This window comes from Mizuhopecten yessoensis, unplaced genomic scaffold (genome assembly GCF_002113885.1).
Source record: "Mizuhopecten yessoensis strain PY_sf001 unplaced genomic scaffold, ASM211388v2 scaffold10479, whole genome shotgun sequence".
NCBI lineage: Eukaryota > Metazoa > Mollusca > Bivalvia > Pectinida > Pectinidae > Mizuhopecten > Mizuhopecten yessoensis.
In genome coordinates this window covers 22,415-166,593 of record NW_018408567.1, presented here as the reverse complement: position 1 = coordinate 166,593, position 144,179 = coordinate 22,415, and the positions used below count along the sequence as shown (strand labels likewise).

The 144,179-nt window shown below is 36.1% G+C and overlaps 2 protein-coding genes across 11 annotated transcripts in view; both read left to right on the top strand.

Annotated features, from left to right (window-relative positions):
- The window catches only part of LOC110460777 (diacylglycerol kinase beta-like), a 143,876-nt gene extending 141,266 nt beyond the window's left edge, over positions 1–2,610 (top strand). For all 10 annotated transcript variants that reach the window (XM_021513900.1, XM_021513899.1, XM_021513903.1 and 7 more), the window contains 2 exons: positions 516–607; positions 1,238–2,610. In XM_021513900.1, coding sequence (XP_021369575.1) covers positions 516–605 — 90 coding nt within the window. In that variant the 3' untranslated portion in view covers positions 606–607; positions 1,238–2,610. The remainder of the gene's footprint in view (positions 1–515; positions 608–1,237) is intronic.
- A 62,198-nt stretch (positions 2,611–64,808) lies between these two features.
- LOC110460751 (ETS translocation variant 1-like) lies at positions 64,809–132,532 on the top strand. Its single transcript, XM_021513862.1, has 10 exons — positions 64,809–64,874; positions 68,188–68,295; positions 77,768–77,858; positions 81,917–81,964; positions 86,007–86,081; positions 106,275–106,569; positions 107,401–107,630; positions 112,787–112,891; positions 130,310–130,509; positions 131,434–132,532. Exons 1-10 carry the CDS (start codon positions 64,809–64,811, stop codon positions 131,926–131,928), a joined length of 1,713 nt encoding a protein of 570 aa, XP_021369537.1. The 3' UTR covers positions 131,929–132,532.
- Positions 132,533–144,179: the final 11,647 nt, after the last annotated feature.

Below are 144,179 nucleotides of genomic sequence, written 5' to 3'. Positions count from 1 at the left end.
TACCAGGTGAGCGATGCAGGCCCATTGGGCCTCGTGTTATTTCTATTTTATTTTACATAGTCCGTATGGACATATGTTTTTGGTAAATAGTTCTTAAGAGATCAGATTTCATGAAAATCCACTGTTTCTCAGCCAGAGTCTCTGCTTCTTTATCATCAGCGGTCTGAAATGCTAGATTAGAAAAAATCCTAATTTGGATCGGTGTAGCACATTGTAAAATCTTAATTTGGATCGGTGTAGCACATCGTAAAATCTTAATTTGGATCGGTGTAGCACATCGTAAAATCTTAATTTGGATCGGTGTAGCACATTGTAAAATCTTAATTTGGATAGGTGTAGCACATCGTAAAATCTTAATTTGGATCGGTGTAGCACATCGTAAAATCTTAATTTGGATCGGTGTAGCACATCGTATGTAAATGTTAACATTTTTACTGACATTTCTTTTATCACCATATCAGGTAGGTTTATGATGTTGCTTAAATAGTATATTTCTCCTGTATTTGATATTCCAGATAAACATCACTCATAAAAACCAAGTCCCAATGATGATGGGTCCCGCTTCCAACAAAAAGTCTTCACTTTTCAAAATGTTCAAGAAATAAAGGTAACCATTACTCCTTGTACAAAGATTACCATTGCTTTGTCTTATACAATGTATAAAGATAACCATATATCGGCGCAATATACAAGTCTTAACATGATAGAATTTGGATGGTGCTTACTTAAATTAAAGTGTAATTTAAAGAGTTTCATTGAAATTGATCATGAACTGGTTAAATTTGATGTAATTATGCAAATATATTATTTGACATTAAATAATTATATTTAAAAGCTGAAAAATGAAGTGAAACAAAACATGCTTAATGTCTTTAGTAACGTTTACAAAACTCAAAAATTACATTGCAGTTGAAGATTTGATTGAAACATGTGAAAGTATGGGAAAATTCAAATGTTAATAACTGTGAATTTGATTCAATACTGTAGTTATTCTGTACAATTCATCTGTAAGGGTTGATGTATTTATTGTCTATGTTTCTAATGTGTTCAATAACAATCGAGAAAATTCTTATTCCCGAAAATAGCACATGATAAATATGTGATTAATATATTCACATCGATATATCCGTTAAATTTCCTTCATCAGAATACCACCTGCTTTATGTATTGTAATACATAATACCATAAAGAGCGAACTTGCGAAATATTTGCGTTACTGATTTTCTTTCTGTTACAGAAAACCTACTCAGTATAACCGTACAGAACGGAGCACACCAATAAAACTATGGCAGCAGTATTTATTTTGTCGACCGTCAGAAGCCTGATGCTTCTCCAGTGTCCAGCCTGTGGCTGCTCTCATAATTCATCGTCCGGCCAGTGGTCACTCTACCGAACCGTCGTGGCCACTGCCCCCCAGTGGCCATACCATAACTCCATCGTCCAGTCAATGGTCACTCTACCTCAGGTGATCATTTCCGTTACTATTGCGTCAGGCAGACGTGTCCGAACTCGCCTGTAAGCTGTTGTAGAACCTGGTCACTATGCCTCAGTTGTCAGTTGATCTGGCCTGAACTTTGACCACTCTTCCATCGTGCTCATTTACCTCAGCGGTCACTGCCCCACAGTGACCTTAAAACACCCTCTCCATCCTTCAGTTAGTGCATGGTCTCAACAGAGCATGACCATGTCATCTCGACAATGTTCCGTTCCGAAAATCTCAATACAATGTGTTTCCCAATATTGCAGCCACGCGAATCCGGAAGCCACACTTACTAACACTTACCATAGGCCTTGCGGTGACCACAGAGTTTAGTTGACATTTTTAATACAAAATTCCTGCCGTATGGTGGAACGTACATGCCCTTGGCAAAGTAAATGTTCTGTTTGACCAGTACTGGTGTTGTGATATATTAAAGTACCAGCATCGACTAACATTTCCTGCACCACCTTCGAGACTCTCATTCTAAAAAGACATGATTCACCCCTCCCATATATACCTACACGTCATCCCACATGTACCTATCCTATGACAACCATTCCCAAAAATATAGTGGATCGGGGTTATATTTCTATCATTTCTCCTTGTTTGCGTACGTGTGATACGAATTAGATTTTCCCCATATGAAGTGGTATCCCTTAGAATTCCTGGTGACAAATTGGAATCGGTGACTTCATCCGAGTTCGAGTTCAACAACCGTCATTATTTGTAAATAAGACTCCCAAATTTTATGGTGAAAAGTAAATCGGATGTTATCATGATGTTTCCCTGGAAAGCGAACAGTCTTTATATTTATCATCAGAACTGATTATCGTTCGGAGTACAGTTCAATCTGTTGAACAAAGGATCACTGACAAGTTATTGTCCTTTGTAATCAAAGATACCAGAGTCTGTAAATAGCTTTGATCAAAATATAAGAGAGCTCCCTTATCCAGCTTCATAGAAGATTTCAACTGCCCATATATAGGCATATACCCCAAAGGATAGAGGAAGTCCACTTATCAAAAACCATAGAAGGATAAATCAAGGAGCGACATCTAATTCCGTCTTTGCGTATTGCAGAGTTATCTTCTCTTGGGAGCAGGTGTTGATTGTTACGTCACTTGTTTGTGAGAGTAACGTCATCAATTTTTGAGAAAACGTCGTAATTTTCTCACACAAACCAATGACGTAACAATCAATCCCTGCTCTCAAGAGAAGATAACTCTGCAATACGCAAAGACGGAATACAAACGCAACGGATATATTGCTTGTCTTTTCCAATACAATAGGATATCGGGATTACGGTTATCTAAATCCGAAGGATAAAGGGCAAGTCATTATCTTTAATTGTTGTTCTAAACCTCCTAGTAGTTATTTCCTTTTCTTTGGTTTCCAATTGCAATGGAGATGTCCAGAAAATGTCTTCGACAATGCAATATTGATAAGCATGACCATGCATAGATAATAAAAACAGTTTATTACATTAACTTTCAAATCTAAACCCTCATATTTAATGTTTTTGTTTGGACTTTTTTGGAAATTTTTGAAACACACCAATTCGCTCATATTTTATTTGTGGTCTGTATTCGGAATTTACTGAAAGCATCTAGATTTATTGAAAGAATGTACCCCACTGCGCCAGAATGTACCCCACTGCGCCAGAATGTACCCCCACTGCGCCAGGAGTATCAGGATTTATATCGTTCATGTTTGCTTATATTTATGGTTAAAAACCTGCCACTTGCTTAATTGATGATTGAAAAATACAACCTAATCGGCCTTATTGCAACTTCCCATTTAAATTTGATTTGCGACTTTCTACTTGTTAACAAATCCACCTTTGTGTCATACGTATATGTCCACTGGGCTCTCTAACTTTAAATCGGCTTCAGTTGTTTTATTTCGAGGAGATTTGCTTCACTACAGTGAAGCTATGATGAACAGTGTTCGGAATTTAACGATATTATGGAGAACCAGAAAAAATATATCGGGAGATCGACCTCTTCTTCTTCCTAGTGTCCCATCTCAAAATACAGGATTTTCCCACCGACCTTAGTTTAACCTTTACTCAAACATGTCCTCTGCTGTCGTCATGTTCAATGAGGAATTCAGTGCAGAGATGTGTTTGTTGACTTACAAATGCTTTTGTAATTGACTGAAAATGCTGGGACACCGGACTGCAAGTCAAAGTACCTGAAGTTTCCTGAACTTCTAGATCTGATGTCAACGCTATAAAGCTCTGTCCACCGATTATCAAGTTTGCGAATATATATCTTTACGTACTATTAATGAAGCAGTACACATTTTCTACAAGACCACTTCACGGCTGAATATGCGTTTACTCTGCTGTGGGCCGGTAAAAACCAAAGACATTGCTCAAGTTAACCGTGTGGCCCCTACGTTCAATGAATGGAATCAACCGTCCGTCGACATGGATACTACAACAAGTGGTCTTTAGGGGTGATTTTTAGTATAGTAAAAACTGAACACAACAAGCCTTTGTGTTTCTCGCTCATCATGTTGCTTTAAATTTGTGGGGGGGGGGGGGGGGGGGGGAAATATTAGACAAATAGATATGTTTAGAATAGTGTTGTGTGGTGAACACAACATCCAAGTAGTGTGAAACCATAGATTAGGAATAGGTAGAATGTGGGTGAATGGTAATTAAGGGCTGCAGAGGGTCAGTCAACACAGGGGGTGAGGTATTTAGAATCAAGTTGACTTATGTATTTTTGTAATATTTGTTCTGATATTGCTCTGGTTGATTAAATGTTCACATATTCATGGGTTGATCGATTTTGCCGCCGTCAAATTTTCTGTTTGTTTCAAATTTCAGAGTTTTTTGGGCTGGGAATTGATTTTAAACATAAACGAAAGCTACGGAGAGAGACCCTTTGAATTATGGTCAAGATAGGACATTCTTGTTTAGTTTTTAGCTAAAAATAAGCATTATGATACCAAGTCTGGTGCGAGAGGTCCAGTCAAGTATTACCAAGGGTCACTGGATCACTCTTTTTATACTTTTTATATACGATACAATGCCTCCATTAATGAATGCACAATTGTAGACAAGTTTTAGCGTCGGCAGACTCTGGAAAAGTTGATAATATTCATAACGTCTTGTGTTTAAATTGTGAACAGGAGGTATGTATTGACCAAAGTGTTCATTTTAAAAAATTACGGTAAACATCCTTGAATTTCTGTAAGATATGTACGTGGTTGTCCTATAACAGTTGTCTTATCTCAGTTATCTCAAAAATTAATTATTACTTCAAAATTAGGGTTGAATGAATGCTGATGGTGTTTTTAATGATAACGAAATTCAAGCATATTTACCGAAACCATTTTTTCGTTTTCATTTCTACAGAGATATTGTGCTTTGTGTGATTACTGATGTGTTATATATTATATATATATAAACTGTTGTATTATCTATATACATATATAAAGTATATAATCTATATATCTATATCTACCAATGTATATACTACATCTTTGTTTTATTAAATGTTAGACGTTTGCTTTACTATACTTTTATCCTTAAATGTGAGAACAACTTTCAGTATTTAATAGTGATTTAACCGAAAATCCTGTTATTATATTACCATGGTGTATTTCCAACAAAATACTATCGCAAACAAAGGCGTGTCAACTTGTTTATGTTTTCAGACACCTCGCTACATTATTCTTGTGCCGACCGACTTTATTTTAATTGTGATGATCTAATTGAAAATGATGTTATATATATTACCTATAAACTCTACAGCTGTAAATTAAAGATGTAGGGTAGTATGGGGAATAGCCTATCAAATGAGTGAACCGAACGCCCTGAAAGTCGTTGAATAATAAAGGAATATCATGATCATGGTTCATAACACTTAACAGATTGGAGGATAATTTCTTGTATATTCAAACACTTGAAAGGTGATATATTTGGATATAGCGACAATCCGAAATTTCTAAGGGTTATTAAGGAATACGTGAAGAATGTTAGTACAACATTTCGAGAGGACTTGAAGAAATCTTAATATTATTAGAAAAATTAATAGTATTTATTGTTTTGATTATGATTTTAGCAATATCCGGGAGATATTGCAAATCTTGATTTCGTTTTTAGTTCAGTATTTTGCGGATTTTATCAATTAATTTGCATTCAGCAGAACCATTGGGGGGTTTTGCCTATATTGTGATGAACTCCTTTACTAAAATGTCATACATTCATAGGTAGTTTGCGAAAGAAAAACGACGAAATTTAGTTCTACGACACAGTTGTTTGCGACATATACTTCAGATTGTTCGATATCAGTGACAGCTTACAGAGGTGTTACCGTGACTTTGTGTATCTGTTCTAAAAAAAAAAACTGTTGAAATTCATAAATAGGGTGTCATTTATGGGAATTAAAAATAGCCATTTTGTTGTTAAGAAACATGGGAAACTGTTAGTTGAATTCTTGTATGAACGATACGCTTTATAACAGACAGCTTCTGCAAAGTCGCGTTTTAATGTCAGATGGATCCAGCAGACGTTTTATCATATGATTCGTCGCAAACAATACTGTAATTACCTATGGTTAGTTAGAGCATTCAAGTTTTGTATGCTTTCTCTACACATATCGGTCACTCAAAACATGTTTACTTTGTCTTTGGTCTTATGAAATTCGACCAAATGGTATAAAAACATTAATGAGAAAACATATGGGCTCAACATTATATTAATACATGTATAAGATATGTTCGAACGGTGCAATAACTAATCATGAATTATTTGACGTGTTTTTTTTAAAATGTGGAGTAATTGCACTTCTTCCTTTATCTTTTGAATCACATTTTAATCGGAATGTTTTATTATTTTTCTTACTTATTTTAATCTAAGCAGAAAGAGTGTCATTAGAAAGATTAACGATAATGTATACTGTGTCTAAGAAAACCTCTTAATTTGGATGCTGGCACACATTTTAAGTCACTTTCGTCTTGATAGAATGACATTTTAGAACATTTATTTTAAATTAGCTGTTCTTTTGACACTGCACAATGATTATTCGTCGTTATAACTGAAAGAAAGTTATATATATATATATATACAGGTTTTGTTTGGTTGTTTCTCCGTTTGTCATAAAAAAAAAACATGGTGATGTCATACACCATTGATAGTGACATCACACACTATTTATAATGATTCATACAAACATCTTAGTAACGTTATACACCATGGAATGTGACGTCATGCATAGTTGCTGGGAAACACGAATGTCATTGTGTGCATGCGGGAAGGAATTCGAGGCGTATGTGTCGGGATACTCAACGTGGAGGTGTATTATTTACATGTTACACTTATAAGTATGTATAAGACATGTGTCTTGTGCGATGAGACGAGGCAAGAGACACATAAACACACCTTAGTTTGGCACCAATACTATTATATACGTGTAACGATGATGGCTATCTCGATAAAGGTTTGAAATCCGCTGTTTTTTCTCACAGTATTTGTTTGCTATAACTGCCAAACGATTTTATTATGAGTGTTCCTCTAGATATGAACAGTTTAATCATGATTATATCTATATATATATATAGAGTTTAATCATGATTGTACCAATCTATATATATATATATATACAGTGTAATGATTTCGTACCTATTGATATAAACGGTCTAATCGTAATTTTATCTTAAGATATCCAATGTTCATTCATGATTATATCTATAGATATCAACACTTTAATCATGATTTACCAAAGTACTGAAAAGCATTAAACAAAAGGGACGCCTGCCCCAACTTCAGTTATCAGCAAAATTAATAAAGCATCTCGCGTTGTCCTTGATAAGTAGGAAGCTTAAGTAAATGATTTCGCATTATAGTAGGCTAAAGGGACAACGTACGCCATTTTCTCCACAGAACACACGAAAGCTTTCAATATTATAGAGAAATTATTTTTCTATCAAAAATATACATTTACTTTAATATCCTTCAAAAAAAATGTGTTTATCAAGTCTAAATAATGATAAGATGCATGGGGGAGGTCCTTGATGCTTTACAAATAACTATGAAACTGTTTGAAATTGAATTGAAAGGTAACGTTACACTGTTCTTCCATTTGCAAGACACGGGTTTGGTTTTTTTTTAATTGTCTAGTGTTTTAATCCACTTAACCTATCATGTTGTAGATAAGAATAATATATATTGTGTATCAGTGATACTTAAGTGGATCGGGAAGGGAGATACCATGATGTCACCTTATAATACACTTCTCCTTTATTTGTCTATTTAATATATGGTTTTCATTATACCAAATGTATGACGTCCTCAAATTATGTGTACACACATTCTTGACGTCGTCAATATTTACCATTAAATTTTGTTTTCCCTTTTTCACATTGACAAAAATTATGTATGTTCATTAATTATTCTGTAATATCGTTACAACTTCTTTGTTGACTAATAAAAATTTTGGAGTATAATTACTCGTGTTATGTTGTTGCTGAAGATATATTATAAAACGTGTTTACATTTTGAGGGCATGAAAGGGCAAACAACTTTTTCCTCTCATTTATACAAGGGAAAAAAAGAGAATATCCAAATGTCAACAAAACATTTGACAAAAATATTGAACTATATGAACTAATGATATATTTCCATGGAATGCCTTGAACATTTACTTAGCTAATAAGAGTACAGAAAGATGTCGGTGTTGCGTGAGAGTAAGCGTCTGTTTCATCGACGACACTTCCTATACCTATAGCTATATAAAAGTAATTTAACGTCCTATCAACAGCTATGGCCAGTTAAGGACGGCCTCCCCTGTGTGCAAGGTGCATGCGTGTGTGTTTTGGGAAGCTGCGATGTGTTCGTGTTTGTCTCCTTGTGATAGCGCGGAACTGGTGCCGACTATATAGTGCTACCTCACTGAAACATACTGCCGAAGACACCCATCAGGACACCCCACCCGGTCACATTATACTGACAACGGGCGAACCAGTCGTCCCACTCCTAAATTGCTGAGCGTTAATATAAGCAGGAGTAGAAAGCGAGGACGGGGAGAATGACAGCGTAATAGCAAGGCACACCAATAACCATTATCAAAACTATCGACCTTCATGTCGCACTCAAAAATGGCATGCTTCATAATGAGATTATAATGGCAACCGTTCAACTTGTCAATATTCTTCATTAACCTACATCTACAGAAACCATGTGCTGAAAGTAAATTTGTCTGCTCTACACATCTATCACGGAAATCATGATGCTCGGAGCAATGAAACTATCAGGCAAGGGAAAGCTCACGATCGGAAAATAAAAAACGTTCTACTGAGTAATACCGGTCCTTGAATTGTTGGTCGTGTTGTATGTAAGTATGGAGAAAAGCGGCTGAAACTAAAGAGCTGCAGTGCGCATTAATGTGGTAAATGAATTTCTTCTTATTTTTAGCTATAATTTTAATAAGATTTGTTTAATATTCATTAATTACCAGTTCATTGCTATTTGTTAATACCAATAATTAAAATGCATATGTATCATAATATCATACATAACACACAAGTACCAAATCATATATTAAAGCCGATATGACGAGACAACATGAACCGAGTTGATTTCAAAGTCAAAAGACAACATCAGCAACTGATGAGACATGCACACAGAATTAAGGACCAGAAAGGTAGGAGACAACAGAACGAAAGGTAAGGACAACCAGAACTAAGGAGACACTGAAACAATTACAAATACAACACCAGGGACTAAGCATATAAAGACCAGTACATTTGTAACAGAAGAGACGCTAGAAGAAAAAGGAAGAACATCAGGAACTGATAGCACACGAACAATGAAGTAAGACAACACCAGGACATGAGCAGACACCAAACTCAAAGGTAAGAACACAGAGAACGGAGGAAACACCGAAACAAAAAGAAATGCATCATAAACCGAAACAAAAGTGTTTTTTCACTCACCGAATTGAATCCCCGTACCGTATGAATTACCTCATGGATCAGTTTTGCACGCACTCCTTAACATTTCGCAAAACCACAACATTCTATGTCAATTAAACAATGTCGCGACAGCTCAAAACAATTCAAGTTTTTACTGAATATGATTTTAATCGGAGGAACTTTCAGCAAATTATCCGTGGAAAATTATTAGTTAAATGTGATATTCCCCAGAAACGAAAATGACGTCACAGCACTTTCATTCTAATTGTCACGTCAGCTATTCATTAATTATACGAACAAACAAATTAAAATATAAAATAATACGAGTCCAGTCTATAAAGACAGATAAACGTAACACTACCCTATGTATGCACCTTTAAGATGTGGTCATACATACAGTATGTCAAACATGAATTACACTGCACAATACAGATGATTCGTAGTTCTAGGACTCGTCTGTGACGCTAAGGGCCAAGCGTTGGAAATCCAAATAGGTAGAAACTACTGTTTAAACAGATAGGGAGGTACATAAAACCCTTAGTTGACGAATTTCAAAAATTTAAATGAGGACTTGTTAATTTCAAATTTATTACTAAAGTATGTAATGGTTTAAACCATGCCATCAAAAGCGATAACTGGCCACCAAGAATGCAGCAAATTACTCTTACAAGGCTACAAATGCAAGTAAGCATAATAGTTATGCTGTAAAGTAATAATTAAAATGTTACTATATAGAAATAAAAACCATTCATATTATCTTTAAAAAAAATCCATAGTGTTAACTTAACATCTTTCTATGTTAGATAGATAAGTACCTGTAAATAATTTGTGTGCGTGAAAGGTAGATAATGCTGTCAAGAGATACAAAGGTTCATCCCCTTTTAAATATGAATCAGACCACTTGCCTTCCTCGTGTTGGAAAAGGCAGCCCAACCGCGTCTTTATTCTAAAAATGACGACAACTTGGGTCATCAAACGCCATCATTATATGCAGCATAACCATAACGGTCTGGGACACACAGAAACAACGGTCTGGGACACACAGAAACATAACGGTCTGGGACACACAGAAATATAACGGTCTGGGACACACAGACACACCAGTTGTTATATATGGAACACTTGTGTTTACGGCAGCACGGTAGACTAGTAGCTTCTAGTAGGACGCCGGGCTCGTGACCGAAGGGTTCAAGTCACGGCACGGCACTGTGTTGTATCTTTGAGCAAGATACTTTACTCCGCTTGTTCCAGTCTACTCAGCTCTAAATGAGTAACTGGTTGGCCAATGCTACAATTGTAGAATGCTAGCTGTGAGCGCCGAAATGTTAGCTCCGGCTGTATGAGCGCTCCTCGGGGAGTTGAGAAAGGAATTGGGTGGTTTCAAAGGCCCTATAACCACGGATAATAATTTGTGAGCCGCTTTGAGACGGCCTACGAACTAGGTTGTGATAAAGCGGTATATAAGAACCTTGAATTATTATTATTATTATTATTAAAATGTAGTCATTATACGTTTGTGGCGGGTTTCTCTATCAAGAAATAACTAGTATTTTTTTTATATATATAAATACAAACTAATTCTGCCATGCATACACAAACATTTCTACTCTCCTGATAAAGTTTGACTGCTTAAAACCTGGTCAGATCATTTCCTATGGGCGGATGGAAGAGGTCGTCTTTACAATACACCGGCATATCAAATAGACAATATTGAAAAGGCAGGATCGGTTGTAAAAGAGAGACTTAAAGATAAAGATGACATGTACTTCAAAAAATGTACAAGATAATCTTAAATGTAGGCAAAACAGAGAAAAAAACGTATATCCTATAATAATACATTAATCACCCTTTAATTAATACCCCCGATTTAGTAAGCTGCGCCTTTTTCTCCAGACCAACTGGGGACTGCAACGGTTAGAACCAAGTCGGTTTCGGTTAAAAATAATCTAATTTCTTCGTTATAAAGTGCAGGTAACCTTTGCTTCGCCCTTTGTTAGTTTTTCTTTCTTATTTCTGGAAATTTATTTTGAGCATTAAAAATTCTTTGTGCCTTCTTTTATGACCCCAATACAGATCGCTGTGAGGTTGACGCCGCCAATTTATCTAAAAGTGTTTCAGTGTTTGGAACTTACTGTTTTTATTGATGGACGCCAGAAAGGGCACAAGGTAAGATTTCGGCCATAATTTTAAAAAGAAAAGTTTATATAGCTCTCAAACCCTAAATTTCTGTGCACTGTTAAGGTGAACGAACATGTTATTTATAAACATAATTGCCTTCAGAAATGAACAATGTATGAATAAATTCAATTAGTATAGTATGGGAGATTATACAAATCCATATCTCGTAACTTTATTTAGCATTCTTGGAATTACTGTAGAAATACTCAATCGATTGGAATTATAGTTTTGTTGACACTGTGTTATTCTCTTGTTTTAATTGTTTTATTGTTTCAAGTGTACTTTAAAGGCAAAGCTAGGGACTCCTTCCCTAACATCTATCTATCCGATGACAAACAAATCGGCCATAATGCCTCTGTAGCCAACCATCGCTCGAGGCACTGTATGTCGTCACATTCCAAGTCACGCCCTCTTTGGTTATTTATAGAAGCACATGAAAGGGGGACTAAAATTCGTGTTTGGCACGCGAATAATGTTTGATTATGATAAAGAGATCAAGCAACGAATTAAACATGGATTTAACGGGATATAAGTCGGTAAGCCAGTCTCGCGACATATCTTGTCATACTGTCGCGTGACACGGTCTGTGTGGCACGCTAAATTCCGTGGTGTCCTTGTCCTAATTAGCTAAGTTTAAATCAAATGAATGTGTTGCTTTGACGTGATTGTAAATGTATGTTAAGATATTGATGTCCATTCTCATTGACTGATTTTGAAATTTAGAAATCTCGATACATAGAAGATATTGTTTATTTTATTTTTGAGAGTTTCAAACAAGTGAGTAAAGATATGCATCGTAAGAGTTGAATTTAAAAAAAAACACCTTAATATGACAATTGTGAAGAAAACACATAATTGTAGCTGCACTATATGTTATTATGATATCGCAATCATCTGCATGTTCCGATTGGTCAATTGAATGTCCAATTTTGGAGTTATAGTCGGTGAAAGATATGGCCCTTGATTATCCTGAACGACCCAATGACTTTCAATATCGGTCACAAATGCTGTTTGTTTTAAAATTCCAAAATTAAGGGGTTAAATGCACGCGCCCTTCTGTTTCAACAGTATTTTTAGACATATTTAGATTTTCAACTATTTGGCTCCTAGCATCATTCATCAGCCATAGAAGCATGAAACGAGCTGCATGCTGCAGTGTGATCAAGGTGCAATTACCTGTGTAGCGTTCACCTTCATTATGTCTTTTTGTATAAAAATAACAAATTTCAAGTATATGGAACAGTAGAATCTGCCTGCAGCAAAATGGCGCCTAAATTTCTTATGTTAATTTAGAGATTATTTCATTTGACATTTACATTGAGAGAACCGTCTGTCGTCATACAAGGTTAAAGAATAAGCCTTTCAAACTCTACGTAGACGCTCTATATAAAAACGCGAAATTTATTTTGATTTTCAATAACTATAAAAGTTAAATGCAATTTACATTATGCACTGCTGACCGTAAAGAAGCGCGGAAAGGGACTTATATACAAGAGTTCAAGTTGTAAATACAAAGAAGGATTATATGGACCGGTCTAAAGATAAAAACAAAAATGTTCATAGTAGTTGTATAAAGACCAGGACGTGATTATTTAAAATTTCGGACGCATAACATCTTTAGGTTAATCATGTTTCTTATAACTAGACTAAGTTTTACATTAAGATATAATTTTACATACATTGACCTGCATATTGTAAATATGATGTTTTCTTTATTTGATCAACACTTTATATTTCAACGGTGATCTTCGATTCTTTTATGATCTCAGAAACCAAAACCTCGCGTATTCTTATAATACCATCATTGGGACGATAGACATCTGAAGCATTAAAAACATGAGGTAAAGTATTTCAATTAAAATAATATCATTTATCGCTATAGGTACTATAACATTTATTGATGCGGGAACATTAAAAACTATGACAACGACATTTGTCGCTGTAGATACATTAAGAACTAGAACCAAGATATTTATTGCTGCAGGTACAGTAATAACTAGGACAATAACATTTGCTGGTACAGGTATACTGAAAGCTAGGTCAATGACATTGGTTGGTTCAGGTACATTAAAAACTTAGGCAATAACATTTGTCGTTGCAGGTACATTAAAAACTAGGACAATGACATTTGTCTGTATACGTGCATTAAAAACTAGGACAATGACATTTGTCGTTGCAGGTACATTAAAAACTAGCACAATGACATTTGTCAGTACAGGTGGATTAATAACTAGAACAATGACATTTGTCGTTGCAGGTATATTAAAAACTAGGACTATGATATTTGTCGTTGCAGGTATATTCAAAACTAGGACAATGACATTTTTCGTTGCAGGTATATTAAAAACTAGGACAATGACATTTGTCGTTGCAGGTACATTAAAAACTAGGACAATGACATTTGTCTGTATACGTGCATTAAAAACTAGGACACTGACATTTGTCGTTGCAGGTACATTAAAAACTAGGACAATGACATTTGCCGGTACAGATGGATTAAAAACTAGGACAATGACATTTTTCGTTGCAGGTATATTAAAAACTAGGACAATGATATTTGTAGTTGCAGGTATATTAAAAACTAGGACAATGATATTTGTCGTTGCAGGTATATTCAAAACTAGGACAATGACATTTGTCGTTGCAGGTATATCAACAACTAGGACAATGACATTTGTCAGTACAGGTGGATTAATAACTAGGACAATAACGTTTGTCGTAGCAGGTATATTAAAAATTAGGACAATGATATTTGTCGTTGCAGGTATATTAAAAACTAGGACTATGATATTTGTCGTTGCAGGTATATTCAAAACTAGGACATTGACATTTGTCGTTGCAGGTACATTAAAAACTAGGACAATGACATTTGTCTGTATACGTGCATTAAAAACTAGGACACTGACATTTGTCGTTGCAGGTACATTAAAAACTAGCACAACGACATTTGTCAGTACAGGTGGATTAATAACTAGAACAATGCCATTTGTCGTTGCAGGTATATTAAAAACTAGGACTATGATATTTGTCGTTGCAGGTATATTCAAAACTAGGACATTGACATTTGTCGTTGCAGGTACATTAAAAACTAGGACAATGACATTTGTCTGTATACGTGCATTAAAAACTAGGACACTGACATTTGTCGTTGCAGGTACATTAAAAACTAGCACAACGACATTTGTCAGTACAGGTGGATTAATAACTAGAACAATGCCATTTGTCGTTGCAGGTATATTAAAAACTAGGACAATGATATTTGTAGTTGCAGGTATATTAAAAACTAGGACAATGATATTTGTAGTTGCAGGTATATTAAAAACTAGGACAATGATATTTGTCGTTGCAGGTATATTAAAAACTAGGACAATGATATTTGTAGTTGCAGGTATATTAAAAACTAGGACAATGATATTTGTCGTTGCAGGTATATTCAAAACTAGGACAATGACATTTGTCGTTGCAGGTACATTAAAAACTAGCACAACGACATTTGTCAGTACAGGTGGATTAATAACTAGAAAAATGACATTTGTCGTTGCAGGTATATTAAAAACTAGGCCTATGATATTTGTCGTTGCAGGTATATTCAAAACTAGGACAATGACATTTGTCGTTGCAGGTACATTAAAAACTAGCACAACGACATTTGTCAGTACAGGTGGATTAATAACTAGGACAATAACATTTGTCGTAGCAGGTATATTAAAAATTAGGACAATGATATTTGTCGTTGCAGGTATATTAAAAACTAGGACAATGATATTTGTCGTTGCAGGTATATTCAAAACTAGGACATTGACATTTGTCGTTGCAGGTACATTAAAAACTAGCACAACGACATTTGTCAGTACAGGTGGATTAATAACTAGAAAAATGACATTTGTCGTTGCAGGTATATTAAAAACAAGGACAATGACATTTGTTGGTACAGGTGGATTAAAAACAAGGACAATGACATTTGTTGGTACAGGTGGATTAAAAACAAGGACAATGACATTTGTTGGCACAGTTGCATTAAAAACTAGGACAATGACATTTGTTGGTACAGGTGGATTAAAAACAAGGACAATGACATTTGATGGTACAGTTGCATTAAAAACTAGGACAATGACATTTGTTGGTACAGGTGGATTAAAAACAAGGACAATGACATTAGTTGGTACAGTTGCATTAAAAACAAGGACAATGACATTTGTTGGTACAGTTGCATTAAAAACAATGACAATGACATTTGTTGGTACAGTTGCATTAAAAACAATGACAATGACATTTGTTGGTACAGTTGCATTAAAAACAATGACAATGACATTTGTTGGTACAGTTGCATTAAACACTAGGACGATGATATTTGTCGTTGCAGGTATATTAAAAACTAGGACTATGATATTTGTCGTTGCAGGTATATTCAAAACTAGGACAATGACATTTGTCGTTGCAGGTATATTGAAAACAAGGACAATGACATTTGTTGGTACAGTTGCATTAAAAACAAGGACAATGACATTTGTTGGCCCAGTTGCATTAAAAACTAGGACAATGATATTTGTTGGTACAGTTGCATTAAAACAAGGACAATGACATTTGTTGGCACAGTTGCATTAAAAACAAGGACAATGACATTTGTTGGCCCAGTTGCATTAAAAACTAGGACAATGATATTTGTTGGTACAGTTGCATTAAAACAAGGACAATGACATTTGTTGGCACAGTTGCATTAAAAACAAGGACAATGATATTTGTTGGTACAGTTGCATTAAAAACTAGGAATTCAAAACAAGGTTATGCTATTTGTTGGTTCAGGTACGGTTAAAACTAGCTCAATGACATATGTCGCTGCAGGTAGAGTAAAAACGAGAGAAGCAACATTTGTCGCTGTGAAAATGTCATGTGTTCTTTGAAATATGATTGACTGACTTAAAATTTCCGTTCCTTTTCCTTTGAAGTGATTTTCCTTTCCGCTCGACTCTTTCTCCCTTAATGGATTCATCTAGTTTTACTAATGTCAATCGAAATTGAAAAGCGGCTACTTGACAGATGATTTAAGTTTATTCTCGGATGACAGACAAACAGTGTTGGTCAAAGATAATGACTATTTTCCAGAAATAGTACATTTGATTTAGTTCACGCCTAGCAATTGTCTGATACTGCACGAAAATATCATATAACATGATTGTATTTTATTAATGAATTATATACCAAAGGTGTAATGTCATTACACGATCATAAAGCAATTTGTTGACAATCGCAGATATATTTTAAAGGAAAATACAGCCGTTCCGATATTTCAAAAATATCGCTTTTTTGGAAGTTCATACCTACAAGAACTTGAACATTCACGTTTCATTTTAAACTGAACATATCTTTTTTAATTGACTATAAAGGGGGAAAGTCATCTTTAATTTCATATTCGTGTCTATCAAACGCCTTCTTGCCAACAAACCTGCTGATTATCTCTATCAATATCTGAAAATAACAAACAATGACCTTGTTAGACAAAATATGATTTTCAACTCTTTTTTTTTTTACATAATTGATAATATTTGCGTGAAAAAAAGATGCGGAAAATTCTGCATATTTCAAAAGTCACATGCAAAAATAACACCGGGGTCTCCCACCAAATAGAAATATTTGAAGGTATTTAAAATATAGTGGCTGAGTTGCAGCAAATAGAAAACTCTATTCCATTCTTTATTGATCCACATTTTATATACTAAATTTTTCTTGTCGAATTACTCGCTGACCTTTAGTTTCTTAAAGTATATCTACCAAATGCAAGAGTTTCAGAGAGTTCGCTCGGGATCCTTCAAGCGCCCTGCTGATCATGATTACGCATGCAGGTTCCCGCCATGGAAGCATGCGAGCCACCATTTATTTCAATTAGGTGCGGGACTACATCCAGTCTAATTGGAGCCATTGATAAATTGTCTGACCATTAAAAAAACTTTAAACCTTAATCCATTACACCACATAAAAACGAAAACCGCATTACTGTTCGCTCAGCAGCGAGCAAAACGGAGCTACACCCCCAGCCAGTCTGTTGGTATGAACTATATCAGATCAAGAAAACTAAAGCCTATGGAGAAATTTATATTATAATATATTTTTCAAATGACTAGGGATTTTTTCCTGACTGCTATGACCGTCTGGTAAATGACCTTTAACAAGATAATGCAATATTTTTGAGTACCATGTTATTTTTAAATCCAATGTTGAAATGATATGATACCTGATGTTTATAAATATTGTTACCGGACGATTTAGATCTTTGATTTGAACATATGTAATACCAAACCTAGAGCAAGGGATGAGGCAGGGATTTATTACAACTTATCAACGTTTTCTCCAAATGCATATTTGCCATAATTCATTACAATGGAAACATGTATATCATTAAATTGAACGCATTTTGAAACTTAAACATTATCCTTGTTTTAATGATTGTTTTGCGCAAGTCCCGGTTATTTGTGAATTTACAAACAAAATTTTATCTTAATCAAAACTCATTATTTCAATTATCATTTGTTTTTTGCACCAGAATACGCCGAACATTTTGCACTCTAAATATCGGTGAATTATATTCTTACATGGATGTCCATGATGACAAGCGGCATTGTCATTAAGGTTGCTCCTAAAAGGTCAAACTTACCGAACTACACTAGTGTGAGCGAAAAACTCAACTGACGATCTCAGAATCTTAAAAAGGAGATACTGTATATTTGACGTTCTGTAAAGAAGTTTCAAACGATTTGACCATAGATTTAAATTATATTTCATTGACATTGTTTCGTAAACTTTATTAGATAGAAAGCAACTCGTTGCTTTAATACAAAGACGATATCAAACGACAGCTAGTGGACTGGATTCAGTAGTCGAATCGTTGACCAAATTAACAATGACCATTTTAAGATTACATTTAACATTTTAATTTGTTATTTAAACTTTTTGAAAATCGTCACAAAACAATAATCCTGTATTCGAAAGACTCGGAGAGTGTTTCAGTACGAAATGTTTTCAAGATATTGGTAGATTTTATTTTGACAGACGTCATCTTAATGAACGTTAATACAAAACGAAAATAAAAAATCTATTCTTCTGGCTGACATTGAAGATTTGTGAAGAGTTTCCCGATTAAAAGAAAAATTATTTTGAAAAAAATCTCTAAAAACATTTGACTACATTAAGAGTGTACGTAATTTTGACTTGTCTAAATCCATGTCACAGTTGAGTTTTAATCCTACAGTGATACAGGTAAGAGGGCCTTATCTTTCTCACGCTTGTTTAATCTCTTCCGCTGCACGCGCCAAACCCCGGACAAGTTTGTATACCCATATTTACGTAATGTATCCGTACACGTACCAGCTAACGATGTTGTGGTCGGGGTAGCTCCGAACATCAAGGGTTCCGAAGAACAAACTTCAAAGAATAATGCCGATTGCGACAACACAACCGTAGACTGTTAGCCCGGATATTCGGCACTCAAATCGTAACTTTTGACTGAGCAATTACCTCAATATACATGAGCTATAATAGGTTTGTGAAAAGAAGGTTAAAACTTAGTCTGTCAGTGTCAAAACAAATGATACCTATTTCGCTCTTTCATCCTGAATAAACTTGTTCCTGCATTTAAAATGTCGTTTAGCTGTTTTTCTTTTTCTTGTCGAAATTTCTCCACATTGAAACGCACTGTTCCCACTCCTGGGATATTACTCATGTAAAACGTTTTGATTGAATTAGTGCCGCAATCTTTCCTACACGTTAAGCAATAACCTTTAAATGTAAACACAGTGATACATGTTTTGATAGAGGACGTCAATGTAAACCTTAAGATATATGTATGCTGTTTAGCTTTATGAAGACATTTCAGTCAAAAGACAACTAATTATATCTATTTTATGTTTTTTGTTGTGTTAGTGGGCGTTCAGAACTAATTTGTAGACAGATCTTACCTCCTATATAAAGGCCAATAAATTCAGACACTGATACATTTTGGTACATCCTTATTGTTTTTCCTATTATGTTGACATGTTTCAGCGTTACGTATAAACAACATGACTGTTTATTCCTCTAAACATTGTTGGCAAGTAGCCAGAGATTTCACACATGAAAGTAAGGTAGTCCGGCCTTCTTTCAAGGATTACTTCTGATATATAAAAAAAAAAAAGCAAGCAAAGAAGCCCATATTAAAAAACAAAATAGTATCTTAATCAGAAATCTGTAAGCGTAAGTATAACAACTATTGTACACATACGCTTACAGCGTAGCCGAAATCGACATCGATTTTGTGGACAACTCATACACATTTTGCACCTTTGTGTGCATACGCTTCACTGGTCATTTGTCTGATGAAGGTGACAGTGTACATATCGTAATAGTCATAGAAACGTCACATAGAAAATATGTATTGGTTGTGTAAAAAGAACTTTTCATAAACTTGTAATTCTCTTTTACCTAGGATAGTAACTGAACTTTGTAACAATCTGTCTCCCCATATAGAACGGGTATTGATTTATAAAATGCTATATAATGTACATGTAACTGATTAGTTTTCTATGATAACTGAAAAACATCAATTCACAGAGAGCATTCACTTATATCCTTTGTTTTTGATATTAATAAGGTTTGGCCTGTTGGAACACCTCCATTGTTTTATTCCTGTCGCTCTTTGTCACTACACAAGTGGATGAATATTGAGCTAAGTAGGTACACTAAATGTAACAGACTTCGAACTGGGTCTACAACTTTTGGGTCGTTTTCCGATTTTGATCCTCGTTATTCCGTCTTTGCGTATTGCAGAGTTATCTTCTCTTGGGAGCAGGTATTGATTGTTACGTCATTGGTTTGTGTGAGAAAATTACGTCTTTTTCTCAAAAATTGATGACGTTACTCTCACAAACCAATGACGTAACAATCAATAACTGCTCCCAAGAGAAGATAACTTTGCAATACGCAAAGACCGAATATTGACTTGGCTTCACCAGGTATAATTACTTTATTGCATGTATCTTGATAACTGGTTCAATTCTGTATTCTTTATTATTTTGCTTAGATCCTTAAATAACCGTTTGGCGCTTACAGATTTCTTCATGTCGTTTGGTCCTTTTTTCTCTCCGATATTTCGCGACATTGAAATGCATTTTCCTCATTGATGAGCTTATTCAAGAAAAGCAATTTTGTTTGAATTATTTATTGCTGCTTTCATTTCATTATGTTAAAACTTAGATTTTCTTTTTAAAATTACTTAGGCAAAAAGGCTGTTAAAAAGAAACTTATGTGTTTTGTTCGTTGACGTAAAAACAAAGTAGACATTAAAAACAAATTTTATGAAATCATGTCAATTTTTTTTAATATTTAAAAAAAAATATATATTTAAACACTTTTAAGTGTTTTCCGTTTTAAATTCTTATTGTATTTTCAGTATTTCCAAAAAGCCATCCGGATTTGTATACATGCCATTTTGATTATGTTTTTTATGAAACTATGAAATTGCCAAGTGATACTTTTGATGAATATTTTCAAACTAAAAACATTTTAACTCATTTTCAAATGTTTTGAAATTTCAAGAGAATTTTAGTTTAAAACTTAACATTTGTAAAAATCAAAGGGGGGGGGGGGTAATTTGTAACGTGGTGGTGCTAATTCAGGTAAGTATTTATCAGAAATAAAAGTTTTTTTCTATAATAGATGAATATGGTTTTATAACAGGATGCTACTGATGATTTGGCATTTTTTCATTCTTTGAAATACTGTAAATAAACAGTTTTAATTATTTTCAAAAATCAAAGAAGTTCTGAACTTAACGAATAAACGGAAATAAAAATTTGAAGATAATATGAGGCGCCTGAATAATGAATGTAAAAACACTTATTTTAACGAAATGCGAGTTCATTGTAAAGGCAATCTTTTGTCGAACAACTTTTAGACATTTCTTGTACTCGTGTTTTTATAAGACTAGCTATTGATCGCTACTTATAAGTTGCATGTAGATATTTGGGATGCTGAGAACACCAGTATTATTGATAACTAAATTATTCCATTTTTTACCAATATATCCAGAGCATGCAATAAAAACACCTCGCTTCTTGGATCGCAGTAACCGTTAAGGAGAAAACCCCAAACAGCGTTGGATCTCATTAGAGTTTTAAAGATAGAAACATATATCACCATTAAACCGGAATGAAACATTTCATTTCTTTGTTTCAATAAATTTTGTCAACTTTCTAGACTTAAATATTGCTTGCCAAACCACCGAGGTCGCTGGATGACACGTCATTAGGGTCTAAGTAATCATTTCTACTTCCTCGTGCTCACGCGAGGAGTAGTCCTAAACACGTCAGTACCGGAAAACTGCAATTGTATATACTGTATATATATAAACAATACAGCTTTACTTCAGAATACAGGTGTCTGAAAGTATCATTGGCTTATACTCTTGTGTTCAGTTCAATCATGTACCTATTACAGACTCTATTGTCCTGAATTCTTATTCGTGTTAAGGATGTACTCTTCTGTGTTTTCAATCACGTTCAAGTCTCGTTTTGATCTGGTTTAACGGGTTTTTGTGATATTTAACAAATTATGATCAAGTTTATTAGCAAACACGCATCTTAAAAATATGTCAAAAAACTAGATGCCTGTTGTTTGTAGAACTTTTTTTTACAAGAAGTTAAAAAAAAACCAATTCGGCGGCCATTTTGAAAATGTGTATTAATGTGTATTTCTTGCGCTTCAAAAAAGGCAAAAAAAATACCCTTTTTGACACTAAATTGATCACTTAAATTGTCATTGTGTCGCCATTTTTAATTGTAGCAGGTTCAATTTTGCTGTACAACTTTATAATGTTTAATATGATAAAAATAATATGCGACAAACTGGAAAATTATACATTATTGATACTTTTTTTTTTACATATTTAGTGTAACTGAAGCACTTTTGATTTTTGTCCCCGAAAAAGGTAAAAAAAAAATTACACAAATGATAATGGGACAAAAAAAGAAGCACACGGACCCCCCATTTTTGTCGGTGTTTTAGAGAGAGAAACGCATTTTCTTTTAATTCATTAAATATTTTAAAAAAGTTTATTAGCAGAACTTTTTATATCAAGCGTTTAATCTGCAAAAAAATGCTAAAAAAATGAGATTTTTTTCATTAAAAAATAGGGGGTAGGGGTAACTAAGTTCTGAGTTCTGAGTTAAAAGAAAAAGATTAAGAAATTTTACTTCCATAATTTAAAAGAAAATGATATTTTCAACAACTCTACAAACATTCATACATATCTGATAACACATTTGGAAGAAATTGTATGAATTTGTTCTGCAAAAGGTAAAACCCCCAAAAACCACCTAAAATCACATGTTTTGTTAAATTGGTATCTTTGACCGATCATAGCACAAAATCGAACACACGATCATATAGGGTTTTTTGGCATTTTCTACTATGCAATTAACTCCTTTTTCCAAAAATCCATATAAGAAAAAAAGTTTAATGCAGGAATATTTTGACTTCTCAGAGGTGTACATCCTTAAGTAAAATTAATCGATGAAAGGATACAACTTGTCCCAGGTTTTACTCGTGTTAAGTAACTATACTGGTAAAAGGACACCACTTGTCCCAGGTTTTATTCGTGTTAAGTAAAATTTACTGGTGAAAGGATACCACTTGTCCCGGGTTTTATACTCGTGTTAAGTAAAGTATACTGTTGAAAGGATACCACTTTCTGTGAAACTAGACAAACAGGGACATTCATCATCGACTGCAACACGTCTCTGAATATATCAAGTAATCTGCGTCCTACGGTGGTAGTTTCGGCGTATTGTCGTAAATTTGCTTAAAGGGAGCCTGCATATTGAGTGAGGTATCAGGATCTTGTTCAGACTTCGGCATTATTTTCTTCTTCTTCATCTTGCTGCTGCTGCTGTTGTTGTTGCTTTTTATTTCCTCATCGACAACTTTTCTCCGCCTTAGAATGTTGCCAGCATACCCAATTGGGTCTGTTTTATCCTTTTCAACTTCAAGAAGTAAACTTCTAAGACCGTCGATTCATAAACAGTTTCCAAAATTAGGAACACCTAACATTAGCGTGAAGGTGGTTCGTCTTCGTCGCCATGGTAACTCCTCTATCGTATATTCCTTTTTCAATGCTTTTAATAGTCATGGAAAATGTAGCTGCATTCAGTTTTGCGAGGACTGGTCGATCAGAAATCTTTACATTGGCGACTTCGATTGCGCTTGTGTCTCTATCGGAGAAGATGCCATTTGTGTTAACGATGAATGAGTTGGGGTACCTCAACTAGCACCGCGGCATGTTATGATACAAAAGGCGGTATCATTTGTTGTTGACATTTGTCTACAATCCACATGGTATCATTATATTAGAGGTAGTCATTGTATAGTGACCAACGCTAACCCAGAGATCTGCCGTGTTGCAAATCTAATTGAATATCTGAGTTAAGCTAGGTTGGAGTTTGTCTCAGTACCAGATGTGTTCATAAACAACTTACTTATTACATCTAATGTGTATGTCTGGAACCCCAATGCAATAAATTCAACACACGATTACTACATTAAAGAATATAATCTAAATGTAGTTTACTTAATAATGAAGTAAAATAAAATGAATAAAAGAAACAAATAGAGCTCATGACTATTTAAGTGTGTACAGCAGACCACTTTCAGTTTATTCTACGTGTTCTTAGTACTACGAGTTCTACGAGTACAAAGGAAACCCACTGATTCTGCAATGGTACCTATTGTCTCAGACATTCATGCAGTTGTCTAGAGCATGGACATTCTTTCAACCTTAAACCTACAGTGGCAAAATGCTTGATCTACGATATAACACTTCATTCCACTATTATTTAACAGTGGCGACTGCTCAAATGTATTTTTCCGATTGCTTTTTTATTTTCTTTCATTTCACAAACAAATGCCTTCACCAAGCGTTACCCAAAATCTTATTTTGAACACCCGGTCTAGAGGTCAAACGAAAGTTGCTTCCGACATCGGGATTCTAACCTTCAAACCAATGCTTGCCAGTAAAATCAGTGGTACACACGATGTCAAACGTTTTTGACATCAAGGACGAAAAGGGTATCGTTTTTAAAAGGTCGGATAATAGAGATGATTTCATCATATATTTTGAAGATTATGCAAACATTTTACTTTGTCAGCGTTGCTACCAAATGGTTCTTTGCAAGGGAAGTACATTATGATGTTGAGTTGATTTCCAAATACCCTTTAAGGGAAATGATTATATTTGAAACTACTAATAATAAAAAGTAACATAGGATGTTATATGTAGACCAATTTTCATACATGTATTTTTATCAGCGCAATTACAATGCATTTGGCGGTTTTTCCTCTCCATTGCAAGGTTACCACAACCTGGAAAGGTATCTGTCTCCCTCTGTCGGCCGTTAATGGCCATATTTAAGGGCCCACAACCCCGGCTGACAGCAACACCCGACCGACCTGTGATTTTCGCCACTTTAGGGGTGAACACCTTTTTAGTACGACCGGTAACTATCACTTGCTTTTATGTAGAGATGGACTAATTGACGACAAGCTACCACCTCCATTAGCCGTATCTGTGTAAATGGGCCCCATGCCCCTCCAAACGTCATTTAGCGGCTCTTGTTGGCTCGCCAGATCGCCGTGTTTGTTCAAGCCAAGTGCACCCAATAAAGACACGTGCCTAACACCACATCTATGTAAATGTATGACGCGAGTAACGAACGTAGACGATCAAATGGTATAATGTTGTTTTCCAATTTATGGAAATGATAGCCTTTTCATATGCTATCTGGGTTAGAATTAAGACTGGTCTGTGGTTTTCGTTAGTTATCAATTCAAATCAATGGTCATATGGAGGCGACGGATATCATCATGATAAATATTGATATTCTAAATTTAAAGTACGCGTGTCTCTGTTAATATACATTAAAAATGTAACATTTCCGAACATGTACAGGTGTATATAATGTAAAAGTCGTTTATCTTGAACTCGTTTTTTAAGTTTCCTTTTAACCGGATCTCAGTTAATTCTGGTAATTGTTTACGGATAATTTGCTTTTGCATTTTTTTTCAAATGTTCATGTTGAATTAAGCGCGCAAAATTGAAATTTGAATTGGAAATAGTTGAAAGCTAATATTTTCATTATTGTACATTGTATCTATGAAAAGAAAAATTATTGAATAATGATGGATATAGCTGTTTAATTTGTTTAGTTCGTTTTTCCGATATTAGTTCAAATATAGAATTGCTCGGAAAAACGATGTTCAGATATTTTTCTACAATTTCGCAAAATTTATCTACTACATGCTTTTTTAAAACATAATTTTGACCACGTTTAAATTTTGAAATATTTTATTTAATAATTAATCATAATAATGAAATGTATATTTGTAATAAAAAAAAAAAGGATTCAAAATTGAGTTGCTGTGAAATTTTCTTCACCATATTTGAATATCTGACGTAGGAGTACTAGTGCTATGAACTTTTTATCAATTTCAGGAATGTACTACATAGTACGAATGACATGATACCATTGTAATGTATAGCGGTGACTAAGATACGTCTATCATAGTTGCATGTTTGAATAGTTGACATACACATCATGACATGTTAATCCGTGAAATCGACACCGGCTCCCAAATATCGCCAAGTTCTCGCGTGGTGTGGCTTCATATTGGTGTCACGTGATCAAAGGGGCTGAAATACTGGTTTAAGGGAGCGATAAGAGATCCTATCTCCCTCCCATGGCAAACAAAGTTCCTGTCTCTCCTCGCTAGGGGTCGCTGTCATCAGACGGGGAGATAACTTCGAGGTGACGGACCAGCCCTTTCGCTGCTTTGACTCCTCTCACAAAAATTTGATTGTTTATCATTAACGTTTCATCACTTTGGCAAAACATCTTTTAATACTGACGAGACCAAAGCGACCGACAAGTCTACTGGACGCTAAGCTTATTTTGATAACTTGTGTGAGAGTGAAATTCTCCATCTTCTGTAATTGGAGTCGATTTAGAATCGTTTAATCCTCGCGACGTATACAAACTGGATTCCTTTAAATCCTAAACAAACATGAAAGTGCGGCGTTAAGTGTGTCGCCCAGTTCCAATGGTCAGCGCTGGACCCCGGCTGTCCGTCAGTGTAGGGACCCCGAGGGGCACCCGGCGTGATGGTTATAGCCGGAGCAAACTTTTAAGTTCTAAATCTTCGAGTACTACAAATGCGATATGTGTTCGCCAAAATAATGCTAGAATGAAGTGCAAAGGCGAAGATAAATCAAATAGTACTATGCACATATATGTACATACACATATAATTATTGCATATATAAGTCGTAGCACTTAATAAAGAATTATGTTTTAATCTGTTCTTCTAACAGAACGTGCTCAGATTTGCCAGTCAACACAAATGGATAACTTCGAGATAGACGAGTATCACCATTCGAGATGTAGAAGTTATATGAAAAATGATTTCGAAATTAATATGAAAAATTACACAACACTATTTGAAAAAACAAATCAGCCAAAACTGTTTCAATGCAATTTTAACGAAAAACTGATGAAATCTATTAAATAAAAATCTTGATTTTTTTTTACTGAATACATGAGGTCCCGTTGGTAGCCCTGTTTCCCACCTTGTCCGCAGACGTGTTTCTGTAGATTGGAAGATGATAGGCGAACTTTTCAAAACAAGGATTTAAAAGTTTAAAGAATGTGTGTAAGTTTCTAGTCAATAAACTCGATGTTAGGAAAGCCAGCCACATTTAAATCTTATAATTACCGTATATTGTCACATTAATAATCAGTTGTAGTGGACAGATGAGCCAAACAATTAATCCTGTATAGTCCAGTACTTGAAAAGTGAGGTTGCACGCTATAAACAGTACCCTTACTCCCACGGCCAGCGACAGGCCTCACACAGGTAGACATGGTCTCAGTGAAGTGTTTTAAAATTGTTCAAAACTAATACACTATGGGTTTCAAATCTTTACAGGTATAGGTCTAATGATGAGGATGAATATAGTTTTTAAAATGATATACACACCAATAGAATTTTCCTGGCGTCGATTGCGAGTGGTGGACGAATTTAACATAAAAAAAGGTCTTATAAAAACCTATTTACACACCTTTACTATCTATTTGTGGAGGTTCTAATGTACATATTTAAATTATTACTAATTCAAGTGTTTTTGTTATGTATCTTTGTCAGATATGGAACATTTATAAAAGATTAGTAAAAATAATGAATTGGTGAAAATCTCGTGGTGTTTTACACTCTGGTACAGTACTACAGTATACGTACGAATGAGAAGAAAGTTACAATCATTCATATACTAGGTAGCTATATATAGCTTGGCTTTTATTGGGGACATTTCTTGCCCAAAACAGCAAGATAATCAACGTCATTAAAATTTGTCGAATCAATTAAATTTCTACGTCAGTGTCTTCTTTTTTTTTATTCAAAAAAGGTATCTGAAATATAATTAGATTACAAATTCAATTCACGAAATAAATTGTTTCATTCTTATGTAAACCTAGGCTGGTTCAAAATAATGAATGACTTTCCCGTCAGTGGAGTTTAAATGATGACTACCACAAATCGAGTTTCAGAGCTGCGAAGGATCATTTGAGACTGGAAATATTCGCCGATGTTTACAGATGTTTCTTCTCCGACAACCGCCCTCATCGGCGGAATGATAAATACATCGCGCTTGATGCTAAACGGTCGCCTGTTGACTTCTCAATGATTCCGAGATAAAAAGTAATCCTCAGTCACCTTGTTGCAGTTTAAGATACCACGGTGAATTTGTTTTGTCGTGGAGAGGTAGGAATTCACTATCTTATCGCCGTTCTCAATCGTGACAAATCATCTTCCCATTGAACGTAAGACTGACAAAAAATACATCATAGAGATGTCTGCAGAAGACAGACGCCTAGAAGTACGTGATCATACATGGTCATGTCATATACCTGCCCAAATGAACGCCAGGGAGATTAAAACAACATTTTTTCCATTTTGTTTAACAAAGTCATGATGAACATTGTGCAGTATAGCTGTGACGTCATGACGGGTACCACATGTGGTGTAGAAAATACGAAGTCTCGTAGAACAGCTCTTTCCGTTTTTTTGTTTTTGTTTTTGTTTAATGATGAATCTCATTTTGTTTCCATGTTCACAAATTTCTCCTTCTTGTCTTTTTAAGGTCAGATGTTTTCGTTGTGTAGTGATGCTGTGATATATACTACCATTATAACTTGATGTTGTAATATATACAGATCATATCGGTTTATGTTGATATTGTGAGCTATTTTGTCGATTTAAATGGATTGAAGTTCAGATTTTGTCGTTATTTTTTGTCTTTGAGTTCATTGCTGATATCATATACTAAGTAAGATGCCGTGTTGTATCAAGTCTTTGTGTGTAAACACTTAGACATAGTTTGGCCTCCTGCTTTGACTCTTCGGTAAATTTTGTCCTCTCACATGTATATTTTACTTTGACGAGATATTTAAGAAAATTTTATTTTCTATAATTTATTTTGAAAACCTTTGCTGTACATGTTTATTATACATGTAGAGGGTGTTAACCGAAATAAGTCGCCTTACAAAGATACGACAATGATTATATGTAACCTGTTTTTTATATGTACGACGATGGATCGCCTGCTAGATCAAAAGACGTGTACTTTGCAGTATCCAATGGAAATGTACGAAACTTGTTCTATTGAAAACGTGTTTCGTCAGCAGTTTGGAATACGATTTGATGTTCCTCTTTGTTCAGAATGTTGTAGTCTTTAGCGATATACAAAAAAGAGAATGCGTATATTGATTGGGTACTAATAAGGAACATAGCAAAAACGTATGATTGTGAAATAATCATGTTGTTTGGGGTTTTTTGTTGGTTGGGCGGGGCCCAATAGGGGAAATATAGCAAATTCTTCTTTAAAATCCTTCTTCTTCTGTAGGAATGAAAGGATTTGGTCCATATTTGGTGAGGAGCATCCTTTGGTGAAGAGATTTTATTTAGGTCACGTGACGACAATGTCTACTGGTAATGGTTGCTCTCGGTGTTCCCTAATCTAGCCGTCGTTAAGTATTTCATGTCAGAACAAGAGTTGTGCGCAGAGTAGTAAATATTAATGAAACAAAGCGTAAAGCTCTAGTCTTTAAAGGAGTTGAAGCACCTACACCAGTGACCAAGTGTAAATGTCTCTACATCAGAATAATGATAACAGTAATGAGCCCTAAACTCACTATGGTCGTTTTAGCAAAACTGATCATGAAAACTGTGCCTTCCAACAAACAACTGGATTTTAAATATTAACTAGTCAATCAACCAGCTCGGTTCATTTCTGAAGACACCTACTTGTCTGCTGATTTATATATATTTAGCAGGGAACAACATTTTGCATGTACACAGTGTAAAATATTTTGTGAATAATATACACAGGAATAAACTGACTTAACATAAAATACCCAAATAGAGGTTGCATAAGAAAAATATATATTATTTCAAATGAGAAAAAGATTTAAACACTTACTTTGGTAGCATGGATATATTTACCGTGATAGAGATTTCCTAAATGTTATTGTACTAAAGTACCTATAAATTTAAAAGAGATATTAATAAAAGAAATTGTTTCTTTGAATGAATTTGAGACAGCTTCGAAAAAATAAAATATGTCTTTTATTTTTACATTTTTTGACATAGATTTACATGGTTGGTGTCCTCTATGAAAATACAGTAAAACGCTTACCATTCTGGAACACATGGTCTTATTGTTGCTTTTTAAAAATGTATCTTCGTAAATTATTTCTTTGTTTATATTTTGCCCAAGTTTGATTTTTACAGAATGGATGAGATTTCTTCAAATGAAAGAGATATCTTAAATTAAAAAGGTGATGTCTGATTAAGTCAAATATATAGCCATGTGATATCTTCATTGTTTTTCATATATTTCGTAAATTAATTGTGATGTCGCGATTATTTCATTTGCGTATCCTAAAGAATATTTGTATGTTATGTACATGTTTATCTATTTATTCTACTTTCGTATGTAGTATATTCTGGCCCCCGATGTTCACAGGAATTGAAAAGTAACCCATCCTCCTTATTATTTTATCCATTTTATCTTCTAGATTGTTCAAAATTTAATCCAGATGAACACGTTTTGTCTTCCTTTGTGGAATTTGGTAGCTACTTAGTTGACGCTGTATGTATGTCGACCTTTCTTATTATCTATGCCAACTTATGATGCACTCGCCATAACAAAGATCACACGCAGGCATACACACATACAGTAGGGAGATATAAGCCAGGTGGCATATGAATAGTAGTTAGCGCCTGATAAGGCAGCTCCTGCGAATTCCTCAAAAATTGTATATGCTAATTGTATAATTTATATATCTATGTACTGTACAGCGCTTTAGTGTGGCTTATGTTAGCTAGATAGGGCGCTATATCAAATGTTGTATATTACCAGTTGTTACGTGTATACGTGCTTGTTTTTACTCTTCTGTGTGTTTGTAGACGGTATACGTCGTTGTAGATTTTTATTTGACTAAATCAAAGAATAAGCGAAGATCTTTTCATTTCAATTTAGCGCATTATACATTAGAGTAATTTACGATTTTTTGTATTTACATTGTAACTGGAGGGTAGTCGGCTCAACGTCTTAGCTTTTCAAACTGGATATTGGACACGGACGTATCCAGTTCTGTTCGTGTGTTTTCTTATAATTTTACAAGGTTGTTTCTGTTCAGAGCCCGTATTCATGAAACCGTTTCCATGCTCAAACTCAGATTTTGTGCTCGAGCCCAATTACGTTTTTTTCGAAAATAAATTAATAAACAAAACTACATTTTGTCAATGATCTGGAAGAATTTTGGTGAGACTTAGGGCCGAAAACCGTTTTCGATAGTTAAACTTGATTTTTTGACCATGTGACAGGATTTTCAGCAATTTGAAAGAAAGTAGGTTTGAGCACAGAATTTATGTTTGAGCACTAGAACGTTTTCATGAATACGGGCCCAGGATTAACTGCTAGTGGATTCCTTGTCTCATGATCTACACGTGGTTTTTCATTTAATGCGTCCTTCAATCTTTCAAACTGTCTTTTTTAAATTATATACTAGCAGAAATGGACACAGGCTTCATGAAATATGAATTTGTTGCCATTCCAAACAATTTATAAAAACAAAGGCAAACTAAACGACTGAACACGTTTATTTTTAGACAATGATATGACCAAGCATAATGCTTGATGATAATCCTAATTTGTATAAATGAAACTTATATTTGTCGTCACTAGTTTTAGAGTGGGATCAACAAAGGCATGTTATCACGGAATATTTAAATGATATGCATAAACTGCGACGACAAACAACATATTTATTTATACAAATTAATATATTTTTTCTAAAGAATCAATCTAATTCATTCCATGCCAATCGCGTTCGATCCCAAAGCAAGAATTCCTCCTCCTGCACATTGTAGGAAATATCAAGTATGTTATCATGTTATTTCATAATAAAAGTCTAGTAAAATATTGTCCTGACGTGTTCTTCTGAAACGAAAGCGCCAGTGCCAATTTGCTGATGTCAACATTGCCCTGACGTCACAATGGTAATGCCATTTACCACTTCTATAAAGACTTTAGCGGAATGTATTTTTATCGAGTCTGCATTATTTTCTTAATGATAGTAAGACAAATGACAATACATAACCTGAGTATTACATTGTAAGTTGTTTTAGAGGACAATCCTTGGTTACGTAAATCACTTAATTACGCAAAATGTATGTACTTGATTTCTCAATTACGAATGCGACTCTTTGCAAATTACTCGAAATAAACCATTAAGTGATCTATGGGAACATGAACGCTTACTACTAATAGGAAAACTAAACACAAAGTTCGATTTTTGAATTTTGTTTCTCTTAAATACTGTTGAAATCTTTTTTTTCTTTTCTTTTTTTTTTACTGTTGAAATCATAATAACATGGATTGATGTATGACAGAATTTCGAGACTTTAATAGTCTCTTTGATGTTTTCTCCCTGCCATTGTAGTTACTCCTGCTATTCCTGGTCAATGTTATTTAAAACATTAGTGAAGCAATGTGAATAATAATGACGTTTAATATCAGCTGACTAAAATACTAAATATCGAAATTAAAGTTATTTCTCTCATGACCAAAATGAATGCGTATTCTTTCAGGGTAAAAATAGCAAATTAAGTCGTGAAATTCACTCATCATTGCTATATTAGAGTAAAAGTGTCAAAAACATTTTTGAGAAAACGAACCATTATCATCTTTAGTAATAGAATTTTAAAAGTCAAATTAAAATTATTATTATATATGTCTTGTATACGTTTTTTTATTATCTTTTATTTTTCTTCGCAAGAACTTCTTTCTATATCATTATTTACTTGGTACATGTATTTGTATATATATATTTGTACATGACATATATATTCTCTTTATTGATATGTATGAATATAATTATATTTGTCCTATATGTGAATATTTCATGTATAATTTAGGTATTCATCGCATGACTACCTGTTAACGCAGCGTATTACATGACGTAATAACACCAATTATGACGTCATAATTCACCAATTAACGTGACGGTAAGATATCATTACGTCAAAGACAATAGGCATGAAGCAAAATAGTGACGTTTTACACTTGATGATGGCTGAAGTACAAACCTAGCTGTGAATATGCGAATATATTTTAGGGAACATAATTTTATCGCAGCTTCACTATTAAACAAAATCTATATTCTATATTTCTCAAACTAAATTTAAGTTAATTTAACAAACCATTCTTTTAAGACTTTGTATAAATTGTAAATTTGAAATGACATCCCGGGTAACAAGTTTACGACATGTTATGCTACTGTTTCAATATCTGTATTATAATTAAGTAAACAGAACTTCTCTGCAGCTGTTAGAGATAACATAATCCGTTCGGTTATAGACAAGTGCTGTTTCGGGCAGAAAAATAACCTTGACCTTGACCTTGAATAGTTACAGTTGAGTGTTAAGATGGATATAGATGTATATGCCGTCACTTGGATAATATATGAGTGGGACTAAGTATGTTTTTTAATTTTTTTTAGATATAAATTAGCTAAATAAGCACTTCACGCACCCACATCTCGTAAACTCTTGTATCAGAAATGAATTTAAAGCTTAGATGTGACCATGAATAGCTGTCAAAACATTTGGTTTGGTGGTACTTGTTACAATCTGCTTTCCATTATAGACTCATTAAGCGCGGGGGAGAAAGAGAGGTTACGAAAACTTTGTCGCAAAGGGTCACTAGATTTTAATTGAAAGTTTGCTTAAATAAACAGCCCAGGCGCGCGTGCGTCGCGCATGTGCCAAGCAATGGTGTAACGTTTAACAAAAACATTACGTAATGGTAGGTCACATGATATGACACTTTTGGCAAACGTAACTGGTTCGTGTTATGCGTGTTGATGTACATTTTGATTACCTTCAAAGCGAACGCTTTCCGCTAGATCCGTAAATATTTGTCCGATTGTACAGAGAAAGAGAGATAGTCGTAGGCCGTTCCTTCTCATGTGTGTGCTTTGAGAGAATAGTTTTGTTCTTATAATGACCCATTATGTGGCGACGAGAAACCAGAGAAATGTGCTGTTAAATGATAGAAACTGATCAATATACAAGTGTAAATTATACATTCAAACATAAAAGTGTCCATGTAATTTGGACAATTCATTTAACGCCATAAAATCCGTACGACATGGAGGTGACATTGATTCAATGGTGTTGTTTTGTTTCCAATAAATGCATCTCACCATCTCTGTTAAGTTTCGCACACTTTCCTAAAAACAACACTGTAAACGTTTAACATTAGCGCTTCTATAACTCATCACATCGTCTATGAATACAGTGGTTGTATATTAAGCGGTTGATTTATTTTAGCGCGTTGTTTAAATCTAGCTTAAACGTTAGCTTTTGGATTTAGGCACAGGTCATGAGGCCTATAACTAGGTTCTCTTACCTTTTCTAGTGAACTATCTTTCTACGAGATCGGCCGTAACTTTGATGCTAGAATAGAATCTTTCTAACAACTGGTAAGTGTCATTTTCTAGTGGCATGAATTAAAAAAACAAAATCACCAGATTTTTTTTTTATGAAATCATATCTTTTTGTATTCTTTCTTTTTATTGTTGAAAGGTGATTGCAGTGGACGTTTATTTTTATATCTTTTAGTTACGTTTATTAAATAAAATCTCATAATATATGCGGACGAGCCTGGCTTTGTGGAAACCCTGTACAGTGAAGAATATGCGATAAAAAACGGTATTTCATTGAAAAATTGGACAGATAGTTCACCTTAAGCCAACTTCATATGCATTAATCTCTACCTGATTCAACGATAATTAGTAATTCTATGATTCCCCTTATATAAACAGGATGTTTACACGTGGAAATGGTCTCCCTGAAACAGTCGTCCTGTTATACAAAAGACACTTAACCTTCCGCAACACCTGGTCGTATTTCCCTTGTTGTTTTTCAATAGTCGCCATGTAAACCTGTTCATATTTGGCCCTAGTTTCAATCACAGTTTTGTTTAAAGACACGTACTTTGGTATTAATTTGCTGACTTCTTTCCTTAAAAATATAACAAACAAACAAAAAGCAGCAAACAAACAAAATATATCTATTCAAACTAATCTTAAGATCAAGTATACTCATAACTATCAGTTATGACCAATGCATACAAACAGCTATATACTGGTATGCATTTTAGCAATGGACTATATATAGCCAAATTCTGCCATAAATATCTGGTAGAGTGCTCCCTACGATTGACATGGAGTTACAGAAAGGGACCCCACACGATTATAAAGCAATTGTTGCTCTTTTGAAAAGTAAATATTGGTGCTATGTACGATTGTATGTTTCTGTGATAGAGTAAGGTCAATTGGCTGATCAGCAGTGCGCGGCTACACGACGATAACATTTATTTTATGAGTCCTGCTTCTCTCCGTGTTTGCGTTACACCCTGTCATGGCACGAGTTACGTGGTATGGAAATCCGTACGGGACACAGGCGTAGTATGAGTCATTTAGTACGGAAACCGGTCTGAGAAAAAATGTATTCAGACAAAAAGGCTATGGAAACTTGGAAGGACCAGGAGCGATGTTGGAGTTTCCCAGTATGATAATCTGTCTTGGTCAAGGTTGTGTGTCTTAGCAAAAAAAACGACATACGAGAAGTAGATAGTTTCACTTTTCCAAAACATATTATTCAAGTCAATCGGTACTGATCTAAGGTCAGGACCTATAATATGACATGGATTATATACGGTAAACTACGGAAGCCTCTTTGGGCCAATTATCCTGATGTAACACGTGTGCACTGAATTGTATCCTAATTAATTTTCCAAGAGGAAAGGAACACATAGTAGATTTTTGCTGCTTGAGGTAAAATATGACAGCAACTATATACTTAGTGAAAACTTACTCGATCGGACCGTGTCGACACGTTGGTGAATGTTTAACGTTACGTGGGTTTGTTTATCCCCTGCCGAAACTGATGGATGTAAAATTAATATGCATCTGCTCAATTTGACGGATCTCCTTGAAATTTCGTATGATATTTATAGTGATGTGGATTTGACTTTCTATAAATATAGCCATCACTTACTAACTAAAGTTAATCACTAAGTTCTAACTAAAGTTAATCACTAAGTTCTAACTTAAGTTAATCACTAAGTTCTTACTAAAATTAATCACTAATTTCTAACTAAAATTAATCACTAAGTTCTTACTAAGGTTAATCACGAAGTTCTTACTAAAGTTAGTCACTAAGTCCTAACTAAAGTTAGTCACTAAGTTCTAACTAAAGTTAATCACTAAGTTCTAACTAAAGTTAGTCATTAAGTTCGAACTAAAGTTACTCACTAAGTTCGAACTAAAGTTAATCACTAAGTTCTAACTTAAGTTAATCACTAAGTCCCTTATTTGGACTCAATTACCAAAACGAACCATAAAGAAAGGAGCCATGGACATTTTTAGACAGGTGCAAGCACTCATCTTTTAACGTGTAAACCACGAACTGTTCAAAGACACGCAGACAAAAGTCTAAAAAGAAGAAATGGTAAGATATTCAAGATTAGTATAATATTCATCCTTCTGAATCAGACTATAGTTGATAGACTACTAAATAGGTTATTCTGTATCAAACTGTATAGGTTCCTCAATAGTACCAACCTTCTCTGAAACAAGCTATCGTTGATTGACTACTATAGAGCAAGGGGTTTCTACCAAAAAGTTTTAAATAAACGCTGTCTGATGTCCAATATTGGATTAGTACTATCTACCATAATGAAGGATATCATTATATCAAACTTACCTAGGTGACCAAGGTGTTTCTCTAGATTTGAGAGGAGACACCATGGCGGGTACCACATGTGGTACAGGAAACGCTCGTATCTTTCGTGGTGGAATCATGATGTTTTTCCTTTTGCTTTGGTGCCTTCTCATTTCCTACTACTGTCTGTAAATGTCGACTGAAAGTTTGAATGTGTCGTGTTGAGATTGATATGGTATTAAGTTGGATCATGATGTTTTTCCTTTTGCTTTGGTGCATTCTAATTTCCTGTTACTAAATGTTCCTGTCGACTGCCAGTTTTGAAAGTGTCGTCGTGTTTTTGATCTGGTATTTTCTTGGACCATGATGTTTTTTCTTTTATTCTTTGGTGGGTTTTTTTCATTTGCTGTTAATAACTCTTCATTTTGACTGCAAGGTTGAATGTTGTCGTTAGTATTATGTATTTTCTTACCGTTTTTCATCACGTGATCGTGTCAGACTTCCGTACATTGAAACATAAAATGCAGCAGGTTAATAACACTGATGAGATCACAACCAGAATGTACATGTGTTACCAGCTGAAATTAAATCAAATGATGGCATTCCAACCATTTAGAATGGAAAATAAACACCAGTTATGTCAAGTGCGTGAAACGTTACTTCGACGAGGTGGTCTGGACAAGTTTGTGATACGTTGAGCACGCGCGGCTAAGGAATCACGTGCATGTTTATTCTGGACTTAATTAACATCAGAATAAACATACTGAACGGCGAGGAATGGATGTAAAGATGACTTAAGGAGTGAATTAATTGGATAAAATACTGTTCATGAATGAATGAATCGAATGAATGAATGAATGAATGAATGAATGACACGACACGACACGTGACGAAATGAAGGAAGGAAGGAAGAGGAAGGAATAGGGAGGAAGGAAGGAAGGAAGAAGGTAGGAAGGAAGGAAGGAAGGAAGGAAGGAAGGAAGGAAGGAAGGAACGACGGAAGGAAGAAGGAACGAAGGAAGGAACGGAGAAAGGAACGAAGGAACGAACGAAGGAAGGAAGGAACGACGGAAGGAAAAAGGAACGAAGGAAGGAACGAAGAAAAGAATCAATCTAAGTTAACATCTCACTGTTTATACGTCATACATTTTATGAACAGACGGGCCCTTTTATTTTGGACAGATTATATATTTATGAGATAAAGTAAATTTACGACTTGTAATTCATGTCTTAAGCCTTAGTGTCAACGTAAACATTGTGTTGATTGTAATAGGATAATTTCGAAGCATATGTAGACCTTCTATATCTCTTTTAGAAACGCAAAGGAAGAAGAAACAAATAAAACAGTAAACTTTCATTTAATTTTTAAGATAAAAGTTATGAATACATAGCATTATAGCAGTATGTGTTTACAGTACATAGCGACATGTGATCCTTATATCCACAGTTCGTCTTAATACCATACACATGCTTTATAAAAACAGCTGTTTAAATGGCTTCGAAATTATGACATTGAATTAGGCCTGGGATTCCTTAATGATATGAATTGAAGCCGCGGAAAATGTTGGGTATATATATGCCTGTATATTTTTCATTGATTTTGAAATATAGCGATATATACATTTCTTATTTCTTTTTCAAACTCAATAGGGATTTTCAATAAATGGACTTGTTTTTAACGTAATGGTTATGACGTCATAATCTTACTGACGTCACGAAAGCCATACGAGAGTTAAATATGTCATAACTACCAGTGGTCGGTTTACAAAGTCGCAATGCAGAGCTTTTCGTCGCATATCAATATCAAGGTTGACGATCTGAAAGTGTAACCACGAGTTTTTGCATATTTTATTGCAATAGAAGCGTCCCTGGAAATTTAGATACCAAAGAGGGAGTTTTGAGAGCATAAAACCACGAAAAGTGTATCGATGAAGGAGCACGTGATACAGTAACCAAACAGTGGTTGACGCGGACGAACACCTCGCTGTTGACTTGTTATACGCGATCTGTGTTTGGCGCTGAGCAGACGACTTCAATAACAGCCAAACAAGCCTCTCTCCTTCAAAGCAAGGCGCGTAATTTATGTTGTTAATTTCTATCATCTAGGTGGGTGTTTGTTCTAAACTTGGCCACAAACAGATAAGGGCTACTTAGCATGTTCGGCTATACCGCTATGTAAAACTCATACAAACTTTCTCCGTGGAACAAGGTTATATACACTGCACTGTTCAATATGGTAAGTACTTGTTGACGAAACCTCCTCCTTTTAGCCGCATTATTCACAGTCCTCCTATTTACTTTGAATTTTCATTTTCTTAAAAAAAAAATACAACTCTCAGAAAGAATGGGAAATATGCACTGTATCACAAACAAAAACAAATCAATTCTGTCCGGTCTCACAATCCTCTGATATACTCTGAATTTTCAATTTTCCGAGAACGTTGCACACAGAATATATTGAAAATATCCTCTATATCAACAGAAAAAACCGATATCCTCCGATATCAGTTGCGTTTATTTAAAGGAGAACCTGGCACTCAGAAAATACTGAAAATATCCTCTATTTCGAACGACAAAAGCGACATATTTTTGGGTCGTGTCTAGATTGTGGAGACTATCAAAAAGTCGTAAACGTATTCACCTTTTAACCTGTTCGTCTGCCGAACAGTCGTTCTGTAACATGAACCTGTTAGACCTGCACAGACCAGTAATCCCAACGTTCCATGACACTCATATATGTATCAAATATTCTAGCGGGCGCCCCCTAGTGGGAAATGGAGACCGTCCTTCGAGGCTGGTAGATATCTATTTCAAGTGAGGCTGATTTCGTAGTACTACTTCCTGCGGGTTGCCTATGTAAATGCTTGTAATATTAGTAAGTTAACTATATTTAATCATTTTCGCAGATATGTCTTAAACGGCTTTAAAATTTCAAAAAAGTAAACAATATCCTTTTCATATAAAGGTGCGTAAAACTATTTGAATTTGTTAAAAATGCACAAATGAAGCTCCCGCAGCATAATACAATACACTACTGAGAATCCATCTGGATTTCAATTACCGCTCACAATACTTTCATTTAGTTCCGTCGTTCAAAAGATATTTTGTAAAAGTTCCTCCTTAAGTTTTCATCCAAAAATAATAACAAAATCAACCAATGCACTACTACCAATAAATAAAAGCGAAAGAAGGGGGTATATAGCAGAAAATATAGACGAAGCGACATCAAAACAGGAAGACATACTTGATGAACACAAAAAAATATCGTAGCGAAAATCAGAAGATAAGGAAATTAAATACAACCTGAGCGAAGTGTTGCAACCCTCATATCCTACTTTCCCTTTTGAAATCCGGATAAGTATGAAGGTTAAGTACCATCTCAGATCCAGTGAGTCCGTGTTAAAAGCGGTGGACACAGAAACATCATAGGTTAAAATCAGGTCATGATGACAAACATGAAATTTCTTCAGCGTAGATTGGAGACTCTGCGATAGGACACCCGTTCTAAGTAGCATATTTTTAGCAGGACACATATCTTTAGCCAACACTGTATACATATAACATCTTTCTAGTATCGAATATACTGGGGGACTTGTTGACCTACCACTGAACTGTGTGCATCACCTTCAGACTATTGGTAATTGAAATACAACCTACACGTGTTAACTTTGATAATATACTTCCCATGACGTCACACACACAAAAAAGCGGAAACGAGGCTGTTCTGGAGATATGTGAACATCACAATGGGAAAATATCCAACTACTGGCGATGATAATTGATCATGTTTAACCTAATTCGATTCAGTAATAATTGGGTAAACATCGTTAAAAAGTAATGAAATATGAGTTAGATAAACGTGATAGCCAGGAATCTTTGTTGGAGAACTCCATGTGAGGATGCAAAATAAAATGAAGAATGTTTTCAAATATTAATTAATAATATAAATCTCAAGGTTACTTTTGATTAAAATGTATGCAATGAAAAAGATCGGACTCAATCATTCCCCTTAAAAACCAAACATATAAAATTACAACTTTCAATATAACCTAAGTTAACCTGAATAAAAAGTGTGAAAGAGTTTCATCGGCAATCGTCTGGGAGACGGGAATCATTAAATATTGGCAAATATTTATTTGCACACCTGAGGTTCATAAAGCGAGTAAACAATATCAATGTCTTATGATTGTAATAATAATATTATAATACTAGTAGTAGATGTCACGTGATGTGATATAGACCATCCTTATGTCCATAAATTGACACTTAACCTGTCAAACAGTTAGTCTGGTTCTTTTGCTTATCTTTTTGCTTTTATTTTCCAATATGGCCTTTGTGTTTTGATAAATTGAGACACAATAAAAACGAAACAAATTTTCAACCAAGCAATATAGGTGTACACCAGGGCCCATATTCATGAAACCGTTCTCATGCTCAAGTATGGATTTTGTGCTCAAGCCTAATTTCCTGTTATTGTTATAACTTAATAAATAGATCTTGTTTTGTCAATGATTTGGAAACATTTTGAAGAGACTTGAAGACAAATACTGCTTTCAATGTTTACATTTGACTTTGTGATCGTTTGACATGATTTAAGCGAGTTACAAGGAAGTTGGTTTCAGCACAGAATCCATGCTTGAGCATGAGAACGGTTTCATGAATACGGGCCCAGGACTGTATTTTAAATCTTTGAAGCATTGGTAATTACCCAAAGTGTTAAAAACATTATACAGCTGTTATGTATGCCGACACTACGTCACAGGTTGTGAAGGGTTAAACATTAGAGATATTGAAAATGAAAATACACTAAGAGATCATATCTACAATTAAATTGATAAAAAAAACCAATAAAATGAGCTTTACTTTAACTAAAATCCCATTGAACGATGAAAGGGCCCTCTCAAAAGCTTCGAAATTGGCGACACATTTATAAGTTGGTGATATGATTAAAGTAAGGGAAGATAATTGGTGTATTTATCGATAGCTATGTCTCATAGAATGTATTTACAACAGTATTGTTTTCACTCAATGTATGTACTCTCCGAATGTACAGACTTTTTTTATCTGCATTACTAAAAATAAGCAGCTATGATTTTATTGAAAGAAAATGACATTCTAATCTTTTTTGAAATTGATTATGGATGGCAAAACTAGCTATACTTTTTTTTTCTTTAAAAAATTCTACTCTGTGATTTCTCGGGAGTTTAAAGAAGTATTTTTCATTTGTTAAAAACTGTTCATCTCACAATCACAAGAGCTGCTGTTTGAAACAAACTTCTTTGAAAACAAATACATTATTTTAGGCGATCATTTCCATACTGTATACTGAAGCATTATTGAACATTCCTGTCAAGTTTTGAACTACGATTAATCTTGAGCGTCTTCAGTGTGCTTCATGAGAAAAACTATTGAAGCATTCAATTTAATGGATTTTTTTTATTATTATTAATTCCAGACCTATCATACACATGAGGAACCGTCTGAGGATGGAATACGTCAGCTACGGTCCTTTACATTAATACTCTCTTTATTAAGCACACATATTCAAGTGGTTTTTTTTATCATAATTAATAAATGTGATATTTTAATAGCCATACATCTAATGATAAACGTAACACGCGCACTGACATTGTTTATAGGTACAGAAGCTAGAGCCAGCAATGAATTACACTGCTTCATACAGCTGGTTCGTCCTTCGTCCTTCTAGGACTCATCGGGGGTGCTAAGGGACAAAATGTTGAATAACGCAAATTTTCTAAACTACTGTTGAAACAGAGGGACGGGTACTTAAAAACGACACAATTACGAATTTAAGAACTTAGAGGAGTACTTAGTAATTCAAATTAAACATTCTGTAACGTTTGTATATTATGTACCATGCCACTCATAAATTATATTAAAACCTATGTTTATTCCACTGACTCGGTTTCTTTTTTCGATACATATTTACAACATTAATGCACAAGTATAGTCTGTAAATTATTACCTTTTTGATATACTAGCATGCATGTAATTCTGTCATTATGGTGTTTTAACCTTATTCTATAGTAACACAACGCAACACAACGCAAGTATGAATTATTAAATACTATATTAAGTTTTTATGATTTAATCTTGCTTGTAACAAGCATTTTCATTGGCTTAAAAAATTATGTTATCAGCCCATAACGTAAAAAAATGGCGTCGCCGTTTGTAACGTCGCTTTTGATTGGCTGATATAGCAATAAATTCTAAGAGAAAAGAATCCATCAATAAAAGTGTATTTCCACAGGGATTGTGTATAGTAGATTAAATTATAAGGATTAACTTGAATATTTTTTTCATGTTATGGAACTATAACACAAAAAACCGGAGTGTACTCTCATCATAAACCGCTTCGCGGTTTATTTAGAGAACACCCCGATTTTTTGTGTTATATCTCCATAACATGAAAAATATATTCAAGTTAATCCTTAAATATTACCTAGACATATAGATTCTGTATTCAAAAATTGCTGTTATACATGTATATATCAACGTATTATCTTGTAAATCAGGCGCTATTTAAGTTTGTTTCCCTTGCTTAACAAAGGATATAATAAAAGAATATGGCTATGTAATTTTTCTTTCACATAAAAAAAATCTAGACTCCTCAACAATGATTTCTCCTCTTGATTATAAAGCAAGGATTTCGTCAACCGCGATACCTGTCACAATATTTGTTAGGTAAATATTCATATGTGACATTACTTTTTAAATATTCTCACTTTCTAAAACGGTCAACCACCACTGGTTTGTATATATAAGGAAGAATTAAAACAATTATCAGGATACCTATATACAGTAGAAATTATTGGACACCAAACACGATGTTGAGGGCGTATTACCAATTAGTAATGCCTACATTCGAATATGATTTCAATCATTTTCATATGTGTACCCCAAGAGGTTCGGAGTGAAAACCGGAGGGCGTTTACATGAGATCAATACAACAACGGGGAATCATTCTGTTCAGACTGTTAAAGCATCGTCGGGCTCAACAAACAGCGCAGACAAGTCAGATGATATCATTAAAATGATGTATTACCAGCACGCCTATGTAATGATTAAAACAATATCATTCAGAGTATAAGTAACAAGGTAATATTTACACGTGGGTACTCATCATGCTATTTTAGACTCTTTGCAAACAAATTTTATAAAAGATCATCTCGTACGAAAAGAGTATACATTACCGCTTTCGAATCGTTTATTGACTCAGTGATTTGACGCGCTCGTGATTTATAGCATCGTGACGTCAGCAATTACATGTTTCTCTTCCGGTTTTCATTTTATTCGAGTAGACAGAGAAGACAAATGATGAATATACGTAAGAAATGCATGGTATAATTGTTGAATTTAAAAACTTTCATAAATAACGCTTCGTAATATATTTGAAGCGCAAAAGGCTCATTGAAGCATACAACACTATACTGATCATAGTGATATCAACTCATTTTCATCCCCTGAAGTGGGATGAGAAAAGGTACCGTGGAACGGAAACCACCTTATTATTTTAGGGTGGGTGGACGTTGTAATTTCAAAGATTCTTATTTACATTAAGGTAATTTCAGATTCTCAGTATGTATTGTATAGCATAGAAACATCTCAGTATGTATTGTATAGCATAGAAACATGCTATGTAACGTTATCCCTGCCAATGTTACTGCAAATATATTTTCCTCATTTTTTCTATATTTTTCTTAAAAACCTGGATATCTTCACATATCTGAAAGCTTGTACATGTATTTACAAATCAGATACAACATTTTTATAACATTTTGTGAATAAACGAGTGGAGTGGTTAAGTTAACGAACATTGTTTTGTAAAACCTGGGCGTACAGTAATTTTACGTTTCGAAACCTTTCTAAATTTATCAAATCCATGTCACTCGAAGCGGGTTAATTCAGCCGAAAGGATTTCCTCTCAAACAAGCAGAATAGAAGAAAGACAAATGTATTCCTATAACGTAACTCAAGATGAGGAATGTTAGACTGCGGACATTCTACTGCTGGACTTGATCGTTGAGCAACTAAACCACGCGCCCGATACTGTATTTGTCGTAATCAGATTACAATATTAATGACGAAACGATTGTTTTCAAGTTTGAAAAATTCTAAAAATGTATAGTGTGTCCTTTGTATGAAGGTTTTTCAGATATAACTGTATCATATGTATTGCTTTATTCTGAAAGATAATGGGATGATATTAATAAATGTAAATAAACATATATGTATATGTGCGAGTAAATGATGACAATAAAAATATTTCTAAATAAATATGTCACATATGTGAAATATGTATATGTTGATGGCACAACATTTAGCTGATATTTGAATATATTTGGAAAATGAGCACTTGATAAAAAAAAAACTAAATTGTAATACTAACCTTTATAAATTAAATAATTTTCAGGAAGATAATTAAAATTTTGAAAAAACTTATTAATGCAACGTATGTTGTAAAATAATAAAATAATAATAATGTAATCATTTAAGTACAATCAGTAAATAAGATTAGATTCCGTCAATCAAGACTAGCAATTTAGGGATTTATCATCACAATTATCGCAATCTTGGTTACTCTCAGTACAAACCGTGTTCGTGTGTCCCCATTCAAGATACAAAGTATAATTGTTTGACCAAGATGAGACAATACATCATGCAAATGGGATATTGTTGTTTCTATAGCGATGGCGAATTCATTAAAGATTCAGATGAGGCCATCGTTTGGTCGTTATTTTAGTAATAAAAATCGCACCTTTTTGTGTGAGCGCTCGGCTCCCTCTCAGTGAGGAGAATGTCTTTATCTAAAGCACTGTTATCGTAACGACTCACTTTCTTTATTAAATACAGCAAATATAATTTACATTATATACAAAAAGTATTAGCTTACATTGATTTAAAATAGTTGACAAAATGTACTTTTCATGATTTAAGATTATTTTTGTTATTCTGAAGTAAAAATATGGAAATTAATTAATAACATTGCCACAGATAAAAGTGTCACTAAGCTGACAATGCGTGGTCATGTGGACCCCTTGTGCAGTAGGGGTCGCGAGTTTGAGGAGATGGTCTGCATTCATATTGATCACGACTTTCCTGCCCCTAATGATTACATTCCCATCGATCTCACGTAAATGAGAGTGTCCATCTTGGAAGAGTTCATTATCATCTTTTGGTGACGTCAGATACTGGGCGGAGAAAATTATTCCTAAGACACCGTACTATTCGCCTGATAGCGTTTTATCACATCAGGCAAATATTCAAATTTTCTTAACGATGTTGAAACAGTGACTTGCTCGTCATAAGGCAGGTGATTAAACGAAAGTTGATTTTAAACAGATCTCTCCTCCTGCCCACGTGTTTAGAGTAAACACGCTCCACGTGCAATAACTTGTATTTAACCAATCAGTAATCGCCTTTCATCATGATGAAGGATGATTCTGTATTTGAGATGTCCACCAGTTAAATTTTATGTTCCATACTATCGATGGCAGCATCTTTGACTGATGTATCGACCAATCATCACCATTGTTTCTGACCGACGAAGAGGGCATCTTTGAATGATCTATTGACCAATCAGCGACGGGCTTTTACAACCGCAAAACGAGCATCTGTGATTGAAGGCTGTAGGTATAGTGGATTGGGTATGTGAGACGATCATTCAAGGGTTACCTGTATTACGGATTACATCGTTATCTTACAGTGTCATCGGTATTGACCTTTCACTGGATACGATACACACGCCAAGGTAAGGCACCACACAATTTTATTATGTCACGAATATTTCAATTTAAAGAAATTGTTAACACTTAACAACTTTGATTGAAAGGAAAACAAGTATAATTACAAGATGTATCAATATAAGATTTCATATGTTATTCTCAGAAAATGTTGACACTTGAAAATTTGAATAGAACGAAATGAAAATTGGCTTACTTTTCTACATTTTACGCTTACTTAAGTCCAGCTAAGCAAGCCTATTTTTTTATTTTTTTAAATTAACATTGCTTTCTAATTACAATTTTTTTTATCAATAATGATATTTGTTACCTTGAGTACAATGATAAAAATGATTGCCTACTTTCCTTTATCATTTCTCTAACTCTGTGAAAAATAACAGACCACAATACATTAGCTATTTAAAACCAATATAATTCCGTGAAAACGTTAATAATGGATGACGTCAATGAAATGACATTAACTAATACTATTTAACCACAGTTTATTTTTAGTTATATGTAACGCGATTGTATGACAGGATTTTTATTATGAAAGTGTTAACACCTTGTAGAAAAACTGTTTTTCCTTCATTTCTTTAAAATTTACATTTCCCTGGAAATAATATACTTACTGTCTTTATCTGTTATTTAACAAGACACTCATTTACGTAATCTTACATGAAGTTCGTGTTTAAGAACATTGAATATTTGATGGTGTCATAGTTAACGAATTAATGATAAAAAACGTCTCGTGTGGGACACTAAAGATATTATGTTCGATAAATATATATTTCATATAAAATCCAGTGCGTTTCATATATACATTTTCGTAATTTAAGATCATAAAACAAAAGTGTATAATTATAGATTACGAACAAATACTATGATTCTAATATAAAAAAATAACAATATGCAGTATACACACAATTTGTTTTTCAAGTGGCAGTCCTCCGTTTCGAAAATCGACTGAGTACAAGACATTTCCACCCCAATATTAATACACTAAAAGTATTTCCGTTATTTTTCTCAAAATGGTACCAGATGAAACAAATATGCGCTTGATGCCTAATACGACTCTAAGGGAAACTGCTTAATCATCATCGTTTAGTTTTGTGTGAAAACAGACGGACAACATTATCGCTTCACCTGTATGAACTTAGAGAAAAGGTTAATACTTCTGATATACCTACAAATACATATCGAGTGCTTGAATGTCAATACTATAAACAAAGGTAAGGCAGACTTTCATCTGGAAAATTAGCAGTCAATGTAATACATATTACCTGCAGGTCGCCCTCTTAAAGGATAAATATGGAATATCTCGCTGTATTAAAATATGTCATACAGTTAGATACTTAACCTTAACCGAACAAATCCTGAACTGAAGTTATCTGATCTTTCGTGAGATGTTTATCTTCGCGTTAATTTGCGCGGGGAAGTAAATATCTCTAGTTTTTACAGAATAGTAAGTCAATCTTAAAAAATCAAACACGGGGAAAATAAAATAATATTATTTGTATTTACCGATTCACATGAGGTTATTGATGGTTTGTTAACAACGTATTTCAGACGCGGTTACAATAGGTGTTAGGAGTTTTACTTATACACATGTATGTGATACAGCGCTTGACACATCATGAATGCGCGTGATTACTATGTTGTGCGATCTTTGGTATAATCAAGATAAACATGGCAGTCATCTGGGTTAAAACCGTAAGAAATGACAAACACTTTTACGGAATTATTCCTTTGGTTTCATGAAACAAACAAAAATGGAATACAATACAACATACAGTTTTAATTTATGTTTTAAGTTTGTAATCGACACAGTGTGTCGAGCTTCTGGTTATAACTAACAACGCTCTTTGATTTTGAAACGGACACAAAACAAACAAAAAAACGTTTCCCTTTTTTAGCTTTGTCGTACACGTCCATCTTTTAAAGAAAGGCGGTTCAAGGAAAGCATGTAATTTCTAAATCAAATACAAAAGAAAACAGTAATGTAACTTATAATAGTTAGCCGGTGCAGTATGCTAAAATCAATTCAAAGTGGCTTAAAGCACATTAACGATTATACATGTTTTATTACAATATTCAAATGTAATGGAAGAATTAGATAATCGGTAATATATGTGTTTGATTTCTTGATAACGGCATCCATGATTCTTCATATACTATTATATACTGATTAAAACATAGTATGGACACGTAAAAATAGTAACAATCAAGTAGCCGAAATAGTTGTATTCATATCCGTTCGTAGTTAAATACTATATTGTACTGAATTCAAATAGATTGACATTGCTTATGAGAGCGACAGACATACTCGCTTATTTTTATATAAACCATTATTGCCTGTAATTGTATTTTCAAATCAGTATCACTGAAATACCAAGAAGAGTGCTGTGAATTCCTCCTGCGTCACAGATTGACAAGGACAGAAGTGAACACATCACATTCCTCATGAATTATTCAGCCCCGTTATTTGTTTCAAGCAGAGTATGTTTGGTGCAAAAATATAATGAATTTATATTTTTACACAACCTGGTCATGTATGATGCCAGTACCAGATTCATTTTAGTTTGCTTCAGTTTCCGTTTAATACTTATTTGAAAGTTTAAATTGCTGAGCATATTCTTGTAATATGCATTTGAATGCATTGAATTTGAAAATGTCTTCGGGATGAATTTGGTAAGAACGAATAAACGAAGGTTATATTGTCGCTGCATTTTGATTAAATGCTATAACCGAATTTAGGAGTTTTAGATTATTTTTCTCGTTGTAATCATTTATTTTTATTTACTTCGGGTACTTTTAACTGCCCTCAAGCATTAATGTTAAATATGAAGGGTTCACTTTTAAAATTAATTTTAACCCTAAGAGTTGCTAGGACGAGCCTGGTAAATATCAGCAAGGTCATTTTCTTTAGCCCATGCTATTAACAATGTACTTTTTTATTCAGGCTGCCAAAACATCAAAGGTTTATATATATATCTTACGACCAGGTCGCTTTTCACAGAATGTAGGTTACTACATGATAGCTGGATTTGTTTTGTGCACATGTTTACTTAAATCGAAGCACGTTCGCACGTGAAATAAAAACATGTAACGTTGAAATATTTACGAATAATGCGTTTATGTGAACTTATTTAGACGATGTATACAGTGTTTCTCATTCACATATAGAATCACTGTATTAATCTGAAATTGTGTTTATTGACCGGATTTCTTTCTGTAGTAATATCTTAAATTTTCAAACATAAGTATAAGACATTTGTGATGAATAAAAATCTAGGTGTAAAATGCACCTATAACATCATTTATCTTGACTATTTGAAAAAGAATAACATATTTTGTGTTTGGGTATACTGACCTGGTTTTTGTAACACTTTTTACCTAATATTTTCTCAAGTCATTCATACTCATTATGAAATGTATTATATTTGAACTTTAAAAGATTTTCAATATCTAATATTGAAGCGTCCATATTTCCATTTACAAAAGTATTATTCCGTCTACATTTTACCCCTTTTTCGTTTAATATATAACTTACACTCAGTGTATGTATATTTCTTTATTTCAATTTGAATATCAAGTAATGACGAAGATGGGACTTTCAACAAGGATTTCTGCATAAAAAACCCTAGACAAATTAGCAGTGTTTTATTAATTAAGATTAGCACAGCATTAAGATATGGTATAGCAGCAATAATGCAAGCTATTATATGTAAACAATGAAAACAAATGTGCCCCTTTCTTGTACATACCTCGGGAACCAATTGAGTCGAACACATTTGCGATTTAATATTGATGGGTAACTATCACTAATGTGACGGGACGACCATACAGAACGAAGACAAGGCCGGTGTGTGTGAGAATTTACAAGATAGATTAATTAATCAATAAACACTACTTAACCACTTATCAATCATTTATGTACATTACCTTACAGATGTTACATGCCGAATTAACAGATGCATTCATCTCGCTAGGACCAGTTGCGTTCGCTTCGTACACAACATTCCGGGGTTGCGATTTTGTGCGTATTTTTGTATCTAGAGAAACTTTGGCCCAGTGCAACTATTTTATGTGGCATATTTGGGCAGTGATGTCCTATGATGTGGCGATTCTGTGATAACATTTTAGGCCGTCATTTATGTCTATCGTTGGACGCTATACGACGGCCAAGTCTTATTTCCTTTTGATGCGAGAAACACTTGTAAAGAATGTGCCATATATCAATTGACTATCCCTGCCAACATATAGCCAACACAATGTATTCTCCAAATCATGGGCTATTGTGATTAAATTACAGTATCACCAAATGTATCAAATTACGAATAGAAACACACGTAACGCATTCTACTTACTATAGCACAAACTATTTTAAAACTTCTATCGAAAAGATAAGCATTGGACGGAAAACATCAACAAATATTTTATAATATATAACAGTGACTTAAATTTCTGTGGCCAGATCTTTAAATATATCACACAAAAATCCAAGACATTTGATATTTATACAAGCACAATCAAGATTTTTGAAATAAAATAGAATCAAATACTCTAAAATACTCAAGAGGTTATAACATATGATTAGAAAAATTAAGAAGAAAAAATAACAATACATTGACCTTTAGAAATTATTTAGGACAAGAAAATTATTATATCACTATGTGAAACTAGCTTAACCATAATGCTATAATCAGAATAAAGATATTTGCATATATACAAGACTTTTCATTTTCGTTTTCATTCACTATTTGTATACATATTTACATAGATATACATCACGAACAGATCGAAATATTTGCATAAAGTAACGTTATTAACAATGAATACAGCACTAACCAAAAATGTTATCGAAAGAAAAAATATCACTCAGAGAGAAAAACATGTATTTTTTATTGTCAGCCGTGTAACTTTGATATGGGTATGTATTTTTAACAACTCGCTACAGAATGTACAGAGAAAATCGATTATAAGCTCGAGTAAAATTGAGAACATAAATTATCTCAATGAATCCCGTGAATTTACAGAAAATATGTACGCGTGGAATTTACATGTTTTATATTCATCGGTTTGGTGCGAAATAAACATGAACACTTATATCACTATATCTTAAACACATAGGTTACTTATAATACATACATTGAAATATACATACAATTTGTAAACGTGTGTGCATGTTTCAATATGTGTATATACTAGCTATCACATTAAATATGATATTGACAAAGACGGACCAATCTGTTTTATATATCATGCTTTCTTTATTACTATAAACATTATGTTAGTTTCCACACTGAGGGTGGCGGAATGGCAATCAAATTGGAACATTCCTTACAAATCAACTTCATATGAATACTAATTTATGCACAGTCGGTTGTAAATCAAAATACGTTTATAAGATGTTTGAAGAAAAATTATGAAAGTTGACACAATTCTATTTTGTCATTTCATAAATATGAGTAATATTAATATTTATAAATATTTCTGAAATGTAAACACCTATTATGTATATATTTCTTTTATTGACCGCAGCGTAAAATACCCTGACGTTTTATTGAGGTATCAGAAATCAGGGATACTGTCTTCAATACTTGTTCAGAGGATACCAACCAAGGGTTCTAACGATGTATATTTATCATGGCGTAGTGTTCATATAGCACGCATGGTGAGGTCTATTTTCAATTCAACGTGTTTGATTCTCAAAATGTATTAGACCATCTTACTGAACCTTGATATGGAGTATTTTCTCAATAAGGAAATACACATGATATGATATGATATTTGGATATGATATCTGGAAAAATCTCCCACAAGATGTCATTTCGTAACATATTTGACTCTGAGAAAAACTTATTCTGAAAAGATCTTGAGCAGAATTAGGATCATACATTTAGGCTTATTTTATGTTTACCACAATGAATTTTAAACTATATTGATGAGGAAATAGAGGCAGCAATGCCTGCGTCCTCTAATATCCTATTAAATCCTGTTAAATGACCTGAAGATGACAATGGAACACCTTCAATATTCTGGTTCGGTTTAATTGGGTTTTAGTGCCCTATCAACAGCTAAAGCCACCCAATGACGTGTTCAATGGGCGTGTTTGCCTTTTGCGATAGCGCAGATCTGATGCTGCCTTTATATAGTGCTACCTAACTGAAATTCCATGCCGAAGACTTTCAGTCCAGTATTTCGACAGGTCCCTCTACTGACAACTGGGAACCAATCGTTGCAATAATCATAAATGTCGAATGTTTAACAGTGAATTACCGTTTTCAAGAGCTTTGGTATACCCCAGCAACTATAATGCTTATCAAAGAGTCTATGGTTTGCTCTCATTTATTTTCGCGAGCTTTGAAATGTTTAAGTAATAATAGAGATACTATTTTGCACTCATTCATTTTCGCGAGCTGTGATTTGTTTAAGTAACGATGTTGATGACATTTTGTGATTATTTCTTTTCGCGAACTGTCATAATTATATGTGTCAAAATTTAGACGATATTTGGCGCAGGTTTTTATCGCGAACTGTCCTTTTTTTCGTTAAGGGGCATTAACGCATTCCTTTCATAACATGTTTCTTGAGTCACGTACAGCACATGTAAATGTTTGTGCGATATTTTTGTTTGCGATCGGCATTTATTACGGTAATACACACAAAATTAAAGTCTTTTTCAGTAGTAAAATCGGTTGAAAATCCTGAAACTGAGGCTGTTAGTGTGCCGTTTATAAAATATATACAATGTTAATGTAATTCAAGCGTGCACCAAAGCAACAAAAGGTTTTCTTCATTGATCGTTTGCTTTAAATACCACTCGAAGCCTACAATATCTTTTTTTCAGTATTTACGTGCTTTAATCAAACAAACATATGTTTATCAAAAGCAAAAATCTTACAATCATTTTCGAAGAACAACACAATTGAATAAAGTGTTTCGCAAAGTTACCGAGAAAAAATGTACCGTTATTCCTTTCAGACAGTCAAAGTGCAGTAAATGAAAGTAAATATCTGGATGATCATGTTTAAACACACACTAAACAACAGACAGAAGTGATTGCTACGAATAAAATTGCAGTGTTACTAGGAAGTTAAGCTACAATCCTTTTAATTCCCATTCGAATTAGACTAGGATTACTCTGGGCTTTAAAGGGTCGTGGTCTGCGTTTTGTAAAATTTGAATCTAATCATTATTGATGACTATAATAGTTCTGTCTGAACCGCAAACTAGCTAGACGGGACATTATGGTTTCGTTGGTTAGCCTGGAGAACAATGATGGAGATGGTATCATTGGATGCAGAAGTTTGTCAGAACCGTATCATTTATGTAGCTATTATTTATAGAAAAAAACACCAAAGGGCAGCATGATAAAACAATGCATAAGAATTTCTGTTTTATAAATACAAAAGCAAACTTGTAGTATATACGTGTCAGTTACACACATTGTATAAGGTATCATTTCACTTGATTTCTCTTTTGATGTGTTCGGGATTGTGTGTGTTTGTGTTCCTATAATTATTAATTGATTTGTTTATTTTTTAATCTAGTTTTCATTTTGTATGTGTTTGTGTGATTGGTGCTTTTATTAAGAAACCTTTGTTTGAAACCATTAAATAAAAATGTATTAATCATTAAGATCGCGTTATTATTGGATTAGTACAATGTATAATTAATACAATAAATCTACTTTGTATAATATGTATCTCAAATGTCAAATAGGTACACATATTTGTGTACTGTATTATTTTTTTTAAATATTTTTCTTTTTCCAATATCTTTTACGAATTGGGACTCCTACGGTTGATGAGCTCTTGGGTCAGACACCTTAAAATGGATGTCCTTACGAAGTTTCCATTCCGTTTTAATTTGTTTCAACTTTTTCAGACGTACATTCATGTATATGTATAAATGCTAGTAAGATATTCGCTAATAAGATACCCTCTTCGCCATCCTTCAAGTTCCAGGGGTTACGCTCACTAGCATTCTTTGCAGAGAACGCAAGAGAGCATAACCCCTGAAATTTCCACGATAACCTCCCAATAACGCCATCTACTGTCAAAGCATAACGCTTACGCCCCTGGAACACCTGGTCTTATTATCCTTGTACTTTTTCGATTGTCTCCTTGTAAATCTTTCATTTGTGCTTATTTTGCCCGAGATTTATTGATTTTGAAGTCGAATTATGGTTTTGCTGACATTTCGGAATTCTCTTATTGTTTTTTCATGGAATGTATATATTTTTGGAAAAGTTGAACAGAAGTTTTTTTTCAATTGTCTATTCTAAATGAAAATTGATTATCTGTAGTAAATGATCGATGTTCACATACATTATATATTGAAACAAATAGAAATATCTCTATGGTATGTTATATCACAGGAATATCTAGAAACGTGTGGGACAAGTCGCTTTAATGTTTGTGGGGTATAGCAACACATGTACTATTATGTCTGTGTAGCACGTTATGCAGTTATGGAGTTTTATGATCTTAGCTTGATAACTCCCAGGTGGTTCAGGCACGTGCTGCTCCTCAACAAAGAACCGTTTAGGTACGCATACATATATAGTATATATCTATTTTGTGTTACAGTAAACATTTACATTGGGGTTACAAAAGAAATGTCATTTCGTTTTGTTTAAAATCCATCCCACGTGACTATATATGTGTAATTTTCAGAGTATTATTGATTAATTCACTATGAACAGTTAACGAATGCTATGTATACTAGGGTTTGAATGTTGGAATTCTAAATTTGTATTTTTTCAATACACTATGTTTCGTGTCATTTTGAAAGTAATCTGTTAGGATTCATTAAACATGCGCAAATATGTACTACGCGTAAAGTATTACATACATATGTGCAACTTGCAATGAGTGTTACTTACATATGTACCATGTGTAGTGTGTGTCACATACATATGTAGCACGTGTATTGTGTGTCACATAAATATGTAGTACGTGTATTGTGTGTCCCATACATATGTAGCACGGGTATTGTGTGTCACATGCAGATGTAGCACGTGTATTGCGTGTCACATACATATGAAGCACGTGTATTGTGAGTCACATACATATGTAGTACGTGTATTGTGTGTCACATACATATGTAGCACGTGTATTGTTTGTCACATAAATATGTAGCACGTGTTACATGTGTCACACATTTTTTTCTTTTAGCAATCTTTTAAAGAACAAACTAAAATGACATAAACGAATAATAACAGAACAAGGCTATTTAGTTTGACCTGCTTCGTAAAAATATTACAAATTGGGTTGGTACAGTTGACCAGCCATGCGCATTGATTCTCATTAACGGATTAGCCAGGATTCCATTTACGCAGGGTCACAGTTGCTATATTTATGTTATATGATATTGATAACAGTACAAACGTCGGCTTTGTCCGGTTCATCGGGTCAATCATATTATCTATTGATCGTTTAGTGTAATAAATACCTATAAACACCTTTATGCTCGATTTGTAACAGCTGTGCCCTTCATGACATCACAATACAGATATGACGTCACGTTTACAGGTGAAAGGCTTTGAAGAGCTTTTCTTAGTTGTTGTTGTTATTGCCACTTTGTTTTTTTTTTATTTATTTCGTTATCCATTTTAGACAAATTGAATTATTTTACTTTTAGGTTAACGTAAAGAATCTAAAATCTGTTCCAATATCGTATAACTCGCAGAAGTTTGATTGATAAAAAGAAACATGATATGTTAATCGACGAACCTCGTATAAAACGAATCCTCTCTCTCTATACATATATAAAATACTGTAGGTAAATCTACCACGAAGCGGCCTTCACCTTGTCGCTACACAGGGGTAGTCTGGTTGCGAAACACCACATGGAAAGTTTCGATGAGAAAGTAATGAAGCTGTTCTGTTAAGGGCAGATACTTAGATAGTTGTACTATCTCGGCGAACCTGGGTAAAGTGTGTGTAATCTTCCGCATGTATCACACCATACCTGGCCATACCTGGGACACCTGGACACACACGCGATTACAGGTGATTAAACAGACGACTTATGACGACATGCCTGTGTCGTGTAAATATCTGTAATGGGAGGGAGACGGGTCCAGGAAAGGGTGGGGAGGGGATGCAGTACAATACCGCATCGTCGACCCGATGAATAGAGACAGAGAAAAGTCGATAAACATGAGCCGCTCACACATTTTATGGAAGACCAACAAAATCTTATTAAATAAAGAGATCTTTGGACAATTTCATGTTTTTTTAAGGATGCCTGTCCCACATTAGTCTAGTTTTTCGTATATATACAATAACCTTCCCTTAATTTCGTTTTAGAGATAACTGTAGCACAGTTGGGGCCGGACGCTCCCGTGGACCAGGTTAAAATGGCAATATACCAATCTGAGGTCCAGGGTTCGAATCTCAGTCTGGCCCGCTGAAATGTTACTCTCAGAACATTGTTGCTTGTATTTCATTTATTTCGCTTTTATAATTGTTTTCATAAAAGTCCCGCACGGTATGGTTTTCCTTTTTAGAAATGACTTTATCAAAGCTATAGCCATGCTCGAAAAACTGTTTCCAATAGGTAGTTAATTTTGTTTGGCAATGGTACGGGGATTCTTAGTTGGATTTATATATAAGTGTGTGTCACGATATTTAGATATGTTAAATTGTGTTGCCTGGTCTTTCAACTTACGCCTGGTTATCAATACTTATTCATTTATTTATAATATGGCATTCCCGATCTATTATACTACCAAATTCAGAAGATCTACATATCAGCTGAATTTAACCATTTTATGGCACCGCCACTATATAAACCTAGCAAATTATGATGGCATTAATATTAGCTATGAATGCCATTGCCCACGTGATGATGTCATCATTATATTGATGTCATAATTGTAACGTTGAATACCATTATCTCTCCCAGATGGCTGTTTTATTCATAAATTACACAAGTGTATTTGAAATGAATGCTAGTGTTTTATATATTGATTTTAAATAATACCAGAAGCTATTCAGTTCTTAAATCTGAATGCCATAACCAACTTCTTGACGTCATCATTATTTTGACGTCATAATTGTTCGTTAGATACCCATGATCCTTCCAGGAAAATGACTGTTTGATTTCTTAATCAAGCACACACGATAGATTCACTTATTTGAACTAAATGCTGAATTTTGATAAATAAAGTTTTTATAAGAATGAAATATTTACAAAATGACTGTCGAGGGTTGTAGGGTTGTCTTTTGTCTTCAATACCACAATATAGTTCAAGTTCCAGATTCCGAAAAAGGAGATCTGCTGGTCAGGAGAAAACACACACACCGCAAGTGTTTCCCGCTTATCATGTAATATATTTGTTAGTTACTTGTTTCATTCCATCATAAATGTTAGTGATTAGCATTTTCAATCCTGAATTGTGTAATGTCGATTACTTAAACATACTACTACCAGCTATTTATGATCGCTACTGTAGATCAAAGAACCCTCAAGACATAATCTTCAACCAAAACCCCTAACCTTACACCTACAAATAATAATAATAATAATAATAATAATATACAGCATTTGACATAGCGCCCTATCTAGCTAACATAAGCCACTCTAAAGCGCTTTACAGTACATAGATATACAATTAATACAATAAGCATCAATACACTAATCAATACAATTTTGAGGATTTCGCAGGAACTGCCTTATCAGGAGCTAACAACTAGTCCTATGCCACCTGGCTAATATCTCCCTTTGTGTGTATGCCTGCGTGTAAGCTGGAGATGTAATGTTAATAAAATCGCCTGCTCACCTCGTGGAATAAGTCACTATCAAGTTGGCATTCATATTGATTATGAATGTCATCTGGAAGCCGTTAAATATATATATATACCATTTTAAAACTAATCAAAGGAAATTGGAAATTATTTATCAAAATGCAGCATAGAGCCCAAATAAAAGGTATGTACCGCTTATGCTTCTTTAATAATTCAGCCATCTTACAGGGAGGATCAGTGGTATCCAATGTTATGAGTATGACGTCATAAAGATAATGACGTCAACACATATGCCAGGACATTCATACTAGAATGAATGTCATCTGAAATTGGTAGGGTTATATAGCGGCCGTGACATAGAATGGTTAATATATATATATATGATACTATATGATATTGGTTCATTTTAATTTCTGTTTTCCCTGTATGAAAATATCATGAAGTTGGAAGGTATGGCGCAAGGTACTTTTACTCTGTTCACATTATTTTACTTGCTAATGCTGTCTCATTTATTTCATATCTTTTTATCCCAGAATGGTTTTGTTTTTATTATTTTCTCTTTCACTTACGCTATTTAAGGTGTGGGGATTTAATCTATATTTTTTTTATACCTACGGATACGTACGTCTGCTGAAGACTTTTATATACCCCAGTGTTGTGTTGCCATTCACTACAGAACTATATAAAAGAGATATCTCGTACGGTCTTCAACCGACTTAACATTGATAAAATAAATATACTAAAAAAATATATCTATCTACAATGACAGGGGGAAAATGACAAGGAAGTGTTGTAATTAAACTCGGCTACAGATGTAGGTTATGTTTAGCCAAAGAATGTTCCGATTTGGCGTATAAAGGCGCAGTCGTCCTACATTAGCCTCTGGCTTTGACACCGATAAACAACAGTTCGTGCAAGCTTGTAATGAAATACACAGCGATCGATTTTGAATTTTGTAATGATGAAATTATTCACCTTAAAAATCCTCGATGTTGAACTAAAATGACAAATACAGATTCCGGCACTGACGAAGCGTTTTCTCATAGATTACATTACACACCCATTTGTCTGTTAAACCGAACACTTTACCCGGGGGTCTGACATTGGTCAAGGCTTAACACGTGTTAAGATATCGAACAAACCAAATCATATTTTATTTGTCAAATAATTCCCATTTTATGCAGTTCATACACTTTTAACATCAGTAATAGGACGTCAGAATGCAGACAATAGTTTGGTTTGGTTTGGTTTGGTTTAGTATTGTTTAACGTCCTATCAACAGCTATGGTCATTTAAGGACGGCCTCCCCTGTATGCAAGATGCATGCGTGTGGTGTATGCGTGTGTGTTTTAGGAGGCTGCGATATGTTCGTGTTTTTCTCCTTGTGATAGCGCGGGACTGATAATTGACATGACGTCATACTTTTGACGTCAGAAATGAGGCAATAGATAGTAACCAAAAATGGCGTAATTTAAGACTTGCTCTTGGTAGGAGGCACGGTAGTCCAGTGGTAGGACGCCGGGCTCGTGACCGAAGGTTGCGGGTTCGCGCCACGGCACGGCAATGTGTTGTATCCTTGAGCAAGATACTTTACTCCGTTTGTTCCAGTCTACTCAGCTGTAAATGAGTATGTGGTTGGGCAGTGCTAGAATTGTTGAATGCTAGTTGTTAGCACCGAAATGGCAGCTCCGGCTGTATGCTCCCAAGGGAGTTGAGAAATGAATTGGCTTGTTGCAAAGGCCCTATAACCACAGATAATATTTTGTGAACCGCTTTGAGACGACCTACGAACTAGGATGTGATAAAGCCGTATATAAAAACCTCCAATTATCATTATTATTATTATTGGTAAGACAATTCTTTTTGATACAATATTTATGAAACTCATCCCGGTGTTTTCTTTTCTGCTCGGTAGTTTCGCTAAAATGAAAACTTAAAAAAAATCTTATCTATAAAATCTTCATCATAATTCTGGTATCATGAAATGTTAATACAGTACACACAACTTTTGAAACAACCAATGTCAATGTTAATAACAACGAATGATTTAGTTCCTGTAAATATCGTGTTTTTCATTACCTTCCGTTCACAGTAGTATAGTCACAGTCGTTGCAGATCTCCATTCGACCTCTTTGTCTTGTCCATTTCATTCAAATCAACCAACAAATACATTACAGAAATCGTTTAAAACGTTTCACCTGACCACTCTTAAGTTCTCAACGTCGCTATTTTAATTGACATTATAGTTACCTGGTATTGTAATCAGTGCGGGGTTACCATGACGTTACGTCATGTCTGTTGCAATGCATCTGACGTCACGTTGTGTGAAAACAAATTGCGGTGATACCTGTCTGACACTGATTCAGTCAAAAAATGCAGACCGTAGATATGACCTTTATATCGTGTTTGATTCTTTACTTGTGGAACGATTGCTTGATTGGCAAGCACGGAGTGTTAGTAATTCACAAATGGCACAATTGCACAACGACAATTCACAAATTACAATTAGGTCACCAAGGAATAGCAAGCTTCGCATTAAGGTCGCCATGACACCCGTAGGATCCACACTGATACATTTGAAATTCACAATTGGCAAGTCCAGAACACGGGCAATGCGGGTTTAAGGGCTATATTACCATGGCAATCCACGATTTCCAAATATGTCACTGTTAAGAACCCGAAACACTGTTCGATTTGTATCTGACAATTCACAATGGCGACTCTTCGGCATTTCAGGATTGACTACTAGTGCTGCAGCCAGCGATAATGCGAAAAATGTTTGTTTGAACTTTTGATATTATTTCCTATTCGAAATTGTCAAAATGCATCCATATCTTAAATCGTGAATTGTCAGAATGTCCAAGTTCACAATTGTGAAATCGTCAATATCGATTATCAAAATTGAAAGTTAGTTATGGGAAATCTATTGTGAAGTCTGGCCTGGTATTGTATCACGGAAGTTACAATGAGATATCACAATTTCATTGTCATAGCTACTTTGACCATCATTTTTTTCAGTTACTGTCTAAAGTCATATGCCATGAAATTAACAAGTGATTCCAATTTTGTGTAAAATCGTAAACTGACGATATACAAATCGTTTATTTTATGTCCAACACTTTGGTGATTATTTGGTTGTCTGCCCTCGTGTTAAACAAACAGAAATCTCACGACAGAGCTTCTGTTGACCAGTTCAGAACAACCGTCAAGAGTTCGTAGGTTCGAATCTTGTCTTATTGCATATCCACCTCTGCCGATACGTTGGTGCCTGTGACAAACCCTTGTTTTAAGTACTGTACTTGGTGTGCATTTGGCAAGGGGAAAAAATGTACTAGAATTTGGGTTGTAAATAGTGATGATAGCGAATTCGAAGACTTAGAAAAACGGAACTGGACTGAGTCGATCACCGGCGATCAGGTAGACCATATGGTTAGAGCGTCCGTCTCGAGTTCGGAGGTCCCCGGTTCAAATCTCGGTCTGGTTTCGTTTCTGCTGTTACGTGTCAATATACCATCGATAAACAGTAAATTTTATACAACGGGGTCCTTCAAGATAGTTTTTCTTTAAAAATGCGCTGAAGGCAACCAGGTAATTACTGTTTGAATTGGATATCAACCATTTGCGCCGAGGCAACTGGAAAGTACAAATCTATATCTTGTCTGAACAAAAAGCAAAGCAGTTTCAAATCTACACAGGACACTTCCTGGGAGCTACACACTTGAAACAAACTTTCCAGTAATGCTGTTGAACCATACCTTCTTAAAAACACGTTTAAATGCCCATTGCTGACGGATGAAGTTTCTGCCTCCAAATAGGGTCCTGATTATTGTTACAAGATATATATAATTTGGGGTATTCCTGACGTATAGTAAGTGTTCTGTAACAGAGGTCATTATGTTTTCGGTCATTATGTTATGGGATCGAACCCGGGGCTTCTGGTTTACTAGTCTTACGATCTATCAAATGAGCTAAAAGAGAAATTCTCCTTCACCGATCCGCGAGTTGGTGAAAGTAGCTAGTATTTCACCAAGGTGACACAGGGCCTTCCAGGAAAGATCTCGTCGCGAGTTTTTCCAAGGGTCATTGACATTGTGATTCTTGTGAAAGTATCGCTGAGTATTTTCGTCGATGTTTTCCGGATCCCTCTGTGGGCGCAATAATGACAGAGGGTCATTACTTTTTTAATGCCGTCGTACATGTAAGTGTCGAACCCGGGACCTCTGGTTCACTAGTCTTACGCTCTAGCTACCGAATGAGTTAAAAAAGAATTTCCCTAAGTGAGTCGGTAGGAAGCGGATGGTATTTTGCAAGGGTGACAATTATTAGACGTTTTAGGGATATATATCAGTACTTAGTAAAATCGCCCCAAAGATGGTAAATGCAGAGGGTTGTATTGTTTTACTGGGTTTTGCCCTAAACCTCCAAAACCTCTAAATATCATCCACATACTTCATGATTGGTCAAAACATGTACACTCTGTAACTAATTGCCATGCCCCTGTGCTGTAGATGTTATCGTATCACTAAATACAACTTGTATAGAAAGACATAAACTTTGCCATGTTAAATATTCATGAGTCAGAGATATGATTGCGTATGAATGTTTTATACGTTTCCCATAAAGAATGTAAATTAATGGATATTTCCCCTGTACGAGTGGAACGTTTACGTGAGAGTGAGAAACACGAAACTGATATATGTGTTTACGATTTATTGAAAGGTGTCATGATGCTGTTTTTAAAGTATATACATTAATTACAAAAGATAATGAGATATTATCAAGTCATTAGGGAAATGTGTTATCACTCTTATTTGCTTATCAATTATTCATTTATTAAAAATCAGTTTTCGATATTGATTTTTTTGTTACAGTTCTCGAGTGTAACGAGATTTGTAACGAGATTTGAATAGACTCCAACGTTAACGTACGCTTCACAAAATATAATCGTGTTATTTCGAAGGCCATGCAAAACGTCTAGACAATCTAAACATTTGACATTAACATATTTAAGAAAAATAGAAATATATCAAACTTACTTCTGACAGTTTATTTGAGATCCCTTGTCACCGACAAAATGTAAACAGTGCATCTTACTGTCCAATTAGTAAGGCGTAATTTACACGCAAAGAAAATGCCACCAGCTGCTCAATGTATGCTTACGATTGTGTTGCTTTCCTTACATCATTTATTTATTTTTGAAACGATATCTTACCGACTGACTACTTCCCTTCATGTACCTCTTTTGAATAGACATTGGTGTTTCACCTCATCAGAATCACGTTACTAAGCACAAGTAATTTCATTTAATCTTCAATTACGTAATTGTTTATTCTAATTTGAGATGGGAAAAAAATAGTCCAAATCGACTACTTTTCAAGTGTCCCCCAACAAAAAACACATCTACGGGAATTGATTTTTCATGCATACTGTTAAGTCTAAAACAGTTCTAGCGAGCTACAATTGAAAATACTGACGAGCTTTGGAATTGAAATGACAATAAGATTATATTTATCACATAAGCAAGATTTGTTGCAAATATCCGTAAAATCAACCTATTCTGAGACTGACTTGAAGTGAAATATCTTGTTACTTTGACTCTAAGCATTTTTTGTGACACCATATCGAAGGTTTATGACGTCATGAGTTTGTCCTACACAAGTAGTTGTGACGTAAAACTTGAAAAAGCGGAAACACACAGCCAATGGTTGATGTTTTTAAATAACACAAACTTTGTCATAGTAGTTAAGACACTGCAACAAGGTAGTTATGCCAGTAAAAGTTGTATATAGATGATATTTATAAAGTCATGTACTTCGGGTCAAGTTTTCATGCAATCGGGAACCGTCGACACTTTCCGTAAATTTCTCGTTTACGGAAAGTGCCGGCGTTTCCCGGTTTATTTTCAGTGCATTAATTTTGTGTTACATCGTTTCTTTCGTTTTTACGTATCGTATATGGTTGTTTCAAATTCGACGATGGTGTACAATTAATTAACATGAAACCCTCACGAAATTAATATTACTGCTACAGTCGCTTATTCTTAGGCCTTCCTGACACATAGAAATCTGTATTGTTCCGTTATCTTACCGGTAAGGCCTGAAAATGTCCGATTGATTCTTAGATGATCGAGCTCTAATATAAACTGAAGAAGTTCCGTCGTGTATTTAATATGCCACTAGAGTTTGTAAGTTGTATATATACTAAGTAAATTTCAAGGTCACGATTTGAATAATACAAACGATTACATATGTAGGCGGACTGGTTTCGTGAGAGAACTGATGCTCCGATAGTCTGTTCAACAATGTTTTGCAGCTTTAACCCAAAATTACCCTTCTTAGCACACCATCATACACAATGGCTTGTCAGACCGACCGACTCATGGTATTGGCAGGTTCTGTCATTAGCTCTCGTGCCAGTCGCGTGAGCGCGCGAATTGGAAATGATGGAAGTGTCCCGCTGTTTCATCGATAAAGGCATATTAATTTTTTATAAAACGAAATCATTTTGTTTTGTGGCCAAGCAAATGATGGAAAGAAATCTGAATCAGTTGGCTTAATCTGACCATTTACGCCATTATTCATGAGAATTCCTTTGAAATGCTAAACCCATGTGTAGCGCTGGTCCAGTGACATCAGACGGCTAATGTTACATTTTAGTGCAAGCCACAAACGCTCAGAATACTTTCGTGTCAAAGTCAACGTCAAGGAAATTAATTAGGTGTAAACATGTTGTAGTTTCAAGAAATACATAATTTCTGATATTTGTGGTGGTATGAGTTGGCCTTCAAAATCTTTGTTTTTGGCTTGAGAAGCGAAGGGAAACGTATAAAACAATCGTCAGTTCTAGAACATAACAAAAGATGATTTCCTGGATGAATGGAATTCTTTTATTTTGAACAAATCTAAAAAAAAAAACTTTTATTATTCGTGTTGGTGTCACATGACATGAGCCTTAAAACGGTTTCAGAGCCTGAGAGTTCGAGAAAGCGCATCCTGTGCCTTATGTATGAGAAATCTCTCTACAGAATCCGTGGTNGGGGGGGGGGGTATACTGTCTAACTGGCAAGCTAGCTTTTCCGGCGATGTGGTATACACGCCTGTGGTCAGAGACTCAATCGCAAGAAATGCTATGATATGTATATGTAAGTTGCCAGTGAGTGAAGCAGTATTTATCCCCCCATATTCGTTAGGGGTAAGCTTCCTTACGGGGTACATGACACAAGGTACAGGATTTTGTTATCTAGGACATCCGTTTACATGTGTTCTACAGTGTCAACCTGAATGAAACTTATTATGTCATCACGTGATTAGTGTGACCCCCTGCAAGAACTAACTGCATGTTACCGTAAAACATAAAACATCATGTCGTCCTCATGCGCTCAAGATTCCTCGATTATATTTCACTTATTCGGATCATCTCTAGAAAAATATCAGAGCCACCACAATCTAGTTCCTCAACGTCAACTTGATCATATCTACAATTGTGTTATTCTTTTTGATCGATTGATTGATTGATTGATTTTTCGGCATAATAAAGTCTGTATTACCCTTGTAGTAGGGAATCACGATTACTTGTTTCTCCTCGATTAATCATGTTTCACGAGGGCGAAGGGAAACAAAGAATCGTGTTTCCCTACAGTAAAGGTAATAAATACATAATGCACCTAGTATATCTTTTACATCTTTTATTCCCCTTTTTATTGATTTATTTATGATTGTGAATGTTATTTTTTACAGCAGCGTACGGTCCTAAATGACTTACATTGTAAATGGGCCCTAAAACAATACAAAACAATACATTATTTCTGGTACCGTTTTTGTTTTACGGGAGAAAATACATTTGTTGATTAAATTCATGTTTTGTCTGAATGACATGTCTTGATAAGCGACAGAATCTTTAGACAATTTGGACAAGGTCTTCTAAACTTGTCCCGGTCATTGATACATGTACAAAGTGACCATGACAATGCATCGGTCAATATTAAGCCAGACCAGACATGCATGCACGTCCTCCACGCGTTCTCGTCATAACATCAGCCTTTTCCCGGCCGACCTTAATCGCAGCAGGTGCTCTAACAGAAAATGGTGTAATTAATAATTTTCATGAAATATTAATAGTTCTATAATGCGTGTGGCCATGAACAGATGTCTCCGTTAGGTGTTGGGAAGGACAAGATCGTTAGTACTGGGCCTAATAGCCGCCAAGGTTTCTTGGGCTGCGATGTTGCATTATAAATATTAAGGAAGAAAACAGTGCTAGTAAATATGTGCAAAAATGTGCCGGGGCACGTTTGAGCACTCCTTACAAAATATCTGTATCTACAGTATGTCCGGGACATAAATCTATATTTTTGACATTCCAAGAATAATTTAAAGCTTTTGGTCTCTGCACCATTTTCAAACATTTTAAATATGTTGAGAAAGCGTCTAGTTTTTTTTTTAATTTCGAAAATGTTTAGTAATTATTTATTTTAAGATAGGATTTCTCATACGTATTACAGTTATTTATTTACCAAACAATCGCGTTAGATAAAGGTTAGCACAAATTGGTGTGTTTGGTTTAATTTTGTTTCACGTCTTAACACAGAGTAAGAACAGTTTGTTATATCTTTAGCCTTATAGATATAGTTTCTACGCAAATAACTAGTGGAATCGAAGATCAATTAACTGGATATAATAGAGCCGGTATTTTCGTCCGGAATTGACAGGTTTATGTAGTCATGGTCGGATTATACAGGTACTTTAGAAATATAGGCAGTTGGTCCCTGTTGAATATGTCAATATGTTTATATCGAGACAGTATCGTTGGCGAGAATTTTATTTTGGGGAAAATCTGCAATATTTATCTTTACCAATGATCTACATACAATCACTGAAAGTTGAAGTTGTTTTTTTTCTTTAAATGGCATAAAAATGATAATTGATGATACAGCTTATTCCTAAATCCTCATTTGTTTGAGCATAATCACGTGAAGGTCTCTGATTTGTAATATTGTCTAGGAGTTACTATTTTTAGGAAGAGCATGTCAATTTTATCTTTAAGATGTCGCTTCAATTATAACGCTACAATTAATGTTCTCTGTCAAATGGGGTACTGTTCTTTTGACGACGTTTCCTGTTCTTTAAAAAAATAATTAAAAAAATTCATTTCATATCTGTTATAACAATTAAGGACATCTTGTTTCGTGAATATATGGTTTTATGAACATAAAAATGACCTCCTGGTTGATATATCCTTTTCATGTCCCTATAACCACATATTCACCCCAACGATTGCCGATAACTGATACACATTTTTGCTAGTGTATATAAAGTATTCAGGAAAACAGTTACAGAAAAATCAATGATGCATGAAATACTGAATAAAGACAAAAACAATTCAATAATGAAAACCAATTGAAGGCATGATTCGACAGATTGCCCGAAGGTACAGTGGAACCTTTCTATTCCGATCACCGTTGGGGCGAAAACCAAACAAAAATTCATAAAATGAAAAGACAATATATCACATTAAAAAGAGATCAAAAAATTATCAAATCAATAAATAGAAGAAATCCCAATATCGACGTTTTTCTGTTCCACATTAATTTCGACATCTCCCAAACATACCTTATGAAGGGGCTGGCAGCGCGGAACCCTGACAATGTTATATGAAAGAGTGTTTTTTTTTCATAACTTCTCATATATTTTTTATCAATATATTTATTTAACCAATATTTGGTATTGACCAACAGTGCAAAACACGTGCTGATGAAGAGGAAGGTACCTGGGCGCGTGCCATGACCACGACCACTGGCTCTGATCAAGAGGTTCCTTACATCGAAACAGCGCCACCTACAGAGGTAAGTACGAATATCGAAACAGCGCCACCTACAGAGGTTAGTACGAATATCGAAACAGCGCCACCTACAGAGGTTAGTACGAATATCGATACAGCGCCACCTACAGAGGTTAGTACGAACACCGAAACAACGCCACTTACAGAGGTAAGAACGAAATTAGAAACAGCGCCACCTACAGAGATCAGTACGAACACCGAAACAACGCCACTTACAGAGGTAAGAACGAAAATAGAAACAGCGCCACCTACATACGTACGAACACCAAAACGGCGCCACCTACACAGCTGAGAACAAACATCGAAATAGCGTCAACACTTGACCAAGGTAAGAAAGGATATCAAATCGTCACTTACAAAGGTAAGGACCAACACACTTAAAGCGCCACCTACCCATCAAAAAGGAAGCGGGGTATCAAACACAAAGGTAAGATTGCCCATAGACGAAGCGCCATCATTGAGATAAAAAAAACACACACACAATGTGATAGAAACGCCACACTACTGAAGCAAGGAGGAACACTTAAGCAATATATCTTTGTTAGAGGGGATAAAGTATAAATCAGAAAAACCAGCGCGTGATTCGAGTTTTAGAAAAATAATATGTGCGTCTTCGTCCTTTGTCGCATTGTTACCGCGATTAACGGCTGAAATAAGGTCTATTCACGGGATGGAACCAAAAACCTGACAGGAAGGCATATGGACAGTTGAGACAAATTATAGCAACAGCATAACCTACCGAAATAATGAACATTAAAGAGAGCTCGCACAAATCATGTTTTCTCCGAAACAGTGCCACCTATTGGTACAAAACCGATAAATACAGTACATTGGTTTTGTAATCTGAATATTGATTGGTTTAAATAAAATAAAAAAGTGTTGATTTTCACTAAGATGAAAATATCGTTATGATAATTCTTACTGCGGTGAAAAACAACAATTTTACTGTATGAACATTTCCCGATATTGTAATAAATTGGTAAACCACTCTTTTGCAACTTCGGGCGTTTTTTAAGATATAGGTAATGTTTGTAAAATAGGCAACTAATAAATATCTTATACAAAATTGGTCACAAAGCGTGGTCATGCTTAAAAGAGTTCCACAGTTAAAATCACAACCTAGGACAGCTTTACGGGTTCATGTTTTTACAGGAGCCAGTATGGCTTTGAAAGTCGATCGAGAGATTTAAGAACAAAACGATAATTGCTGTTGATTACATCGAGTTGAGGAGGTGTCAGGTGTCATATTTGGCTTTAATGAATCAATGTGTCACATGTACGATATAATTTGTTTGTGTGTTTTCATTTACAGAATCAACTATGCGTACGCTCCATTACAGTGATTTGTTTTAGACTTGCGCACTTTCATTTACTACGAAATCAGAGACAGCGGGATAGTTCGGTTTGAAATGTAACACTTCAGAAGTAAAACTTGACGGACTTACACATACAAATGCAGACCTGGAAAGATTTGCCAAGATCTATACTAGCCAAAAACAACATTTAATCACAAGGCCCGTCCATATTTAATAACGAATTCACAAAATGGCCCAACCGTTTTGATCGCGTTTAAAAACGAAAGTACGTTTTTCTGAAATAACTTTTTGTAAGCGTGTTTATTGTAAAATTACATAGCTGTTATATTGATTACGTATATCATTTATCGATTGATTAAAAGCATTAACTATTAATAAAATTAACAACTGCTAGTGCTATGTCCCAACAGCAAATTTCATACCAAATCTTTGAACCCGCATAACTCGAATACTCGGATAACTCGAAGTTTTCCCACTACCCCGTCGACTTCGAGATAACGAGGTTCGACTGTAGTTGTAAAATACGTGTCTAAGTTGTAAACTCGTGAAATGTCTCTACCCTTGTTTCTGTCAGATCCGACTCTAAAATAAATGATATGCTACAAATCGATTATTCTCATTTTCCTGTTAATAAAATAAGCTCATAAACCTCCCCTCCTGCAATGGATAACTTCCACATAGTGACATCGTGTGACAGTTCCGTTATAGTTTAAGTTCAAATTGCAATATCCGAGCTCAGCCGAGGTGGAAAATATTAATATTTGTACGTCTTTCTGCCGCCGAGTACAGTAAACAATTATCTTACACACATATATACATGAACATGGATACCGTATACGTTACTTGGGACTAGCTTCACATCGAGTTACAACACAGCGTAAATGTTCGATACATGTGGAAATTTTGCGCGTGCGACGTTCAGAAGTGCGTTCGGTGCGTTCGACAATGTTCGCGAGCGTTTTGTACTCGAACATTTAGTATATACCGAACGAATACGTGTTTTCATAATGGCGTCAAAATTGAACCTGTAAGAAGGACACAAAAACTTCCTTTTGAAATATCTCTCCTACAAAAATGTGTGTTCGGTTTTTATTTAACTTATTTATTTATTTATTTATGTTCATGCATAAGTGATCGTTCTAGGACAAAGGTGATCAAATAAGTCATGAAATGGGTTAATATCTCAACACCTGGAAAATTTGTTTGCAAGTGTTCGAGAGAGCTCGCGAACGTTTGTTGCGAGCGTTGTGTTTTGTTGGCAATCGAGCAAACCGCTCGCCGCGAAAACGTGTTTGCTACCGAACGCACCTTATAAGTATTTTTGAGTGTGACGTCATAAAAGAAACATTGACATGCCGCAATGATGTCAACCAAGATAGAAGAATCTCGAAACGTGATTTGCATTGTGGTATCCATAATAAAATGATAAAATAATCCCTACATCTCGTGTCAAGTAATAAACTCATAGAATTAATTGGCTATGTGCCAATAGTCTCTAGAATATTTTCCTGGCCAAATGGCTCGCGGCTTGAGAAAACATCCAATTTATTTGATTAATTCTCGTGTAGACTCTGTCATTCAGTAGAAGAATTTGTTAGGCGTAAGGTGGTTTACGTGACTGTCTCTTATCAAATACAAACTCTATTCCCATGCAGATTTTAGGGTGATCGGGTGGCGCAGTGGAGAACGCACTCGCCAAGGTAGCCGGTGTTCGATTCCCAGGGTTCGATTCCCCGATCGGAAGTGAAAAGGTATGGGGTTACCTGCCCGACCACGTGGGGTTTCTCTGTGATTTCCTCCCACATTAGGACCCCTGCGCGCGCTACCATCTGGGCCAACGGGAATGATTAATATAAGTTGAAATAACTTGTTTCAATTTTTTGTGTAAAATAGATAAAGTTAAAACAAAAACAGTTTTAGATAGCTTAAGAAACTGGACTTAACTGAGAAGTCGGACACTAACAGACCAGTCAGAAATAAACTGACCAGTTGGAAACTAACAGACCAGTCAGAAATAAACTGAGAAGTCGGAAACTAACAGACAAGTCAGAAATAAACTAACCAGTCGGAAACTAACAAACCAGTCAGAAATAAACTGAGAAACTGGACTTTCTGATGAAACTAATTAGACATCTATTTCTAACAATTCAATACTTTAATGCGTATATTTGTATTGTTTTGCCTTCATTGACATCATAGTCACGAAGTCTACGATATGATACTAATGAACGATGACATAACCTGTCTTCCGAAAGGAAAACGAATGTTGTCATATTGGTTTTTAACTCTTCAAACAATGGACAAACCTTTCGCCGTGATCATATTTAATGTTGACACAGAACACTTTGCACAATACTCATCACAATTATGTCGTTCACTTTTGAATAACATCAAATTCGCAACGGATTTTTTTGAACTAAAGCAAATTGGCGTCTGCCTTCAATGTCACAAGATGACGTCACAATGAAATGTTAAATGAACTGCCGACTTATTTTGTCAGACATTTTGGTTTGAAATCATGGATCTTCCGTCACGAATGAAGCACATACGCAGATATAAAAGATAACTGTATTTGTCTAAATGTATACCATGCTTTGACCAAGCAGTGTAAGGTCTTAATCAGGCGGTCTTTGTCACAAGAAGTCAAGTACACAGGGGTCGTTGACATAAAATAAATGACGTCACATATTGTCTGCTATCAGTCGACACGTAATATTAACCAGTTGATCTAATATTAACAATTAATATAGTCTCTTTGTGTATATAAGAAGTCATAAATAACAGCAAATATAAGGATTATACCTCACAAAAGGAAATCCGTTTCACAAAAAAAGGGAATAGTAATATGTTTTCTATTCCGCTCTGATGAGGCTTCTTCCTATGAACACGAGCACAGTAAGCGGGATTTTAATGTGAACGCGGTACAGGTAACCATTTATTATGTCACTGTTCTACGATAATTCAGACGGTTTTAATTCGTTAGTTTAATTGTACCGTTTCGGTTTCTTTTGAGTAATACAATTTCTGCAAATAGGTTTGACACAACAATTAACTCTAATATAATCAAGAAACAGTGACACGCACTATAAGTTTGATAGATTCTATTCGAGTTGATGAGTCTAATTCGGATGTGTCAATTACCCCTCCGAATTCGAGTCGAGTACGATTAATTCTCTTAACTCGAATACTGTTTTTTGTTTTCTTCTTCAAAAATTGAACCCCCGGATAACTCGACTTTTTACCTGGACTCGACTGAGACCGAGCTTTAACCAACTGGTCCAAATCGTTCAGTTACAATGACCTTTGACCTCGGATTTGAAGACTGTTCTTTCTTTTCAGTAAATATTTCTTTTTCTTTTAATACATCACTGGACGTATTCTTTATATTCGTTGGTTTTAAAACGGCACGTGTTCTTCTAGAAAGAAAAAAAGAGGATGAAAAAGAATAGATATTTTATGGATTTTTCGGAGAGAAAAAAAGCACGTATGGATCATTATGATGAAGTATACGATGCGGGTCATTCGTTCAATATGGGAGGTCTCGGCGGGTGACCGCACGTGCACTATTGAATTATGGGTAGAGGACTTACTTGACATGCGCCATCATTCTGCAGGTCGAGCGCTTGGAGTAGAATCGATTACAAGTTTAGAATTGACTGCGGTCTGTTTTAATGTCTGAAGTTTATCGATAACACATTATTATGGGTCGGAATAATGTTGTGATTTTATCGGGAGACTCCGAATGGATTTATATTTATATAAAAAGTGGGTACACATAAAATAATATCGACTGCCCACTTCCGGTAATCCATTTCATAGCACTTGACGCGTACACTGTACGAGTGATAGATTCAGTTTGAGTGACGTTATATTATGTTTCAATCACAAGCAGAATCGTATCATAATTGACTTATTTTTTACCAACCCGGCTGTCTCTCATTTGCAGATATGCTCAGTTTAAATATCTCGAAACTCAATCACTTACAGAGTAATGCCAATCCAGCATCCCCCTCCTTTTTTTTACTACGTTTCAAACTTCGGTTTAATGAACAGTTCATTTGTATATAAATTAATTAGCACTTGACTGTATTTACAATATCATTTATGATAAATCTACCTTACAGAGTTTGCTTATTTGTGATATGACATCCCCCTTTAAAAATATATATGTGTGTAATTCTATGAACAGGAAGCATATATGAATTAAAGAGCGCTTTTCGGAAAAGTGTTAAAGAGTCTTACTCAATTAAACCAACATTTTTTTCTTCATATTTTGGTATTGACAACGAAAAATAATATTCTTTCAAACGCTTAAATTCGTATTTTTAATACCATGAAATCGTTAAGTGAATTTTCCCATTCCGACCGACAAATTTTGGAACCTTTGTTCAACCCGTCTTAATTTGTAGCAATATGTTAAATAAGAAATGCTATATCTAATGTGGAAAGTACTTGAAGCAGTTTATTTATTTAAGTCATCCAATAGGTAAACCGTTACTTACTGGAAATGGTGTCGTATTTATGTTCTTAGTATAACACAGGCATTCTTTTTAAGATCAGTTCTTGTTGACAACGTACGGTATTTGATGATTACTATAAGACGAAATCTTCTGTAACGGAACGAAAATTCGTTAGTTATAACATATTTTGTTGAACATTCATACAAAATTATCGAACATGTGTCACTTTCCGGAAAACGGCGTTTCTCAAACATTACATAATATGTTGGTTCAGAAATTATAATTTAATTTAAGTAATAGAACTAAAAAAAAAGGGGGGATTGAAAGTTCGGATTCAGAGGGATCAGGCATTCGGCACCTGATTATGAATAAGGAAATGTTTCAATATCGATTGCGAGTTGTTTAATTATGAATGCAGACATGCATCACATTACCTAACAGTATTCATTTGCATATGACAAAATTCTAAATCAAATCCACCATAAATGTTCAAAAGAGTGTATAAAGTTTAAACGTTTAAACGTTGTTTTCTCATTACTTCGATTTTATTTGATTAGTCAAAGGATATATTTATTACAACAAGTATATATATACAATACGTTTTTGAAACGTATCGACGCGCCCTCCTTTAGTAATCAATAAGAGCTGTCGATTCGCGTTGTTGTTATTGTTTCAAATAACAGGTAGAAAATGAAGTTTAAGATGAGTTGAGGGAAACAAATCCCAAGTTGAGTTATAATGATGTGAAAAGCAAGCAAGATATCTAGATGAACTATAATACTTTTAATAATTATGTTAACCACCGGCTTTTGTACATGGAAAATATAAACGTAAAAAAATATAAAATCCTGGAAAATATAAACATATTTTTTTTTATAAAATCCACGAAAATATAAACGTACAAAATATAAAATCCCATTCTTGATCGACCGAGATCATTATGATTACATGATAATTCCGTCATACACGCGGTACTTTTTGATTTATGATCTTTTCTTATCATTGATTTCTAGTGATTTAATGTTAGTTGTTTAAGTAAGGAAGTCGCTTTTAAAACTCTTTGATCGGAATGTTAATATAGTAATCATTGGACGTGATAATTGTTACGCTTATGCAACTATATGTATTTAATGATACAGTTTTGCGTTTATTCAAAAATACGACAATAAATAAAACTAGCAATACTGACAAAGTTTTATGTGTAATACTGACTAAATATATATACATCTATTTTAGTGCAACGGAGAACAAGGAAGTTTGTCTGCAACTTTAAGCATATTCATTCAAAGTATAGTAATACAAGCATGTTATCTTTATAAACATTATTGATTTTTTTTTTATTATATGTTTCACGAATGTAAGTATACCCGTCTAGCGTCTAACATTTCAAGAGAAGATAGAAAATGTATTGTTTGCGACCTGAATGAAATTGGAGACAAATATCGTTATTTGTTTAATTGTAATGATCACCAAATACTGCAAAACAGAAGAAAATTTATGTCGAGATATCATTTTGAAAGACCTATTACTTTCAAGTTCAGTACATTATTTAATTATGTCAATAATGAAGAATCAATTTCACTTGTAACATTCCTTAAGCACATACATGTAATTGAACGAATTAACACTGTCCATTAACACCATGATTTAGATGTTAATTGTACTATATACATATATATGTAAATTCTCTATACTGTAACCAGTTTGCGAGAGTAAGATTTGTCACTTTCATTGTCATCTAATGTAAATCCGTATGTCTGAGCCAAGGCATCGAATAAAAAGTAAGTTCTCAATTTCTGTTAGATTACGTTTTTACATAAGTTAAATGTGTTTGTTGGAAATAAAATATCTTTTAAGTGTGAATGAAGTGAAAAGCATCGCGCTTATTTTGGATCGAAAAAGCAACAAAACGATTACGTACGATCGTAGCCTTTCCACTTACCTTTTGCTACAATAAGCGAAGAAGAAACAACGCAAATCAGTAATTCCACGGAAGGTTAAAAAGAAAAGAACCAGCCCAACCTACAAATTGTCTGCACTTCAGCACAAATCGTGTCTCTTCTAAATCGAATCCTTCTTCAATTCGACGTTTTTATTTTCTTCATAACCCTGTAGACACCATCTTGAGAAATATGATTAGAAATATGCATGGATACAATGTTTTCTTTTTTTCTTTCTTTCCGTACAATTACGTTTTTTGTGGCAAAACTGATTTTTTTTCACTAAAATTTGAAAAAAGGGCGGTTTCTTCAAACTGACCTATTTTGATTAAAAGCCTTTTGTTCACCTAAGAATCTGGTATTTTATACGACTTACAAAAACTGTAAAATTAGAAATACTGGTTAAAACCAAATTTCTGCTTCACATCCTATGGAAAAACCTAATGATCCAAAGAGAAGGCGGAGTTAGTGATATTCCACATCTTGATTGACACCTCAAATCTTGGCATACGACTTGATGACGTCATGGAAAGTAGCTTACGTCATTTGCAGAAAATATTACTCATTCCAAAAAAAGTTTCTTTGTCTTTGCTACATCGTTTGTACAGAGAGAAAGACCGCCCTTTAGCAGTTCCGAACAAGCACGTAGGTATATATGCTTATATTTATTGAAACACAGTGGAAATTTCACCAACCATTTGAAAAGGTTTCCATATTTGTGAAAATACTTAACAAAACGTTTACAGATTCATCGGCGTCTTTTAACTATCTATTTTTTTTTTTATAAATATATACTTTTACGCTTGTATCAGTTTATCTATTTTGCTGGAAGAGTAATGTCTGATTTTCCACTTTGCTTACAACTTTCATGGTAATTTTGAAGTATCATTGAAAATTGAAAACTTTCACGTTTTATTGTGTTTTATAATTGAAATAACATTGTTTCGAATTTCAACCAAAGATGGTGTTGATACGTATATATATACGTGGCACAGAACTTTTTCTCTATTTTCAATGAATGATCGATAACTATGCGAGCGCAGGGCATAATATGTGAAAAATATATAGTACATTTTTAGTGGAATTCAGAAATCAACTTGAAAGCAGAGAAAATAGATGTCGTTGACCCTTTGTTTCATTCCAAAATATCAAGTGTCGTGCTAATTTCCGAATCAATTACGTGTACTATGAAATGAACATCAAGTTGTTTAGTTACAATTATTGATTTTAACGTTCTCGGCAATCGTTTTTAGACTTTATAAATAGATGCACAATTTTGAAACTTTACATTTTTCTACATATAAAATGATTACTTTAATTTACGGTATGCAGATTTGATTCTTTCATCGAATTGACTGACGACCTAAATTTTATTCCAACATAAAACAAACTACGAGGCACTGATTCTATTCAAAATAGCCCGAGGCTCAGAATTTTAACGAAAATGAAAAATTGATGAGTTTAAATTCCGTTTTTAACAGAACTTACATCGTCGTTGGTTAACAGAATTAAGAAAATCTGTATATGACAATTTGTCGGAATAATACTTTAAAATACTGGCAATCCCATCAACTTGATTACCTGAACGCATGCATGCTGAAATTGTCCTTGTCAAGCATGGCACTTACTTAGACGAAAACTGAATGCACGTAATTTGTTCACAGAAGCGCTTGAATCGTCAAGTTTTTGGCGGGAATGATGAAAATGACGTGACAATGGACTGGAAATATTTTATCAGTTTTTTCCCTTTCTTTTCATAGCAAGAGGGACACCAGAAATTAGAACAAGAAGAAAATATACAAAGTGGAAAACTTAAAGTCAAGACCACGGAATTGGTCCAGGTGTCCGAAGGTCAGTATCATAATATAATATCATTGGCTGATCCACCCTAAATTATTTGTTAAGAGTGGGTTTGGCATGCGCATTTCCCCCCCCAGCTGATCATGAGCCAGGGGTAGGGAGAGAGCGGGAATTTGCAGCAAAGAAAGCCAGTTTTCGTTGTCATATAGTGATGTTAATTTATATATATCTTTTATTCAAAGTCCCCCACCCCCTGAGTTAGGCAGGACATATATACGCATTTCTGTTCAGGTAGAACAATCAATTGATGCTGAACTGTGTTTTCAGCACATCTTTGTGGAATTAAAAAACTATTTTTGCAATGTCAAATAATTAAGAGTAAAAATCACATTTAAAGTTTTTTTTTTTTTTTTAAATATCTATTATTATCATTATTATTTTCAGTGTCATCAGTATCGCAATATTATTATATCACATCATCTTTTAAAAAAAAAAATGATTGAATTGTTTGTTAGTGAAATGAGCTTGAAACATAGGAAACACCACTCTCTCCTTCCATGGTGAAAGAGGAAAGAGTGAGGGGTCAAATACACGAAAATATATTGGAAGTTCAATGACCTTGGGCAAGTAACTCATTGGGTTGTCTCTACTTGCAGACAAATCAGTGCCAAATGATCTATTAATCATTCATTATACAGTTTTATTACTTATCACACAAGTGACTGGAAAATATCCTTATTTCTCTTACCTGATAGTTAAAGGGCTACAATTTGTACATAATGAAATGCACGTGCATTATATTGTAAATTTAGCACCAATATCTGGTCAAAAAGGACCAGTGCTTTTTTAAATCATTCTTGCCTAAGCCCTTGTTTTTTTTGTTTTTTTTATCTATGATTGAGTGGTTGAAAGTAGAAGAAATCAATAAAAATTCCCCATGCTGTGACTCGCCCCATACTTTAAATTTCCCCCAACTATTTTTCAAAATATATCGGTATTTTAAATTTTTATATGAAAAACAAAATTTTAGACATAATCAATACATGTTCATCATATGAAATTTTCATATTTGAAAATTATTTCCTTGTTTTGGAGTCCAATTATCTTTAAAGTTAACAAAACGTGTGTTTCATCGCCAACTATCTAAAATACATATGTTGATGTTTAAAAGTTTTATATGAAAAAGAACATTTATTAGGAAATCATTTCCTTGATTCGTGGTCAAATTATCTTTTAAAATTAACAGAAGAATCGATTAACAACATGATTTAATTGAAGCAGTTAATGACTCCAATGATTTATCTTATCTGAGTTGAATTATTTAAATCATTTGAGAACAATTACTACCGATATCTACTGGAAACAGACAGTAGCCTGCTTATGGGGTTGTAACTAGAGTTTTATGTCAGCAATAATCCAGTATGGTGTGTCTCTAGCCTGTCTCAGACCAACCTCACTGAAGATACCTCTAGAGTAAATTATAATGTTCAGGAATTCTGGTTGGTGTCCATTAACACTTTTAAGAGATTCTTCTTAACTTTTCTTCTAGCAATAACATAGGTGGGTTTTTTTCAACAATCTGATCTCCAGCAAGTAATTGTTTTGCTATATTTTTTCTTTCCAATTATATCAAGCTCAGATTAGGTAAAATTGTTCAAAGAATTGTGCTGTCAAATAAGGCTAACTTTTCAGAGATTCTTTTTAACATTTCTCTTACAACAGTCTTGTCAAACTTGAATAAGGCAAATGTTTGAAGAGCCTTTTTGCGATATTTTTATTTACTTCAAGCTCAAATTAATCAAAAAAAATGCCCAAGTATTGAAAAATAGTGGAATCCTTTTCAGAGATGGCATAAACGAAAATCCTATAATAATATTTTTCAAGTTTTTCCTATACAATATTACCATACCCTGCAAAAACAATCTTATCCAAGAAGGTCATGGACATTAAATGTTCATAAATACTGATCATTTTTAGTCTCCATATATTTACTATCTGCCAAGAGTGAGACCAATGTAACTAGATCACAGAATAAAAATTGAGTCTTGTGGATCACTTTTTGTTTTCATATAAAATATTTTGAAAATCTTGCCTTACTGTAATTCCATCGATTCTTTTAAGGAGTAAACTGCACAGTTTTTTTTTACATTACATCAATGGGATATCGTGTCGGCATAGCATAGCTGATCTGAAAAATACATATCAGTGATTTTTAACACTTATGTTTTCCAAATTCATAAAGGAACAGGCTGTTGTAAAATTTAGGTAACAAATCACTGCATATGACATAATGTGTATTAAGGATTGTCTCTCTCCTTATGACCCTCTTCATTCCTTCCCTTATCTGTCTACCGCCCCGGGGTGACAATCCTGTCAGTATATAGGTGGTGACAGGTCCCCACGGTGGGGCAAGGCCAAGCATGTACAGCCCTATGCTAATATTGTACATGTTGGGATGCATGTCTGGACTTCAGTGATAGGTGCTGCATAACAATTTCAACTCCGGTCGATAGATGTACACTTGCGCAGGGTGGAAGGAATTTTTTTAAGAAATAGCTATAACATGATTGACTACGACAGAGGAAAAAGGCTCGGAGATAAATGTTCAACATGAAAAAAAATTGATCACACTTTTGACACTTAAAATACTTAAATATCACAAATACAAAAATTTTGGGGAAATGTGTATATCACAAATACAACATTTTGGGGGAATGTGTATCAGATAAGTTATTTTTAGATTGTTTTAACTTCAAAAATGACTAGTTAGGCTTTAAAAAAAATAAAAAAATCTGTATATATATAGCTATTGAAATAAGAGTAGGTCGTCAACTATTTTTTATTTTTCATTCATTTACTTTTACAATGATGATACTGAAGAGAATTTTAGATACAGTACATTCCACCTAATATCACGTCTGTTAATGTCACTTTTCGGTTATTATCATGTTTTTTTGATGCACCGTTTTTCCTGCTATATAATCTATGCAATTCAATTCTTTTATTATCACCTGATTTTATGTTGATTTCTCTTAATATCACTTTATTTTGGCCACTGTCATAACAAAATACAGGTAAATGGTGGTAATGATTCATAATAAATGCCCTGGGGACCTTCTGTCACACCCTGGACGCATTATGTAAACAATGCCTCGGCCTAACAGGGTATTTTTTACACCTGGCTGACTGTTAAACAATAGGTTACACCTGGCTGACTGTTAAACAATAGGTTGACTTACATACTTATTAACATGATATTCACCTGTGGTTGGGGAAGCTAGGACAGTCTAACATTTGTAAACTTTTCTAATGCCAAGTGTGATGTATTCTTTCAACTAATTTTAACATGTGTACTATCTTCGATTACACACTTGCAGCAAATATCTAAGGAAATTAACCTATAAAAAGATGTTACTAGCGAAAGAACAGTATATATATCAAGATATAGGTAAATATTTACCAAGTCTCATGTTTACAATTGAATTTGATGCAGAATACCAGCCAAACACTTGTATGCCTACATCACTACTGCAGTAAACAATCATAATTACAATCGTACTGATCGTCATTTTGCTACTAACTATATGAAATGCAACTGCCTACTGAAATGAAATACAAATAATATATTTATTTCTATAATTATTTACTTATATCTATACTTCAACTAGGGTAAAGAACAAGGTTAGTTACAAAATATCAATCTTCTTTGTAGAGCCACATCACTTAGGCATTTGACTAAGTTCACTTCCGGTTTTGAGGGATGAAAAACATCAGAAAATATGTATTCTGTTTATGTCATGTTTCTGTTAATAACATGTTTTCTCTGACAAATGGGAAGTGATATTAAGAGAAATCTACTGTACCAACAGTGCCTGTTGAAGTTGTGAAAAACTCATCATGTGGAAAATATTACACATGAATTTCACTGAGGACAAAATTGTATGTTAATGCCCACTGCCTATTTTTTTGTATGAAATTTTTGAAGTCCAGGAAAAGATTATAAATCTGTTCTATTGATAAAAGAAAGAAAATTTTCTTAAAATAATGACAAAAAGCCTGTAACTTACAGTGATTCATTAAACACTTATTTTGTTTCTTCATTAACTCAGAACTGTTCCAGGACTTAAGCCAGATGCAAGAGGCGTGGTTAGCGGAGGGTAAGTGAACAATTTATTTATTTATAAACTAATTCTTATCATTTAAAGTTCTAAGGGATGATGAAAAAAATAGTGTTTATTTATAGAGCAGCTTTTAAATATCACAATCTGGAAATATTGAGTCACAAGCTTTACAAATACCAGATATTAATACATATTGTTTTGTATCTCTCAAAATAACAACAGTTTATTTTATATATCTTATTCATGGAAAAATTTAATGCAGTTGACTAGACCCAGATTTAGTAGGTTGGATATTTTTGGCATCTTTTTATGATAGAGTTTAATCAGAAGTTGTAAAATCGAGGGCCATTTGCCTTTTTCCAACAATATTGAAGAGCAATATTATATAGTTGTTCATTACAGAGAAATTTTTATCCTTATTCAAGGATTTGAAATATGGAAGAAATCTTCGATATAAACATACTTGATGCGAACTGAAAAATTGATATGGATGAAATATACAACAATTAAACAGTTAATCAATTAAAATGTATGGGTTATAATAAAATGAAATTGGGCCAGACTAGGATTCGAACCCCAAACCTCTGATCACGGTTGTTATAATTAAATGAGTTACTTCACTTAGTCAACAGTTGCAGCATCTATAATAACCCTGGCCCAGTTGTACTATTGTTATATCTGAAAGTGTATCAAGGGGAGGTTACTGTATGTACTTAACAAAACTACAGTGGAACTCTCTAGTGTTTTACCCTCAGTGGGACAGGGATCATTAAATCTGCCACTGATAATGACTAGGTACATTGGAATTTCCTCAGACTATAACCCATCGTCAGATTAACATGATCGGTGGAGTTTTGTGCCACGTACAGTATCCAGGTTACGTCATTTCAGTGAGATCACACTTGAAAATGGTTCCGGAGTGGTCCCAGTATCTGTGGACACTCGGACAAGTTCAAAACAGAACTGATACAACTGTTTTTGCTCAAGACTTGCTGAGTGATGAAGAGACGAGTATCACAAATTATTGATGTTACTTCTCCAGTATAGAAAAGGCATTGATGCAGTAGACTTGTTATTTCCTACAAACAGATGTATTCGTGCAAGCATAAAGAATAATTCAGATTACCCTGACGAAGAAAAATGTCGAAATAGACATCCTGAAGATTGACATCAATTAATTTTACAGTGTTATAGAATCTATCTTCATTTACGATATATACAAGAATAGCACTTTAGAGAGTTAAATGGGAGTTTTCCTGTCTTTGAATTTATTTGAAAAAAACGAAACAGAAAAAACCTTAATTAAAATTAAAGATAGTCTATAGTGAAAAAACTGCCGGGGAGTCGGAGCATGTTTAATATTAAAGGCAGTGAAAGTGTTATTGGGTGACAGTGGGAGAGACTCGTATTTCATGATAAACCTGCGCGGCTCATCATTTTGTCTTCATTACGGCACATCTTTGGAGGTTAATTCTGCGAGGCTGGGGTCCAGTGTTGAGGTCATCACTTTCCGTTAGGACAGGGTATACCCTAGCAGACAACTGGTTTGACCTGCTGTTAACTGGACAGTCCGTTATTACTGAGGATATGTTGCCGCTCCCAGAGGAACTGAGATAGCAAACAGTAGGATTTATTTTCCCCACCTGATATTGGTTAAATGGAATCAAGCAATTATTTTCTCAATTTGGTAAAAATAATCCAATGATTTTCCCACCAAAAAAGACCAAAGTTTTTTAGATGCTTAACAATTGATATACTATGTATATATATATATAACAAGTACCACCATCATTGATAAATCCTTTGATAATATTGCTGAGATCAGTGTCATAAGTCATGAAAACACCTAAAAAAAACCATAATGTATAACAGATTAATTGATGAAATACAGAAATAATTTCAAAAGATCAAGTTTTTGTTTAACCTAAAATTAACATGATCTGTTGAAGTTTGCAGCTGTTCATATTTATATTGGCAATAGCTAAATTCTCTAAATTGTGTCTTTTGAATCATTATTTCTTCATTCTGATACATGTGTGCTGTTATAACACTTTTCATTGGTCAGTAAATGTATTGTCATCTCATAATGTCCCAAGTGTGAGTCCTCACCTAGTTTATAAATGTAAGTTCCATTCTTGAATACAAATTTTGATTGGTCAATACTAAACGTGATATCAGCTTCACATGTTTAGTTGTATCTTTCTGTCCAGTCTTCACCTGCAGTTAATATATATATACGTTTTTAACAGATCAATAATTTACAATATTTCACTGGTAAATGTATAGTAATTAAACTAATATGGAACTAAAAGTTTAAATCCTTGGAATATTCTTGACTTCACCCTTAGGCTGATCAAATATATTTCAAGCTCGCCAAGGTCTTGAAATGGAATACAGTTACAAGTGATTCATTAAATCTTTGTCCCAGCAATTCTGAACAATTTCTGTAATACCACTAGTATACATAACTGTGAAATGGTACATTATTGACTGTTGTGAAAATCAGAGAATCCTACATGGTAATTACACAATGATCAAAGGAATACATCATGTTAGCAGGAAATCATCCCATTTAAATTCAAGGTTTGTCAAGTTTTTTAGGAGTGAATTTTAGCCCCAGCACATATGAGATTTAGATGTTTCATGTTTTTATGTTTGCCCAATGCTGATAAAGACTAATCCCAATGTCAATAATATAAGACCTTATTTTCTGGAGATTTCACTTAAGATACCAGGACATGATTTTCGTTCCTAATTTCTGATGGTCCTACATTATTTAAAAACAAATAGAAAAAAGACAGAACTAGTTATAGAATGTTCATTAACCTGTAATTTTCTTCCCAATTCAAAAATGTTGTTCATCCCCACAATGTACCCTGCCATCAGACTCGTCTGTAGTATATCAGTCCAATGATAGCTGATTTCATTAATCAGCTTTCAAATTGGCCATTTACATTGGTAGCTGAGATTTTCATCTTTGTTTCATGGTCCTAAAACCTCTTTGACATAAAGAAGTAAATTGCTAATTCTCGTTTCTGTGGATCTCTAGCTCAGAAAGATATCTTCAGGTGTCGTCATATTTGCCTTGTGGTCATAGCATGTCCACCCATTTTTCATTACGGAGCAGTCTCTAGCCATTTTCTCCATCAATGCCACAAGCCTGATACAGGGCTAATGACAGTGTCTAACTGATGCTGTAGCTTCAGTATGCCTCGTTTCACAGAATTGATGGTTGGTTGCCGGGGGAACAATTGTTGTGTAAATGTGACGACCACCAACAAATAGATCACAACCCTATTAGTCAGGTTCAAACAGAACAAGAATAAAGTGAACAAATGGTCAAGTGAGAGAACCAATTTGATTAACATCACACTCTTCCATTGAACCTGATAATAGTTGATGTCTATATTATTTCTTGTGAGGACGAAAACAGCATTTGTATTGAAAAGTTGCTTATCAATAGATTTTTGAAAGATAAAGGGGATTATGGATGGAGATATATCGATATTATGCGAAAATCTGTTATCAGAAACAATATATTAGATTTGTTTTGTAGTTTATATATAGGCTTTTGGTGTCCGACGGAATCAATGGTGTTTATAGTACTGTATGATATATAAAGGAGACTTAAGAATATTTATTGTCTAAAATGCACGATTTTGCAGCGATTTTGTCTTGTAAGAATTAAGTCCTAATGACAGAATAGAATCGGCATAAAACTCAATACTATGATTGGATTTATATCTCTTGGGAGCCAAGGTTTTTATTCCTTTGTAACTCTCTTTTTTGACGAGAATGATGTTTCTTTAACAGAATTAGAAAGCTTTTTATATAAATTGCATTTATCTCTTTAATATTTTACCGTATTTATCCGGCAATACGCCCATGTATGGTTAAATAAGGACATCCTTATTGATTGAACTTCAGTAGAAACATAAATTGTTCTGTTATCAGCCCATCTCTAAATTTGAGCGAGAGATTATAATTATGCGTTGACCCACTGGGCTTAATTATATTGCAGTATATATATATATATTTTTGAAAATGTGACAAACAACGGATTTGTTGTTTTTTACAGCTAGTCACTCAGACCAAGAGAGAGAACAGTTTGTCCCTGGCTACTCTTCCACAGCCAAAACACCCCTGAATGGAGGTAAGAGTATGATAGTGAACCAACAAAGTAATAAAAGTACAATCCCTCTTATCACGGTCCTAATATTTGTATTTCGTACATGTGATGCTACTGTGACTTCCTTTACAAGTTTGGCCCATCTTCTCCTATACTCTAGGTACAGCATGCACATTGGGTTTGGTGTGACAGTGTAAACAAGATGATTTAACTGAATTGTTCTAGTCTACATAGCTGTACAAATGGTTACCAGGAAATTAGGAAGTTATATTGCGAAACCTGTCTAACATGACCCCTCAGTATTTTGACATGTTATCTCAATTTTGCTGTAGTATTTTTTCTTAGAACTACCAAACAAGACCTGTGTATTCTGAAAGCCTGTCCTATCTGACCAATATGATATGTCACATAGGGTATCAGATTAGACAGGTGTTGCTGTATTTAAAAGGATGTTATCATTTCATTGGATGGTATGTATGGGTGTTATGTATTTCTAACATCAGTACAGAAACACTGGAATAAACTTTGATATGTTCAGAAAGGGCCATCTAGTTTTGGAGCACTCTGAATGAAGGATGAGGATTTCAGAAATAATATACATATTGAAAGAACTTTTTTGAAACCGGGAGGGGAGTCGGTTTCATTTTAGAAAAGTTACCGACCAATTCAACTTCAATCAATCAAGTTCAGGATATTTTGATTGTGATCATAGGTAATCAGAAGTGTTTTTTTTTTTATATATATATATATATACAGCAAGACATTTTTACCAACATCAAGAGGTCAATGCCTTCATTTGGTCAGATAAGACTGTCAGATAAGACAGTGTGTCAGTAAACCTGATTTTACTTGTAAACATCAGAGGTGGGGGGGGATCATTTGGTCACATGATAATGTGTCAATTAGGTCTGTGTTGTTGACCAAGAAACTTACGAAGGTGTCATAAAATCATGTCAAATTACAGAAAGCTGGTAATTTAAGTCAGATGTGGTCTTTAAGTACCCTCAGTGACAGAGCACAAATACAATAAAAGTCATCTTTGATTTGAAAGGATTAACTCACTCACCCCTGACAATTCATAATGAACTAGTCCAACCTTTGAATTGGAAGAGTTCAAATGTGTCTTTAGGGGTGAATGAGTTAAATCTGTACTGATAATTCTTTACAAAAGATTTGTCTTAAAACTGGCAATAGACAATGACATTAATAGGAATGAAGGTCAAATCCCTCGATATAAGATATAAAACAAACTATAAGTTATATGCACAGAAAATAATGGGGTTTCAGAAAAAAACATGATATTATCCAAAGTGTGATATTATAAACAAAAAGACATGAAAAGGAATCCTTTGTACTTTAGTTCAGATCTGTATTGTCATACAGTTTTCTACAGTACAGAAAATAACACAGTGTTAAAACCAATCTATCAAAGTAACCATGTGTGTTTATAATGATTTAACCCTGTGTGTATGATCTGTTCCAAAAATCTTTCCAGTGCAACATGAGAAGTATAACAGTATTATTGTAGTCCCAATCTTACAAATACGGCAAAAGATGTGGGCGTATCATAAAAATAAACTATACATATAAATGGTCACATGCTGGCGGATATATAACTATTTGAATGTAGCCTGTTGGGCATAGTCATTTTATAATTGGATGGAAATTTTTCTTGAACTTTACTATAGAGTTGATGTTGTGGGCAATTTTTGTATAGGACATTGGGAATATTTTTTTTCAACAGAGTTATCAAATTTTAAGTAAAAAGATATTGCTATTTAAAAATATAAAATGAGTTCAGTTACATCAAGATTTATATGCGTAGTGACATATATATATTTACAGTCAAATTTTAAATGTAAATAAAAAGTTCAAAAGATTTCCTAAATGATCAGTATTTTCATGATATTTACTAAGTAATAATTTTAACAATTTGTTTTCAATTTTAAAAATGAAGTACCGTAACAAATTATCACATGTACATGGCCTGTGCTGTGGAGTGGGATACATTACATCGTGTTAAAGTAGAAAAGACCAATTTGTACAAAATTTGAAATTGAAAATACCGACGATCAGCTGAAAAAAAAATCAAAATTTAAATTGATGGACTAATTAAATACAAATAATGTCCCGAACGTGCACTCTCCATTTCTATCAGATAGAATTAGTTAATTATTGAGATAATCAGGAGAATTACTTTAGTAACAGTAGAACATGTTCCATTGAGTACTGCTAGGCATACTTATTTAAGCATCTGCAGGTGTGGAGTTTATACTAGCAGAACAGAATACAACTTTGTGATTTAAGATAAATAGCTGTATGACTTATTCAAACACCAGCTTTTCAGAAAAAATCACTCTAGATTTTATAGAAATATCAATCATGAAATAATTGTAAAAGAACTCCTAATGAAAACATTTAACAAAAAATATTTCAAGCAAGGGTAGAGTGTCAATTTCTAGGTTCAAGTTGATTGTAACATATGGTTAATAAGAACAGTTGGTTTTCCCCATTTCTTTTTTTCAAAATTTTGATACCAATTTGACATAACAAGTATCAATATTGATAAAAAAATAATCCTCTTTAACCATTTGTTTCGCATCACAAATTTGATACATATATTGAAAATGGTGTTACACCCCTATTATAAACCGGAGAATTTTGTTTTTTATTGTAACTTAATGGAATAAAAAATTGTCTTGTAAATGTTTGAAGACTTGGTTCCCATGAAGCGACTCAGGTGTTCCCCGAGTAAACACCTGCCTTTGCGTTGGGTTTTCCTCGTTAGTAAAACGTAATAAGCCACACTAGACTTCCATGCACAGGTAATTCACAAGTTTGCACAAGTTTTTGGATGATTTAATAAAAACAGTTGTGGAAAATTTCCTTTCCTTTTGTCTATAAAGCTGTGACATGGTTGGCTACGATCGGCAACATGTGATATCGGAATGTTCTGCATAGCAAGCAGATGACATGGTAAGATGTTCAGCAACGAGGAGGAGGAGGAGAGCGTATTTTGGAAATTTACTTAATAGCGAGTCACAGCACACTTCTCCAACAGACCAGAATGCTGCATCTGGCTTTATAAATAAATACTTAAGGCCGAAAATAAACTAAATTTTCCACGAATTACGTAATTTGTCTTTGTGAGGGTATGATTGTTTTTGGTAGGATATGAGTTATTAGAATTTACAGAAGTGAGTTTGTGTTATGATACAGCACTCATAACGGTATAACTGACCTAGTTGGCATGCGTTTGGGCTACTGCTGCGTCATCTGTACATATGGGCAGAGTGCTCGTCTACGGTGGAGAGACACAATGCCGCGTCAAAATGCCAACATCCCATAATACTTACCCGCCCTCTCTTTATAGTAAACTTCTTTAAAAGAAAATAGTTTCCAATTTTCAAGGAAATTTCCTCAAGTTAAATTATTTGTGTCGCGGTGTATGTGTGGGGTGTTACAAACAAGCAAACGATACCGGAGATTGGGGCGATTATCAGCAATGTGTTTCTTTCTTCCTACGCCTACAAAGGCTTTCATCTGATCAGGCTTCAAATCTGTCTTTTATAGTCAGTTGTGTACGGTCCAAATACACCAGAACGCTGTCATACATCACACACACATCTGAATCTTTTAACGTTGAATGCATTCATGTTATAAAAATCATTGCTTATGTAATTGTACAGAGACAAGAAACACTTATTTGAGATCTTATAATCATTTAAGGCATAAATGACCAAGAGATTTTAAATGGGGAGCGTTTATTTTTTATTGAAAAAAATCTGCAATTTGCTAAAATCTGTAAAGTGTTTTTATGGAGGAAACTAAATTAACTCATTTTATTGCNCTCCCCCCATCCTCTTAATTTGTCTTGACTTGCCTATAGAGCTGTGAAATTACAGCATTAGAATAAGAGAATCATTCAAAATGGACATGACACATGTTTCAATTTAACGAGCCAATGGTGAGCTAAAATGAAAAATTGGTGATGAGTTTCATAAATTTTATATGAAATGAAAACCAGTATAAGATCATTTTTATCACATAATCAAGATTTGTGGCGTTTATTCGGGGAAAACGACAATTTTCATGCAACCATGAAATGTGTAAAAAAACGCCATTTTGACTCCAGTGCGTTACAAGTATGTGACGTCATGAATTTGTCCTAGGCATGACGTCACAATTGAAACTTTCAACCAATCACAGGGTAGTGTAATTACATGAGTTAATACGTGAAAAAATATGACATGATAAAAGAATTTACGCAACTTTTCCTCAGTGAGACTGAAGAACTGAGCAGGGCCCAAACATTTTCAATGAATAGTATTCTATAACTATGGAATTTGATTAAAGGTATATTTCCCTTTGGAGACTGTTCAAAGCTAAATTCCCTGATAAGTAAATGTTAAGATTGCACACATTGAAATAGACCTAAGATCCCTGTTTGATAAACATTTAAAGAGACCTAGATTCATTCGCAATAATCTTTAGAAGATATACACATTGCACATAAGTTGAGGTACGTACATTATTGGTGTAGTATACATGCAAGGCAGATGTTATAATTTTATTATGTATCGTTGCATATAAACAAGCAATGAAAATCTTAAGGAATTAGCAGGTCATTAGACTTAACAGTGATTACAGACATTAGGGTTTAATTGGTCCTGATTGTATTAGCAGTCTATGGGAGGGATCTGTGGCTCACGGTGCCAAGCACCTGTTAGGGAACAGACCCTGTGCAACCCCCTCCCACTGATTCCCACAACGTCATAGCCCCTCCCCCCCACTTCAGCAGGCCTTCCTAATTAGGCCATCTGGGTTATGAATGAAATACCACCAGCCCCGACTGTGGGCAAAATTAAAACAGTACTTTGTAAGTCAGGCAAGATATGTGTAGTTCTGGATATTACGTTCATACAGGGTAGAAATGGACGACCTACACCTGTCTGTGTTATTCTCGGCACCCTATGGAGATATATTGCTTTCTGGTTCCTGTGTGAATACAACAGTTTATCAACAGGATATAAATCATGTACAAAGTATTGGAAATCAGTGACTATTGAAGTCCGTTGAACGTTATTATATAATTAAGACATCAGAATCTATTGTAAGGGCACCTGTATAATAGAAATTGTTCCTGTGTACATAAGCTACAATGTACCTGTATATAAAGGGCACCTGAGTATTTAGGATGCCTGCAGTATACAGGACATGTAAAATGTATATAGAACACACATATATATGACACTTGTCTGTAAAGGAAACCTGTGAATTAAGGACACTTTATATTTAAGGCTTCTGCATCAATTGTAGCACACCTGTTTGCGTGTATAGCACACCTGTATGCAGCTATATATATATATATATACAAAGCACACCTATGCATATCTATAGCACACTTATATATATATATATTAATACAAAACACCTGTATCAGTATTGTTTAAGATTCATGTATATATATAAAACAGTTGTGAGTAAATATATAGGATTGTAGTATTTAAAAATTTCTATCATCTACATATAAAATTTGTCTTGTAGATCTTCAAAAATAAACCAAGGTCACTAAAAGTTTCTAGGTATCTCTCAGTGCAAAGTAGGGGAAACACAGACGCTTTCGAAGGTGCATTTGTCAGAAATTCTAAGTGATACTATGGTAGTCAAGAGAAGAAAATCTTCCAATAGCCTTAATAGAATTACTTGCCCTAGAGTGCACTGGTATTTATAAGCCTGAATTTGACTACATGAGTATTTGACTAAGTGTAGTTGTTGTTCAACCTGCAAAGATTTGTGAGTACATTAAAAAAGTTAAATATCGGACACGATTTATTATGGCTGGTATAAATAACCCCAAAATCAACTTTTATCAGGAATCGAATCAGAAATCTTATCGAATTGTAATCTGAGTTATTGATGATGTGTGATTACATTTTTCTTTTTATGTTTTTTTTGTTTTTGTCTTGTAAATTATTAATACGATAAATAACATACACCATATTGTCAAACGATTTTATTAAATGTAATCGAGGAATGTTTTAATAGTTGTTATCTTTCATCTAAAATATCAAGTGATCAGATGTTATCTGTCATATTGATAATTGTGTGATAAGAGAAAGATTTCTCTGACAAACTTAATTCTAATCAAACATGTACACAAAGCCACATGATGTCATTTGACAATTTGTTACAAACAATTCCTTCCTCCCAGCTCATATGACTGAAGGCCCTTGGAATAGCACTAAAAGAGGTATCAGCGTTTATTTAGATTAATATCTACTATTAAGGGTTTACGATTATTAACAGGCATTTTTTGGAAGAATTGATGTTTTATTTCTATCGGGTAACGTGGCTTCCATGACTTCCGTAATTGATCTGCTTCGGATTTCGCATTTATGTCGGCAACTTAACGACCCTATTACATGTACAGGTACAGGTGAAATGTAACTTAACGACCTTACTTGTACAGGTGAAACAAAACGTAATGACTAACCTACAAGGTAAAAGAGCCATGGCCTATTGATGGCGGACGATTGGAGAGTGATAAGGCTTGGCGACCCTTTGATCCGATCGTCCGTCCAACCTGGGTGTTGGGTGACGCGACATGCACACACCGATAAAAACTGAATCAAAGACACAGCCTCTTTATGGTTTCCGGAAAATTCTGAGAAACGTTGACTGATATTTCTTAACAGTTACTAGACGAAAAGATACCATAAATTGTACATTTTTCACGCATTTTTTTTATCTATTTTAGGATTTCTGCGATATCCTCATGAATCAAAAGTCATAGGGAATAACCATACCTTAATTCTCTGATGAAAAAAGATCTTTTTGAGAACATTTTTGATGCTAGAAATTAATTCATTTATATTGGTGCGTGAAATATTGCCATTAATGTATGATATGTTGCTAGAGTCGTTCAGAAATTACAGTATAACTTGACAGATTATTAAATGTATATGTATCTTGAATTGTCTAGAGGAAATCTATCATTAGTACAAAGCATGAAGTGATATGAATGAAATTGAAATATATAGATTTTAGATGATCTAAAACGCATGTAGACCTATATCTAGGTCAGGTTCAACAAAGGTAAATAATGTTAAAACATTAAGTTCTTAAGCAGCTAGTCTCTCTACACAATCTGGTTCAATGAAAGTTTGTTTGGTCCCCACCTCCATCTGTTCTATCTAAAAAACAAACTATAAAATATAACAATGGTCTTTTTAGAGTCTGGTATAGTATTAATAGCAGTTCTGTACGATGTCCCCTCTGTGTGGTCACCTCTGTGCGATGTCCCCTCTGTGTGGTCACTTCTGTATGATGTCCTCTCTGAGTGGTCACTTCTGTATGATGTCCTCTCTGAGTGGTCACTTCTGTATGATGTCCTCTCTGAGTGGTCACTTCTGTATGATGTCCTCTCTGAGTGGTCACTTCTGTATGATGTCCTCTCTGAGTGGTCACTTCTGTATGATGTCCTCTCTGAGTGGTCACTTCTGTATGATGTCCTCTCTGTGTGGTCACTACTGTACGATGTCCCCTCTGTGCGATCACTTCTGTACGATGTCCCCTCTGTGTGGCCACTTCTGTATGATGTCCTCTCTGTGTGGTCACTTCTGTATGATGTCCTGTCTGTGTGGTCACTACGGTATGATGTCCTCTCTGTGTGGTCACTACTGTATGATGTCCCCTCTGTGTGGTCACTTCTGTAAATCTGTAAGGTGTCCCCTCTGTGTGGTCACTTCTGTGCAATGTCCCCTCTGTGTGGTCACTACTGTATGATGTCCTCTCTGTGTGGTCACTTCAGTATGATGTCCTCTCTGTGTGGTCACTACTGTATGATGTCCTCTCTGTGTGGTCACTTCTGTATGATGTCCCCGCTGTGTGGTCACTACTGTACGATGTCCCCTCTGTGTGGTCACTTCTGTACAATGTCCCCTCTGTGTGGTCACTTCTGTACAATGTCCCCTCTGTGTGATCACCTCTATGATTTTTTGTCCCCTCTGTGTGGTCACTTCTGTGCGATGTACCCTCTGTGTGGTCACTACTGTATGATGTCCTCTCTGTGTGGTCACTTCTGTTTGATGTCCTCTCTGTGTGGTCACTTCTGTATGATGTCCTCTCTGTGTGATCCCTTCTGTACGATGGCCCCTCTGTGTGGTCACTTCTGTACGATGTCTCCTCTGTGTGGTCACTTCTGTATGATGTCCCCGCTGTGTGGTCACTACTGTACGATGTCCCCTCTGTGTGATCACCTCTGTACGATGTCCCCTCTGTGTGGTCACCTCTGTGCGATGTCCCCTCTGTGTGGTCTCTTCTGTAATTCTGTAAGGTGTCCCCTCTGTGTGGTCACTTCTGTGCAATGTCCCCTCAGTGTGGTCACTACTGTACGATGTCCCCTCTGTGTGCTCGCTTCTGTATGATGTCCCCTCTGTGTGGTCACTTCTGTAAATCTGTAAGGAGTCCCCTCTGTGTGGTCACTTCTGTGCAATGTCCCCTCTGTGTGGTCACTACTGTATAATGTCCTCTCTGTGTGGTCACTTCTGTATGATGTCCCCGCTGTGTGGTCACTACTGTACGATGTCCCCTCTGTGTGCTCACTTCTGTACGATGTCCCCTCTGTGTGGCCACTTCTGTATGATGTCCTCTCTGTGTGGTCACTTCTGTGCGATGTCCTCTCTGTGTGTTCACTTCTGTACGATGTCCCCTCTGTGTGGTCACTTCTATAAAATGTCCCCACTGTGTGATCACTTCTGTATAATGTCCCCTCTGTGTGATCACTTCTGTACGATGTCCCCCCTGTGTGGTCACTTCTGTATGATGTCCTCTCTGTGTGGTCACTTCTGTATGATGTCCCCTCTGTGTGGTCACTTCTGTACTATGTCCCCTCTGTGTGATCACTTCTGTGCGATGTCCCCTCTGTGTTGTCACTTCTGTACGATGTCCCCTCTGTGTGGTCAGTTCTGTGCGATGTCCCCTCTGTGTGGTCACTTCTGTATGACGTCCCCTCTGTGTGGTCACTTCTGTACAATGTCCCCCCTGTGTGGTCACTTCTGTGCGATGTCCCCTCTGTGATCAATTCTGTACGATGTCCCCTCTGTGTGGTCACTTCTGTACAATGTCCCCCCTGTGTGGTCACTTCTGTGCGATGTCCCCTCTGTGTGGTCACTCCTGTATGATGTCCCCTCTGTGTGGTCACTTCTGTACTATGTCCCCTCTGTGTGATCACTTCTGTGCGATGTCCCTTCTGTGTGGTCACTTCTGTATGATGTCCCCTCTGGGTGGTCACTTCTGTGCGATGTCCCCTCTGTGTGGTCACCTTTGTGCGATGGCCCCTCTGTGTGGTTACTTCTGAACGATGTCCCCTCTGTGTGGTCACTTCTGTATGACGTCCCCTCTGTGTGGTCACTTCTGTACGATGTCCCCCCTTGTGTGATTTCTTTTGTGGGATGTCCCCCCTTCGTGATCACTTCTGTACAATGTCCCCTCTGTGTGACCAACTGTATGTTGTCCCCTCTGTGTGGTCACTTCTGTGCGATGTCCCCACTGTGTGGTCACTTCTGTACGATGTCCCCTCTGGGTGAACACTTCTGTATGATGTCCCCTCTGTGTGGTCACTTCTGTACTATGTCCCCTCTGTGTGATCACTTCTGTGCGATGTCCCTTCTGTGTGGTCACTTCTGTATGATTTCCCCTCTGTGTGGTCACTTCTGTACGATGTCCACTCTGTGTGATCACTTCTGTGCGATGTCCCGTCTGTGTGGTCACTTCTGTATGATGTCCCCTCTGTGATCAATTCTGTATTATGTCCCCTCTATGTGTGGTCACTTCTGTATGATGTCCCCTCTGTGTGATCACTTCTGTGCGATGTCCCTTCTGTGTGGTCACTTCTGTATGATTTCCCCTCTGTGTGGTCACTTCTGTACGATGTCCCCCCTTGTGTGATTACTTTTGTGGGATGTCCCCCCTTCGTGATCACTTCTGTACAATGTCCCCTCTGTGTGACCAACTGTATGTTGTCCCCTCTGTGTGGTCACTTCTGTGCGATGTCCCCACTGTGTGGTCACTTCTGTACGATGTCCCCTCTGGGTGTTCACTTCTGTGCGATGTCCCCTCTGTGTGGTCACTCCTGTACGATGTCCCCTCTGTGTGGTCAGTTCTGTGCGATGTCCCCTCTGTGTGGTCACTTCTGTATGACGTCCCCTCTGTGTGGTCACTTCTGTACAATGTCCCCCCTATGTGGTCACTTCTGTACGATGTCCCCTCTGTGTGATCACTTCTGTACGATGTCACCTCTGTGTGGTCACTTCTGTGCGATGTCCCCTCTTTGATCAATTCTGTACACTACTGTATGATGTCCTCTCTGTGTGGTCACTTCTGTGCGATGTCCCCTCTGTGATCAATTCTGTACGATGTCCCCTCTGTGTGGTCACTTCTATAAAATGTCCCCTCTGTGTGATCACTTCTGTATAATGTCCCCTCTGTGTGATCACTTCTGTACGATGTCACCTCTGTGTGGTCACTTCTGTGCGATGTCCCCTCTTTGATCAATTCTGTACACTACTGTATGATGTCCTCTCTGTGTGGTCACTTCTGTTTGATGTCCTCTCTGTGTGGTCACTTCTGTATGATGTCCCCTCTGGGTGATCACTTCTGTGCGATGTCCCCTCTGTGTGGTCACCTTTGTGCGATGTCCCCTCTGTGTGGTTACTTCTGAACGATGTCCCCTCTGTGTGGTCACTTCTGTATGACGTCCCCTCTGTGTGGTCCCTTCTGTACAATGTCCCCCCTGTGTGGTCACTTCTGTGCGATGTCCCCTCTGTGATCAATTCTGTACGATGTCCCCTCTGTGTGGTCACTTCTGTATGATGTCCCCCCTTGTGTGGTCACTTCTGTACGATTGTGTGGTCACTTCTGTATGATGTCCTCTCTGTGTGGTCACTTCTGTACGATGTCCTCTCTGTATGGTCACTTCTGTACGATGTCCCCTCTGTGTGGTCCCTACTGTATGATGTCCTCTCTGTGTGGTCACTTCTGTACGATGTCCTCTCTGTATGGTCACTACTGTATGATGTCCTCTCTGTGTGGTAACTTCTGTATGATGTCCTCTCTGTGTGGTCACTTCTGTACGATGTCCTCTCTGTATGGTCACTACTGTATGATGTCCTCTCTGTGTGGTAACTTCTGTATGATGTCCTCTCTGTGTGGTCACTTCTGTACGATGTCCTCTCTGTATGGTCACTACTGTATGATGTCCTCTCTGTGTGGTAACTTCTGTATGATGTCCTCTCTGTGTGGTCACTTCTGTACGATGTCCCCTCTTTGTGGTCACTTCTGTACGATGTCCCCTCTGTGTGATCACTTCTGTGCGATGTCCCCTCTGTGTTGTCACTTCTGTACGATGTCCCCTCTGGGTGATCACTTCTGTATGATGTCCCCTCTGTGTGGTCACTTCTGTACTATGTCCCCTCTGTGTGATCACTTCTGTGCGATGTCCCCTCTGTGTTGTCACTTCTGTACGATGTCCCCTCTGTGTGGTCACTTCTGTATGACGTCCCCTCTGTGTGGTCACTTCTGTACAATGTCCCCCCTGTGTGGTCACTTCTGTACGATGTCCCCTCTGTGTGGTCAGTTCTGTGCGATGTCCCCTCTGTGTGGTCACTTCTGTACAATGTCCCCCCCTGTGTGGTCACTTCTGTACGATGTCCCCCCTGTGTGGTCACTTCTGTGCGATGTCCCCTCTGTGATCAATTCTGTACGATGTCCCCTCTGTGTGGTCACTTCTGTATGATGTCCCCCCTTGTGTGGTCACTTCTGTACGATGTCCCCCCTGTGTGATCACTTCTGTGCGATGTCCCCTCTGTGTGGTCACTTCTGTACGATGTCCCCTCTGTGTGGTCTCTTCTGTACGATGTCCCCTCTGTGTGGTCACTTCTGTGCGATGTCCCCTCTGTGATCAATTCTGTACGATGTCCCCTCTGTGTGGTCACTTCTGTACAATGTCCCCTCTGTGTGATCACTTCTGTGTGATGTCCCCCCTGTGTGATCATGTCTGTACGATGTCCCCTCTATGTGTGATCACTTCTGTATGATGTCCCCTCTGTGTGGTCACTTCTGTACGATGTCCCCTCTGTGTGGTCACTTCTGTACGGTGTCCCCTCTGTGTGGTCACTTCTGTACAATGTCTGTGCGATGTCCCCTCTGTGTGGTCTCTTCTGTACAATGTCCCCTCTGTTTGGTCACTTCTGTACTATGTCCCCTCTGTGTGATCACTTCTGTGCGATGTCCCCCCTGTGTTATCACTTCTGTGCGATGTCCCCTCGGTGTGGTCACTTCTGTACGATGTCCCCCCTGTGTGATCACTTCTGTGCGATGTCCCCCCTGTGTTATCACTTCTGTGATTCTGTATTATGTCCCCTCTATGTGTGGTCACTTCTGTATGATGTCCCCCCTTGTGTGGTCACTTCTGTACGATGTCCCCGCTGTGTGGTCACTTCTGTATGATGTCCTCTCTGTGTGGTCACTTCTGTGCGATGTCCCCCCTGTGTTATCACTTCTGTGCGATGTCCCCTCTGTGTGGTCACTTCTGTACGATGTCCCCCCTTGTGTGATTACTTTTGTGGGATGTCCCCCCTTCGTGATCACTTCTGTACAATGTCCCCTCTGTGTGATCACCTCTATGATTTTTTGTGTGTGTGTGGTCACTTCTGTATGATGTCTTCTCTGTGTGGTCACTTCTGTGCGATGTCCCCCCTTGTGTGATCACTTCTGTGCAATGTTTCCCTGTGTGATCACTTCTGTGCGATGTCCCCCCTTGTGTGATTACTTTTGTGGGATGTCCCCCCTTCGTGATCACTTCTGTACAATGTCCCCTCTGTGTGATCACCTCTGTATGATTTTTAGTGTGTGTGTGGTCACTTCTGTATGATGTCTTCTCTGTGTGGTCACTTCTGTGCGATGTCCCCCCTTGTGTGATCACTTCTGTGCAATGTTTCCCTGTGTGATCACTTCTGTACAATGTCCCCTCTGTGTGATCACTTCTGTATGATTTTTTGTGTGTGTGTGGTCACTTCTGTATGATGTCTTCTCTGTGTGGTCACTTCTGTGCGATGTCCCCCCTTGTGTGATCACTTCTGTGCGATGTTTCCCTGTGTGATCACTTCTGTACAATGTTCCCTCCGTGTGATCACTTCTGTATGATTTTTTGGGTGTGTGTGGTCACTTCTGACTCGTCTTTAATCATTTATTTCACATTTTTTTTATTCTTTTATCAACTCAATTTAAATTGTTTTTAAAAGATGAGCCTTTTTTGTCATGCTGAGTACAAATTACTGTTGTGTCAGGCGATTAACTCCGAGTGATACCAAGTACAATACTGGTGTTGTCAGATCTCTAGTTAACATTGGACCTCATTAAGACTGGCAGGGTTGTTACTATGTAGATAATACTGTCGGGTCATCGTCGTAGTCGAGCTTTGGCGGAAAAAACAATGAGATACACCTAAGCCCTGACAGACTGATCATTCCACTGTTCTCCACCCAACAGTGTAATAAGCTCTTGTCCTTGTCAAAGACAACCCACTTTGTGGACTTGAGTCGACGACTACTCTAATTACTATAGCCGGCATGGAGGGGAACGTCAGTCAGCGCTCATAGCCGTTGACGCATAAGAGTTCCTATAGTGACAATGCAATGACAATCTCTGGTACAAACGACACGGCATTGAAATGCCACAATTCTCACTCGGTGTGCACTGTGCGTTTGACTCGTGTAAAATCTGAGCCAGTTCTATCATCAATTATAGCTGGAATCAGCATCATCAACACGACAATTCTTAGCTAACATAAATCCACCTGCCTCAAGCTTGCTGATCAGTGGGACAAAACTAGCATCTCCTCTCTCCCAGGGGGTGCCATACTAATTGAACAATAAGACTCACAAACTCCCCTTCCCCGCCATCGGCTCCAGGATCAGATGTAAGGGGCGCAGGCATCGGTCTCTCTGATTTGTCGACTGATTTACATGTTATCAACACGACCGCTGAATTATTTATAGCCAGTCAGACCTGTGCAGTGCAAGACGGCGACTTTGTATTGTATAGTCGAAATGGGAAAGACATCACACATAACGCCTATCATATTTGCAGGGCGCGATCATCTTGGACGTGCTTATGCCATAAGACAATATTGTCATTAAAGAGAGAAAATTGGAGAAAAAAGTGATATTGGTTTCCGTGAGCGAGCTAGCTATAGGCTAACACGGACCAATTATATGTTGTAATTGATTCTGTTATACTGTTATGCACCAGCGGTACTTCCGCGTCATTATCGTAGCCATTACCTGTACACCTTGGCTTTTATAACACACCAACAATTTTTTCCTCCAATAACATGGGCATTTCTTTTCTCTTAAATAAACACACAGACTTGCAGAGGAATATTTTGAAATACAGATAGAAAAAATTACAATTGTTGACTTGACCTTAATGTCAAGGAAATGTTTGTATCGCATTTTTGGTATTTTTCATTGCATATATAAGTTTCTCTTTCATCCTTTAAAGGAGAAAACATAGTTTATATTGCATACAAAATTAATGCATCAATTAATCTTTATACTCACCAAAAATCTTTAGTTGATTCCAGTACAACAGATTTTGTGAAAAAGTAGAAAATTCATTTGCAGAATTAGGTGCATTGACAGATTTTCTTTGAACAATTACGTCATATACTTATACATCATATTTTTTACCTTTACAAAATTCTAATTTTCCAGAATAAATCTAATGATCTGGCATCTACGATAGGATAACCTATAAAAAACGCTGAAATTGAAACATTTTGCCTTTATTTGCTTTTATAACACTGGTTTTGCAAAATTTCAAAGGCAAACTTCGCCTGGTTATTACTGGAAATAATTAGTAAACTTATCTTGCAGAGAAATATTCCATGAAATGAAAAAGTCCTATGAAAATGGTAAAGTACAGTATCTATAAGATGTCTTACAAAAGAGGTCAAGTTGTCATAATAGCAGCAAAGTCTTCCCTCGAGATTGATATGGCCAACAAAAGAACTATTAAAAAATATGGTGAAAATCAAGTTGACATCCTAACATTGTCTTTTTCCTTTTTTCCTTTGGATATTTGCTGAAAATAATACAGATGAACAATAAAATGCAATTTCTATTGTAAGATATATCTCATCACTGTAAACCAGGATGATTTGAGAATCAATTTGTTTATTAATCATTTAATAAGTGTTTAATTATCTGATTCATACGTTTCAAATTTATTTTGGTTTCAGTTACTGTTATAGTTAATTTTTTGAAAGGAAACTAAAAACATTGTCCAATTTTCCAGACAAGCATTGTCAGGAACATCATGACTGAAAATTGATTGAGAAAAAAAGGATGAATAATCAAAGTTAAGTGTGATCTGTCATTTATTGAAATATATTCTGTAGGTCTGTCTCATAACTGGTTTTACTTTCCCCCCTTTTTTTTTCTCTCTTAGTGTGAAGTAAATAATTCAAAATTAATCTCGCATTCTTGATCTGAAATCTTCCCCCGTTATTGACTTGGTATTTAGTGGCTACAAGGCGAACCATTGGTAGTAATTTCAGAAATCTTGCGACAAATTACAGCAATGATGTTGTTTCCTTGAGGTTACGGTAACGTCGCATATCAAGTGATATAGTGTGACAATCACGAGGAGAAATCGCGACTAAATACCCCGAAAACATAGACAGCAGTGATTGTATGTCCACCCTAGCGTTTCCACGACGCTGGTAATTGTAAATAATAGCCAGCCTAAGTGAGTAGGACTAGGAGGATGAAAGCTACGCATATTAAATGCATGAGATATGGATTTTAATTGAATTAATTATGGGCAATGGGAACAAATTGGCCGTCTTCAGGTGGTAATTTAAGTCGTTATGTGTCATTAATTAGTAAATTGAAATAATGACGTGGAGGTTGTTCCATGTTATGGCTTCGTAACTGTTTTATCTTTCAGCGGTCATCAGTAGTACATTTCAAGACAAACGTATTATGTTTTTGTATTAATTTAACATCTATTACAATCTGAAGTTCTAAAAATAAACGTTGAGGATCGAATTTAAGTACTGGTTGTTCTGTAAAATACTTGGTTAAATCTGGGCTGTGCTTTGATTCTTTTTTGTAACATATTCGATGTTATTTTATTTTTATTTTTTGGTAGGTACCTTGATGCTCTGTTAATTTATTTTTTTCAAGATGGGAACTACATATACTGCATTTATATTATGATATTACAATTGAACAATGTCAATTAATCTAGAGTGGAAACCTGAGTTTATGTGGTACACATGTAAAGACATGCATCTGACCATAGAAGGTTGCCAGTCCTTCACATGAATACTTCCTAATATACTAAATACTCATCTGTACAGCTGGGTAAATTTGAGCAATCTGATTACACAGTCTCATTATACTAATACAAACATGATAGTTTGAGAGAGGCGGAGAAACACCGACAGACAGTGATAAAAGTAGTTCAGCATATATAACCGCTATATTACCACAGAAAGATAGGCAGCTCATGGTAAAAATACTCCACAGCTATACAGATGTCCACCTGTAATCCCTGTGAGTTCTAGAAATACAGTCCCAGGTGAAAATCTGGCAGAATGAGAACAAGAGTAAGTTGATCGAGTTGTACTAGTACGTGCCTTGAAACAAGAGCATGCTGGGGTCGGAGTAATTACAAGCTCTCCAATGACCCTGATCATGTACTGGCATACTCCTGGTGAACTTCAGTACCTCAAACTTATTATCAGAAACAATGGAAGATTTCTTAAACTCGGATATCTTCCAAAACTTTGGTTCCATTTCAGTGAGAGTACTTGAAGCCTCATTGTAAAGTCATCTTGTGACATTTCTGACTTTGATGCCATTATGATTGGCTGAATTCTACCATTATATTCTGATATCATTTAAAATGATTTGTTTTGGAAGACACATTTCCAAGATGCTTTGGAGTTTAGGCAATCATTCATTCTTATTACTGAAAAATAATATTTATCAAATACGGATTATTTTTTTAGGTGAATATTTGTTTATATGAACCTGAAAAAAGTTATATTGACCTTGACTTCAATATCACTTTTCAGGTCTATAAAACCCCAGATTCAACGAAATAAAAGTCCTTAACTGTTAGATTTGATGCTATATATGAGTCTTACTTTCGGAATAAGACCAAGATATTCACTAAATGATAAGCTCAACTGGAATTGTCCATTTCATTAAGTTCCTCACCAATACTGCTGACGACATCCTCGATATCCAGGGGTTACGCTCACTTTCAGTCCCTACACCCCTGGAATATGTCATGGCAAAATTGAAGGCACGAAGATAGCTGTTTGATTGGTCTCGGGTATAAAAAAAAATTGACCAATCACTAGGCTGATACGTGTCCTTTGAAGATTACAAAGGAGAGACGCCTGACTTCAAAGCCTGTCAATTTTTACCATTACGTGACCCCGAGATTCTTTTAATGTATACATCAAAGAATAGAACTAGTCTTCTTGTCTCATCAACAAGGTGGCACATACCAAGCCTTCAATTTTGCTATGACATATTCCAGCGGTGTAGAGAGTGAAAGTGAGCGTAACCCCTGGATATCGAGGATGTGTTGAAGAGGACCTCACTTCTACATTCTGTCTATCTGTCCCTCCATCTTTTTCTGCTTATCTCATATACCCTATCTCCTATAATTGCAAAAAAATGGACGTGAGCACCTCTTGGGATGACAATTAGTGTTGCAAGCTGAAATTGTGACCTGTACGTGTCCCACTAAATACAGAGTTATGGCCCTTTGAAGGATATCCAGCAAACGATGGTTGATTTTCACCCTCATGCAATGAAATGATATTATTCTTACTTGATTTGTAACACAATCAGTAGATTTAAAAGTCACTGATGAAGCTATTTCGTGGGTGAAATTACTACAAAATACCTAACAGACAGTGGCATTAAGCAACGATTCGTTGTTCATGTAATACTTATATCCCCCATAATAAAGTTTCCCGGTACTTTTTTATCGGGGATATAAATATGACATATGACATTAGGAAGAAATATAGATATTTGATTATCTTAGTTTGTGTGATTTAAGAGATATTAAGTTTGCAAAATATGATGTAGTTAAGAATATGGTTTAGATTATTATTATGGAATTTCATAATGTTTAACCATTAAAATCTGTTTCAAAGATTTGATGAGGGAAATGTAATGTGAGAGAATTAATGGCGAGCTTAGGAATTCACTTCAAGTTCTCGAATTAAATTGCTTCCATGAAAAATATGGCGATTCTACTAAATAATGGAACATCAAATTCAAAACTTTGACAAAAATTGCTTCAAAATTTTGATAAAGGTGTATGTATCCCATTATGCCCATATTCATGAACGCTTCATCAGCATCTGCTAGTGTAATGTCCCTGAGCCCTATAGTCTGGTGTTTGGTGAGAAGACATTTGTTTAATCCCCATCAGTCAAGTCTGACAACTCATTATAAGACATTGCTGTATTTTTTGACATGATGTGGAAACTGAAATTGTCCTGATCATGCAATGAAGGGTCTATAATACCATCAGCAGTGACCAGCATTATCGGGAGTAATGTTAACGCCATTATTTTCTAAATTAAGATTTTATATTAACGACGTTTGTATTATAGTTTAGTATGACAGCACCAGTCATAAAAAAATGGAAACCTTAATTAAATAGTTTGATGACATCATATGAACAATGTTTGAAAATCTATCCGAGCATATCCACGTTATATGTGCATATTAAACCTGGGGTAATAACAGCGGGGGAAAAAACATGTTTGTCTCGCATATACACCGTTTTGAATCTTTAACCCCTCGGTGATTTGTTGTTGTCAGATTTTGAATAATTTATGGATGGCATACTGTGGCTGTACAACAGTGCCGTGATTATCCGTGTCAACGTGGACAGTGAGAGAGATTAACAAAGATAATGTGATATCCATAGACGGCCATATGCAGCTTCAATACGTCATGAATGTTGACAAATTTGACAGTTTAAATATTGGAGCGTATGATGGACGGTTGTTATGGAGATCTGAGTCTCGCTAATTGCTATGATTTACAATGCTCTATGCACAGAGGTGAGATATCCTGTCAGTCCCATCATCTCCTGTGTTTGGTTATCCACAGGGCGGGGAGGGGATATCTGGTCATTATAGATATCTACTGTGTTAAGTTATCCACAGGTATGGGATATCCCGTCTTACTTCGTATCTAATGTATAATATTTTCAATAGAATTCTTTCAGACTTATTCTCATGGAGTGTCAGTGAGTGGATTCCTTTAGGGTTGTTCTGTTTGTGTGTCAGTGAGTGGATTCCTTTAGGGTTGTTCTGTTTGTGTGTCAGTGAGTGGATTCCTTTAGGGTTGTTCTGTTTGTGTGTCAGTGAGTGGATTCCTTTAGGGTTGTTCTGTTTGTGTGTCAGTGAGTGGATTCCTTTAGGGTTGTTCTGTTTGTGTGTCAGTGAGTGGATTCCTTTAGGGTTGTTCTGTTTGTGTGTCAGTGAGTGGATTCCTTTAGGGTTGTTCTGTTTGTGTGTCAGTGAGTGGATTCCTTTAGGGTTGTTCTGTTTGTGTGTCAGTGAGTGGATTCCTTTAGGGTTGTTCTGTTTGTGTGTCAGTGAGTGGATTCCTTTAGGGTTGTTCTGTTTGTGTGTCAGTGAGTGGATTCCTTTAGGGTTGTTCTGTTTGTGTGTCAGTGAGTGGATTCCTTTAGGGTTGTTCTGTTTGTGTGTCAGTGAGTGGATTCCTTTAGGGTTGTTCTGTTTGTGTGTCAGTGAGTGGATTCCTTTAGGGTTGTTCTGTTTGTGTGTCAGTGAGTGGATTCCTTTAGGGTTGTTCTGTTTGTGTGTCAGTGAGTGGATTCCTTTAGGGTTGTTCTGTTTGTGTGTCAGTGAGTGGATTCCTTTAGGGTTGTTCTGTTTGTGTGTCAGTGAGTGGATTCCTTTAGGGTTGTTCTGTTTGTGTGTCAGTGAGTGGATTCCTTTAGGGTTGTTCTGTTTGTTAGTCAGGGAGTGGATTCCTTTAGGGTTGTTCTGTTTGTGTGTCAGGGAGTAGATTCCTTTAGAATTGATTAATTTATGTTTTATTGAGTGAACCTTTTAGAATTTGCCGTTTTTTGTTTCAGTGAATGGATGCCTTAAAGTGAAGCCAGAGGCAAAGTCAACCTCAAACAGCTGTTGTAAGTCCACCAATCCTCAGTGCTGCCACAAACCCTCACTGTCAAAGTTTGAATTTGGGGAAAGGAGTTTTGTCAATGGCTCATATGAACAGACCCCATCACCCACAGAGTCCGTGTGTTCCTCCAACTCAGGAAAAGAGTCTGGCTCGACGCTGTCTTCATCGGGCTCGTGTAGTAAGGAGTCGGTGTGTTTTTCACCACCCGCAGAAGCCAGCTGTACCTACTTTAGTCACTCATCCAGGTACTCCACCCCCTTTCTTCTTCAACCTCACCCCCCTTAATATACAGATATATCTACAACTTGGCTTTTCTATATTTTCCCCTACCTGTGTGAAATAGGTGATTGTATAATTCAATAGTTTCATCCTTTCCCTTCCTGTAGAAATAGATATATAAAGCTTAAAGCTATAATTTGATTATTCCATCGTTCCTCACTCCTCCTAATACCGACTTTTTTTTAACTTAACGACTGTAACCTGGGAATGTTCACCTAGTCAAACTTCAACCCTACGATGGTCAAATCTGCATTCATCCAGTGTAAATTTCACCTTTCACCTTTGATTACCGTTTCTATTATGTTGTTTATTAATGTTTGCTCCTATGATAGATTTGCTCCCCTTTATGAGAGTGTAAAACATAAATGTAAAACTGCAGTGATTTTCTTTTTAATAAGCTAATACAGTATTCCATCTCTTCCGTTTCTGAATCCTCCCTTAAAATAGATACTGACATAACCTGGCTATTCTATCGTTTTCTCTCCCCACTGTAAAATAGATACTGACATTACCTGGCTATTCTATCGTTTTCTCTCCCCACTGTAAAATAGATACTGACATTACCTGGCTATTCTATCGTTTTCTCTCCCCCCTGTAAAATAGATACTGACATTACCTGGCTATTCTATCGTATTCTCTCCCCACTGTAAAATAGACATGCAGGTATTACTTGGTTTCTTTATTCTTTTCATCCTTTCCATTTCCTCTGTTACAAAGAAACGATCAAACATCTAATCTACTATAAAAATTGAATAATTTAAAATACTTCATAAAATCAAAATAAACTCCTTTTTCAGGTTACACCGATCAGATCCAGAACGAGGTTACATTTCTGCGGAGCCTCAGTCCGGATACTCACACCTCGTGTCTTCATCCTATGCCCATCATTTTTTCAAACAAGAGCATCACGATCGCAGCTACGACATGGCCACCATCACACGGAATCATGGGTACCCACAACCACCTTGTGCTCCGCCCCCTCCCGTGCATATCAAACAGGAGCCAAGGGACCTGTCTTTTGACAATGGTGAGTATGTCTTTTAAAGGAGCAAAGGGACCTGTCTTTTGACAATGGTGAGTATGTCTTTTAAAGGCGCCATGGGACCTGTCTTTTGACAATGGTGAGTGTGTATTCTAAAGGCGCCGAGGGACCTGTCTTTTGACAATGGTGAATGTGTATTATACAGGATCTGATGGATTGGTCTATTCAAGGATAGTTACATGTAGACTTTATCAATGTATGATCAGTGTATGTGGCGGGAACTGACTATATATCGGTGTATGTAGTTGGATGACTATATATCGGTGTATGTGGTTGGATGACTATATATCGGTGTATGCTGTTGGATGATTATATATCTGTATGCAATGGGATGACTATATATTGGTATATGCTGTTGGATGACTATATATCGGTGTATGCTGTTGGATGACTATATATCTGTATGCAATGGGATGACTATATATTGGTATATGCTGTTGGATGACTATACATTGGTGTATGCAGTGGGATGACTATATATTGGTGTATGTGGTGAGATGACTATACATTGGTGTATGCGGTGGGATGACTATATATCGGTGTATGCGGTGGGATGACTATATTTGTATGCGGTACGATGACTATATATTGGTGTATGTGGTGAGATGACTCTATATTGGTGTATGTGGTTGAATGACTATGTCTGTGTATGCGGTGGGATGACTATATATCTGTGTATGTGATGGGATGACTATATATCCGTGTATTCGATGGGATGACTATATATCGGTGTATGCGGTGGGATGACTATATATCGGTGTATGTGGTGGGATGACTATATATTTGTATGTGATGGAATGACTATATATCAGTGTATGTTGTGGGATGACTATATATTGGTGTATGCGGTACGATGACTATATAGCTGTGTATATGGTGGGATGACTATATATCGGTGTATGCGGTGGGATGACTATATTTGTATGCGGTACGATGACTATATATCTGTGTATGTGGTGGGGTGACTATATATCTGTGTTTGCGGTTGGATGACTATATATCAGTGTATGTTGTGGTATGACTATATTCGGTGTATGTGGGGGGATGACTATATATCTGTGTTTGTGGTGGGCTGACTATATATCTGTGTATGCGGTGCGATGACTATATATCTGTGTATATGGTGGGATGTCTATATATCTGTGTATGCGGTGGGATGCCTATATATCTGTGAATGTGGTGGGATGACTATATTAGTGTATGCGGTTGAATGACTATATATTGGTGTATGCGGGGGGATGACTATATATCTGTGTTTGGGGTGGGATGACTATATATCAGTGTATATTGTGGGATGACTATATTCGGTGTATGCAGTGGGATGACTATATTCGGTGTATGCAGTGGGATGACTATATTCGGTGTATGGGGTGGGATGACTATATATCTGTGTTTGTGGTGGGCTGACTATATATCTGTGTATGCGGTGCGATGACTATATATCTGTGTATATGGTGGGATGACTATATATCGGGGTATGCGGTGGGATGACTATATTTGTATGCAGTACGATGACTATATATTGGTGTATGTGGTGAGATGACTCTATATTGGAGTATGTGGTTGAATGACTATGTCTGTGTATGCGGTGGGATGACTGTATTCGGTGTATGTGGTGGGATGGCTATATATCGGTGTATGTGGTGGGATAACTGCGACATTCATTACAGACTGTGTGGATATAATGACACAGTACTGGTATGTTGTGGGATGACTATATTCGGTGTATGGGGTGGGATGACTATATATCTGTGTATACGGTGGGATGACTATATATCTGTGAATGCGGTGGGATGACTATATTCGGTGGATATGGTGGGATTACTATATATCTGTGTATGCGGTGCGATGACTATATATCTGTGTATGTGGTGGGGTGACTATATATCTGTGTTTGCGGTGGGATGACTATATTTCAGTGTATGTTGTGGGATGACTTTATATTGGTGTATGCGGTACGATGGCTATATATCTGTGTATATGGTGGGATGGCTATATATCGGTGTATGCGGTGGGATGTCTATATTCGGTGTATGTGGTGGGGTGACTATATATCTGTGTTTGCGGTGGGATGACTATATATCTGTATGCGGTGGGATGACTATATCTCAGTGTATGCGGTGGGATGACTATATCTCAGTGTATGCGGTGGGATGACTCTATTCGGTGTATGTGGTGGGATGTCTATATATCTGTGTATGCGGTACGATGACTATATATCTGTGTATGTGGTGGGGTGACTATATATCTGTGTTTGCGGTGGGATGACTATATATCTCTATGCGGTGGGATGACTATATATCTGTGTTTGGGGTGGGATGACTATATATCAGTGGATGCGGTGGGATGACTATATTCGGAGTATATGGTGGGATGACTATATATCGGGGTATGCGGTGGGATGACTATATTCGGTGTATGTGGTGGGATGACTGCGACATTGATTACAGTCTGTGTGGATATAATGACACAGTACTGTACTGAGTGTGTTAGAGTCTGCTAACAAGGAAGGGAGGGAGCAATGTATAATTATCTCCCAGGCTCACCAGCACAGTCAGACTCCAGAGATCCACAGTGTGCTGAAAATGTCTCATCGCCTAATGGTACTGAACAGCTAGAAATCCTGTCACAGCCAGCACTAATGTGATTGTATACCTTAAATCACTTAATTTTTGTGAAGATATGCTGTGTGTCTCTTCTTCTAATAAAATATTAGATGTTATTTGATAGAATAAATATATGTGAGATACAGCAGAGTACAATATTCTTGAACCTCTCCACACATGACTAGCTATCACATGGAAGTCATTGTCTCTTTACACTGCTACATCACATTTTAAAGTCTGCTTGTACTATTTGAGTATTGTACCTAAAATTTATACTGCTACACAACGTCATAAACTTTGATCTCCATGTGTAACTGTCAAAGAAAATTGCTATTTTTGTGATGCTTCTTGATGTCATACACCTGAATTTCCATGTATAACAGACAGAGGATGTTGTACCTTAAATTTACATTGCTGCATGACATCGTATTTCACAAAGCTACACAAGGTCATAAACCTCATGATCAATGCCCATGTATAACTAGCAGAGAAAAGTGTACCTATACAGTGCTACCTGTTAAGGTATGGCCTATAACACAGTAATTATAAGATTTATCATGTTATCAGGTTGCAGGTTTCAGGGCCCCATATTAATAAAAGAAAAGGTTACACAAGTCTTTAGCAATTTTTGGATCAGGAAGAAACACAGTGGCATCCATTTAGCTAAGCAACAAACCAATATAATTTTGTAACCTGAAATGTCTGGAAAATAAGTACTCTATTTATGGAGAGCGCTGTATAAACAGGTAACTCACCACAAGGAAGTATTAGATAATCACCACAAGGATGTATTTAATACATGTCTGTATGCATTGAAATTGAATGTGGTCAAGGGATATTGAGGCTCATTATGTGTTGAGTACATTTGTTGCCATATCTGTATGTACTAGCTGAGATACAAATACAGAAATGTACAGTTACAAATCAGTATTTACAAAAAAATGAGAGATTGATAGGTCATATCGTTACAGCTATCTTCATTTACATAGTTGTGCCTGGCAGGTTCTAATATGACATAAGATCATGCATGGTTGCTTTTTAGCTTCTCATATATTAGACACAATTCCCCTTTTTCTCAATTTGTACACTAGGGTGTTGCAGGTTTGATTTCTTGTGGAAGCAAATTTACTATCTTTATACCTCCTGCAAACACATTTTTGGTGGGTATTAGTATTAGATTCTCCCTGTCTGTCTGTCGAGTTGTCAACAAATTAACTGTTTGTTTGATTGTTTTTGTAAACTGGCAGAGTGAAAGTACTTCATATTTAGATGAGCATGAAGCATGGAATTTGCCATTTGAATGATTTTCTTGCAGTTATGGCCCATGAAATTTTAAATTTCTGCTCCAGAAACCTTGTTAGTGAAACTCATCCTTTACTGCTTGTTGGATTTATTTTGTAAAGGACTATGTATGGTTTTGGCCTTTTTTGCTTTCAAACGACTGTTTCTTTGATTTAGAATAATTCCCCAGTACTAGTATGTAATCATTTATTTGTGTTTTCATTATTGAAATTTGATTATTCAGTCAATTTTGACAGGTTGTTACCTAGTTTTTCTCTTAGCTACCATAGAGCGCACTCTTAAACAAACTTTATATTCCTCCTAAAGATGTATTACATGTGCCTTCACATTATCCTTTGATATTAAGTTTGTTCAAGCATGCACTCTATAGTTTTTAGGAGAAAAAATATGCAAAATATCACAATATTCACTGAATATTCAAATTTTTCTAATTTATGCAAATTTGAACTTGCTACCATGGCAACAATAATAAGTAATTTAAATAAATATTTTCATAATAGTATTCGGGTAGTATTCGAAATTAAAAAAACAGTCATTTCAAAGTTAATTTAAAGGTTTTGAATTTTGATGCATTTGGAGGCCAAAACAGGCCCAAACCATACATAGTCCATTGTACTCTGAAAGTACATAATATGTAGATGGGCATGAAGAAAGGTATTTATGATTCTGTTGTTATACTCCATGACACAAAGTTTGAGGGTATAGAGGAATCACCTTGTCCATTGTCCATCCATCTCTCCAAGCGGAGGTATATATGTGTGAGCTCGCGCAAAGTTTCTCTCGTTCCTGTTACAAATGGTGTCTGTGGCCATCCCTCTTATATGGTGACAGGGATTTAAAACCTGGGCTGAAGTGATTTTCAAAGGCCAAACTTATTTTTAAAAAGGACGGAATTGTGTGGCAGGTTTTAACTCTACAGAATCTACCCATGATCTCTGTCGCCTCCCAGCTATAAAAGATTTCCCCTTATCTAAATTGCTAGAGTTGAAGACTGGGAGGTTTAGGGTTGCTGGTTTGATCCCGTCTAAATCTGATTGTCAGCTTATATGCAACTTTCTGTCGGAAACACCAAAATGAATCTAACATTGTCACCAATGTACAATATAATAACATCAGTGGGTCAAGTTCAACGTTTCCAGTATGTGTGTGTAAAACTTGATTGAAACCTTAATTACTTGTTTTTTTTATTATTTTTGATGAATATAATATTCTCGCTATTTTGATGCCTTTCAGGATTCTCCTGTCCCTATGACAACAGCATGCGCTTCTTCTGTCACGAGGCTCCAGACTCTGCCTATTTTGAACGAATACGAGAAAAACACCGGGAAAGATGTGAAGGTCAGTGCTAACTTTTTTACATAATCTTAAGTAAATACATGGATTGAAGATTGAAGCAGTTGAAATGTCATGCTTGTACCTATAAGGCTTGCTTGAAACTGATATCGCCTCTGTAGAAAAAATGATATGTACACACACTGTAGGTTTCAGCGGGCACACCTATTGGTTTCAAGGGGTATCCAGGGCAAGAGGGTATCATGTGTAACAACCGTACTGTATTTCTAAGGATGAAGGTATCACAGCATCATTGTCATCTTGTGCAAGTTTTTTTACACATGTTGTGACTAACTCCTTGGAAAGTTCCTTTTTTTAACCAAATGACTCTCCGAATCAAAAACAATGTTTCAGTAGAATGTTGACTGTATGAGCTGTGGGTTGTCAGTTCAAACCCTATGAAGTGTAACTATTATATTTTATTTGTTTTAGTGTATTGAGGTGGACTGTATAAATAGTTTTCGTAAAAAGTGGTTTGTGCCACATTTATTCGTTACGGAAATATACTTAGTTTTGTACATTTTATCTTTATACAAAGCATGGAAAATATGTCATAGATACACTCATCCTTAATTTAAATATGGTCAAAATATGACAAAGGTTTGAGGCAATCAGCTTCAGTCAAATGACCTTACAGTTCCAAATTCCAGTGATGTTATTTTCACAGGTGGTCAGTTAGAAGGCATTTTTTCAAAAAGCCTGTAAATATAATGTATTTGTAACAAAATAAAATCTGAATGGAGTGTCAATTTTGTTTGTTTTTGAATTGTTAAATATTTGTCAACTCCATCACAAAAATTATCAAAAGGTAGCAATCTTATCGATGAATGTGAATTTTGATTGAAAACTCTAAAGGACAAAAAAGAGTAACTTCAGAAAATTCAGTAAAACACCAGTTCAAAATTAGGAAAGAGAAAAATAACTGGGAGAGATACAAAAAAAAATATTTGAAAAGAGTAATTTTCTTTGTGACTTCCTATTAGCGAAAATTGAAAGTTGCTCTCTGGTGTTTGGTATTACGACTATTGGTGTTGATTTGTGTTGTGAAGTCAACGTGAATTAACTTCGAATCAGCCCTAATCAACGTTGTTTTACAAATAGTTTCAAGATGCTATTGTGTGATTGTATTCTTAAATCGAGTTGTCCCTCGTGTAGTTGCAAAGCTAATCAAGGTGCCCCTTGTGTTTGCGAAAAGCTAATCAAATTCAATTACTTCAATCATCTTTGCCATCTAGGGGGATCAGAAACTCTTCGAGGATACCAGGGCCAAATCCAATTTATTATGAAGGTGGTCGAATTCAGTTTATCAGGTCTGCTGAGCACTTAATCCCAGCACATAAGACCCTGAGATGAAATGTCGCACAAAATACCACGTATGCTAGTATGATTAGAGAATTTAGAGAGAAATGATGAAGCAGAGCGATTTGAACCTGTCTCTAAACGAACAGAATGAGTCTGAGTTACACAGCAGAGAGATTTCTAAATGAAGGCGCTGGATTTGCCACTTTATTTTTTTACCGACAGCATCGAATGACGAAAAATCAAAAGAACACATTGTCACGAGGGATCAATGAAGCAGATCTCTTCTGTAATGAAGGTCAGAAGTTGTAGACACTGGAGGAGTAACAGCTATTTACCCTGGTTTATTTGCACTCATACATAATTCATGTCTGTCAGATGACGAACCGGTGGGATATCTGACACTGTAGTGACTCGAGCAGGATCAGCTGTCACCAAAACTATGTGGCACTGCAGAGCCAAACCCAAGGCTTGGATCCAAATATCAGACAGCCAAACTTAAGGGCTGTATCCAAATATCAGACAGCAAAAGGTTGAGGCCTGTTTCCAAATATCAGACAGCCAAACTTAAAGCTCCAAACTCAAGGCTTGCATCAACATTAACTTGGTGGCATCATACGACTTCACAACAGCCAGGCTTCCATATTACAAGTATTGGTTACTGTAGAAGGTGTGGATCCCCTGATGGTTAAAGTAGTGGGATTCAATAATAGATATTGACATATAAAGAATCATTAAAAGACTATATTCCTCAAATCTTCCTAATATATTTACTTTCAATTTGGTAAATCATTTCTGGGGGAATCAGTTTTGTATAAATGAAATGTGACCCTCCTTGTGAAGTATATCATATGAATGATAATTTGGACCTTGTTTATCAATTAAGGACATGCTTGAGAAGTACACAGGAATGAGTCTATTGTTTACACTCAAATGGTTCTAAATTATATGAAAAAGTTCATTGATAAAGCAAGAAAGTAAACTCTGGGTACAAATCTCAGATATTAAGTGTTAGGTAGCATATAGCCTTAACTCAATTATAAATCACAAAAACAATGTTTTAGTTGACTTATAACCTTTCCTCTTACACAAATCACAAGTAGATAGTGCAGTACATGTAGTGGCAAATAGCCTTAAGTGGCTTTGGATGGGATGCAGGTCTTCCTTAACAAAATATTTGATTTATGAAATACAGTTCTTAATCAAGTTCATTGTAATCAATGATTAAAAAAAAAAAAGTTGTGCATTTTTATGGTTAAATTCGATTAGAATTATACTTAAAAATTGTGAAGTTCTACATTCCAAAAAGAAGTTCAATGCAGGGTACATTTATAGGAAGAAATATGACACTTCGTGAAGTAAAAGAATAAATAAAATACACAGGCATTATAATGTAAGGTTGCTAGAAATTTTCCTGACTTGTGACCAATCTATAATTTGCTCAAATGTTTATACGTGGCTTCATTAATTCGTTCACCATGGTTACAAAAAATGTTGACAGTGTGATATTTTTAGCCTTTCATGCTCGCTTTGACGGGGGCACTTAGCAACATCTCACCACCATTGTTATCTATGAAGAGCTTCTAATTGTCACCAGCTCAGTTTGATTTTCCATCTTGTGACCAGCCGTCTCTAAAAATCTGGCCATGATGTTGTAGATCATTAACGGGAGATGTTCGATGACTTTATCAAGGTTTGGTTACAGATCATTTGAAATATGTGTTAAATAAATAACCGGTTATGTCCATGTTTATTTTCTAATCATGATACTGATCAAGATAACAAATGAAACCCACAAAATATTCCTTTTACTGCATGTAAAGAATAATAATTGGTTAAAAAATGCTGCTGAGATTGTGATTAATGCAAGTCTTGTGGTTTCAAACACTTAACCAGCATGAGTGACTGACTTTTTATAGATATTAAGTTAATAAGATATACCGTCCGTTAATGACCATAGATGTTGATAGGACGTTCAACAATACTTAACCAAACCAAACTAATAAGATATAATTCATAAGGTTAACTGCATCAAACTGTTCAAAAACAAGTCCTAAAATAGTATTGAGTCGTAATTTTGCATGATGTCATTATTATATGAAGAAGGGACAGGAGAGAGTTATTGCTGCCCGAATAATGTGAGGAGATCATTTTTTTTATCGTAACATAGCTGTTTATTTCAAAAATCTCGGCCTGGAAATACATTTGTCACAAAATCAAAATGAGTTGATTCCTTGAGATTGCGTGGTACTGGCAACATTTCTGTGAGGGGATTCACATAGACTTGTTTGATCAGCTTCAGAATAATTGTCCTGGAATCCCAATAAATAGATCAAAACCTTACAGTTTGAGGTTTTAAAGCTGTTGATATAAATGTATGGTATACTTGGTATACAAATTTGATAAACATTTTGATTTCCAACAAAGACACGATTTACATTAGAATTCAGATTCCTTATATAGTATATCTATATATCTATATAAATGTTTTGGTTTCTATTATATATATATAAAGCAAGTACAACACTGAATATTTGGGTTTTAAAATGGAGCTTTAATGAAAACATTTAAATCTTTGTAAAGGTTATTTTTTGTTATTTGGGAAAAATGTTGGGTCTGGATTTTCATTTTGCTGTTTCTTAATGCTTTAAGTGATTTTCCTGTCGCCACAGTCGGTCAAGTTGGCAAACTAACCAGACTTTTTGTAAGACGGACCACTACCAGGGTACATGTGTATGGAACGCAGTGATATTCATAGTTAATTGGGGCAGATTACTTAATTAACTATAATCGGTGTCATTACCTACACAAACAGTAGACCTCATCTCTAAACCGTTGCAGTGGAAATCACAATCAATACTCGGCCAATGTTGACGATCGGGACTCAAGTTCACCACACAAATTGAATGTCCTATTTTAAAGGTTTTGAATCAGTTGTCAGGGGTATGCGGTGATACGTAGCGTTACGTACGACATGATCCTGAAACTGTACACAATTGATTTATAATACACGCAAGGTATTCTTTCTCATCTAAAATGCCTCAGAGATGATATAGTGTCGAAAAATGGATGTATATTTGAGATGTGTGATGTTTTTTGGAAAAGTTTGGTCATTTTCATTTCTTTCCCCTTATATATAAATTATGCATTATATCTATCATAGAATATTCTGAAATTGTGTTGGTTTTAATTTTTTCAATTATTTTATAATGAAATTTTGGTGAAAAATGTGATATTTTCTTGATTAATTTGAGGTTTCTCTTGTGAAACCAATTTCTATTATAAATACTTACCACAGTCATTATAATGCATATTCCAACCTTACTTGGCTCTTTACATACGTAAATAAAGAATTTTTCCCCCCATGGGGAACCCCTGGGAAACCCACCAATCAGACGGCAGTATTCACGCACGTGATTTAAGACACGAAGCCATGCTTCCCACTTCATAATTCCAAAGCCCAAAAAAGTGAGAGCCAAGGAGACAAGGGGAGGCTGGGAGGGAACTCACCTAATGACTGTGGTAAGTATTTATAATAGAAATTGGTTTCACAAGAGAAACCTCAATTCTATTTCAAAATACGTTACCACAGTCATTATAATGCGAATTCGACTTACCGCAGTGGTGTCTCCGTGGAGCGATGAAGGGTTCCAACAATAGGACCCATACCCCCGGAGGAAAAATTCAAAATACCCTTTCCTTTTGTGACACAAAGCCTGATTACGACCAGCGTTCCGGATCACGCGGAGAAGACATAATGAGGCTTATGCAAAAGAAGAGGGAGGACAGACAACGGACTGGGCAGCCACAAGAGGGCCCAAAGAATACAATCCGTCAGACTGTCCCGACAAAGATCGGAGATAGAACTCCGTAAACGTAGAATGACCCCTCCAAACAGCAGCTGTCATGACCTCAGCGTAAGAAGAACCATTAAATAAGGCCCACGAAGTAGCTAAAGCGCGAACCTCATGAGCCCTAACCCCTGACACCCGCAAGGACTGATCCCCTGCCGACTCATACGCAGCTCGAACAGTCTGAACAATCCAGCGTGAGATGGTCGCTGCAGAGATATCAGAGCGACCGGGCTGGAGAGACTGGAACAGCCGAGACGAGTGTCCCGCCCCCCCCTCTGTTCTGGCCAAGTAGTAACGCAAGGCCCGAACTGGGCAGAGCAGGCGATCAGGACAATCCCCATCCAGAGTTGAAGCCAAAGAAGGGATAACCACAAGCCCTGGGGTGAAACCGGGAACCTGGTTCTTAGCTAAAAAGGAGGGATCAGTGGTCACCGAGACCGAAGAATGGCCAGCCGAAAAACGAAGGCAAGAAGAAGATCTGCTGAAAGCATGAATCTCGCTTCTGCGGCGACCGGAAGCAAAGGCTATCAAGAACACAGTCTTGAAAGTAAGAAACTTCCGATCTGTCGACTGGAGGGGCTCGAATGGCGCCCTTAACAAGGAATCTAGCACAAGTGCTAAATTCCACCTAGGGACCAATTGCCGTGAACGAGGCTTCTCAATGTAGAAGCCCCTAATGAGAGCCGACAATGAAGCGTCCGAGCCCACTGACTTGCTACCATAGAAAGCCAGCACACTAGCAATGGCTGAACGATAGCCTGCAATAGTTCCCGGAGACAGACCTTTGTCCCTGAACAGAGACAAAAGAAAGTCAGCTACAACGGGAACAGAGGCAGAGACTGGATCAATCGACCGTCCGACACACCAATCACCGAATGCGGACCATCGAGATTGGTAGACGGCGGAAGACGAAGGTCTAAGTGATCCTGCGATGCGAGTTGCAACTTCTCGAGAAAAGCCCGTCTGAGTGAGCCTTCCCGAGATAGCATCCAACCGTGAAGGTGGAGCCGTTCCGGTCCCGAGTAGAACTGTCGGGACCTCGGTTGAGACAGCAGATCCCACAGGGGTGGGATGCTGCGTGGGAAGTCCACCGACAGCCGAAGCAACAGAGGAAACCAAGGTTGTCGAGGCCAGAGCGGTGCAACCAGCAACACAGTACAAGGGTGTAGAAGGATCTTTTCCAACACCCTGCCCACCAGATTGAAGGGAGGAAACGCATACGCGTACATTCCCGACCAGTCCTGGGATAGAGCATCCACCGCCATGGCCATAGGGTCTGGAACCGGAGACACAAATGTAGGGAGTCGAAAGTTCAGGGCCGTGGCGAACAGATCCACATGGGGTCTGTCCCAAACCAGGCAAAGAGACCGGAACACCGAACGCTTGAGGGTCCATTCGGTGAGAACCGGGCTCCGAGACCGAGACAGAGTGTCGGCCAGAACATTCAGACGACCTGGAAGGTGCCTCACCGTGAGATCGAGACTGATCTCCTGACACAGCAACAGGACCTGGGTGGATAAAGCACACAGAGCCGGGGAACGGGTGCCCCCCTGGCGCTGCAGATAAGCCACCACAGTGGAGTTGTCTGTAGCCAGACAAATGGCCTTGCCCTGCAGGGAGGGTCGAAGACCCCGAAGGGCCAACAGAACAGCACGCATTTCCAGAACATTGATGTGTTCTGAAAGCTGTTCCCCTGACCACACCCCCGCCGACGTCTGACCGGAAAGGTATGCACCCCAACCGGTCATGGACGCGTCGGTGTAAAGGGTCATAGCAGGAGATGCCCGAACCAGAGGAACTCCTGCCAAGACATTGCTCTTGAGAGTCCACCAACGAGCTGATTCCTTCACCGACTCCGGCAGAGGAATGTACACATCCCACTGTCGAGACGCCGGAGACCAAACTGACAGAAGGAACAGCTGGAGCGGACGGATGTGAAGCCGACCCAAGGGAACCACATCCGCCAATGAATTCAGGTAACCGAGGAACCGAAGGAACCATCGGACCTGAATTCGCTCCACACCGACCAGAACGGAGACCAACAGAGAGGCCTTCTCGAACTTGGACACTGGTGGAAGGACAAACCCCAGATCGGTTCTGAACCGATAACCGAGGAAAACAAAATCTTGAGAGGGGAGAACCTCCGACTTCTCCCTGGAAGGGATGAACCCTAGGCGGCACAGAACGCCCAGAACCGACCTCGTGCTCCGGGACAGGATAACTGGATCCACTTGGAGCAACAGGGAGTCGTCGAAGTAGATGTGTGCATCTACCCCGAGACTGTGGAGGTGCCCCACTACTACCTGCAACAACTTGGTGAAAACCAAGGGGGCCGTAGTGAGGCCGAAGGGCATAGCGCGAAACTGGTAAACCTTCTGCTCGAAAGTGAACCTGAGGAACTTCCTGGCCGACCTCCTGACCGGGATGTGAAAGTAAGCATCCTTCAGATCGATGGACGTAGCCCACATCCCTGGACGCACTGACGCAATGATGCGCCGTGGCGTTTCCATCTGGAAGTGCGGGGAATCGACATACGTGTTGAACGTACTGAGGTCGATAATAGGCCTCCAGGCACCGGACTTCTTCTTCACGAGGAAGACCCGGGAGTAAAACCCTGGAGACCACTGGTCCCGTGAAAGTTCTTCGATCGCGCCCTTCGCGATCATGGCTTGAACCTCTGACCTGAGAGCCTCCACCTTTCCCGGATCGGAAGGAGAAGGGAAAAAGATAGGCTCTCGCGCCAGAGGTGGATCCCGAAGAAGCGGGATGCAGAGACCCTTGGACACAACCCCTAGGGCCCAACTGTCTGAAGTGATTTCTTTCCACTGAGGAACGAAATGGGACAGCCGACCGCCTACTGGCAAGTCCGGAAGGGGCCAATCTAGCCCTTCCCAAACCACCTCGGCGGAGCCTCCCGCGCCCAAGGACGTGGGAGCGGCCACAGACAGTGGACAAGGAGTTTGCAAGGGCAAGGAAGAGTCAGGAACCCTTCCTACCTCTGGAAACTTTGCCTTTGCCTCGACCCCTATGGGAACCCCTACCGCGGAAGGAAGATTTCCGACGTTCTGCCGGAGCGGAAGTCGGAGGGGCAGACTGCTGCTGAAAAGCAGTCGTCTTTGCCCTCTTCCTCCTACGCCTGGAGGAGCCAGAAGCCTGCCTCTTCCTGCTAGCGCCCTTGCCTGCGGAATTGTGGCGTGCATCCTCAGATGCAAACGGGTCCAACCTCATCTCAGATTGCACTGAGGGAAGGACCCCGCCAAACAAATCCTCGCCAGTCAAGGGAGCCTCCAAAAGGGTAGCCCGATAGGAATCGCCGACTGGCAGTCCAGAAAGGACCGACAACCGGCGGGCAACAACAAGGTGTGACATGGCAGCCGACAGTAAGGCCATCGCATCAAGATGTGCCTTGCAAATTGCCTGGCTGAGGCGCTCCATCAGTCCAACCTTGCTGGGGAGCTGCTCCACCGACTTGCAGCTCGCAGCCAGCAACGCAGAAGTAAACCAGTCTGCGTAGGACAGAACATGGAGAGCCAGCCTAAGGAGACGCTCCAACTTAGAGTGCTCCCTAGGCCCCATCACAACCTGGTCAACACAGCGTCCCGGCCACTTATCCAGATCCCTCTCAAGGGAAACAGAATTAGGGGCCAAGACTGGGTCGTGGATGCGGTACGTATCTGCAGCTAAATCTGCGATGTCCGCAACCACGACCTGTAAAGCCGAGAGGGAAAAAGGCTTGCGAGCCTTGCTCACCTTCTGCTTTAATAAAGCGTTGACCTGAGCGAGGGACGAAGCCACGCCTCGTCCCTCCGCAAGAGACCTAGCAGAGGCCGAGGAGGCAGATGCTAGGGGAGGCAACATGCTCTGAAGGAGCGAAGTGCGCTCCGGGACGGCCGAATCCGTGGAAGGGCGTGGGCAAACCCCGTCCCCCAGAAGCTTCATAACTTCTGCACGTAAAGTGCGAAATGAAGCCGAAACCTCTGGAGGCACCGGATCAGCATCTCGGGGCCGGGATTGGGACACATCAGAAGGGCCTTCTGAGTCCAACCCAGACGAATCCAACGACTCTAAATCAGAGTCAGTAAACTCGCCGACTCTATCCTCATCCCGAGTCTCCGTAAAATTGGAGCAACCAGGAGAGCCCCGAAGAACGTCCCTCTCATCACTAGGAGAGGCACCCGCCGAATCCACCTCCATCAACGTCGCCCTCCGGGGAGGGGTGCGAGGAGGGGAAAGAGAACGTGACCTACCCGAGGGAACTATCGGGGCAATCGATAGTCCCTGAGGAACAGCAGGAGCAGGACCACAAGACCCTGGAACCTGCTGTAAGGTAGGAGTTGACACCGGACAGCGGAAGTTACTGGTAGACTCAAATTCCAAAATAGGAGCTCGAGCCAACGCAGCACGACCAGCAGCCCTAGCATCACGCGGTCTCTGCCTGACTGAACCGGCAGCAGAAGCTGGCCGGGAGCGCGAACGCTTGCGCGAACGGCTCGGTGGCGGATGGAGGGGGGGCCCCATCGCCGCAGGCAAGAAGGCGGGGGGGGCATATCCAGGCTGGAAACCCATACCACCCTGGGGTGGAGGGGGAGCGGCTGGAAAAGCCCCCTGCTGGGAGAAACCCCAAGACTGCCCATAGGCGGTCGGTGGTTGGGGCGGAGCATAAAAAGGAGCCTGTTGACCCCAATGAGCTCCATTCCCACCCTGCAAATAGGTGGGATAAACCAGGGAGGACCCTGGAACAGAGCCACCAACCTGATGCCCGAAACCGGAGGCAGGACCGGTTTGGGGGGGCGGGGTAGGGAACCTAGGGCCACCTACACACCCGCCGCCATAAGCCACACCTGGCTGACCTGACCAACTCCACCCAGACTGACCTACAGCAGGGCCAAAACCTGTAGGGCCAGTAAAACAAGCCCCACCAGGGGAGCAGCGTGCACCGGCAAAACCAAACGCAGCTGCGCTGGCACCTACCATAGGAAAACCTGGGGAGGAGGCACAAGGGATAGAGCTGGAAGCATAGGTTTTTACACCAGTGCTCACACCACCGTAAAATCCAGCCGAGGCTAGCGAGGCCGAAGCATCACTAACCACCGGACCGGGCAGCAAATGCTGCACAGTGGTGGACGGCGTGCTAGACGCCATCACCACGCCAGGGGCTACATCAGGGATGCAAGGAACCCCGGGAGCAGACAAAACTGCCGGGGGCCGGTCTCCGACAACACCAACACCCTCAGGAGTGGAGCGGACCGGCAGGAGGCCACCAACAGAAGCATCCGCTGACACAACATGGCTGGCCTGTTTAATATTCCCAAGGGAATGTTGGGCCACCTGCCCTCCCACCACAAATTGGGAGAGAAGGCCGCCCCCCTGTCCCCTAGTCACCGTGGTGACCGGGACAGAGCCCAAACCCTCACCCACGTCGACCGACAAAACGGAAGGCGGGGTGAGAGAAAGGTGCGGGTCCAAAGAAACAAATTGTTTCCCAGCGGCCCCGGTACGGGTCGAAACCGCCGACACGAACCCCAGGGAAGACTCGACAGAGGTCGGAATTCCGCTGGTGCTCTCCGAGGGCTTAGGCCTAGCTTTAGCCCTCGCCCCACCCCTACCGCCCCTCCTACCCGACTTACCTGCACGCCCTCGCGGGCGGGGAGAACCACCGGTAGGAGTCGGCTGCCAGGCACGGCAAATTTCACACGGCTGCTCCAGAGAGCAAGACCGACAGCCAGGACAGTAAGGGTGGGGGTCGGAAGCCTCAAAAAAATGACCCCCAGGACAGCGCCTTTGAGAAGGAGGAGTCTCCATCTCAACGTAAACAAACCGTCAAAAACGCGAACACGTGGCCGGAGCCTGGTCGCAAAACGGCGCAAAATAAAGCAAAAAGCTTAATTAAAACAAAATAAAGTTAACTAGTTATAAAGGATACGTAAATGTATGGGTACAAACAACGCCTGTTGTAGTTGGAACCCGTAGACACCAAAACACGTCCGTAAACACGGCCGGCTGAAGGAATTATGAAGTGGGAAGCATGGCTTCGTGTCTTAAATCACGTGCGTGAATACTGCCGTCTGATTGGTGGGTTTCCCAGGGGTTCCCCATGGGGGGAAAAATTCTTTATTTACGTATGTAAAGAGCCAAGTAAGGTTGGAATATGCATTATAATGACTGTGGTAACGTATTTTGAAATAGAAACAAGTTCTGTTTTTTCGTTCTCTTGTACTTTTGAAAATAATATTTATCATAGCAAGACAGTGTCTTAATAATAATCTAGATTCTCTTGATTGGTAATAAAAACAGGAATTTTAACCCTTTTATAAAGGATTTCAGTTACAGATTTAAATAAGATAAGTAAGTTTAATACTATTTAAATATTTGATCAGAATCCAGATTGAAGAACAAATCCCTACTGTATGTAAACCTACAGTTAACATGTAATGGTATAAGTACTTTAATTCTAATATAGCTGTATTACCTTTTCAGAATATTATTTCATATCATTCCGTAAAAACTTATATTCTGCTATTCAGCTGATTAAAAAGACTGAAACACATGCAAACATTCATTATCAATAAAGTATATGTGTACTACCCCTAGGGTATTGTACAGATTTCAGGAGTGGATGCAGCTAGCTATGTAGCCCCTTTACAACCCATTGTTAATATAGGGGCTGGCATCTGTTTGGGCCCCTTCCCAGCCAATTAGGACCCGTCCTCACCAGCTGAGTGGGTACCAAGGGATTCACATAGGGACGGTCCATTGTAGAGATTTATTCTCAAGCGTTATTGGAGGTAATTTAGCTGTCAGCAAGATCGCTGGTCAAATGTCTGGAAGTCATTATTGAATATGAATCAATATGTTTTATTAACACTCTTTTTCCATTCATTGACTTTGTATGATTGAATTGTGTCGTTGTTATGGGAAGTTATTCTAGAATTGACTGAATTAGTGATATGTATTTCAGAAGTAGTTCCATTTAATTTTGCAGTTTTTTCATTATTAAAATAATTAGGGCTGTCACATACTATTGGAAAACCATATATCCCAATACACATACATATTGTATCATATTGCAATACAGAAATGAAACATTCAAATATTTTTCAAAGGCTTATTTTCATAACTTGACAGAATATTAGTAACACATTCTAACAGATATGTCGTTGAAAATACACAGGATATGTATCACAATACATTCCTTCTGTATTACAATCTGTTGTATTCCACCACAGGCATATTGTCCCCCCTACAAAAGACATGAAGTATAAAAAAAACATTTTTCTGCTGTCAAAGAACTTCTGAAGTTGATAGTGTTAGGTCAGCTTCAAAACATCATTCAAAAGTACAGATAAATCCTGAGATCCTTTATTTTGGAAGTAGATTTATCCTAAAACTAGATAAAGAGACTGACTAACCATTGTTCAAGTATCTTGGGGTTATGTAGCCAATATCAATTCACGAAAGATAAATGTGAAAATAATAATTCAAAAATACTGAATAATCAGCATAATTTTTTTCATTACGGACATATGCGGTCGTCGAAATGAAACAGTGGCTGTTTTCTTTCTAAGAGTTATCTCCTTTGAAAATATTTACATTAACATCTAATAATTCAAAAGAAAATTGTTTATCTTTTAATTATATCATCAAATATATAAATAAATAAAAGATGTCTCCAACATATCCAAATCAGTTAAAAGAAAATATTTGTTTCTTTGTTTTAAGTTCTTTTGGGAAAAAGATATATTATACTGATGTCACATTTTTAATCAAATTTTTGAAGAGCGGCAAAAGTCTTCCATTAAACGAAAAGGAAGTGTTCGTTATGATATTGAAATGAGATTTAAATAAATGAGACACAATCACATGTTTGCTGTGAAAATAATGCTGTTCTGTATTATTATCATTGACCTACATTTGTAATGATAATTCAAGGTATATTCATGATGACTTCGTTCCAAGGTATCTTGATGATAGCTTCGTTCCACTGACGTAAAATCTATAAATTTGTTTGTTTAGTTAGAGCAGTTCAGTGAGCTAGGTTAAATGGTGAAATGATATATTTAAGCAAAGAAAAACAATTGAGCAATATGTGCTTCGTTGTATTTAAAAACTGAGGAATGAAAAGCAACAGAAAATTGACACAGATTTTTTATAATACATACTTCTTCTGATGTAGTGTGCTTTTTCTCTTGGACAATTTCAATTCTGGCCCTTCAACATCAATAGTAGGGCGTCTATTGATGAAAGTTTATTTATGGTCGTCTATTGTTGCTGCATATGATCAGCATCAATACGCAGAGACTTAAGATGAGGAGAACTGGATTGTCAACACGCACCCAGACTTGTGTCGGCTTCTTAAGTATCTCGCCGTCGATTGATCATGTCGACTTAGATGTCATTGGCCAACTAGCCAATCAAATGAAGCCTCAGAAATTTGCAAATTAGGTGGTCGTACTGGAGATCCTTTTATCGCCTCTGATGTTGTGTGTCCACTTGATACGATATCGGTGGCGATGTAGGATAGATTAACGGGTTTGAAGATACTTGATGGACATGTTCAAAAACTCACAATCTGTTCCATTTTTCGACCCAGTATTGAGTTTTTATACCTGAAACATTTTTGCGGTCTTGTTAGTTTGAAAATTTAAAAAAAAACAGTTAATTTTTGTGTTTCTTTATTCAAACAAAAAATTCAAACAAAAAACAAGTGTTTTTAATATATAAGTCTGAATCAAGTTATATTAAAGCACATTTTACAGGGAACTACTGAGGGGACAAAAGAATGGAGTTAATGTTACAGGCATCGAGTCTTATTGAGTCTAATGATAAAGACACATAATTATCACTAGACAAATAACGTTACTTTAAATCTAATAATAGCAGAAATATATACAAGACAACGGGGAGTGAGTTCCCCTAAATCTGTTCAATAACAATTTCTTAAATCTATCATGTGAACTAGACAAAAGGGAAGGGACTATCAGAAATGTTATCTGGTATTATACCTGATGACATTGAGAAAGGTTAAGTAGCTAAAATATGTACACATAGACAACATGGAGGGCGCAGTGTACAAAACACCTTGTCCAGTATTTACTTAAACTAAACAGAAAAGGATTTGTTAAGTCTTGTCCAGTTTGATGCGATTACTACACATTGGTACTAAAGAATTAATGCATGTATAAGGGAACACTACTAATAATAGGAAATAGAGTTTGTGCCTAAAGTTGTTATTTTTTCGTATGTTTGTGTGCTATAAAAATGTTTTGTGTAGCTTTCAATTTCAAAAAACCTAACGTTTTTTCAGTTGAAGCTATCTATGTGTTACTATATGTTTGTAAAGGGACAGTAACGGATTTCAAATATCTATTTTTGTGTCAATGGAATTTATTTGGGAAAAAGTCGAAAAAAATGTTATTTTTAATTTTAAAATATGAAATCAGAGGTACCCAACTGTTGTTAATACATCAGGCCACATGATCAGGAAACGATCTTAAGTCTAAATTTGTCTTAAGTTTTGACTCGGCCAATCACAGATAATGTCATGAAAAATGACATCATACCTGATTGGCTGAGCAAAATCTTAAGTCTAAGATTGTTTCATGATCCCGGCGCCTGGTATACTTTTCAGTTTTGTATTCAATTTCACCACCAGTTAACTAGATAGACAGGTATGATAGTTTTCTCATATATGGAACTCTTTTGGGAAGGAAACAGAATAAGGTAGCATACACCCTTAAATATTTCTTTCAAGCAACTTTTTGCAATAAGTTATATATTTTTCTGATGAAATTATTGAAGATACTGTTGCTTATGGAACAAGAATCATTAAAATAATATATCAGTAATGTCATTTGGTAAGTCTGGTTTCAAATAATGCTAAGTTAAAGCAGGGTTATCAGAAGTGTGTGGTATACTGATGTTAAAAATATATGTCTCAGTTTTGATCTCCGAATCCGTCAGCCACATGGGTTTTTAGCAAGAATCTGTGGTACTTGACATTTCACTTGCCATTGTTGTAATTGTGACGCCACAATAAATGAAGACAATGACAGGGAGTCTTTGATTTACAATCAAGCCACGTCACGTCAAACAGGGACGCTCACTGGAAAATTTGCAATTGCTCAAAATAGGTTGATATTTCCTTGATTTAGAGAAAAATAGATATGAGAGAGAAAAACGTCTTTCATACCTGTAATTTTTCAAGTACAGTGTATCTATTCTACAAGTAAAAGCTGGGAGTAAAATATTTTGTGACTCCTCTGGTTTTTCTCTAATTCATAACACTTTGGATATATATATACAGCAAAACCCACTTATTATGATATCGGTTGTTATTATAAATCACTTATTATAATATTTTCCCCATGTACCGATTTTTTCATTCTTTAACTAAGCAAAAAAAAATCATTTATTATGATATTGTCAAAGGTAGGATTAGTATTTTTTTTATATTATACACGTGTTTATGTATATTTGTATAATGAACAAATTTCTTCATGTTAAGGTTATGAGTACCATCTTGTTAGGTGGGAGATCGCTAATGGTTTCAAGTTGAGCTTTATTTACGTTTTACAAGTGTACAGCTGAAATGAACTTCTAGTGTGCATCAATGAGACATCTTAACAGCAATAAAATTAAACAAAAGATATTCTTCATAAAACATAAATAGCAAAAATAGCCCATTATGTATATAAACCTACATTTTATACCAAACATTATTTCATTAATTATTATTTTTGGTCTGACTCTGGTTGTTTTGTTTTGTACAGCGGGTTGTGTAAGAATGATTTTTATCCTCATATTATGTCGATATTCACGTATGCCAATGGGTGCCTTTTCTAATAGGCCGGTGTTGCGAGATCAAGTGCTACCAATGATTAAATGTATCGGGTGATGTGGGCAGATGACGGAATTAATTGGCGGAGTTAATTTGTATCTAGTCAACTTAGAATTACAAGTAATCATCGCTGACATCCAAACCTGACGATACTTACCTTTGTAACTGTAGCGAGGGAACATAAATGTGAGTTTAGGGCTCCTCATATGGGTGAGGTGTTGTTTACCTTAATTTTAGTAGGCTTTGTTACATGATCAATCTGGATGGAAGGCTTGTAATGATTATCCCGTGTTTGTATTCTGAGTACCTACCTGTATCGACTGTTTATGATGATGTTATGAGGGATATATATCTGAAAGGAATTTTACAGCAATATAAAATAACAAAGGTAGATCATTACACAAGTAAGATATTTGTGAAAAAGGTAAATGACAAAGGTAGGCTATCACACAGGTAAGGAGATTGTGACACAGCCAAATGACAAAGGTAGGCTATCACACAGGTAAGGAGATTGTGAAACAGGTAAATGACAAAGGTAGGCTATCACGCAGGTAAGGAGATTGTAAAACAGGCAAATGACAAAGGTAGGCTATCACACAGGTAAGGAGATTGTGAAACAGGTAAATGACAAGGTAGCTAAGCTATCACACAGGTAAGAAGATTGTAAAACAGGTAAATGACAAAGGTAGGTTATCATACATGTTTGAAGATTATGAAATTGGTGAATGAAAAAGGTAGGCTATCACACAGGTAAGAGGATTGTAAAACAGGTAAATGTTGAAGGTAGATTATTGTGCAGATTAGCACAAATGTTATCTCACACAGTTAAAAACTGTTTTTAGATACCTGGTACCTTCATTTTCATACATTATCATCTAAGATCAAGTTCTGCTTATATGGTATTAGATGACCAAAAGTAGAGGTGACTTTTTTTAAAAGAGTGTCTGATGATTTATGAACTTTTAACACTTCAACCTTAACTGTATATGCATGTGAAAATCAGACATTGTTGACCTATTAAATTTGAAAAATATTCAACGAAATTATAGCTAGGATTTTCCAAGGAAAATTAAGCTTTATATCAATTCAAGTCTAACATTTACCACAAAAACCTGTCTATTAAATATAAAAAAACGTGATTCCGTTGTTGTTCTGTTGATTAAGAAATTTGTAACTTTTTATGAAGTACTGAGGTTCTGATGATGTCCATTCTAGAAACCTGAATCCTGCTGACAATAATGCTCTTCCAGTAACGGTACTCGGATGACGAGATTTCTATACCTGTCGCTGTTTTGATTGATTTCAGCCGAATTGCATACTTTGAGTTGCATTCATCCTGTTTTAGCTTGTCAATATGGTTTAAGGTTTTTGACTAAATAGTCCTTTGAAAAAAGACATTGCAATCATTTTTCTTTCAATTTCTGTATTTCACAGGAATGGAAATGAAAGCAGAATTCTATCGAGACTTTTATCTTGACCGTTACCATAGAGACGGTCCCCACCCAACCTATCAACGAAGAGGATCCCTCCAACTGTGGCAGTTTCTTGTGGTCCTATTGGATGATCCTTCAAACTCCCCCTTCATCTCCTGGACTGGGCGGGGCTTAGAATTCAAATTGATCGACCCAGAAGAGGTATTGTTTGAAAGTTTATTTCAATTATTATATCTCCAGCCATGCAATGCAGAGAGTATTATGTTTTATGTACTGTCTGTCTGTCCTTCTGCATGTCTGTGTCACATTTCTGTCCGACACACTACTTATACTTATCATCACTCTTTAACCCTTTCACCCCTATGTAACTTTGATAGACTCTACCATGCATTGATATGGATGAGTCAATTATGGTCTACAGTGGTGAAAGGGTTAAGTGACTGTATTTCTTGACAGATTTTCATGAAACATTGCACAAGTTTGCTTTAGATGTATCCTTGATAAGGTCAAGTTTAGATATTGTCAATCTAAGGTTTAATAAAGGTCAACATGACTTAATGATGGAGGAGCGGTAGTCAAGTGGTAGGACGCGGGCTCGTGACCGAAGGGTTGCGGGTTCGAGGCACGCCACGGCATTGTGTTGTATCCTTGAGCAAGATACTTTACTCCGCTTGTTCCAGTCTACTCAGCTGTAAATAGTTATGTGGTTGGGCAGTGCTAGAATTGCAGAATGCTAGCTATATGAGCCGAAATGGCAGCACCGGCTGTATGCTCCCCAGGGAACGATATTGGCTGGTTGCAAAGGCCCTTAACCACGGATAATAATTTGTGAACCGCTTTGAGACGACCTACAAACTAGGTTGTGATAAAGCGGTATATAAGAACCTCAAATTATCATTATTGCAGTAGCAGCCATATTTCTAGACAAATTTACCTGACTTTACTTGTTGATTTAGAGCAGTATTATAGTAGCGAACATTTAAATTTTTGTTCAAACAGTTTGGAAATATGTAATAACAAAGTTTCACTTTTGACACAATATATGTTTAATACATACATTGTTTGTTTATACATATAAATTGTAATATGTACATTGATAAATCATTTAAGCTTTTCTGTTTAAAGGTCGCCAGACGCTGGGGTTTGCAGAAGAATAGACCAGCCATGAATTACGACAAACTGAGTCGTTCCCTACGCTACTATTATGAGAAAGGTATCATGCAGAAGGTGGCCGGCGAGAGATATGTCTACAAGTTTGTGTGTGACCCAGAGGCATTGTTTTCAATGGCGTTTCCCGACAACCACCGCCCAATACTTAAAACAGACTGTTCCCGCGACGAATTTTTCCGTGACACTGCTAACCAGACACTAGATGGACAACCTTTGGCGATTACTGCCTCCAACGGACCAACAAGTCACATGACAAACATGGCTACCAGCCACATGAATCCCGGACACTTTTCGTCAGGTCACATGACCCCTGCGCATAGTTTAGCAATGGTGTCTCCCCCGGTACACTCGCCCAGTGGAGGTGTTCAGTCACCCGAACAGCACAGATTTCTACAAGAAATGCAACGCATGTATAGCTCCGGGCCCTACATGGACAACTGTGTCTACTGAAATTTCTGAACACATTGTTACTGTTGTCAAGGTCGGCAACTCTTCAATCATGAATATTTATATATGTACATGTATATATAAGCATCTGAATTCGTTGTCATGGAAACACATATATGGTGAGTTATCAAAAGTAAGCAATTTGAGCAGGACTCAATCACGACCATGACAACAACAAAAGTAAAAAATATTTTTTCATGATGCCATGAGGGCCGTTTAATTTCATCTCCTGTCATAACAAAATACTGTGTGCCATAATTTTAAGTTAAAGTGCTTTTGAAAAGTTGCAGTTGAAGATTGAATTTAACCTGTCCCTTTGATTTATACAAGAGTTCTTTTTTGTTTACTTTGGAGTCGTTTATTTTATTTTGATTATCTTGTTTCAGTGACTCCAACACAACATCCATTATTTATCCATTTTAAACATCCTTGAAGCAAAAGCATTCTTCTAGGGGAGCATTTAATTCTATAAACAGCAAACAAGAGGAAATTCTTGTCCAGTTCCAGACATTGGTACAGATGTCCAATATTGTACGGGGTTCAACTCATCTTTCTCCTGCTGTATCATCCTATTCAAGATATATTATAAAGAGTGAAAAAAAAGTGTTAGGGAGGATTTCATAAAATTTGATTATACTAAAAAAAAGATGAAATTATTTTTTTTTTAAATAAGAAAGAAAATTTTAAGAATACTTTTGATGTCATTTTTTGTTGATTTTGATACCATATTTAGGTAACACATCAGGTAACCAGTGTTCTATATACATGCGTTTGATGTTCAAATGATTCTTAGTTCATAACATTTCAAATATTTTCTACTGAAACTTGTGTTGTACATGTATATGGCTATAAAAAGGTTAAAAGAATATGAACTTGAGCCTTTATTTAGCATTATTTGAATGCATTCAATATAGAAACGGAATAATTTAAGGTTTCTTTAAATTATTTTTCCAAAATATTTGTTGGTACTTAAAATAAGTGCCCTGAATGTCAGCAATATGACAAAATTAGATTAATTGTAAAACCTTCCAAAATTTTCAAAAATTAGTCATAACAGATACTTCTTTATACAGTAGTAAGTTTGTAATATATAAATAAAGGAATGGGATGTTCATACAAAAAAATGATAAAGGACGCTTAATGGAGATTATTAGGTTTAAAATGTATGTTGTATTTTGCCTTAAATTGATTTATGAGTTAAGTTAGTGCTAGTATAATTTGATTTTATTTCACATACCATATATTTAATGTTAAATGCAATGAAGTTACCAGACCTACTGACGGTCAGGGTTTTTTCACGACAATTTCCAGAGTGTATGGTCATAAGTTAGAAACTGATTTTCAAGATAAAGAATTGGTTTGAAGAACATAATATATATTTATTTTAATGTCTGTATATTTATGAAATATGGATATAGATGATAATGTATATAAACATCTATTTATTTTTAGGTGGGGGGGGGAGGATACATTCTTAACCATGTTTTGTGATCAAACTTAATGTTGAATAAAATGTTTTTGGAGCGAAACTAATGTCATACCTGTATATTATAGTTTTATAGGTCATTTATAAAATACTTATTTTGTTCTGTACAAAAATAATCGCTGACATATTTTCTTCAGATAAGGAAATTGTTCAAGAATTTTTTCTCGGAAAAATAATAGACATTTACGAAAAATTCTTTCATTCTGAAATTATATTTAATTTATTACATCCAAAACATTTTATGCAACTGTCTGCAAATTGAGTTTATAGGTTACGACAAGTACATTTACTATGATTTTGTTAATTTTGTTGTTTGTATATTTGATATATCTGTGATAAAAATTAGAAACAATCTTCATGATAACACAAACTTCAAATTGCCTATATTAGTTTTTATTACATTTTTACTTGTAAAAGATAAGAAATTATCAATTTGAAAGAAAAAAACGTGTATGTTCACTACAATGCAGATATACAGGATGCTTCATGTATATCTCCACATGTGATGATATGACTTGACCCATCAGACTGGTACTTTCTATTTCAGATGAAGTGACAGTAGAGTCAGTGATTGTTGAAGTACACCTTCGCTACATAGAATATAATAGTTTTACCGAATTTCTCCTTGCGGTCAGATGTGTACACTTCTTTTTCCATGAACTCTTTTTGATGCAGCAATATTTTGTTTTAATCAAACAAATATAATAAATAGAAGATTTAATGGTTTTCCCCATTGAATACCATATATGTTGAACTCAACTGACAGAATATTGTACTAATAAATATGGATATTATGCCATACTCATGAATTATATGTAAATTATTTAATGCAAAACTATTAAATATCCCCCTTTTGTTATAGAAGATCATAGTATTTTTTTGTCACCAGCGACAACTTGAGATGACATCAAGATATCACGATGCAAGACCAAAAATTATGATATTTTCATGTGTGTTTTTGGTTTAAGGTATTACAGAAAGTGTTCATTTACATGGTCAGGTAAATCATATAAAAAAAAGAATCTCAAATACGTTCCTTCTCCATCTAATCTTTATGTAACACTCCATCAATGAAATTTAGATTCATACACAATAACTGATATGGGATCCTCTTTCTATTAAGAAGAACGAATATATATAGATTGAAAGCACAAAATGATATTCAAACGGAATTTTATTTTTATTAATTTTCTTTTTGATGGAGATATAAAATTTAGATTGGCCGAAGGGAGATAATCCTTGTTCAATATTCTATATGTCTAGGGGAGATAAGTCATGTTTCCTTCATTTCCGTGGTAGCAGGAATTGGACAGATAGGTCGAGAAATGATTAACGAAATGTTATGGCTCATGTGAAGAGATGTTGTGAAGGAATATTTTTACAGTTATAAAAAACGTGTTCTATGTTGAAAATGATATTGTTAAATATATTTTTTTGGTTCAATTGAATGTATTTTGAATCACTTTTGTTTGATATTAATTCATCTATAAAAAAATATCTATTTTATATGTGCTTTGTGATAAAGAAATATTTGTGTACAAGGTAAATACAGTATCTTATCAATTGAATAATAGGGGATAACATAGAAAAATCAAATAAGTTTTCAATGTATTTTTCTATGACATGGACAATTCCCTGTAACTGAAGCAATGAAATCCAACTCCTCCGAATGTGTTTTGTTCAACGCGATTTCGAAGTATATTAAAAAAACATTTTTTTTATGAAATAATTTGGTGGAGGTTTGTGCTTAATAATGGTAAATCAGAGCTGCTGGTTTTCGGTAAGGTATTGCTAGTCATATTAAATATCACAGAAAGATCGTCAGGAAACATATTTTACCGAACAGTTCAATAAATATTTACAAAGATGCTACCGAAGTTTACAGTCAGTTTTTAAATATTTTTACCTCATCTTTTGAACCATACACATGTAGTTGTTTTTAATGTTTAGTTGAACAATCAGTACATTTTAAATGGCCAGCTATTGGTTGACAAAGTACAATGCGTATATATGTCCAGCAAACCACTGTACAATCAGTATCACACTCTCAAATGCTTTTGATGTTTGTTTTGGAATTTTCTTTAATTTAACTGTCTCACTAAAATTTAAGGGTGTATGCTATTTTTTATTGTTTGTCTACTTTTATGTATAATAGATTAAAGTCATATTGCAAAAAAAACATAAATTATAAGTATATATGTGTGAATGAACGATAAGTTCAAACTAATTAATTAACAGTGATCATGATTCAATACTATGCCCATTTTGATATTTGAATTTTCAGAATATAATTTGGAAGATGTGCAACTGATTTGAATGACAGGTAGAGCAGTTCTGTGGACTTCTGTGAAATATAACAATACATAGTCACATTATGTATGTAAACATTGTTTATTACACACAACAGGAGAATTTCATCATAATGCTTTAATTCTATGATTTCATTATTTGCAAATTTTGAAATATTTTATGTACAGTTTATTATTACATATATCCTTATGTTCAATATTTATTTTACTGAGGCTTAGTTATTGTTTTATAAACGTCGTTAAAGTTGATGCCAATATCGAAAGATGTCTCATGTGGAATCTGTAATCACCAGCATCTCTGTTAATCTTTCACGTTTTCGTTATTTCATTTTCTGCAAAAATATATCAGTTTAGGTCATGCTATAAGTGGGAACAAACATGCTTTATTTCAAATGGTGAACGTTTATTTCTGAAGTTTGTATACACACGTTTTGATTATCAAAAGTTCAGATTAATACAGATTAATGGGGAAACATTAGTTTATTACATGGCCTTATAATACATCCTTGGTTCTAGCGTTTAATGAAAACAGTTACTGTATACATCAGAGATGTATATCGATTGAATTATGAAAGTTTTGTCTTTGATGAACCATCGTTTTAATGGATTAATACCAATACGGTTTAATGGTTTAGCACCATTACAGTTTAATGGTTTAGTACCATTACGGTTTAATGGTTGGGTGATCATTGCTTGTTGCATGACCATTGAAGTGTAGTATATCAGCAGTACGCTGTAATGGTTCACCAATGTATTGAGTGACCAGTAATTAATACCTGTTGGTGAGTTGCCAATAGCATTTAAATGGTCGAGTGACAGTTCCTGTGCATCAGGGATCGGCAATTAAAAACAAAAATAACATTGAATTATGTAATATATCTATAATTTACCTTTTCTGTATAAATATTTAATGTCCTTTCAAATAAATGTAGAATTATTTATAGATTAAACAATTTCTTATGAAATTTATTTCTGATCTTTTGTCGTTCTTTCTTATAATTATTCCATTGTTTACTCGCCTGGCACGATGTCACTGTGAGCTTATACAATGGCGCAGCATTCATCAACCGTTCGTCGTCCGCTTGCCATCTTTCCCTGTAAGCGACTTCCTGTTCTATAAACTAGAGGTTTGATAATTACCATGTAGTTTGCTAGGGTGGATGGCACGCATATGTGTTCAAATTGATAACCTTGACCCAGTGTCGAGGTCACAAGGGCCAAATTTATTGAACATGTATCTAATGTAATGCTGTGTCTCCTAAAGCTAATTAGGATAACGATCTACATCCAAGCTCCAATGGGTCACGTGTTTAAATTGCAACGGCCTTCTGAAGAACAACAGAGTTGTCATGTTTTGCCTTTAGGTTTCTGGTATAAAAAGCTATGAAGTTTGTTCAAAGAAACTTTCCTTGAGTCATATTCAAGGTCGTTGGTCAAATATGTTAATCAATTCGTATGAACTATGTGTCTGTTACAATGATATTTTGTCTTGGTCACTGATTACTTGGGTATGTTGATAATAATTAACCTACATACAATGACATAGAAGTCGCATACTGAAATCGTCTTTTAGTGAACCATGATGCCCCGAGTAATGGTATTATGCTTATAGTTTGCTTAGAGAATTGACTTTGTTACGTGTTTCCAAATAAATTACTTTGACCCACATTAAAAGCGTCACGGGATTCAGATGCGGCGTTTGAGAATCGAAATGTATTTAATCATAACAAATATATCTGTTCTGTGTCTTGCTGACTTGAATGGCAATCATAATGGGTATGGACAGTAAATGGAATTGACATAATTTAATGTCGGAGGTACAATTCCTATATCAAATGGGTAATAACGACCACAGGAACGATGCAGGCTCCATGGGCCTTTTGATTTACATATAAAGGACAAGCGTCACAATACATTTATCACTTTTCCAAATCTGCAAAATATCATTGTGATTTGTGTTGAGACTTGGTTAATAAATTCTACACTTTAGAAAGTTAAATATATTAAATAATTCTACATTGTCAAATTGTAACAGGAGATAATCCTTAAAGGATCACGTGTACGGTTGACTGTGTCCTTGGGGGTATTTCCTACAGTGTGCCTTCAATCAAAATTATATCACAGATTTAATATCTACTCCACCATATTGATATCATATAAACCCAACAAGGAATATGATATCTACTCCATTACACCGAACAGATTAAATTACACTGTTATTAATTTTGAACAAGATAGACCGCTTGACAGCCTAATTATTGAATTAATCATTCTAACAATACCCGTTAAAAAGGACAAATTAAAATGCATTTATTAGTTTATCATTTGATTTTGCTCATTAATTCTCTGCTGCTCCATAACAATCTGCTTTTTTTTATTTCCACACAATCTTAAACAAACCAGATTTGTTTTAGTAAAGAATACATTTCGTGTAAGATGTATCCCTCTTGTATTTCTTATTTCAGGACAAATAATTATTTAGCATATTCTGTATATTTCGCCACATCCATTAAAAGGATCTTCAGGATTTACTCATTTTAAAGGGATCTGCATATCAAAAATTTATCGTGCATCGTTAAAAAGAAATAAGAGCATTCGTTAATTATGACGCATTGCAATCTTTTTCTTTCATTTGAATCATGATCATCAAACATGTGTCACTTGATTACAGTTTTTAGGATTTCAGAATCGTTTGGTAAACATTAAATAAATCCGCTATTTTATTCATATTTTGGCTGTCAAATGTAAACATGCAGTTTAGTTGCATCTCTTTGCTGTATCATACAGTTTACTTTTTGTCGAAAGCCAATATACATTCTATAAGACAAGTTTACATATTATCATGAGATTTAGATAGGTAATTTTCATTTAGTAAATGTTTGAGTTTGGAAATTCATTTATTTCTTATTCGTACTAAGTCACAAATCGACCTCTTGATCTAAAACATCAAAAATAAGCTAATAACCTATTCTTCCACAATTTTGTATACGTTAACTAAGAGCTGGGTAAGTGTTCCTCTATTGGGGACCAAATAAAATCATTTTTGTACCTCCGAAATCCTTCCAAGAACTCACTGCAGCATCAGCTACCTAGCACCATGCTAGCCTTAATTCATAACATGCAATGAAGCTCTGTTCACTTAAATAATAGATAACACACAGACAATGGTATTGGCGTAATTGGCTAACCTTTACCAGGATGCCGGAATTTAATTTTTTATCTTTGATCAAAATTTCTTTTTTCAAAATTCATTTATTGTTTCATAAAATTTTATTTTAGTGAAGGTGCGGCAAAAGATACCGCCCCTCATTAACTTAAGACAATTACATGTAAGTAACAACGCAATGTCCAAAGTGCGCTGCGAGCGGGCTGCCCCAACCCCTTACCAGTAAGGGGGAGGTAGGATTTGACCATGCTCAGGCCAGCTGGTAAGTGTTTACTCACTTAGTTATTACCAATATCACCTGGGATATTGACGCTGCACATAAACAAACCTAACATCTGAAGATAAACCGGGCATACAGATATGACTGACAAAACTTTGTTCCTTATATAATCAATATTACAATTAATAACAAATATATACGTTCTATTAAAACTTTCAAAACAAGTTCATTGACAAATGACATAACACGATAAGTAAACTATATTGTAATCATTTTTTGAAAAATTAGCTGCATGACATTTAGATGATTAAAAATTGCAAGGTAGCTTATAGGGAGGAGGGAAGGATCAATTTAAGTGTTCACAATTTTTTCTCAAACTAATATGGCGTCTTGATACAGCAGCGAGAGTGAGGGGTTTATCAGCTTCCACCCCACGGGGCTCTCGTTGCTACCTCTGACCAATGGGCATTAACCTTGACCTATTTTAACCAATGGCAGCTGGCCTTGACATATCTTTAACTTACATAAATATTTAGAACTGATGTCACAAAATACGGAATCAAAATCTATAAAAAACATACGGAATAATTTCATCAACCAAAAAATTGTATATATAAATATATACTTTAATTTTCAAAAATTGTAGGTTACCTTGCCAATGTGGTCATTCTGTCAATATTTGACTTGTTATCCTCTTTTAAATGCAAAAACTTGACATCCGAAATATTTTTACAAAGTGTTCGTTTTAAAAATTTGCGGCATACATTTTATCTATTACTGAAATGCAACTATTGGTGAAATGAATTAGGAAAAAATCGTTCACTTTGAGGCGGAAAACGTGTGCTAAAAAGAGATATTGTCACTAAGGCTGACCGTCCGTGCACCTTTTTTGGCGATAACTGTACAAAAATGATTTTGTATTTTCATTCCAAAATGGTTCTCTCGAGCGGGACATTTTTGTCATTCAACAGAGATATTCGAACGAGACGATGAACAATAAATGTTGAGTAGCGTTCATATGGTGATGTTTAGATATATGTTTAATTACAATCCATGAAAGATTACTTGTTTGTAGATTACGGATTCTACTACGTTAAAAACAATTTCCATTCCGACTGCACCTCATGTTCATGGGGCACAGTGAAAATGTGGTAGTGCAGACATAGAAACCCACAGGCTGATGTCAGACATCACTTGCTTGTCCTTTACCTGGACATAAAATATAGTCTGATTAACTATTTGCTAAACTATAGGATGTTCATATCTTCAATTATACAGGTTGACAATCTCTGGCAAAACAAAATAATGTGTTCTCTTAACTGATAGCACTAGCATGGCATGTCGCCAAGTGCGCTTATGAAACCTGGAAAGGCTTTGTGTGTCCAACAAAATACAAACTGACGAACGTGAATATGATTTGTATTATAAACATTATTTGTACCCAATGTTGAATATTTATACTTTGTAATCCATCAATACCATCGTAAACGATCCAAATCGTCACCTCACCTAACAGCAGATCCCCCGAGAACAGACATTTCATCAATCATTCAACCTCCTATATATTGCTGAACTTCTCTACTTCTGTTTCCTGTTTTAACCAATGCAATGCTTCCTTGTCGTTTCTAGCCTGCTCCTTCTGATGGTAACACTGCATAGCCACTCTATTGGAGATCCTTGTAGGATGTTAGTGATTGGCATCCTCGATATCCAGGGGTTACGCTCACTTTCTCACCTTCGCACCCTTGGAAGAAGTCATAGCAAAATTGAAGGCTCAATGTGCAGCACCTTTAGGTTGAGACGAGAAGACTAGTTTGATCCTCTTATGTACATCAAAAGAATCTCGAGTCTCGCGGTCGCGTAACTGTACAACTTACTGGGGGTGCATTTGTCCCTTTTACTTTCTTTAGATAATTTGTTTGCGAAATGATAAGCCAGTTTAACCGTGCTGTCATCCAGGTATTGTTTCTCAGTTTTACTTCTCATCTCCGTTGTCTTCGAACATTTCCACATGTATTAAGTACTGATAGTCGTAAATGGCAGCGCAATTCACTTTGGGATGGGTTTTTTTTATACTCGCAGCGATTTAGTATTCATATACACGCCATCCGACATACTTTTATAGTTTCAGTTTTCGTTCCGTAGATGTCAGGACGACTGATGTTTACTTCCGTAGTTTTTGACAAACTGAGGTAAAAAGATACAACCGACTTGAGAAATACGCGTCACTGAAATGTTTAACAAAGGTTAGTATAAAGGGGAAAATATTTTAAAGATATGTGCTAAATTTTGAACTTATATTTATATAATCAATACTAGTTCAGGAATAGTTGGTAGTTTCCACCTAGATGGCGAGTTGTGTCTCTTTACACGTTTAGAGTGACTTCCTCTGAGTTTAAAGTTTGGCAGACATTTTCTGCATAGATTATCATATCTTTTGAAAAAATTATGATATTGCAATTATGTAAAGTGATATATGATGTAGAATATTTACTCCACATACTCAAATAAAGTGTTTACATTATAATCTTCAACTTCAGGGTTTTTTAAGAATCTAAATTTTAAATTTTTGTTTAAAAATTTTGATTCTCTCAATAAATACACATTCAAATTGTGCCTAAACCACTATTCAGTCTCCATAACTTTCCCAGTGGCGTTGATTTACGCTTCCACGTGTAAAATCAAGAAACACTTATAACAGCACGAATATCTTTGATATGATGTCACTATGAGATGACCTCATGCTTTCGTTGCGAAAGTTTTAAAACAAAATTGGCTTCTGCATAAACTAAAATGAAGACAATTATAAAACATCGCTTAAGAGCGTGTGATATGATGATTTGAGGAACTATTAATTTTAAAACTGGCTCCCTCTCGTTTCAAAATGTATTTCTATTTTTAATCTGCATGTCGTTTTCATCTTCATTATATTTCCAAATAGTTATTGATTTCCTTGTAAGAGTTGCTATCTCAATTTTGTATTATTATTATTGTTATTTGAATTGTTTTCTTCATTAAGCGGATAACAATTGATACTTAAAAATTGCTTATATAAATCCGTTTTCGACTCTTCAGAATCGACCTCGCTGCGCAAAATACACGCAACACAATAAACAACATACGCTTGTCATCCAATTATATGTTCACACTTTGGGGACGACACCGATGCATATTACCAAGAAGTTGTGAGAGCTATCGCTCTCTAGTCATATCAGTAGAAAAACAAGATGTCAAGCTGCTCAATCACAGCAAACTATTCAGTTCACCTAGCATATGCTACACCGATGAATAAAAAACCAAAAGCAAGAAAAACACATTTAATCATTTTAGTTGTCAGCTTTTTATTCGTTTAAACACGATTTTCATCTGGTTTTGTAAGCTAACCAGCACAAGCTTCAGCCTTACACATGTGTAGTTATATCAAGTAGAAAATAGTTTACCATCTCAATGACGACATTCATTTTTCTTGTCAAATTTCTCAGTCAAGTGATTAATATAGAGTTATAAAAACGCACAAAGCACCACAGAAATACCAGTTTAAATATCAACAACACTCTTAGACTTGCACCATATTCCTATTTCCTTACTAGTAATTCAATTTATATGTACGACGTAGACTTATGACTTTAAAATGTAATACACATTATACATTTCTCACTGGCTAATTGTCTACAACAAAAGATTTCAAAAGATATCATTATTGAGATCCCGAGATAATTATTGTATTTCTCATGAAGTTAGTCATTATAGACTTTAAATATTTCATAAATAACATCAAGCAAATGTATCCTAGCACCTTATCAATTCGTCAGTCTAACACCTAATGTATTCTTTTATATATAACAAAGATCAGCGATCCTATATCGAACACATTTGAAGTGTAAATGTTCAAATGCTAAATACTATAAATCCTTTAGATATTTATTTAAAGCTTTTACTATTACAAAAGAACACCTTATATTAAATACCACCACATATCCAAACCACCGTTTTAAGTGCGTAACAAGTTTGTACGAGAATTGGACAAAAACATAACACACCCTGTTGGTGTACATAGCAAGTTTGAAGGAGAATTCCCGGAAAAAACACACCGCGTCTGTGTATAAGGTTAATGAGACGCTTGCATACTTTTAGTCCAGTTATAAAAATAGAAACAGTCGTGGTTACTGCATAGAACGATTACAAAACAGTTCAAATATTGTTGTAGCTAGGCAACAGGGATTGCTTACAAAGTAATCTGACCAGCCTTTTCCTAATTAGCCACATACTATTGTGAAATATTCTAATCTGAGACAAGACTGTGCAGTATGATCATGCTGTGATCTTAATGTATATTTAAACCATTTGTCCTAAAAAACACAAACTAATAATAAGTACGTTTGTCCCTTTGGAGGTACATCGAGTTCAGGCAGCTGTTTCCTTGTGTATAACGATTTGACATATTGTTTCTAATTTACTGTAATCTATAATCTAACGATTTGATTGAATCTCCGTTTAACCCTTTCATACCTATGTAACTTAAGTAAATCTTACCATGCATTGCTTTGTATGAGTTCATTATGGTTTACAGTGGTGAAAGGGTTAATAACACGATTAAGATATCTGTGAAAGTCATGTAAAATCATGTTTCGCAAATGTCCGATTTTGTTCATTTAAAAATGCACACTATTCTTGATAATCAATAAAACAATAACAAAAATTGTCTTTTATGTCCAACGTAGTTTAAAGTAGTATATGATATGCATTCAATGAGGAAATTATCAGAAATTTAACAGAATACTTAAATATAAATATATATAACAACAGTAACAAAAGTATATCACACCATTTCTGTGTTCATAATAAGCCGATGGGATAATTCAGATAATAACAAAACACGTCTATGTATAAAGTTACTTAGACGCGTGTATACTTTAGATCCAGTTATAAAAATGGAAACAATCATGCTAATTGTATAGAACGTCTACAAAATAGTTCAAATATTGTTGTAGCTAGGCAACAGGGATTGCTTACAAAGTAATCTGACCAGCAGTTGCTTAATTGGTCACATTGCTATTGCGAAATACTTGCAGT

Coding starts and splice junctions, on each gene's coding strand:
- LOC110460751 (XM_021513862.1), top strand. CDS start 64,809: ATGGCTTGTCAGACCGACCGACTCATGGTATTGGCAGGTTCTGTCATT. Junction 68,296..77,767: donor AAACAGCGCCACCTACAGAG/GTAAGTACGAAT, acceptor TTCTTTTCATAG/CAAGAGGGACACCAGAAATT. Junction 77,859..81,916: donor ATTGGTCCAGGTGTCCGAAG/GTCAGTATCATA, acceptor TCATTAACTCAG/AACTGTTCCAGGACTTAAGC.